Source organism: Leptosomus discolor, chromosome 15, assembly GCF_034619465.1.
Source record: "Leptosomus discolor isolate bLepDis1 chromosome 15, bLepDis1.hap2, whole genome shotgun sequence".
NCBI lineage: Eukaryota > Metazoa > Chordata > Aves > Leptosomiformes > Leptosomidae > Leptosomus > Leptosomus discolor.
Window position 1 is genome coordinate 15,198,757 of NC_141405.1, and position 132,522 is coordinate 15,331,278.

Here is a 132,522-nt window from a genome sequence, read left to right on the forward strand (position 1 = left end):
CCAAAATCCTTCGCTGCTTGTGAGGTCCTTCGAGAGAATCACAGCAGAAAGTGTTTATTTCCATCATAAAGATCTGTTTTAATATTTTAACATAAATCAAGCTGCGCTTTATGGTGATAATAAATTTGTTGGCAGAAACTGCCTTTGCAGCCCGAGGCGGTAGAGCAATTCAATTTGTTTGGTTTTAAGTGTAAGGAGTCGTAATTGAGAAAGGGAAAGTACAGATGTTTTAATTGAGTTTGCAGCTACCACCCAGAGTTGCAGGAGGCTAATAGAGAAGAAAAGGTGAGGGTCTCCATTAGCCTCTCCGCTTGCCATTTCTCCTGGGCCTGCAGCCCCATCAGTCACGGCCATCCCCTCCAGGAAGAGCTGCTCACTGCCTGCACGAGAGGAGGAAGGGGGTGGAAGGAGAAGCCAGACTAAAGCAGAGGTATAATGTGCATTTTATTTGTTTAATTCCATTTTTTTGAAAACTAATTACAGTCCAGACAAAGCATCACGTGAAAATCTGTAATAATGACTTGTTAGTGTTGATAACGGCCAAATAAAGAGACTCATTCGTGATGGAGAGAGGAGGGAGCTCCTGCCCTGCGCCGAGCCAGGGTCACCCAGCATCACCCCCAGCCAGCGATGGCTCCACTGAGACCTCCCCTTCCCCCGTTCTCCATTTTTAAGGCATTGCTATGTCATGTTTTACGTGCAAAATGTTCTCTGCGCCAAACAGCTTCTTTCCCTTACTCACCCCAGCTCCTCAGATAGATTTGTTCTGCTGCTGTGCAAGGACAGCAGGTGTCGGCCAGTTCGTGGTTATTTATTTAAGCAAGCACTCGTGCCCCCTGGGGACCAGAGTCCTCCTCGGGAAGGTACCACAGCGAAGGCTGGGGCCAGGCTGCGAGCCCTCCCCCTGCCCCTGTCTCCCAAACCTGGATCCAAGCAGCTCTCAGAGCTAAGGCCCGTAGGAGTCACTGCCACAGGAGAGGGGGTCACCCAGGCCAGGGAAGAGAAGGCACGTCTTGAAGTGTAAGAGATGGCAGGAGGGGGTGTGCCAGGCTGGGCTCCGTCCCTCCTCCCGGCCCAGGCAAGGCAAGGGGGAAGCGACCCTGCATGAAACAGGGGCAGAAAGGGAGGGAGACCAAGGGCAGCTCTGAGAGGGGAAGGGAGGATGAGAGATGAAATAACAGAGAACAACCCCGTTCCCTGGCTGGCAACGAGATGGGAAGGCAAGAGATTGAAATGGGCACTTGAAAGGAGGGAGGCCGAGCCAAGGGCCTCGCGAAGCACAGGCAGCCGAGGGAGAGGGTGTAGGAAAGGCCTCAGCCCCCTCCATAAACCCACATGTGTGCACTTGTGCGGAGGAACAGCCCCCGCAGCCTCTCCAGCTTTCCAAAGGCTCATTTCATCAGCGTTCAGTTCCTCCCTCTGGCTCTGCCCAGCTCCCAGCTGCCTCGCAGGTGGCTCCCAGCTCAGCTGCCCGATGACTTTGCCCTCCAACCTACCTCTTCCTGAAAGAGACACCAGCTACCTGTAAAGTAACTTGTTAATTTGGCACTGAAGATGCCACACCAACTTCCCCGGGGCACTTGGGGATGTTTAAACTCACTGGAGAGGGCTGCCAATGCCTGGTTAGGATCAAGCTGGAGAAGAGGCAAACGGTCCCTCCCCCGGATCCTCTCCAAGCAGCTCGGCAAGGACACAGTGGCGGAGCTCAGGCTCGAGAGGTGCAGGGTTTTGCTTTAAAAGCCATGAAGTATTTTTATACAGCTCCAGGTACTTGCATATTCCCCCAGGAGGAGCACTTCAGGTCATATGGAAACCAGAAAGTCCTACTTGAAAACAGAGCTTGATTAAAAAGAGCTGCAGTTCAAAGCTTGCTTTAGCGAGCGGTGACACTTAATACTGCAGCAAGTGCAGAGGGCAAGAGGATCTAACATAAGTGACATGCACCTGGCTCTGAACCCGCTTTAATAAGGGGGGGGGTTTAAAATATTTGAGTTGAGAACTTTTAAAGTTCTTCCTTGCTTTGGGAAAACCCGTACGATCTTTGCCCAAGGGCCTCAGAGCACAGCACCCAGCGCTGTTCGACGCCACCAGTAGCCTCAAAAGTAGAGACTCACCTGGAGCACTGGCTGCCTAAGGTAACAGGCAGCCCAATTCTCAGACAAGCCGGGCAGGACCAGCCCAAATCCCACCACAACTCTGCGCAGAAAGAGAAGAGGTGGGGATTCAGGCCCAGTTCCAGTAGGGTTTCAGTTTCTGCTCCCCCGTAGCCCTGGCAGGGCTGAGCCAGGGCACCGCCGCTCCGCCTGGCACCGGCCCATTCCCTCCAGTTAACACCCACCTTGTTTCAAGGCTCATTACCCAGCGCAGGAGGCTGGAAACGCCTCGGCGTGCACAGCCAGGGCTCTTGCAGGCCTCACGCGTGTCAGGACTGGGTAATTAGCGCCTTCCCCAGCCAACGCCAATCCTGACCACTGGAGTCAGGGTCTGGCGGGTTGTACCAGCCTCCTGCAAAGGCGGGAAAGGGAGAAGGGCTCTGCCAGCTGAAGCTGCAGAGCTGCATGCAGAAGCCGAGGGAAGCAAGGCTGAAGTTTCCTTTCCAGGGGCGAAGAGCTGTACCCCTGCATGCGTAGGGGGGCATTGCTCTGTCCGGCTGGGGCTGCCACAGCACAGGAGAACAGGATGAGAAGTGTGAATGTAAACTCCTGGGCTGGAGAAATCCAGCTCTAGGCAAAAGATCCCAGGTCCCAGGCAATCCATGGTGTACAAACAGGTTAATGCCTCTAGAAAAAGAAAGTGTAACAGAGCACAAAATTATTTTCTTCTGAATTAGGTCTTTTCCCCGCCCTAATTTCTTCCCTCAGCTGGCACAGGAGGTTGGTTTGGAGAGGTCTCAGCAGAAAGAAGAGACTCAATTCTCCTAAACTCCTGCCGGAGTCTGAGCAGCACGTCCCCGCTGTGGGGAGAAGGGACATTTAGCCGATTAGTGTCGTGAGCAGCCAAGGCTGTCGGCTCTCCTGTGTGCCGAGACCTGCAGCACACGGAGAGCCACTGTAGGGACAGAGCGAGCGATGCTCCAACAGAGCTGAAGGCAGAAATGGCTGGACACTGGTTAATCGTGCAGGCTGCCCAGGGCTCAGCCCCGTGGCTTTGTATAGCAGGTCTGAGAACCAGGACTGTAACAAGGCTGAGTCCACTCCATCCACACCCAAAATGGAGTGAAGGAAGTCCGTGTCCAGGTCTAACCTGTGCCACCAAGCCGACGGCCTGGAAACTTCCCTTCCTGCTGCCTCTCCCCCATCCACAGTCCCAGAGGGGGAGCTGAAATGCTGAGGTCTCTGGAGCCCAGGAGGGAGCGTGCTGCTACCCCCACCTCAGAGTTTTGGCTCGCTCAGGACAATATTTGCAGTCACAAACATAAAGCAAGAAAAGCCCCATATGAGCACGAACACAATCCAGAAGGTGTGCCGGAAAGGGGAGAGGTGCTTGTTAACCGTCCCGCTGCCGAAGACCAGCTGAGTGTCCTTCCGGCTGCAGTACGCCAGGAAAGCCGGGATGAGATACTGGATCCCATTCCCAGCATAGGCTCCCGTGATCCCCACCAAGGACTCCAGATCGTGGGTGCAAAAAGCCACCAGCACTGGGGGAATCAGCGTGATGGCAGGAAAGACAATCCTATCCACCACCCACGGGTAGGTCCCCCCTTCTCTGTGGAAAAGGGTCTTCCAGTTGTTGCGCAGGGTCACGGCAATGATGGGGAAGTTGGTGCTGATGGTGAAGACGGGGAAGAGGCCGAGGAAGTAACGGATGAAGGCAACGTTGATGATCTCGCAGTTGGTGAAGTTGAGCGTGTACATGTCCATGAGGGTGTCATTGCGGAAGCAGTAAATGGCAGTGAAGGACAGGAGGCTGTAGAAAGCCAGGATCAGGATGTAATCGAGCAGCACGAGCTTGTTGACATGCTTCTTCTTGGAGATGGGTGTGATGAGGGATGGCAGGGAGTGCTGGCACATGAAGGAGTAGACGCACACCCCAAAGAGATTGCGGATGCCCGATAGCTGGGCCATGGACGGGTGACCTTCAGCTTGGCCTCTGCTGATGCGGATGAGGGCCAGAATAATCATGAAGATGAAAGCTGGAGAGAGAGAAGGTTTCAGGTCAAGCCCAGGTCTGCGCTCCCCGCGACCCTCCTCCCATCGGCACCGGCAGCCTTGGCACCAGCTCTCTCCTGCTCCACCAGAGCATCTCCTTATCTCTGGAGCAGGCGGTACATCAAAGGCAAGGTGCACAGGAATTAATCACGGCTTGCTTTCAGGGCTAGGCAGCAGATAAGGGAATAGGCTGGAGACTGCCTTGGGCAGACGCCTCCCTCCAGTCTCCTTCCCGCAGGGACTCATCCTCCCACTCCCCCCCGACAGCAAACAGCTGCTCTGGGCCCTGCAGAAGCGTAACGCCTAGCACGGCCAGCCGAGTCCATCGCCCTCAAGGGTCTCAAGTCCGTGGATGCTTCTGCCACGCACCTTGGCTAAACATCACTATTTAAAAACGGCGTAGGAGATGTTTGAGCTCCGACCTCTAAAGGAAGAAAAGATTCAACCTGGCTGCAGTCAACCTCTGTAATATTCCTGCACATTTGCCACTGGACTAATGTTTCCAAGACCTCCTCTACGTGCACAGGCAGCTGCACAGGAGCAGCAGCCACTACCAAGCTTTTCTGTCCCTGTGATCTATCAAGCACGACAGAGCAAGAACTAGCCAGCCACTTCTTGGGCAGGAGGAACGGGCTGTCTGTAGTTAATCCCAGGGTAAAGCCAGTCTGGAAGGGACTAAAGCAGCACTCAAAGACTGCTATTAAAATTCATCACTTCTACACACAAAGTCTGCTCCTCTACCCTTCACTTATGTCAGGGAAAAGCCTACCAACATTTTACAAAGCTTATCACAAGCAGCAATGTGCTATGGACAAAAATGAACTGAGGAGATCGGGCTAATGCCCGTATTTACTCTGCTGGTGGAAACCTGAGCCAGAAGCAGTCACTGCTAGACTGTTATTCCTAGCATGGCACATAAAACCAGCAGAAAACTAATTCTGGTGTCACAGAAATCACATCAACCTGGGAAAGATGATCATCAGCTGCTGGAGTTAACAAGGAACAGGGGATAAAAACCTGCCTGGCAGGGCAGCAAGCAGCACGATTTACAGTCTGGTGCTGGCAACGGATGGGGCACTGTGGCTTGCGCAGAGCTGCCTCCTGCACTGGTTTGAGGCACTGGAGCAGAGCCGTGAATTATCAAGTAATGAAGAAAAATAACAAAATGCTGAGACCACTACTATGGACGACTTTGAACGGCATCAATACAAATACAGAGGAATTAAACAGAGCGGCACACAGTCCTGCAGCCAAGCCCGTAGGAGGCTGGACACCGGTGCTGGGAGCCAGGCAGGCTCATGGTGGGGTGACAAGGACACTGGCTTGCTCTGGGCCCAGTACTGCTCTGCCTGACACAGGCAGCTGGAGGTGGGAAACCCTGCCAGGTATGGGACTAGGAAGGATAGTTACAGACCAGTTAGTGAACGCTGCCTCTTCCGTCCCCAGCGAGACCAGATTAACCTACGCTGAACGTTGCCTCCCGCGCACTCCCAGCACTCTCCAAAACCCAGTTTCTCCTCTCACAACAATTCTCCTTTTCCTCCTGCAGCAAACACCAGCTTCGTGCTGAGCCCTTACTGAGCCACACGCCGCATTGCATCTCGGGCTGCCTCAGGAAACCTCTCGCTTCCAGCTGCTTCCCACTGACAGGGCAAGCCAAACAGCTCTCCGCAACACCGGACCGATGACAGCAGATCCCTTCCTTCACAGCACCACGAGGGCCAGGCCGCTTTGGGAGTGCGGGGCTCTGTTTACTTCCCCAAGGGCAGCCACAGAGGGCTACGGAAAGCCACAGCTTATCGCTCTGGGGGTGTGCCATTCCCCTCACCTTCACTCAAGCCAGCGAGCGAGGGGCGCTGTGAACACAGGTACGGCTGTTGTGCCTCCCCCATTGCTCCCCAGAGGGGAGATGCTTGCCAGCTGTATCTGCTACAGCAAGATAGCCAGCAAGAGCTGTGTTCCAGGTGATGTGACTGCACTCCCCCCCCCAGGCTGCACAGGCTGCGAGGAAGAGGAGAAGATGCCCTGAGCAACAAGATGAACCAGGTTAGGCAGCTCTGGAAATACACTAAGACCGTTCCTTTCCCTCGCGCTTGGGAGAGGTGGTCAGCCTCTGCGGCCCAGTCCCGAGCTGGTCCCATACCTGGACTAGATGTAACTGCAGAAGTCTCACACCTCTTCCCTGGCACACTAGACTGTAAATCTCCACCTCCTCTACTCAGCAGAGTGAAGAGTGACCTATTTCCATCCCCCAAACTCACTCTCGTAACTGGCTCAAAGCCCCGCTTTCCGCACCAGAGCACTAACAGGACCAGTTCAGGGGAACTTCCAGGCTGGCACCCCATCCTCAGGGTGTCTCTTTGGCTAGAGACCCACGGGCCTCTGCCCCAACAAGTGCTTTTCTGGCAGGGAGCACTGAAGGAACAGAATTCCTGTGGATGCCCTAAACAATACGCAGAAGTCTTCAGCTTAAGCAGCTAGAATTCATAACTTCTGTTTTTCCTTAAATACTTCTTTCAGAAATTAAACGTGTTAAAGTTACAAAGAGCAATGAACTAATACTAAGATCTAAACTAGTACTGTTTCCAATAAGGCAAGCTGTGCTCCCCCTGCCCAGGCACTGGTGCTCTGCAGATGCAGGCTCCTTGAGAGAGGTGGCGTTGGGTAAACTGGAAATCTCCCCTGCACAATTCCAGTCCCAGAGAAGACAACAGCAGCCCTGCCCCAACGGTTGTGTTTTCTCTCACTCCCTGCAGCAGAAGAGTCTCTCGCTCCTAGAATCAGAGCGCTAAAACATTTGCATGCCAGATTTATCTGTCTGCCCCTGGGAAGAGGCAAGCCCAAAAATGAAACACTGAAACCTAGTTACGCTGGATGATAAATCAAGATGAAAAGAAGATGACAGACTCTGACTGACAGGCAGCTTTGAGATGACAAGAGACAGCACAGGATCCTCAGGCACACGCAAAGCTCCTGCTCGCATCCTACCTGGGACGGCAGGCCGAAGGCAGAGTCACAGCACCCTATTTTGAGTCACCTACAGTTGCCACAACTGTCCAACAGCATTCTTTCACCACAGGGACCCTGGCGAAGTCAGACGTGGGTTCATAAAAAACCCCTTGATCTGTTCCTCTGCACTCAGGACAGAGGATATAACCAACACGCTCCAGGCATGAAACACCTTCAGATACCATGAGCAACAGCACCCTGAGCCACAAAGCTAAGTGGACAGCAATACCACCATGGATTGTTAGTAGGTTACACGAAAACTTGGTTTTCAACCTTGTTTTATGCAAGTGCTTAAAAAGCAATTGAGGCTTTTGCTTGTCCTGATTTTTCAACAGCGTCAGACCCACTCCAAACCCACACCACAGACAGGCTTGGCAGTCAACAAGGCACAGAGGACACTTCTTGTCTCATCTTCTCTCCTCTAGATGCTTGAGCACCATTTTTCCTAAGGATGTAAGCGAGGCTGTGGAAGAAAATAAAGAGGGGGGAATGCCATAAAGGAAAGTTGTGATGAATCTCATCACAGCTGTCCAACTGCCTCCACTACAGACCCCTCCTCTCACTCTTTGAGGAGCAAACACTGGCTCTTCTCAGACAAAGCAGACCTTGCAGACAGCTGCTTGATTCAGGAGATGTTAATTTGGAGATAGGGCAGCTCTGCTATCGTTCTTGCAGGTGGAAGAAGGATGAATATGGATGAGCACACATCCCAATAAGAGCACTTTGGGAAATATGGGAGTCTGGGGATATTAAAAAATACATTTTTGTGAACTTTGATAGAAGCATAAGAGCTGCAGAGAAGCAGTGAAGATAATTTAGCCATTCTAAGTTTAAGGACAGTTTAGCCATGTCGGTGCAAACACCTTTGTAAATGAAAAACGCTGGTTTGTACATGAGCTTCATCTCTCTGCAGGAAAAAAAAAAGTCATCCAAGGCTAAAACATGGGGTTTTTCTCCCCATCATGGTAGGTTCCTGGAAGAAAAACAGATGCTCAGAATGATTTTCTGGCTTCACCCTCCCTTGCATCCCTGGCAAGACTCTATGCTTTTGAGATGTTTCACCTGGTGCTCCACTTCTGTCTCTCTACTGGCACGTGGAAAATAATGGAGAAGATCCTGAAAGGAGCCACGCTGGGAAACAGGGAAAAGAGATGCTTTGTCATGCAATTCAGAAAGAAGTGGCTTGGCAAGGGGGAAGTAAGCTCAGAAGTGAGGTTCTGCAGAACCATGGCGTTGCATAATCTCTCTGGGATCGCAGGAAGGAGGGTCAAAGACAGACATTGCCTCCCAGGCTCAACAGTGAGCTTCAACCTTCAAAGCGCTGGTCCCAGTTAAAACAAGGGTGGTTTTAGTGGCTCTAGAAAGCATGGGGGCAGACAGCCACAGCCTAGGGAGGAGTAAAAGACTTACTGGGGGGAGAAAAAATAAAACAGAGCAAAGGTTACATGACAACCCCCTGTATGTTAAGAGTCAGAAAGGTAAAGACAGAGGAAGAACGACCTTGCACACCCATTCACCACAGCTCAAGTCCCATCCTCTCCAACTCTGTCCCTATTCCCGTTCCTCCTTCCCCGAGGAAAGCCCGGCGAGAACATCACCCTACCTGCCGCCATCCCTTCCAGGGACCCAGAGAGGCAGCGGCGTGCAGCCGCACCACCGCGCCCTCAGTGGCGCGGCCCACGCCTGGCTGCTCCCCTACCCCCACCCCCAGCCATTTGTTCAAGCAGGCGCCGCGCCGCTGCCACGTTTGTGGCAGGGCCATCCGTCACCGCCGGCTGACGGGGTGACAGAGCTTTCTTGTCGAAGCGGAGAATCAATATGCCAGGAAATAATGATAATGAATCGCCCTCTCACAATGCATGCCTCTTGCTTCCCTTTCCCTACATTAGGTGGCATGATGGATTCCAAGAGGACGTTCCTGAGCCCATTTTCTTTGGAAGGAGGAAGATCTCTCCCCACCTTAGCCTCAACCCTGATCCTCCACCAAGCCAAAACACAGAGACCACTCAAACAGAGGAGCAGATCGCATTTAGTTTAATGTTAGGCAGCTCTTTCAGGAGAGAGGGCATAAAAGCAAGAGCGTCATGTCAAGACAGTCCTACCTCCTGCTTCCCTGCCCAACATTTGTGTTGCCTCCTTCACTACTGACATCCTTCTAGGATGCTGGTGCCCCGTGCCCCCCAGAGCCAGCTGCCTTCTAGCAGGGGCAAGTTTACAAGCCCACTGCAACTCTGGAACTGCCTGGCGTTATGGATGCTGTGGCATTTGGGTATGAAAGCACGGCTGGAGCTCACCATATTGACAGAACAAAGTATCCGAAATTAAGATATTGATTCTTAAATTTAAAACTCATTTACCCAGTTTCTTCTGCAGAAACTATATCCTGTCACTTGTTCATGACCTCCAGCTCTCCGTAAACTCCAGAGCAGCAACTGATAGATTTCTCCAGCCTTCAGAGGAGGTTTCTATATGAAATGACAGTAAAGAGGTAACATGAAAACCAGGTTTGCTCCATCAGATGTGTAATCCGGAGTAGTTAAGGATCAGATTTGGTAATGACAGAGCCTAAAACACCATCTCTAGGAAGATGAAGGATTTATGAGCGCAGAGACTGTGAGGAAGCGAGATGGATATGTTCATAGAAGATAGCAATTCTCTGGAGAGAGATGTCAGAAGGAGAAGAGGAGAGAAATTACTTCCCAGAAGAAAGGTATGAGCAAAGGTTGTGGGACATCAGCATGGCTTCTTCCTCTAATGGAAAGCAGGGACTTCCAGGCACAGTGCTACCCTCCCTGCCTCAAAGCCTAAGGCAGGGTCTACGTGGCAGGGGACTTGCTGATACAGCTGGGGAAGCATAGCCACATGTTGGGCACATTAAGATCACAAAAGTGTGATGCAGCTTAACAGGAAGGCAAGAAAGAGCTTCTCTGGCACCTTGGCTCCCCCTGCCATCTCACCCCCTCTGCCAGGTTTGGCTAGCTCCTCTGCAGCCACCTCGGACACTACTGCTGCCCTAGCCTCGGGCCAGGAAGGGCCTGTTCCGTCCACAAAGGCAAACTTCATTAAAAAGTACCACCAGGACTTTTTGGCTGTCAAAAGAGGTTCAGCAGGGCTTCTCTGCTGTAAAGGCATCATTTCCCTGCTTTTCTCCATTGTCTGGGGCAGGGTTTGCTATGCAGCAACCAAGATTTACAAGTAGCCTCCCCTACCAAGGTAACAATTCCTGCTGTGAAACCGGTGGAGCTGCCCCCTCTCAGCCCACATCAGCTGGTCTCCACAGAAATCTGCACACCAGCAACACTTCATAGGGAGAAAAAACGGCTCTGCACGCCGGTGTTTATCACAGATGCTTTGTCTCAACATATGGGAAGGAAAGAGCAGCCAGCGAGGCTTGTTTGCTTCTGGTGGAAAATTACCCGTGTAGTTTATTGTCCTCTCTCCTCTGCTCACCTTTGGCAGAAGCACCATAAAGCCTCTGCATCCAGACTCGTCTCTGAGCTCTGCTGTTGACTTGGTCTATTAGCTTTGACAGTCACTTCTCTCTCCATGTGAGAATTTACTCTTCTGTGAGAAGGGAATAGCACACACTTTGGTGTCACCATGAGCCTGAACTAGTGCTGTGCGCGCTTTGGAAAGCACTGGGTGTAGAGCACCTGTGTCCCACGAAAGCCAGGTCCTCTGCAGCCTTAGCCACACCTTCTCCATCCTGTTTCGGGCCGTACCCAGCAAAGTTTTCATCATCATGTTCCAACAACACCCACTCTGAACAGACAGCAGCTTTGCACGCCACACACCCACTCTGAAAACCCGTATGGGCACCATCATCTGGACCCTTTTGCAGGGCTGAATGTGTCCTTACGTTTTCAGCTCCCCTTCTCCAGCTCTCAGACCCATCGCTTCATCTGCGGCTGCCTGGATAAAGTGTTCTTTTCAGGAACGTCAGCTCCTCAGGCAGGATCTCAGTGGTCCCGTCCAGCACTGCATGTCACTCTTCATCTACATCCAAAGCTAACAAGGCTCTTTCACTCACACAGGCACTGCTTCACCCCACTGCCCCCCACAAACAGGACTGAAATGAGCTCCTCAGCCGACAGCTCTGAAAGCAGGCATGACAGAAGCACGGCCTTTTAACTAACTCTTCATAAATATATTCACTTCCCTTAGTGAATTATTTACCCTGGGCTCTGGCAGCAGCTTTCTCTGCTCCAAAAGGGATGCGAGAACATGAAGTAACTTTGTTGAAGAAGCTTGTCAGAACAAACATGCAACAGTGTCCTGATTTACAGTCCAATTCCTCCTTCCTTGCCACTCCACTGTGCCCTGCTCTGTGAAAGGAAAGGGGTAGAGATCAAACTGGTCCCTCCTTAAGCTGTTTGCAGAAAGCTCCATTTCTGATGTGGAAAAGAGGCCGCCTTGAGGACTGTGGGTGCTGACAGGTTAACCTCTCTGCAGGAGACTGGAAACACGGGACTTTGTCATAATTGTCAACACCTCCTATATCAGCCTCCTCTATAATTCTGTCTCTGGAGCTGAAAGGACGTAGCAGAGTGACTCCAGGTTTCTGTACTGGATCAACTCCAGCATGGCTGGTTAAGTCTGCTAAGGATGGCAGCGACAGTTACTAGAGCAAGAAAAAATAAAAAAGAGCTTAACACAGGCTTCCTGGCTACTCTTGTCCTTTTTCCCCTCCATCTTACTGGCCAGGGGAAAGAGCTAGGGGAGAGATTTTATTTCTGGGCATATAATTGTGAGATCACGGTTTGGGCAGGGTTGGGAATGCTCTGTCTCGAGGGCTGCAGTTACTTGGATAGATGTGGTACGATCTGACTGTGCTACAGGGAGAGAGAACTGAGCCCGTAGCAACAAAACCCAGAAGTTTATTCCTCTATAAAATGTCTTTATTAAAATACAATACTTTCTAATAACTACAATACAGCATCAAGAGTAGCACATAGAGCAAATGTCCCATGTGGGAGCTGTCTGGGAACATTTGGCAGAGACTATTCAATAACAGCAGCGATAATCATGCTACCAATGTCTTTAAAGCCAACAGTCCTCACCTATAGAGCTGGGCATCTCAGGCTGTAACAGGCTGCAATTAATCGGGTTAGCTGCTTAATACACAATAGCCCAATGTTTGCTGCTGAGCTCCACCAAGCCCTGTCCTTTTGTTATCTTTCCTAATCCATATCCTTCCCCATGACGCTGCTAGTCAGTTATTATCCAATATTATCCAATAATAAAGAGGTAGGGCTGTGCCCCAGCGAGCTGTGTCCCTCTGCTTTCAGAAGTGCATCGGGCTTGCCTGGCTCAGTCCCTTTTGCTGTGCCACGCCCTCCAGCAGCTCATCCCTAACACCATCCACTTGATCAAGATTGGAGAAAGGAGGGGGAAAAAAAACCCCAGCTAGATATTCAAGTCTCTTTAGGGAACAATCCATCACCACCACAGATTTAAACCCTCCAGGAAAAGAGAGCCTGAAGGCCGAACAGCAGAAGTGAAAATACCAACAGCTCTAATTTATTGATGGCGTAGTTGGTTTAGCCTTCTGCAGGAGACACCCTGTTCCAGGAACCTTGTAAGAGACCTGGAAACAGGCTCCAAAACTGGTAAAGAACTTGGGCTAATAACAACAGCTCTACGCTTTTGCAAGGCTGAGGTGGAAGGGAGCCGAAAGGAAGGAATTGCAGTTTGGGGAAGGAACCCTCCTCACCCCAAGGGGATGATTTGTACTTACCTGGTCAACCAGTCTGGGCCCTGTCTCTGCTCTTAATAGCTTTGCTCAAGAGCTGGGTGAGCCAACAGTGCTTTATCTGTAACTCAAATCAAGGCTTCACCATAAGCACCACTACCAGGATTTAAACCAAGGGATTTTTCCCAACTAACCCTTTCTCCAGGGAAGCACAGCAGACAGGCACCCTTGTCACGCCCCTTAGGGTGCCTGTGCTCAGTCTCCCAAGGCAGTTCAGGCACGAGCAGGAGAGGGCCGACAAAGCATCCCGAGGACCTTTTACAGTTGGAAAAGGGATGAGAGCTTGTGTAGGCAAACCCTTACACATCCCAGCTCAGAGCGAGCAGAGATCTCAAGCACAGACAAGGCCAGCAGTTCAAACACCGCCTGCTGCACTGAATTTAACCATTGGCACTCACTCACGCGAGGCAGCAACCAGTTTTGCCGCCAAGTGTGTAAGCTGTTACTCTTCAGAAGACTGCCAACAGCTCGATGCCTCTGGAAGCCCTCTCTCTGCCATCAGCCCCACTCCTCCTGGAGACACAGATCCACCCCCTGTGCTGCTATCAGTCCTGACAGGGAAATGCCTCACCATGCCAGCCTTGTTTCCAGATGAGCCCTCTGTGTTCAGCAGGCCCAGACAACGAGAGCCCATCTGTCTGGGCTCGCTAGCAGTATGGCACTTGAGCTTGCAAGCTCCTCCTCCAACTTTCTCCTTTTAGAGACTTCAGAGGTGTCAGTCCTGGCTAGTCCCTTACCCTGGGAGGAAAAACACAACCAGATGAAGTGCTGATCCCTGCCCCACCTCCACGTTCTTTGAACTGGCCCATTTTTAATTTCCAGTTCAGGCCCAGTGTTTAAGACTGTTTTTCAGAGACAAAACGAAATTCTTCTTGTCCACGAGGTGTGAAAACAGACCGCTGTAGGCTGTTAGCTGATGTGCTGCTTGCGATGAGCACGAGGCTCTGGAAAGAGCCTAGTGACATTTGATTATCACTTGGATCAGGAGAAAGAGGGAAAGCAACTTTCAAAGGCAAGGCTGACACTGTTACAAACAGCAGCAGCGATGACCTTCACACACAGCTAGCTCTCCCTGCTGCCAAGAACCATCCTCTCAGCCACTGTCATCTGAATCGCCAGTACACCTGGGGCAGTGCAGCTTTTACATCAGCCACCGCTGCTCTGAAATCCAGGGGCTTTTCACCAGGCTGGGGAAAAGGGTCCTGCAGTAGGCATGTTGCAAAGCCTGTACTGACCTCCCAGCTCAAGTAGGACTGATTTTTTCCTATCATGACGCAAAGCATGGGTCAGCTTCCCATCAAGGCCAGGCCAGCGGGCACAGGTAAGCTGAATAAGCCGCTGTCCGTGCGGGAAGTTTTTACCCAGCACAACACACGGGTAGGGTGGCAGCTCCAGCGTTCACCTCTGCCACTCAGAGCACTTTGCAGGAGAACCACCTTCAGCACAACACGGCTAAAAGCAACTAAAGGAACGTGAAGAAAAGGCACAGATTACGGCAGGACAGAGAGTCTATATCTGGCCACTGGCATTCAGGCAGGAAAAGTTCAGGAGACCACAAAGCACCAGCCAAGACCGTTCTTTAGCATCTAAGCGCCAACAAAAGACTAACACATGTTTAACTCGCAGCCCTGCTTTTGGAGGAGAGGACAGCAGTGATGTGAGGACATAGGATAAGCCAGCTTGATAAATCTTGGCAGTACAAGATCCATCCTTACCCCAGAATCTACAGCAAGAGCTTTTCTCTGTTCCCTGCATCACATGGCTATTTGATAAATTGTCTTTCCTAATAAATCTATCCCTCATTGTGCACATACGGAATCCGTTGCTCTAAGTAGCCAGTGAGATGCTGTCAGGGTCATTAAATATCATTATCTGGGGCAGCTGTTCCCCAGCGTGCTGATGCAGGAATCAATCACGCTAAAGCATGAATTTCCCCTACACTTCTCCAAACACTGCCTTTGTCCCTCTCCATCAAGGAATGAAAAAAGAGAAACAGTTCTGCCTTTCTGCCACGGTTTCACAATCCTCATACTGGAAGGAGCCAGCTAAAGAGAAACCAGGCAGATCAGTCAGGTGTCAGGTTGTCACAGAGACAGGATGAGGTCTGACTGATGTCTTCACCAGGAAAGAGGAGGCCGGGTGATTGGAAACAGGCCAGTGAGCTGAGCAGGGATTATGCTTTTTTTTTAATTTAAAAAAAAACCCAACCCCAAAACTTCCTTTAATACCCCTTAATGAGATAACCTCTTTCTCTGAAGAACATGGGGGCTTTCAAACCTGTCATGTGCTCAGACAATAAAAAGGAAAAACAGACATTCAGGATTTTCACACCATCCAAGGTCAGGATTTGTTAACTCAAGCTATTCAGCATCTGAGACTTGAGGGCTTGGAGTCCAGCCTCATTTTCCTGGGTGACAACTGCTTAACCCCATCTCAGATGTTCTCTAGAGGGATCTCTATTCCTCTGCAGTGACTGCCAGCCACTTCCAAACAGGATCACAGGCCTTTGAACTCGCAGAAAAGGGACGATACTCAACTGAAGTCAGGTCAAGTGTACGTGTGCAGTGGGAAATAGTCTGAGAAGCAGCTTTTCTTCCTATTCCAGGTCAGTGATAGGTGGAGACTGTTAACCTGGAGAAGAGCTGCTGGTGCTGTAACACTGTCTCCTTTAGCCCTGAATATCAGTTACTCTGCCTAGGTTACACAAAACAAGACAGACCTCAACATAAGCCTCCATAACACACACCTCCCCCTCAGCCTCTAAGGGCATGTGCACATACAAGCCAGACACAAGTCAGCTGCATCTTTGGATGACAAAGGCACTGAAAAAAAAAAAAAAGTAGCTATGTCTTATTTCCCTTAAGGGAATTATCTTGGCAGAAGTTCTTGGCAATTAAATTTTGGAGAGAACTCACAAGAGTGAGGCTTCCCAAGGACAACACACATTGGGTTGGGGGTTTCCAATGCAGAGCACCTTGGAAAGCAAGGCCCAGCAAAAAAAAAAAAATGCAAACAGATGATAAAACTAAGGGGAGAAAGTCTGACAGAAGTGCCTTTTGTTCTCAGATCAAAACAAAGACTGTTCAAAGTCTGTTGTACACGTGCTGAGAGAATGAGAAACTTACTGCTGAACAGCAACTGGTGGGTATCACGGTCAGCCCTCCCTCCAGGAGACTCTTCCAAATCCCTTCTGCCTCTCACACAAACCAGATTAAAACTTCATCTACCAGCTCACATCCGATTGAGAACAATTTGTTTTGTTTTAATCAGAAATATCATCCTAGAACAAAAAAAATCCTTTTCCTCAAAGATTTATCGGGCCTGGACAATCCTCCTCAAAGAGGTTGTTTTGACAAGCCCTTGCTTCCGAACAAGAATATCTTGCCAAAGAGATGCATCGGTAGCATGACTCAGGTTCCATCTATGGTAAAGAGGCGGCCAAGACTCTGCACAGACTCACCTATCCACCTCATAAGGGACGTCATGATTTGAAGATACTTGGTCTTCTGCACATTGAAGAAGGTGAAAGGACCCAGGAGGAGAGTGAATGCTGCCTGGAAGGACAATAAAACACACATATTAGGTTAAAAACCAGAAATTCTGCTACTAAGATGAATTTATCAGTGAAGCAAAGCTCGCCTTGGAAGTTCACCTCCAGACATGTCTGTTTGTCATGGAGCTTGCTTTGTTGCTTAATTTTACAGCTAAGTTGGCTGAGACACAACAGGTCAAGCAAGCTGCTTGGTATCAGAGAACATGCCTCGGGCAGAAGTAGAGCACAGGATCCTCTTGGCTCTCAGCTGCTTGCTATCGCTGCTACAGCACTCCTTTACTGACACATTTCAGTAAGAGCTCTCAGTGCAGCTTTATGGAACGTTAAATATTAAACTGTGGCCTCTTTGTCCGGGTACTCGCTCAGTTTAGGTCTGAATAGCAATAGCCGTGACCAGTCTGCTCGCATTAACATTGACAGGGTAGCTTCGGGGTGTCCCAGGCTCAACAGCAACGGAGCCAGGTCTGCCCAGAACAGTTTTTCCCACGCTTTAAGTTGCTTGTTTTACAGCAGGAAGCTATAGCATAACAGTTAAGCTGTTGACTTGGAAGCTGAAAACTTGTGCAAAGTGAGGGGAAAAAAAAAATAGAGACACTCATAAGACAGAACTTCATTCAGTGTGGAAATTAAAGGTACTGTCAATGAAGATCTTTCTTCACTGCCCTCTTACGTGTATATTGAGATAGCGCTTCTCAGCAAATTAAACTGAGGTATCCTGCAGTACCAGTCTGTCGCATTTCTTTCAGCTGGGTTGCAAAATATATCCAAAGCAGCTGGAAATTAGGATTACACAGCTTCCCGCGCGAGTTTCTCCTAGGGCGCACGAGTCATCCATGCTGCCAGCCCACACCGGGGAGCAGCGCCCTGGGCAGCACCCTCACCTCTGCCAGGGCACCGAGCAGCACTCAAGCCCTACCTACTGCAGACAGAAGAGAAAAGGCTTTACTGCAGGAAGACAACAGACCTTGACTAAGGTCTGAATGTGAACAGAGAGAAGCTACTTGTGACAGGGACACAAAACGAGCGTTACAAAAGAGCGCTGCCTGTCATCCATGGGATGGCCCAGGCTAGCGATAGACTAACAGGTCCAAAAGCTGTAAGCAGGCAATATCTAGAAAGCCACAGCACACATGGTACACATTTGTTGAGCATCCCAAAGGGATTTTTAAAGACAAATATTCAACATTAATATTTAGACGTTGCTCTTTTCCATGACTTCTTAAAGCAGTTCGAAAAAGGTGTCACCAGAAGGGAAGAACTGGGACTCAAAAGGGCAGGCTGCGGAGCCTCAAGGTCTCTGTCGACCCCAACAGAGTCGGTGACAGAACAGAATCCAAGCTATTTTAAGACTAGTACAACCCCAAGAAACCTTATTTGAGACAGTTTCAGAATATCTGCAAGGCAAATTGGAAACGCCTCGCATCACAAGTATTCTCAGACGACCAAAGTAAACCCAGAAGGGGACCAGAGGAGAGAACCTTTGGTTTCACACGTCACTCGGTGAAGACTTATTCTGATCTGAGGCCATCTTTTACACCGAGTCTTGTTTTTTCTCCTTGCAGAAAAAAAAAAAAAAAAGGGGGGGGGGAAGAGAAAGCATGCACAGAATTCAGATTTGCAAAGCAACTGAAGATCCTTCAAGGAAACCCTGAAATCACACAGAATACAACAACGCAGGCATAACTGGCAAGACTGAGAGCCAGAACAGCCTTAGCAGTGAAGACACAGTTTTAACACAGAAGCAAAACAGCCAGTTACAGTTCTTTTGTCACTTTCTTCTAATCAGGAGCTTAACTCCACTGTCCTGCCACCCTCTCCTGCCCTCTACAGACTGCCACTCCATCCTAGGATAGCACACAAACTAGTCCCAAAGGACTCAAACTAGACTACAGAGTCAAGTACCCAGAGCAAACCAAAGCAGACACCAACTCTCTTCGTGGAAACTGTTCTCGAGTTTGTGACTCATTTCTTTCAACCTCCTCTCCCAACACACACACACTGCTCAGCACAGCCTCCCTTCCAACCCTGTTAATAGTCATGCATCAGAAAGCTGAAACAAAGAGAGACAGACAAGGGACGGTGATAATTAAGGAACAGATGTCTTCTGCAAATTAGAAGGCCCCAGAACCAATTGGCAAAACAGCACCTCAAACCATGGCAAGGGCTGACACAAGATCTCGGGAGCAGCTGGGTCTGAAACCTAGATTTGCCCTAAGCACCCAGGAAGGAGCTGCGTTAAGGTGGATCTGGGGCTTAGTTGCTGGAGAGCATAAAAAGCATCCTTAGGTGCTGGAAGAACCTGGGTCTCCTACATGCTCCCCATCTGTTGATGAAGCACAAGGAATTCTTCTGGATGTTACACTCTACTTTCTGCAGTAATTCTCCGGTGCTCAAGGCATCTTAAACAACTAATTCCATTGTCTCACTCTTTCAACTCTTCCCTCCCCCCTCCTGTGTGGGCTTTACTGCTTAGCTCATGGGGAAGAGATACAAGTCACTGTGCCTGAATGGGCAGATTCCCCTCCCATTCTTTAAGATGATCAGTGTCTTCTGTTCTTAACAAGATCCTGGAGCTGGTCCAAAAGAACCAAGTGAGAGATGAATTCAAATGCAGTAGAAATGTATTACTTTTTCTACTTGACGCCCATTAGCGAACCAAGATGGATATCCGCAGATCAATACAAACAGTGCTAAAGCCTGGAACGAGATGAGGTTGCTCTGCTTTGCAGAGCTTTGTGCCAGCCTCTTTTAGGAAGGGAAGCCACAGCACACACTGGACTGCTTGAGAGGAGAAAGGCAGGGCAGAAGAGGACACTAAACAGCCAGATTAACGTCACTTCACAGTGAAATTGTGTACAGCTCCACAGGATCCAGCACAGGTCAGGGAAGAGGGTCAGTTCCTCACCAATAACCAGGACATGAGGGACAAGGACTCAGTCCCTGGATTAGAGCTAATCTCAGAGTGGCCGAAGAGTCCCAAGACCAGCAAACCTCTTTAAAAACACATCCCCAAAAGGATGAGAAGAGACCATGATGCTTAGAAGAAGGATGTCTACTTTCTCTACCTCGCTGTGCCAGACACCCAAGTGCTCTTCTGACGCATTAAGTAATTAGTTTCATAACTTCTCACTGAGGAAAAAGTAAGCCCAAATAAGCACCTCAGACATAGACCTAAACTTTCCACCTGATGTTTTCCAAGCTCAAGTCTCCCCCAGAGGAATATAATTTACAAAGTGCTTCATTACACATGTAATTCAAACAATCTAAAACCTACTAGAAAACAGTCACCCCTGCCAGAAATCAAATATGCAGAGCTCCAGCACATCAAAAAAACTCTCCCAAGTTTTCCAGTTCACCTCTTGAGCTAGCTGACATGTTTTCTAGGAGTTTATCATTCTCTTCTTAAGCTTCAAATTAACCCAAGGCAGAATGAGCATAGTCTACTGTGATTAAAGATTTTTCTTTAAAAAGCTTCTGGTGAAGTGGTTTCCTATTAGAAACAAGCAGGTGTACTTGGCCGATTCATCACTAGACTTAAACACGGTAAGGGAATCCTCCCTTTGGCTACAAAGGAGGACCAGATTATTAAATGCTGTTTATATTCACAGGATGAGAGAGAAACTCTTACTGTGTTTTTGCAAAGGGCTGGCTACTAAGAGTGGCTCCTTGATTTCTCTCCAAGCTCCTCCACTAGACAGGAAAGGCCAGACAAGTCGCCAGGCTTGATGAGGAGAGTGTGTGGAATCCACACACATCAAATAAATGCAACACAGCACAATTATTTACTTTTCCTTCCTTTCTCATGCTGAAAAACAGCATGAAGATCCAGCACATTAGTGACTGAAAAAACAGAGGTTTCCTTGCTTTTACCAAGATTTCCAGTCAGCAAATTAGAAGCTAGCTAGTGTAGAGGAAAGAACAGCAGCTTGTTACCCTGAACTACGCTCTTCCCTGCAGGCTAGGAGGAGCCACGAGCAGCACACCAGCTTGCTGAACCCCTAGGAGGGTCTTCAAATCCACTCCTCCCACCAAGCCAAGCCACAACAATACAAGCACCAAGGTTTGGGAGCTTCTCCGAGCCGGCAACTCAGCTGACACCACTTCCCCAGCCGCTGCACCTGTCAGCTCTTAGTATTTCAAAGTGAAAAGCAGGCTGGTCAACTCGAGTCTTCTTGCCACAGGGGAAACTAGCTAGGGCTTACCATTGCCTGGAATGTATTTTTACATATATTTCTAAAAGAACATTTTATTAAAGCTCTTATGTTAAAACTCGGTTATGTAACCTTGTTTATTGGCTTATCTTAAAAAAGCGAAAGTAAGATCAAGCGTTAATAGGACATCTGGCTGGTTTTATCAGCTTAGTTTCAGCCAAGAGGACCACCAAGAGAGCTCTCAACCACTAAGTGATGGCCAGCTAACGCCAAGAGTCTTTCAGACCATGCAAACATGCTTTAAGCCAGTCAGGGGGCTTTATTCACCTGAAGGGTCCATCTATCACTCTGAACCAGTACAGTTCAATAACTTTCATCTACTTCCCAGCGTGTGGCTTTTACAGAAAAAGCCAATACAGCTCAGGAAGCACAATTAGCATCCCAAACGTAGCTGATTCATGTATTAGATGCAGTAGGTACAGCATTATGGCTAGTGCCTGCATACATTTGCAAGACCATCTGAAAAGCAGCTTCATTCATAATTGTCATCAGAACTTGCTTGTTTTCATGCTCCACAAACTCATCTGTAAGAATTGCATCTGTCTTTGGTGCTTGCTGAGTAGTGAATTAAAAACAGTAGCTACTGTTTCTTGTTGATTCAGAGCCTGGAAACTTTCAGACAGGTTGAGTAGCAGCAGGGTATTTACCTGAGCAAAGTGAGACCATGAAGATCAACCTTGTTAAATGCAGCAAATACACCAGGAGCAGAGCAAAAAGTTGGAGAGTTTGTGAATAAATGCCTGTGTGTGACACAGGGCTATCCTACCAATGCAGAGTCAGTAAGTTTGAGGTATCAGGGCAAGGATCCTTCAGTTTTAATATGAAGAGGGTAAAGAGGTGGTGTAGTGCACCCTCCTTAAATATCTCCCTTCGGGCTGAGGCCCCAGCCACCCTTCCTTTTCCTTTCCTCCTCCTCCTCCCAGCCTTCCTCACCCTCAGTCAAACCCAGAAGTCACCCCAAACCAAATCCTTCCTTGGAGGCTCTTGTTCCCCTTTGAGAGAAGAAGTGCCAACATCTCAGACAAACTTCATTTTAGGATAGTATCAACTCCACCTCTGTAAATATTGATGTTCAGATTTCACAACTGTTGAGCAACAGTACCGCTCTCCCACAAGACAGAGTACAGCAAATAACCCTACTCTAATGGGGAGCAAGATGACATTTAAAAAAGAAAGGTACTGGTTTAACAAAATGGATCACTCTCCTTGGTAGACATTGACACCTTGCCTGGAAAGCTGAGACTTGAGTGCTTATACAGGACTGCGGGTACACAGCATTCCCACAGCAAGGCAGGATACCGACAGGAAGACACAAGCTCTACTGAATGAGCACTTCCCAGAGGAAGCTTTGTTTGATTCAGTGCTCAGACACAAGAAAAGTCTCCTTGAGCGTGGTAGAAAAAAAGCAGACATTTCATACACGTTGTCAGCAGCGGCAATTCTGACATCCGTTCTGCTTCTGCAAGACATCCCTGAGCTCAGAGCTATTTCATTTCCCAGGTGAGCACTAGAAGGGAGAGACAAAACAATCCAACAACACCAGACTGCACAAGCAGGGAGATCAAACAAGATGTTAGGAAAGCCACGGACTGACTGCTCTGTTCCCACCTCAAATACTCTCCTCTAGAATATGTCTAAAGAGACATCTAGGGGAAAAAAAAAGAAAAGAAAAAAGCAAATCTTGATTTACCAACATTGACACCGGTCAGAGGTTTTATCCCTGGCTGGAAGCTTAAACCAGACCTACTATCTTCAGCAGTGCAGCTTCTTATGAATTGCGTTCCTACTCACATCCTTGGGGAATTTTTTTAGGGCTGACTTTGAAGAGAAATATTAAATGCAAGGTGCTTTCCCCACTCCCGTCTGGGACTCCTAGATAAAGAAAGCAGACCTTTATGACATTTCAGAGCGACTTGCAGCTCCACCAGCACCTACCTGCAGCCTCTGGTAGCTCCTCTACACCGACTTCAAGTTGTGGCAACTGCCCTGCTACCCAGCAGCGGGCTCCAGGCACTTATGCCAGGGCTTCCGTGCTTTTCAGCTAAAACACGTCAAGGGAGAAGGGTCTCAAGTGCAATGCGGTGCCCTCTCTGCCATCTCTCCTCCCCTTCACTATGGTGACGAGGCCATGTTTCTCTCCTGCATGAGCTCATATCTCAAGCTAGAGAGCCAGATGGCACATCAGTGAGGGCGGCGATCCAAGCTTTCGTTGGTAAAGCTTTACCCCTCGCAGTGGACAGTACAAATATAAACACATGAAAGGAGTCCAGGAAGGAGCTTTTTAAAGCTGGGGAAAAAAAAAGCTGACAATCCACAGCCTCTCAAGGCTCGAGGCAGGGCTGCAGTAGGGACCGTGTTGATAGGCAGGCAGCAAGTTATCAGCAGACAAGTGATTATGAAGCTCTTAAAGTTGGTTGAAAAGAGATAAACCAGCCACAGAACAAGGATTGCTCAAAGAAGTTGAGAGACAAGAGGGATTTTAACCTCCAGATCCCCTGTAGAGTCAGGAAGTCACAACAGAGGGAGGATGCAACCGCCAGACATCCCACAAGGAATATTTATAGATAAAGAAACAAGGGCAGTTACGCTTTGAGTACAGCAGGCATCTGCTGCCACAGCAGCTCCGGTAATTAACATGCTGCTCTCGGGACACCTAGCAGAGGTTTAGAGTCATAACTCACACGAAGCATATTGCTGGCACTAAGGAGCCCTAACCCCACCTTTCTCCCCAGTACTTTAAGGCAGGGAGGAGGTATCCTCCAAGAACTAAGACCCCAGCGGCTGCCAGACCAGTTTTTGTGAAGCAAGCGACATCTCACCCGCCCGCACCCCCAGTACCCTTTAGCTGGATGCTGCCTCTCACGGTTCCCGTGCCACAGCGCTCCCAGAGCTTCTTCCAAAATGGAAGACCTTCTGCCAGAGATGGAAAGAAGCACCTGTATCCTCAAAGCTACTTAGCTGAGTGAATCGGAGTATGATCTAGGGATTTTCAAAGGTTTAGTCCACCACCAGCTGAAGGCAGCTTGCTTTTGACTGCCCATCCAGCAAACAAGTGTACCTGTCCCAGCTGATGTCCTTGCCAGCTATGACCTTGCTGGGCATCCCATACACCACGGACCAGCTGGCAAATGAGCAGCCTCTACATGCAGCTCTGAGAGGTCAAGGCAGAAGCAGCACACGGAAAGCAAGGCAGTACCAGAGGATGTTGCCCCCCTCTCCCCATCCTGACTCGGGGCCACAGTCTGTTTCTGGCCCGTCTCTGAGCACCAAGAACTTTCCACTTTGGAAAGAACACCCTGGAAAACCAGTTCTTCCTCCTCTTACAAGTGAAGAACTCCAGGCAGAGCGTTTTCAGAAAGTCAGTCGGTGCAAGGATTGCAGTCCCTGGCACACCCGGGGTGCGCAGGATCACAGCCAGCGGCAAGCTTGCACTCTCCGGGGTAAATTCTCTTGTTGTGAAAAATGATAATGGAAGTGTAAGATGGAGGCCAGCAATAACCCCGAGGTGACTGGCATCTAATTTTTCATCACGGGAGTATTTATGGCACAGCCATTTGCAGCATCTTGTAATAACTTTACCGCCTCCTTGACCCCTGGCTCCCCCTTATTCTGCATCTCCTAATTGCATCCGAACAAGCAGGAGGAAAGCAGCAAAGTGGATAGATGCAGGAGAGCTGAATGGCTGGTCTGTGATACTTGGAAGGACAGCAGAGGAGGTGGTTGCAGAGCTAGGTCTGGCTGTACCCCCCCCCCCCCAGCTTGCTTTGACCTTCCCACAGGCTATGAAACAGGAGCCTTCCTCCTTCCTGGCACTGGGTAACCTTGAGGAGTCATCTCCCGCCTCCCCAGTTTATTAGCCTGGTACAAGAGATTAACAAGTTCCCTCCAACAAAGTGTGAAGGCACAATCATCATACACGGACGCTGTCCCAAATTCCTGCATATTCATAGCCTCTCATGGCAGGGTATTGGCAACTACAACAATATTTATATTGACTACAAAAGCCCCTGGGTTAGACAGCATAAAGCGAGGGAGACATGGACCAGTGTGACATGGATGCTCAGGGGGCCCTGCAAACATATCAAGCTACAAACTGCCAGGGTTAGGAGGTACTTGGGTTCAGCAAGGATGACTGTTCCTGAAGGCCACTAACCCCTCGCCTGCCACAAGACAAACAGCGCCGCCGCCGCCACCACTAAGCCGTTATTTTTCCTCTTTACTTTTTCCCCTACAAACCTCTCTGCTGAGTTTCACCCGATTCTTCAACTGCCTGGAGGATGCAGTGTCAGGGGCAGCATTATCTGTTCGACGTGTCAGGCAGGAGTCTGAAGGGAAAGGAAATGTCCCACACTTTGTAACTACTTTGCAGCAGCACAGAAGCAAGAGATAAAACCTTGTTGCCTGGGGCCAGCGGGGAGCCTGCTTGCTCCCAGCCTCCTCCTTTGCCTTCCCTGTACAGTGCACACCAAACTCGTGCAACAGGCTTCGCAGATCAGCTCTGCCTGAGAGCATTATACCGACTTCAACTTACAAGATAAATCCCAGCTGCATTATTTGTATTTATAGTCCTGCTTACAGAAGCATGAGCCACGTGTGGGATTTGCTGATGTAGTCCAAAAATCCACATTTTTGGACAAGAGCGTCAGTGATCTCACCCAGACATAAAGTGCAATTTAGGAGGATGTTAAGAAGGTGCAGACTTATTCAGGAGTATAAAGATACCAGCCTGTCCAGAGCTCTTTCCTCCACAGCCTCTGGTAATGTTCAGAGGGGCCTGACTGCACAGTTCTGCAGCTCTGGTGCTTTCTACCTGTATGTTAAGGAATTAATGATGATTTCAGGGGAGGAGAGATCAAGACTGCTGTCTTACTCGATGAAAACGCTGATGCGAATCAGGCAGGCAGCAAGGTCAGACCTCTGTTTAAGAACAAAACTAGTGTTAAAGGACTGAACAAAATACTGAAAAATATGCTGTTGAGAAAAAGGCTTGTATTGCATCTCCCAGGGGAGTCCTTAGCCAACTTAACAAGTCTTCTCCAACGCTGGTTTCTAGGATGCTGTCACTACCACTGCACAAAATAACACTGCACAGGGGAAATGTATTTATTACTTATTTTCTACAAGTGTTCTGAAAACGAAAGATCTGTGACTCTGCTGGAACAGTCTAGGCCAAGAAAGGTATTTTAAAAGGCCCTTTCTAAACCTTTACAACTTGGTGTAGCGAGTGGGTGATCACAAACAGATACCGGTTCTGACACCTGCCCTCTTCAGGAGAGTTTGGTCTCCAATATCAAGAGAGAACAGCGTCAGCTTTGGTGCCTTGCTGCCCAAGTGAGCTTACTCCAAAGGACAGCTTTATTTAGGAAAAGCAGCAGCATGGCCACTCAGCCTTGCCAGGGTGGCTCTGCTGGGCAGAAGGGGCTGTAGTTTGAGCCCAGTAAACACCACTGGTGAGTTTATAACTGCAGGAAGTCAACATAAGCAAACAGAGATATATCGAGAGCCACTTCTTTGCCCAATTTGTTTAGCTGGTCTTCTTCCAAGGTTCATGCCCACTGTCCATCATCCCATAAGGTGAACCAAGCCCTGAAGTGTGCAGGACATTCTTCTATGGGGAAGCCAAGTGCATCTGAACTCACCAACAGCCTCTGCCCATGACATCAGCCACCTTGCTTTTCTTAAGGGCTGGTAGCACCCGTGGCACGTCTGGCCAGGCAACAGCCAGCAGCACGGCACCCTTCCCTTCCACACAGCCCCCGCCAGCCAGCGGGAGGTGGCAGAGGGGAAGGACTGGCCCTTTGGGAAAGCTCCGCTTCCAAGTGACAGCATAACCCAAGCTCCACTTAAGGAAAGAAAACACTTCTCATTGCAAAGTGAACAGACAGCTCTGTGCAGAAAACACATTCCAGCCCCCTGCACTATTGATTTTCCAGTGAAAAGAGACAGTGAAAGAATCCTTTAAAGTTAGCTGCTCCAACCCATGGTCTTGCAGTTGCTTCATTATTGTGCCAAAGGCTGACTCTTCTACCCAGCCCTAGCAGCAGGGAGGCTTGCCTCCTGGCTGATGTTTCTTTTACTCAAAATGCAGTCAGTTACACAGAAAGCAAGGGAAAAAAAAAAAAAAAATTAAAAAAAAAAATCACACAGCAGAAGCTGAACTCTAGCTCTTAGGTCACTAGTACAGCAAGTTTATATTCTACTTTCACAACAGTGCACTCGTCTGCCTCTCCTCCTGTCAGGTCAAGAAAAACCTCTTACAAGACCAGTTATTATCTGAAGTTCCCTTTGCATTAAGAAACACAACGGGTGCGGGAAACTCCAGAAGATCTAGTTTATGTCGCAGGCATATGATGAGTGAGCAATCAAAAGAATTTATTGACAAGCCCACAGAAGGAGAACGGACCAGGATGAAGGAGGCACGATTTATGCCATATTAACAAGGCTGTGTGCCAATTTCATCCTTATTAGTTTCACAATAAAAAAAGCTGAGAACTGTTTTCCCGTCCCACATCCAGACACCATTTATTTTAAATGGACTTGGCTCCCATCCTTCTTCAACCACTTCAGAGCGAAGTAGCAACTTAACTGACCTTACTTTTTGGAAGCTGACTAGATGAGAGGCATGAGAAGACTCTAATCAGGCCCTGAGACTGGGCTTTTAGCCAAGCAAAGCTGTATTTCAGAGGCACCTGTAACAAACAGTTAGGACTATTGATATTTATGCTTAATGCAGTACTAATTCCTCTCCTACCACAGCAGTGGCTCAAAACTCAGGTGCCTGTACGTACAGAAATGGCATGATATTCTGAACCCTTGAGGCTTTTCCCTATGTTGAAGGCTTTCAGAACCGCATCTACATGCAGAAGTAGCAGCCACCTTTTTTGTGCATTTGTTTCTCTTTCTCTATCAGTACCATCATAAAACAGAGCATTTGTGGTAAGGAATATAACACAGTATCTTTGGCAAGAAGGTCTTACCATGAATAACTTCTTATAGGATATGCAGGGTGGCATGCTAACAGTGCCCCAGTCCTGCTGCATCCTTACCATAAGCTGGGGCAACCTGGAACATAATGCTACAGTTTAAGCAATTTATTTAAACAAGATGATGGCTTCACACCAGCAGGGTAAACTCCCATCAGCTTCCTTTCCTTTCCCCCCGCCCCGCTCACCCTGGGAGCCCAGGACAAGCACCCCAAACCATTTTGATCCATGTGTTGTGAAATCAGCCCTCCCTGCTCCAGACACCTGCCACTAAAGCAGCTACCTTCCCCACCGCTGGTTCTCAAGGTCTCTAGACACCGAGACCTGTAAGAATAAATATCCAGGAGACGGCAGCTGCGACCCATTTATTAGCGGATGCTGCTGCAGGGCACAGCTGAGGAAGGCAGGGCAGAGGAAAAGCACTTGCTGCAAAGGGAACAGGCGGAGCAAACCCAGGTGTCCTTGGAAGAAGCACTCTGCTTGCAGCACTGCTCCAGCTCTGTTTCTCCAGCTCCCAGTTGACAAGAGACAGCTTAGATCAAGCATGGATGTTCGAGTACTGCCATGAGGGCTCCCCTCCTATCACTGCTGGGAGGTAAAAGATAAAACAAAAAACCCCACAAAGCCCACAGAGGCCAGAAGGCAACCATGGACCGAGAGGCCCCAGGAGTCTCCTGCACTGAACAAGCTGATAAAACCGCCCTAGTGCAGACAAACGTATTCGGAAAGATCCGTTTTGACGATAAAAATCACAGATACCTTTACCCAGAGCGGAGGGCGCGCACACACGCGCGGCACAGCCAGGAAGGAGGAAAGCTGGGAGGGCAGCAGAGCACGTACGCGAGCGGCACAGAGCACGGCGCTCCAGCCTGCAGCTGGAGAGGGCCAGGAAGGCAGCCCCGCGCCGAGGCAGACGGGATCTACATCAACACTTATCAGTTCAGCCTTCGCATTTGCCAGCGCTGAGCAGTCGTACGTGTCCTCAGACTACCTCCTCACCCCCCTGCACAGCCTCCCGCAGCCCAGCCCCGCTCTGGTCGCTGGGTATTCCGATCAGAGTGTCGGGCTGGGGTGACATTGTCCCCTCCTGAAGAGGGACAGTAAGCGCCTGCAAGCCCGCTCATTTTATTCACTGCACAAGCACGTTTCCAACTGGGATAATCTCCATTAAACCATCTGCGCTCCCATCTTCGCTCGGCCTGCACCCGCTGGGCTGCCTGCGATACTGCAGCATCTGTGAACCGGCAAAAGCGGATGCCGCGTCCCTTTCCCAATCAGCTAAAAAACCAACAGAGACTCAGACAGAACAGATGCACCTGGTAGCTTTGATGCGCTGCTGAGCCAGGCTACCAGGAGTACCTGTGCCAGTGCCTCTTCTGAAAGGTGTACGGCTCCCCCTGAGAATTTAAGCCATTTCCTTTCCATCACGGGAAGACACCGTGCCCCAAATTGCCAGAAGAGGAGGGCTGAGAAGAGAGTAGAGGTTTTAGCTACCACAGCTACCCTGGTGCAGACAAGAAGCGCCGTTTGCCAGGTCATGAAGGCATTTTGGATCAGACACACTGAATGGCTGCTGATCCCCAGGATTTAATCTCTTATTTATCTCAGTATCTGCTTTCTAGAAACAGGGACTATCATGTCACATTCCTACAGCACCGGAACAGAAAGACAAGAAAGCGTTACGATGAGAGAACTGAAACTTAAATCCGCTGCCCCTTCCCTGCAGTCTACACAGACGACACCCAGCTGACCTTACAGCAAGCATGACAGAGCGACTGCATTGAAGTGTGAATTCAGCACGGAGAGAACCTGACCCTGTCCTTAGCATCGCCATCGAGACAGCCAAGGGACTCGGGAGTCACTTCAGCTGTCGAGGACATGACAGCGTGGCAGGATCTGAAGCGAAGATAGAAAGCCATCGATCTGCTCTAACTGTAATCAGGGCTTGCCTTCAACAAGGTCGCTGGGCCATCTAACCCGTGCCTTTCCTCCAGCCCTTCTGCCCTGCGTGGTCTCGCCCTCGCAGGCGCCTAACAGCACGGCAAGGCTCACCTTTTAAACCTCCCAGGAACCCTACAGTCCCAAAGAGGAGGGAAATATTAGCAGCAAGCGATGGGACAGAAGCAAAAAAAATCTACTTCAGTATTTCCTGACCTTGCCTTCACTTATTTGTTTTGCCAGCCTTTGTTTTCCAAGGCAATTTACAAACAAGAAGCAAGGTAACCATTTGTTCAGACAGAGGTTAATAGGGGCCTAGCGGTCTCTGAAGACTCCGCAGTCACACTTAGGTGTGAAATTTTGGAGTAGCAATAAAGATGCTGCACAGACAAGCAAGTCTCAAGAGAAGAATTTAATCTGTCTAAATATTCTCATTATGTACATAAGTTTCAGCTTCCATTCACAGTGATCAGAGCACAGACAGCTTCCAGAGGCCTTTTTGGACAATAAACCGTGAAATAGGATTTTTACATCACTCATTATTCTCCTCTTTATCCCCAGCTCGAAAAAGTCAATGTTTGAAATGGTTTTTGTTGAAAAGACACTGCTTTGGGAGAGAGTCGACAGGAGGAAGGCAGCACAGATCTTTGGCAGACTGGTGGTACTTGGCACAAGAGAGCTTCCATTGGCACCATTTTCCCACAAACCCTCAAATAGATTATTTCTCCTGGTAGTCCCAAAAAAGGCTTTCTGTGGGGTCACGCATAGTGTAAGAAATATAACGCTACATCCAGACACCTGATTCACTGGAACAGGCAAGAGGTTCTAGTTCTATCCACTCATCTTGCTTCTAGAAGTCACTTAAGCTTAAATACAGTACTAAGATGAGGTAAGAAAACTAGAGGCAGGCATCTAGGACAAAAGGGCTGATCCAAAAACTCAGCTGCTTTCTTTTGGGATCGCAGTGTCCATCTGTCCCCTTGCCACAGGGTAACTCAGCCTGCAAAAAGAGACCTTGTTTGTCCACTGAAACGTGGAACCTGAATTATTCCAACAAGCAAGAATTCAAAAAAGAAAAAGTCAAGAAAACAGAGCAAGTTGTCTATGGGTAAGATCCCCTGGGACCAAGAGAATAGTTATGCTCCTGATGCATCTCACCCCTTTCCACTTTCATGTTGATTTTTCCCCTTCAGACAGGCAGGTTTCAGCTTTTCTTGCACGTTCAAGACTCCACTGCTACACATAAGTTTAGACAAAATTACAGTTTTTTGCTTGATGCCAAGCAACTTCCTACCCCTGCCCTCCCATCCCCCAGGTTTCTCTCGGAAAAATTTAAGAGCTTTAACTACTGGTCACCAGCTGCCCACGTCACAAACAGGACAGCAGGGGAAAAGTATCAACCAGAGCAGTCACTTCAGAGACAGCCCAGACTTGAAGGGGGTGTCAGTGCTGTGGGTCTGAATGTTTTATAAACTATTACATTTCTTATCCCTCTCTAGGGAAGTCATCATCATTTTTGTCTTCTAGAGGGAAAAAAAAAAATACACAGGTCAAGCAGGGAATGGGGTCAGAGCTGGAGGTAGAACAAGTCCCAGTTTACTCCCATACTCATCCAGTAAGAAGCATTAAAGACCTTAAAAGAAAACCACAATTTGGAGGCAATGCTGACAGCCAGCAGTCTCCTGAACACAGTGACTGTGGGAACGGCCCCCTTCAATAACCCACCACAGACCAGTACGTTCTCCCACAAGCAATCCCTTCCTACTTCTAAGGGGGAGCAGAGAAAAGCACTGAAACCCTCACCTCAATTACTGAGCAGAGAGGGATTAACCACTACCAAAGACTTAGCAGATATTTATTCTCCAAATCCACGACAGGAGACAAGCAGAGGGAAAAGCTCCTCTGAGAGTTATGTACACAGACGGCAAGTCTAATGCTTACACAGTCTTAATTTTTTAATTTTTCAAGTCCTAACAACAATTACGTTCATGAATTATAGACATAATATCTGAGAGATGCAGGCAGTAATTAATGCATGTCTGCCTTTTCTGACTAACTCCGTCTGCTGGGTCAGGGAGAGTTATTGAAATTCTGGAAGAAAATCTTCAATCTTCTGGAAGTTTTAAAGAAACAGACCAAGACACAATTTAATAAAGCAATAATATTTCTCTTAAATAATTAACTAGGCTTTGACATTCACTAATATTTCTGAGGCCCAGCTCTTACTTTTGCAAGAATGCTGGAACAAGTGCACTCAGGGATGTGATCCCCTGCAGGTCCAAAATGTACTAAAGTGCAAGACTGCTTCAAATAGTCTTTACCCCTGGTTTACTCTGCACACACACAGCCACCTTCACTATCTTTTCTTAAAATTCTCACCGAGATCCTTAACAGAAGCCATGCTATGCAGCACTTCCATACCTCCCTCTTCTCATTTTCCCCTACTGACATCTGTCTCCAGGTATGAGTGCTCAACTCTTTTTAAGCCCAAGAGAAGCAGCGTTTATCACCCTTTGGGAAGAACCTTGGTTTCACAGCAGAACCACAGCACAGTAATAGATGCAATAGACAATCCTAAACTAGACAGAAAGCTATTACTACAGCAGCATATAGCACTGGATGTTGTTTAAGTGCGCTCTTTCCATCATCTCTCAAAAAGCAGATTCTCCTGCAGCATACACAATTTTATTCACATAAAAAATGCATCCAAGACAGCTTAGTATACTCCAGTATATTGACAGCAATTAACTCAAAGCAATAATTACTGAGCCGGCCACTGAAAAAAACCCCACCCTTTGGCACGGACAGACAAACCACCTGCTCAAGCAATATAGAACTACTCAAGAAGGACAGAACTCTACTTCAGCTCAAAGTCATAAGGATTACTCTGATGGCCACCAAAACACAGCCATGTCACCAAGGATCGAGAGGGGGTATTTGGCCAAAAAGGTCCGACTGAACCAAAAGCTTCACACCACTTGAGCCACATCATCTCTACAGGAAAAAGCCTCCACCCAGTAGGAGTAAAGTTTAAATGGAAATAACAGTCACCCCAGTTTCAGAAACTCACCAGATACAGTCTGTAAGCATCAATCCGTCGAATTGGTCCCCAGCACTTGTCTGTATCGTTATACTTTGTGCCATCTCCAACACTGCAAGAATGGTTCCCAGTGGCACTGCTGGGAAAGAAGGGAGAAACAAAAGACAGTAATTAACTCCTAGCAGATGTCTTCCCCTCTCCTCCATTCAAGAAAGAGGAACGGTCAGAAACCCGAAGTGTTCATTCCTCCCCTCCCTCCCCGAACACTGTCCTCCCTTATATTTTCTGGACTGTGGAACAGAGCGAGTCACTGAGTACCGTACACGTAAAGGCACATTCTTGAATTGCCTGCAGTTATTTACAAGTTTGGTCATCAAGCTAGCAAGTTTAGGTCATATATAGATCACTAAGGCTTTCCATTTCCAAGTCAAGAGTCCAAATCCAGCCCAGCAGAGATTTGATCAAACAAATCTCTTCCGTTATGTTTCTTTGAGAAAGGAACTGGGCTCAGTCCAGAGCCAAGTCCACGTAGTGTCACCACTCACTGGTCACAGGCTCGGTAAGCATTACACCTCTCAGCTCTTACCAAGAGACAGAGAAGCTAAAATATGGCACAGGGTATGTCAATCAAACTATTAAGCAACAAGTCACATGTCTCCAAGGTGCTGAAGCCACAAGTACTTCACACTGGAGGACTCCTCTGAAATCAGGTCAGTCACTTTTCAAGCAGGCAGCAGGCACTTGGGTGGGGAATATAAACCAACTTCACCTTCCCACCCACAAACAATGAGCTGTCCTCGAGTCATTCCTCCACTCTGGTTTACAGAAAGAGCTGATCCCAGTCAGACTTGTCACCTCATCAAATCCAAAAGCCTGTTCTCTTCTCTGTTAGCACACAGCCCCACAGCAGGAAGCACACTCACCAGGTCACTTGCATGAGAGAGACCGGTACAGCTGCTGCGTAGATTGCCAGGTCCCCATAGAGGTAGATAATTATGCAGAAATAGAAGAGGTTGACACCCACTGCAAGAAAAGGAAATATTGTACAGACACAGCAAAGTACACAGGGACTCTTGAACTCTGCACTTCAAATATAACAAACTTTTTCAAGGTCTTAAAAATAAATCACTATTTGCCTCCATAGTTTACTTCTTTCTGCAGCAAACTCCAGCCAAGGGTCACACCAGCAGCTTAGGGAACTTAGCCACAGCACAGGAACCACTGGGACACATCACCTCAACTCTGCCTCTGTCAGTACCTGGCCCTGACACCGGGCCCTCTAGTTCAAGCCCATCCTCCAGTCGCTTGTCAAAACCAACAGGTCTCAAGTCATCTGCCAGATGAAGCTGTCAACGTGGAACAGCCACAGGCAAACATCTAGCTGTTGCTCACAGACTTGGTGTGAGCGCAGCTCGACGAGCAGTGAAATAAAGACACAAGATGCTTTTAGTCCCCAGGCTATTCCAAACCCTCTGCTTGCCAACCTGCAGAACTTTCACGTTACGGATTTGGCCCGGCAGAGCTCAGGTTCCACAGGGCTGAAACTGAGCTGCTTCAGGAGATCCCTTAACATCAGCAACCTGAGCCAAGGTTCAAACCTGCAAAGCTTTAAAACGCTGTTTCTACAGCCCTCTTACCCTACTGCCACAGCGCACACTGTTCCTGCCCCATACTGTCATCTTGGGTGGGTTTTTTTGGGTTTGGGGGTTTTTTTTTGGGTTTTTTTTTTTTTTTTTTTAAGCTTGCCCTGACTTCACCTCTGATATTAAAAAAAGTCTCACACGAGTTAATTGGGTGCACAGAACAGCCTTACAGGGGCACAAGATGACACTGCTGTGGAGGGTTAAAGTTTGCAGGGATAAAGAAATGCTTGACAGGACCCCAGGATTCTTTTCTTCCAAGCAAGTCAGTATAAATCTTACCAAGGAAAAACAAACTGGAACATATTTTAGTTCAGAGACAGGTGAGCAACAACAACAAAAAGCTTCAGATTTGTTTCATTTAGGAAGTTGACATTGAAGGAAAACAGCTCAAGGAACCTGCCCATACTTTCAGGTTGCAATGCCACCTGATGCTTAATTCTAATGCAGCTTGAGCAAATCAATCCACCTCTCCAAGCCTCACATGTGACAACTATCAAACAAGGACAACATCACTGCAGGAATGCAGACTAATACTTCTACAGTGCTTGGATGCCCCAAAGTTTTACCATGTTTTGCCCTCATACTGCTCCTGGATCTCTGGATGTCAGGAAACATTAATAGACATCCTCCTTCATTTAAATAAATTATTCAATATGCTGAGCCTACTTAGCATAAAATGTTCTTTAAAAAAAAAATAGCTGTATCAGGAAAGCAGCAAGAAAACTTCCCTGCTTCTGTAAAGCAGCACACTAAGCCAGTACTCCAGAGTTGTTCCTGTTTGTCTCAACAGACAAATGGAGATCTTACAGAAACTGGCAGATCATTTCATATAGTTCCCCCCTTGTTTTCTTCCTCTGTGAAAGATTTAAGCTGGCTTCACCGTTAAGGAGTCTCTGCATTGTTCTGAAGATGGCAATGAACTATCTACCAGTATTTTCCAATTTCCCATTAAAAAGGGTTGAAGGTTGTAACAAATTATCTGACAGAGGACAGAAGCTGCAAGACACACTAAGCACAGGACTACACAGACTCAGATATAGATTCTGGTTTGGGATCTGCTACTGATCTCAGGCCTCATCTGCCCCGACAGCCCGCCGCCCCCCCCCCCCCCCCCCCCCCAAATAAGCCTAACCTGACCAGCTAAGCCACAGCAGCACCACCAGGTACCCACCAGCACACACTATATCCCTGTTCCAGTGCAGACTTCTCCGTCTGTGGGAAGTTCAGGTGACACTCCTCTCCCAAACTCACCCTCTTGAAGGTAGGAAGACTTTAGCATCAGTTCTTTTATAAACTGCTGCTGACCCTCCCTAATCAATACTTTCATTACTGGACACAAAACGGGAAAAAAAAAATCAATGGCTTCCTGTGGGGAAACAGCATGATAGATGTGCCTAGAATCCATTATCGCAATAAATGACTGCTCAGTCCCAGAAGAAAGCACCCAACATCGCAAATTAAAAAAAATTAAAAACAAACAGTTCTTCAGAGCCAGCTCTTTTGAAAGAGCAGACAGGCCCTTCACAGCCTAAACCTAAGTCAGCTCCCTTTAAGAAAGCAGACAGTCTGAAATTGAGATTTATCCCCAGCTTACCTCCCAGAACTGCAGATTCAACTCCTGTCAGACTGTTGAAAATAAAAATCAGCCAAGAGAAAGGAGCAGAGAACTTGCTAGAAATCAGAGGCTTTGAGGTGTGTTGCAAAGCTTTCACCAGCCTTCCCTCTGAAGGCTGTAAAGCCCTCAGACACTTTGGGTTTGGATCCATGCGTCTTATATTACGAGCAAAAACCTGCCCAGACATTTGCTATCTGCGAAACCGCAGAGGTTGGTGCTTGGAGCCAGGATTCCACAAGTGAGGCCGTTTCTCAGCATTAGGCAGTAGCAACGGGTCACTGAGCAGCCGCCCTTCTGGAAGGCCCTTCTGGGCGACCATCAGAAGGCAGCACCCCAGCAAGCATCTGCAGAGGGAGGTACTTAACTTGTCTCTTCTCTGCAGCCGCTCAGCAGACCAGTGGGTGTCCCTGAACTAGGACTCAGCAACAGCCTAGGGACGGAGCCTGACTGCTGAGCACAAGGAAGGGAAAGCAGCAACTGAGCAGCAGCTGCCCTGGACCTTTTACTGGGTGCACCTCATCTCATCTGGAAGTCCCAAGTTGTTTCAAGCTATGGTCTGCAGCCGTTCCAGCTGCCTTCCTGCAGAGGGATTTGCCCCTTTGCATTGGGCTGAGTAGGTCCTGGGAAGGATCCCTAACACAGAAATCAGATAACTCTGGCTAAAGCAACATGAAGAAGAGGGATTAAGATTTAGATACTAAGCAGTTTATATCACTTTGCTAGGAAGCTTACATCAGTGCCTGACGGGAGAGAGGACACGTATTTCCAGCACCCTCTACCGTCTGAGCAGCAGCCAGCATCAAGGCAGAGAGGTCGAGAAGACAACTGCCCGACGCCTGGCTGGCTTTGGGGGATCCTTACCATCTCCCCCCCCGTGAAGCACATGCAAAGCAGGGGCCTTCAGGAACTTGCTTGTAGGAGCACTCTGCCTCCTGCCCCCCCCCCGCCCCAGCCCTCCTGCAGCTGAATCCTCAGCAATACAGCTAAGCCCTGTTACATGGTGCTTGCTCTCAAAACACTTCCCAAATATTACTCCCCAGAGGATGATCGAGACACAGGGAAGCGTCCACGGTGTTTTACAGATGGCAAAGCATACAAGCAAGAAAACTTGCCTCAAGTCAGAGCAACCCAGTGCTACGGGCAAGACTAGGAACAAGACATTTCTGAGTCTCCAACTCACACTGAAGTCACCTCTTCTCTGACTAGAAAAGCAGCAGCCTGATCCAAGGTGGATTATTTTGATAGTCCTAAGTGATTTAAATCAACAAAGGCCCAGAATAGGCATGCAAGGAAATTAAACAGTGTTTTCAACTGGACTTTAAAAATCAGAAATAATGTAGTTCAAAGCATCTTCACTCCTTAAGCTCAGCTGTCCTTCAGAGGCAACAGTCTTACACTGGCATAAAGCTGATGTAATGTAGTGGAAAAAACCAGCCCATTGCGTCTTTGTAAGGTGCCCAGTGAACAAGAGAAAACGTCACTTTCCGCAAGAAATGGGGCCTGACAGGCTCAAAACTGCACAGCCATAGTGTCTGATGATTTTCAGGCTCTGCACAGTATTTCAAAAACGTACTGTTCTACAAGTGTCAGAATTTCTAATATCGTAGTTTGCCTTTCTATCGCATGCAGCAATGGATACGGCTTTATTGCAGCGCAGTTACAAGTGTGTTCCCTGGCATACAAGGGACATTTAAAAGCAAGATGACAAGACAGCTACCCATCATACACACACCAGGGACCCTTTCAGCAGTTCCCATCCCAGCAGCATTCTTGGTGACTCCCCAGACACACACAATTCTCAGGAGCTCTCCCCAGAAGTCTCTCCTTCAGACTGACACTTGCAGGGTTCAGGGAAGCCCAGATTTCTTATTCTCAAATGCTACAACCAAGATAGAACTAGCAAGCACCACAGCTGGGCTCTACTGCTTTAGACAGTGCAGATCACAGCGACAGATGCCGTTCAGAGCGAGGTTAAGGGCAGTCAGAAAAGGCATCGACTTACACTTACCTGCCTCAAGAAACTGGGCCCACAACCTGCAGTATTTTGGCTAGTTCCACTACTACCACCGCGCCTCCCCTTCACACGGGTTCTGACCCACCTGGCCCATAAACAATCTACTTTGTAGAAACACCACACAGCGGGATGAATGCAGTCCACACAGAGAAGGAACAACACTTTTGGGTGGAACCATCACAAACTCAGAATAAAAACTCACAGTAAGAAGCACGCAAACTTATGGAAAAGCCATACACACAACGTGCAGGGGGACCCGAAGGGACTTTTGAAAACGTGAATCACTTACCTTTATTGAAGAACATGGAAGCCATCTGGCCCATTTCCACCCTTTCAGTGATTTCAAAGATATTGGGTGACCCACGTCTCTCTGCAAGTTAAAACAAGAAGCGTTTCAACCAGTCCCTCCAATAAACCTAGAGGCCAGACTTCCTGAAGACGCTCAGGAAGCTCTAGCAACAGCTTGAAGGAGAGTATGTACGACTCCACAGCTGCAGAGTCACTGGTCCAGTTATTCTGCTGAAGCTAGTTTAAAAGTGTTTTGAAAATAAGATGTTCTCATCTTAGTGACCTAGAAGGAAAAGATCTTTATCAGACTGCAGAAGGTGAACTGAATTGTCAACGAGTCTTATCTTGCAAGTGCTAAGGACTTTGGGATGTGAGCATGTGGAATTAAGGGTGAAATGGACAGAAGAGTCCTGCTCCTCTTGCTAGAGCTCACTGGGACACTGTCTGAAGGGAAGAGGTGTCAGATCAGTGAAAGCATGAACTGGGTACTTACGAACTGACAGGATAGGTCGTGTCTCAGCCCGCTCGTAGCCATCTTGGAGGAGAACATCAGTATCAGATACTCCAGAGGAAGAATCCTCATCCTCATCATCCTCCTGGAAGAAAAGACCAGACCACTACTGAGACGTCTGCTACCCACAGCACAGGTTGTGGCACCACCTGTGTCATGGTCTCACTTCCAGAAACTCAAAGGAAGATCCCAAACAAGGATGAGCAGAACACGTCAGCAACGGCAATACCAGGGTGCCTTGGCTGGGATGCTGTGGAGAGCAGAAGAGGGCACTAGCAGAGCAGGCTGAGGTGAGTGACAGGCTCTGCTGTCCTGGCCTAGGTCATGCACACAGCAACAGTGCCCAGTTCATGTAGTGATATGTGGCACAAGGAAGTCGGAAACTTCAGGCAGATCTGCAGGGTTGCAGAACTGGTAGGGAAAAAAAAAAATCCACTCATATATAGTCTTAGGTAGTCAGAGCAGACAGGACTAGCTCCCAACTCCAACCCACTAACATACAGGCAAGGATCTAAATCAGTGCAAACAACTATGCCTTGCACTGATCCCGAAAAGCCACTAAAGCCAGGATCCAAAAAGCCACAAGTAAGTTTTACAGCAAGGACATACTTCAGGACCGGCCACTCCCTGGGATACAGCCTGAGTGACAGCAAGGACATTCCAGCCTGTCCCACTTAAATGACCTGAGATCATCAAGGATTTATAGACCTCAGCACACTCCAAATAGCACCAATATACTGGCTGCCACCTCTCCACATTCACTGAGCAGTGCTTCTGAGCAAGGAGAGCACAATCTGTAAGAAATGTGAACAGCACAAGAGATTTTTCAAAGCAGGAGCAGAAAATCCTGTCTTTAATGAGCAACCCCACAGGGAACTAACAGCCACATTTTATATGGCAAAGTTAAGCACAGTAGAAATTTATTCCTTTAGAGTTCCTAATGAGGCAAGGCAGAGATGCAGAGGAATCTCAGGCAAGTCCTACAGGATGAGAGAACAGGAGAAAACGGAAAACTAAGCCCCACACAAACCTTGCGTTTTTCCATTCTCTTCCATCGCAGCTGGGCATTTGCAGCAGCCATGGCTTCCACCACAAAGGTCGTAGTCATGTAGCTAGAGAGAGAAATTCGATTGCTATCAATAACAGTCAAAACCTGCCACTGAAGGGAGATGGGAGAATTATTCCCATCTGTTTGCAGGTCAAACAAACCAACCAAAACACCCCTTTCACCAGCTCCCCACACACATTGCAGTTTTGGTACAGTGTTTCATCTCAGCTTGCTGCTCCCTTCTGTTCTTGAGATAAAGGTGTTCAAGCAGCCACGAAATGCAGTAAAATATAACATGCCTTCAGATACAGGAAGACACTTTAGATATCAGGAAGGCACCTTCCCAGTGTTTCTGACAGTTGAAGAAGGCGGAAGGACTTCTCCCTTTGTTAGAAAGCAAGCTTCCTTCCTCTTCTTAGGGCCCAGGATGAACATAGTACTATTCTGAAGCTTAGCTGTTAGGGCCTGTGGCAAAGAATCTTACAAATGGCATCAGAAGCAAAGCAGCAAAACAGACCAAGGAGCAGAACACACATGCTTGCAAATACATTTTGCTGGAGGCCAGAGGAAAAGCTGTTCAGGAAGACAGCGAGAGCCACTGATTGAAGGAATATCATTATCTTAGCTAAAACCAGTCCTCTAGTAAAAAAAAAGAACCAAAACAAAACAAGAACATCCAATAAACCTCAAAACTATCTTATTTAAGGCTTTAAAGTAGTTGCTCACTGCTTCAAGAACTGGACTCGCTTACCAAGCTCAAATGAGAAATTAGTTTTGCAAGAATAAAAGCAAGCAGCCCTGGCCTGAGGCCCATGTGGCAATTTCCGCCCAGACTCTTCGTGCGCTGAAGGGTCCCCAGCAGGCACGAGGAAGTCACAAGCACCAGAACAAAAGCACCAGGGCAACGCAGCTCCCAAGGCACGGAGTACTTTAAGCTGTGCCTTCTCAGTTTAATCCAGTGCAGGTTTGGAGGTTTATGCTCTTCTGCTGACCTTGAAGGACTGTCTGCTGGTGCTGAGTTTCGTACATGAGTTTAATTGCGTAAATTCAATGTTTCTAAAAGGAGTTGCTTCCAGAGCTCCCAGTGACTGGTACTCCCAGTTTACACTTAATCAAGCCTTTGCAGCATGCAGCTTTGAGATGGGGAACTTCCAAGCACTGCTACTGACCATACAGTACCTCTACACAGCGGCACCCCACAGATGGAAAAGGACTGCCTCCAAATCCAAGGCACATTCAGACTGACAGAGGTGGTTACTGACAAGAAAGGAACTTCTAAATTCCATTCTTACAAAGAGCAGGAGGGGATTTTGTTTTATTTTATTTTAAAACCAAGGAAGAAAGAAGCAGGGATTCACAGCCCGTCGAAGTTGGCACTTCTATTAATAACTACGGAGACATCAGTGCTGTACCAACAGCCTCCAGCTCCACCTGCTGCTCCAGCAGGGAGACATCTGGGCAGAAGCTCTTGGCGATCCAACGTGAAAATCAGGAGACCAGCTCCAAGGTCTTGAGCAGCAAAGGTGCGGGGGGAATAAGACGGGCCCAGCTATACAGTAATGTGTGCTCCTGGCACTCCGGCAGCCGCCCAGAGCGCTGCGGGAAGCCAAGAGAAAGCCAGCACAACAGGTCTGCATCACATCTGCGAGTCACAGAAGAGAGAAATGACCCCGTGTCTCCTGCGACCTGGTTAGTGTTTGGGGAACTGATCCATGACAGAGGCAAGCCTGGATGCTTGTCCACAGCGAGGACAGGGACAAAAAAAAAGGAAGCTGGGGGAAAGGTCCCAAAAGGCTCCGGACTGGAGAAAAAGTCTTTCCCATCAGCCAGGAAATGGGATGTAGCCCCACACTGCAGGCAGTCAGAACATGCACCCCTCCAAATAAGGTCAACAGGCAACACAACTGCAGAGACCGATGCTCAAGCAGCAGAGGGACAGGATCCCTCAGAAAAGCAGCAAAAGCCTTAGCACTGTCCTTACAGCTGAACCCCCCCGATCCCCTAAAGACACGTACTCGCGTCCTACCTCATAAACCCCAGGAACATCAGGAGGACGAGGCTGACGAGCCACCCTGCTGTCGCAAAGGCCTTCGGCATGGTCAGGGCTCCTGTTCCCACGATGAGGTTGAACATGTAAACCAGTCCAACCTGCAACCATCCACATCACCCAATGTGAGAGCCTGCAGCTGCGCCACAGACCATCCAAGACACCTCACAAACGTACGGATTTAAATGGAGAGAGCAATCTTTGAGCAAGCAGGGTGGGAGCAAGCCCATGACAGAAATAACTACGGGGGACCGATAACCAAAGAGAACAAAGTAAGTGTCAGCACATTGCTGGAGAAACTGATATTCTTCTCCATTTTTCTAATTAATTCTTTTTTTTTTTTCTAACTTTTAAGTCATAAAACAGGTGAGCTTTTTGTTTGTTTGTTTTCAGATCCACTACCTTCTACCAGAAGGGTCTACACTGTGGGCTGGGGTCTTTCTGACCTGACCCTACGTAGTTACGGCTACGTACACCAGTTACCTGTCAGAATCTCTTGCTCTTCTTTACTCTTAGTCAAGCAGGAAACAGCCAAACAGAATTCTAATTCAAAGCCTGCTTGCCATTTTACCAGCAAGCAGCTGAGCACATTCTGAAAGAGAGATTTTACTTCTGGAAGGGAAAGGATTTTATCCTCTCTGACAGTGAGCTCTTTTCCGCCCAGGGGCAAAAGATAACTGTGCACCTGGACAGGACCCTGACAGATTACCAATTTAGCTGAACTCAAGATTAAATATTGCCCCAAAGTGCTGGGTTTTTTGGTTTTTTTATATAGGTCAGGGTCTCTCCAGAGGAGAGCCAGTAAAGAACTGTGACTTGAGTAGGCTTTTCTGGGGGTGGAGCCACGAATAGCAGAACTATTCCCCAGAGACCCTGCGAGCGCTCCTGCCCCTCATTCACTGACACAAGCACAGCAATCTCATCTTTTGACGAGTCTCCCAGAACGATGGGGAAAAAAATTCAGCCATTGCAGCTTGCAGGAAAGTTCTTTCCATTCAGCTGGCAGAGCTGTCATTCCCCAAGCACAACTCAAATGCCCAGGGCCAGGACTCACTCTTCAGTGAGAGACTCTTGAAAAAAAACACCTCGGGTGATTTTCCTTGACTTTGGTCAAGTAGACAGAGATGAGAAGGGTGCCCGGGTGTTCAGCCTGGCTAGTCAGGGAAAGGGGAGAGTCACAGCCTTTGAGATTCGACTCTAGGAAATTCATGCAACACTAACATAACAAAATAAGAGCAGGTGACACTAATCCTTCAGGGTCCAGACGTCCCAGTTACTGTCTTGTTCTCCATTTTCTCAGTTGTGACCTATTTCTGCAGCCTAATACCCAGTTCTCCTGAATCCAATTGTTAACATGGGGATGAAAGTTTTAAGGCATTCGAAAGCCAACACACAGATTTCAGCACTGGTTCTATATTTAGTGAGTTCACTTCAGAAGAGAAAAAAAAAAAGTTTGCAAAGCACTGTTTTTAAGAGCTCACACTATATAAGCACTTGTGGCTATGAAAACCAGTACTTCCAGTAACACAGGAAAGCAGTAATTGGTGCTGCAGTTTCACAGCACACCACATCACAAGGAACAAACAGCTTAATTACTAGTTTTAAGTGAAGTGGTTTAAAACAAATTACTACAACAGCTACAAACAAGGAAACTTTAAGAAATTCAGGGGAAAACGTTTATATAAAGTAAAAAAAACCAAGAGAGAGAAGCACAGTGGAATGTTGCCATGTCACAACCCCCCCACTTAGGCTAGCTTCACGTGCCAGTTTGAGTGGATGAAAACATTAACAAAATATAAGGAAAGCGGGTAGAAGGATGCAAGAGCTGGTACAGGACACAAAGCTCACTTTAACACTTCTAGAACTACACTTTAGGCAAACTTTGTCCCTTTACACTACATAAAGTGATCTGCAATGTAAAAAAAACCCAAACCCAAACAAAAAAAACCAATAACTACAAGTGCTAAGCATTTTTAAGTACGCTTTGACCTCCATCTTCTCTTGGAAACACTGAGGTTATGTCCACAGAGAAGCAGGAAATGAAAACACAACGTTGAGAGAAGAGGATTTTGAAAAGCCTGGTGAGCAAACCCACAAGCAGGGGTACTCACGTAGGGGGAGTAGAGCTCTCCCGTGTCAGTAATGCCACCGGCCATGCTGAAGAGGGGGGCGGGGCTCGGAGCAAAGCGAGGAGGGTGTTTTCAGGAGGGTGTTTTCAACTTCTTGTGCCTTTAACCTGCGGAAACACCGTAAAGTTGTGTTAGCTTTGCTGGGAAGAGGAGGAACACACGAGTCAGCGTTTGCACATCAGTTTTCTGATATTTCGGACAACAGAGGACTTCAGCAGGACCTTGCACTTCGGACAGGTACACTCACCAGCGCCACTTGGTTCAGTACTTTACAAAGAGTGCTCATACCTGTTAAACTAGTTTAAAAGTAGCCAAAAGGCTCTGCCCTTTCACAGCACACATGACCAAACTGCATCTTCCCCAAACAGCCAGAGGGGCTGTTTCAGACACTAAAACCTCAAGAGGGAAAACGCCTGCCTTGAGGACGATCTCATACCGCTGCTTCTCACGCAGCTACTACTCTTAGAGAGCACGTGCCTCCTGCAAATCAAAGCAGTAAAAAAATCATCCTAAAGTCTCTCTTCATCTCAAGTAAAGAAATAACCAGACAAACGAAAATACTGGACCTATGAAGAAAAAAAAAATCACCAAGAAGTTTTGTTACATTTACCAAGGTTCCCAGAGAAGAATTATTTGTGGAACTTCACATTGTCTTAGAAAAACTACAGGGGAGAAGGAGAACCCAAGCCTTTTGAAAGCCACAGCTGAATTGTTTAAGAGCTTTATGAAATTCCTCATACTCCTACCTATGCTCCGACTTAGCCACACCGACTGGGACAAGTCACCAGCCCCAACTTCACAAGCTAAGAGCACCAGTAAAAACCCAAACAGTTCACGAGCTGACACACACACACACACCCGCTAGATGACAGAAATCCCTCAGGCAGCGCGGCCCACCGTGCCCATCGCTAAACCTGCCCTCAGAAGAGGCCAAACAGCTTCTTTTACAGCAGAGCTCGACTCAAGGCGCTGAAGCCAGGCTTAACGCACCAAGGGAAGGCAGCAAGACCGCGGACACGCCAACAGACACCTCCGGGACGAACCGGGGAAAGCGTGCCCGCGCAGGGCCCGCCCCCCAGCCCGGGAGGAGCCCTACCCCAGGGCCCGGAGCCCACCAAGGCTTCCCGAGCCCCGCTGGCAATGCTGCTCGCCCTCCCCAGGGAAATCCCGCCTCTCCGCCCCAGAGAAGTCCCCTACAACCCCGAGAGCCCCCCCCCCCCGCGGCCTTCTCCCTCCCGCCGGGGTCTCGTCGCTCCCATTCACCACCGCCCCACACCGGGACCCTCCCCGGGCCTCGCCCCACACCCCCGCCTGCGATACCCCTCCCCGGGCCTCAGCCCAGACTCCCCCTCCCAGGGACGCTCCCCAGACCCCACCTATGGGCCCCCCCCCCGCCTCACCCCGCGCCCCCTCACCGGGACCCCTCACCGGCGGCGGCGGCTCGTGCCGGCGGCCCCGCCTCCCTCACCGCGGGCCACCGACGGCGCACGCGCCGCTCGCGGGGACCTTCCGCCCACATGACTGGCTCCCGGGGCGGGGCGGGGAGGGGCGGGGCGGGGCGGGGCGGGGGCGGGGTGAATGCGCTGGCCGCGATTGGGCTCCGGAATCACGTGCCCGTCGGCGGGGCGGGGAAGAGGTAGGGGCGGGGCAGGAAGGGAAGGGGTAGGGTAGGGGCGGGGCGATGACGCAAAGCGATCGGGGCGTGGGGAGGTGGGAGGGCCTCTGCTCATGCGCGGAAGGGCGACGCGGCAGGTAGACGTTTCCTCCCGGCCCCGGATCTCCCCTCAGGCCCGGATCTCCCCTCAGAGCCGGGATCTCCCCTCAGAGCCGGGATCTCCCCTCAGGCCCGGATCTCCCCTCAGGCCCCGAATCTCCCCTCAGAGCCGGGATCTCCCCTCAGGCCCGGATCTCCCCTCAGGCCCCGAATCTCCCCTCAGAGCCGGGATCTCCCCTCAGGCCCGGATCTCCCCTCAGGCCCCGAATCTCCCCTCAGGCCCGGATCTCCCCTCAGAGCCGGGATCTCCCCTCAGGCCCCGAATCTCCCCTCAGAACCGGGATCTCCCCTCAAAGCTGGGATCTCCCCTCAGGCCCGGATCTCCCCTCAGGCCCCGGATCTCCCCTCAGGCCCCGGATCTCCCCTCAGAGCCGGAATCTCCCCTCAGGCCCCGGATCTCCCCTCATGCCCCATGTCTCCCCTCATGCCCCATGTCTCCCCTCAGGCCCAGATCTCCCCTCAGGCCCCGGATCTCCCCTCACACCCCATGTCTCCCCTCAGGCCCAGATCTCCCCTCAGGCTCGGATCTCCCCTCACGCCCCATGTCTCCCCTCAGGCCCAGATCTCCCCTCAGGCCCCGGATCTCCCCTCAGGCCCCGGATCTCCCCTCACACCCCATGTCTCCCCTCAGGCCCGGATCTCCCCTCAGGCCCGGATCTCCCCTCAGGCTCGGATCTCCCCTCACGCCCCATGTCTCCCCTCAGGCCCATGTCTCCCCTCAGGCCCATGTCTCCCCTCAGGCCCAGATCTCCCCTCAGGCCCCGGATCTCCCTTCAGGCCTTGATCTCCCCTCAGGCCCCGGGTCTCCCCTCAGGCCCCATATCTCCCCTCAGGCCCGAGGCCCGCACCGTGTCGGATCAGGGCTCCTCCGGCACCACCTGGGTCATGAAGTGTTAAATGGCCCCTGTGAGGGCAGACCCCTGGCTGCTGTTGGGCCTCCGAGAACTGAGCACCGATACAGCCCTGCCCTGGGTAGGGGGGAGCAGGGGGACGCGGGAAGGTTGCTGGCGGGGGGATTGGTATGAGCTGAGGCCTGTGTGCACAGTGGGGGCGGCCGCTGCTGGTTCCCGAAGGGTTCCATGGGGTGCTTGTCCCATCCCTCGGCCTCTCTGGAGACATGGAGTGGGGTGTTGGGTCTCTCTCTCAGTGCAGAGGCCATGAAGATTAACGAGAACACTGTGCTGCAAGGACAGAGGGTGACCCTGGTGCCATACACTTCTGCACACGTGCCTCGGTATGTGGCTTCTGTCCTCCTCCAATACTCTATGCTAATTCACTTCTTTTTAAAGGGAGTGTGGTGTTCAGAAAGGGTGCTGGCTTGACAGCTGCAGGGTCCTCTTCCCCCTCGGAACCACACAGCAGAAAGAGCACTCGTAGAAAGGCAATCAGTTTTGCCCTCTGCGCCCTGCAGCAGGCATCCCTGCCAGGTCTATGCTCTTTGCCAGGTCTGCTGGCAAAGAGAATTTCATCTGTGCCACTGTGTACCTGTGGAAAGGGAAATACCTGACTGTGAGTGAACGACCAACAGTTCTCTTGTTCATTGATGTCTTTCCCTAATGACAGTGGAAGAGCAAAACTTCAATGTGTAAAGCCAGATGGATGTTTGATAAATTAGAAGCAGGCATGCAGGCAGTTTGTAAAGTGCTGGCCTGGCCAGCTGCAGCCTCAGCACAAAGATGCTAGTATTTTTCTTTTTGTCAGTGTCCGGGAGATGCTGTATCACTCTCAGTCACGATGAAATGCACCGGAACTCAATGCTCAGTACTTTTAAAAACATCAAGTTTGCACTGGGCGCTCTTCAGACAAAGCTACAGGATGGACAAACTTGCTAAATTTCCACAGAGAACACTGATTCTTGTGTTAGATGAGGGAGAGAGGCTTGGGGATACTTTTACACTGCCATGAATGCCAGGCTAGTGTTTCCAGAACCGCTTTATGACAGCCAGATCCTTCGAGCGCTTGTGGAAATCGGCCTGTGGTGCTGTAGCTCAGGCAGTGACCTGGCTCCGGGGCCCGTTGCCAGGTACCACGAGTGGATGCAGTCCGAGGAGCTGCAGCGCCTGACCGCCTCCGAGCCGCTCAGCCTGCAGCAGGAGCATGAGATGCAGCGGAGCTGGCGGGACGACGCAGACAGTGAGGCTCGGAAACGTTTTGTAAGCGTGGGTGGGGGCGGTGAGCAGGTCCCTTCTGTCCTGTAAGGGGCCCACGGTGGGCTGAGGGTGCCCGGTGAGTAGGCTCTACTTGCTAAAGCAGAGGGGATGTGAGACCTACAACGGTAGCTTTGAACTGGCTTTCTGTTTATAGCTGGTATATGCTATGGGAAGTAGAGAATGTCTGGGGCTGTTGGTGTCCTTTTTATGCAGTTTTTCAAAGATTACAGTGATTTACTGCCCACAGCATTATCTGCTGAGCAGCTGCTGCACAGCCAATGCTCCCCAGGTCTGACCATCGTAAAAAGGTGGAAGGGGGTTATATTTTTCCTTGTGAAATCGAGTAACTTTGTAATTACCTGGTTGAAGTGTGTTGACTGAATGGGTTCCCTGGCTCTCCTACAGGTAATGAATCACTGCCTGTAAAAGCCTGGTAGAAATACAGCGAGCTAGAAAGTACTGAGGCTGGCAAAGACCTCCGTCTGGAGCATTTGTCTTAGCTGGCATTAAAAGCCTTACTCAAAGCAGCAATAACATGCACTAGCTGAATCACCCGGTCACAGTCTTTTGTGCACCAAATAATTCCTTGCCCAAACTTGCTGCTGAGCGAGACAAGGCAGGAAGACCTCAGACATGGGATGGAAGTTTTCATGCTCCTTAAATAGCCTGTTTCTAGTCTTGGTGCCTGCGTCACCCTCACAATGTGTTTTTCAAAATATTTCTTACATTTCTGTGGATGGGAGCAGGCACACTTGGCGTGGGAAGCCCGATTATTAGCTCTTCCTCACTGCTAACACGTGGGAACTGTTACTCCTGTGTCCATTGCATGCCTTTAGTTTCATCCTTCAGTAATTTGGGAATAATTCTCAGCGTGCCCCTGAAAGTGCTGCCACATTTCTGTTCTCCCCAGAGTGCACCTTCATTGTGCTGGACACGGAGCGGTGGTCCGGGCAGGCGTGTGCGGATGAGGACTGCATGGTGGGCGACGTGAATCTCTTCCTCACCGACCCTGAGGATCCAACGCTGGGCGAGATTGAAATTATGATTGCAGGTCAAGTGCTGCTTCATAGCTTGGAGCTTTGTGGCCGTGGCTAAAGCCAGCTGCAGACAGACGTTACGTACAGCAGCTTTTTATCCTCCTTGCTTTGCCGTGGCTGTTGGGTCCTGATCAGCATCCTCTGCTGGTCCAGGCCACAGTCTCTTCTGCAAAGCCTCCAGCATGGTTGATTTGTCTCACCTAACTGGATGCTGACTTCTGTGGCTGTCTCTTTCAGAGCCCAGCTACCGAGGCAGAGGGTTTGGGAAGGAGGCGACGCTGATGATGATGTCCTACGGTAAGGGTGGCTCAATGCACGGGAACAGGAGCACAGTCAGGATGTGATTTGGAAGCACATATTCCCAGTGATACAGACTGGGTAGTAAGGGATGGATCTGCCCCAGAAATTGGAGTCCTGTGCTTTCATAGCTGTGGCAGCTGAGCAGGTAATAGAAATGCTTCTCTTTCTGATTTCTTTTACAGGAGTGAGAAACCTGGGGATTACCAAATTTGAGGCTAAGATCGGTCAGGAAAACGAAGCCAGTATCTGCATGTTCAAAAAGCTTCATTTTAAGGAGGTGAGGTAACAGCCCATCTTCTACCCAGAGAACGTGAGCAGCGCTTGCCCTGTGACTGGGATTTAGCTGGTCTTCCTCTGTATGGTTCAGGTTGCTGTGAACAGCGTTTTCCAAGAGGTGACGCTGAGGCTGGATGTCAGCGACCAGGAAAGACGATGGCTGCTGGAACAGACAAACCACGTGGAAGAGAAGAGCTACGCTGAACTGAAGCTGCCAGCTGGGGGGCTGGAGACCTGACAGACACCTCCAGACACAGGCCTGGTTTCCTGGAAGGAGCTGGACGCTATTGCAAGGTCTGGGCGTGGAGGACAGCAGTGAGCCAACGCTGCACTTGACTGTTTTCATCTGTCTCCTTCGGTTACTTTGTCATCTTGTCAACTTTGCACCTTGTTGCACCAGCCAGGAATACTGCCTCAAATTTGGACCTGGCGAGCAGCCACTAATTCACAGGCTTGACTAGGAATGACTGTAACTTTAGCATGCTGTTCCAGCAGAGCCTAAAATCACCAGCGGTTAATTGAGTCCTGGTGCCACCCATGTCTGGACCAGCAGCACCCACTGTTCCTTCTCCCTCTGCCCTTAGAGCAGGATTCATCAGTTCGACAGAGGCAGTCTCAATGCACTGGTAGCTCAGTCTGTTTTCTCTTGAATAAAAAAAAAACCTGACAAAAATCTGAGGTTTCCCCAGAGCTATCTGGGAGCAGTGGGGCTGGGCTGCTGGCTTTGCCTGGTGAAAGGGTGGTTAGGCGTTGTAAAGGCCAGCAGAGACTCTTTAAATCCTGTTTTCAGGGGTGTGGGTGGGTTGCAGGGGGGAACTGCCGGGTGCTGGAAGTGCGAGGCCCAGGTGTGGGTGAGCACAACCAAAGGACAAGTTCACATGATGAAAGTTATTGATACCAGGCAACTGAGACCGGAGCCGAGCCTCGCCACGATCGCTGCCTGATGGGGGGACTGGCAGCCGCGGGAGAGTGCCGAGACAAAAGCCCGTGAGTTCCGGGCAGTGTTTGGACCTGGAAGCCTGGGGCCATCAGTGAGGGGATCCTGCCCTTTGTTTTACCTTACTTTTAGGAAGTGAGGAGGAGGAGAACGCGACTGAAAGGAGACAGAATAGCGATCCCCGTCTTCAAGGAACTCAGGACTTGCTTTGCTGAGCCTGGAGGCTCCATTCGCTGCTGTGAATGGGGAAAAAAATACCTCTTACTGGGGGCAGATACGTTTCGGGCAGGAGCTAGCCAGCCGGCTTCCACTGTGATCTATTGGAGACCTGTGGCTGAAGAAGAGGCACTTGCCTGACTCCCACTGGACGGACTTTTTAGTGCGGTTGTTTAGCCTGACCTTTCCCGCCCTGCGCAGCAGGCTCTCCGCAGCAGGGAAGCTTCCTAAGAGGGGAGGACAGAAGGTAAGGCGGATAACTGACGCTCCTGTGTGTTTTCCCACTGTAATAGCAGCCGTAATGGCTAATTCTAGACCAGAAATTATTTGTTCCAATTACGCAGTATCAGGTAATAGCTTTCAGATTTGCCTGGGGGCGATTTTATCAGAGATTGGTAGACTGTGGAATTTTTAGTGTTGCTGTGCCTTTATTTTTAGGGCCTGGGGGGGGCTGTTGAGTTTTCCAATTTTAGTTAATTTAAATACATCATTCCTGTGACTAATATTAAAACCAAGTGTGGGAACAGTGTATCACGGTATTTTAAACAACAAGTATTTAGCATGGATTTAGTTGTAGCGAAAGCTTTGTGCAGTAATAAAGTGAAGAGCAGCTCTACTTCCAGCTGGGATTACCATGACGAGGGCTACTAATCCTTGCGCTCTCCATCACCTGCTGCAGGCAGGAATGGATTCTCTCCCTCAGAACGAGATTTGCAGAACCTGCAGGGTGAGCTGCTGGCTCTGTGCTCCTTCCGTGGAGCATTTCACTCCCCTGCCAGAGGAGCGAGGCCCGACTAGCAGGAGAGATGTAGCTGGGGTGGGATTTGCTCCCCTAAAAAGCAACCAAGGTGGGAAATTTTTTCTTTCTTAACCTCTGCTGCCAGGGCCAAGGAGGGGGCACAGTGAAACCATGCTGTCCTCCTTGGCCCTGCCACGGCTCCCCAGGCCCAGCTGGTTGCTCCGGAGCCAGTGAGAGCCCCGCTTGGCATCCCTGGTCCCCCAGCAACGCCAGCACGCTCCCCTGCCTCCATGGGCGGCTGGGAAAAAGCCTTTGCCCTGGCAACCCGAAACAAAGTTGGGTCTGTCCTAAGCCACAGCCCTCCCTGGGGCTGGGGGAGGTCCCAGCAGGGCTCAACCAGGGTTCCCACAGGGAACCAGTCGCCAGGCTGCTCTGACCAGGCAAAGAGGCAAAAGATGCTCCTGGGACCCACTGGGTACCCCCACTCCTGCCCTGCGTGGGCAGCCCCAGCCCATCCCAGGCAGGGACACCCTGCTTGCCCCAAGGGGGTGGAGGGTGGGAAAAGAGGGGACAGGGGCTCACCTCCGCTCGGCAGCGCCACTGCAGAGGACATGACTTTGGAGGATGAGGCAGGTTGAAATGGGCTCCTCCAGCTTCCAGGGAGGGTGACAGCCTGCACGTCCCACGCAGATGTGGTGGCACTTTGTCACTTGGGTGGTCATTTGAGCTGCAGACCACTGTGACCACTCGTCTGCTCAGGTAGAGGAGCTTGTCTGGGGGCTTGGAGCACAAAACATGAGTGTGCAGAAGGGGAGAAAGCGAAGATGCCAGGCAGAGGCGGGGGCTGTGGGTCCACATCCCTGCCTTGTCCCTGGAAAGCCACCATCACACCCTCCCCAGTGCAGCTTTGGTGCCACCAGCCCAGCCCTGCTGAGCCACCCAGGCACAGTTGCCCCCGCGCTCGCCCGCTGCAGCAGGGGGGCTTAGCTCAGCCCTGTATGAACTGCCCTGCATAGGCTTAAAAATAGCCCTGGGGGGAGCCTGGCCCAAGGATGCAACCCTGGGGCTCAGGCTCACCCCAATCCCACCCCTGAGGGGCTGGGGGCAGATTTGGGCTGTCCCCAGCAGAGCTGCCACCCTCCAGCCCAGCCAGCAGGTACAGATTAGAGCCTTGCATCACCCCCCACACTCTCCAGGGGATTAGAGCCCTTTAATCACCCCAAGGCATTAACCCATAACAGGACCAGCTGGTCCCACCCTGACCCCCCCCCCCCCGCCCAGCCTGGCCCCACCAGGTGCTAGAGGGTACCCAAACCAGCCCCAGTGTCCCCCACCACTGGGAGCATTACCTGTGTCTTCCCCCAGCCCCCGCAGCACATCGAGCCCCCGATGAGCCCCCGCACGCCCTTGGGCTTTGGAAGGATTTAGCCTTTAAACCGGACATGTGAAGTCAGGAAGGTTTATTCCAGTAAACAGAATTTCTCTTGAGCTTGACAGTACAACACCCGATCGCAACACATGGAAACAAAACATCCACAGGAAGAATTTTCACAAAATACATTTAAAAAAAAAATAAACAGTGATTGGAAAACTCTTATTTCAGAAAAAAAAAAAGTCTATTGAGAAGCCTTTAAATTAAACAGTGGCAGATTCAAACCCTGATCGGCAATGTCTCCAGGAGTGAGCGGGAGCAAAGGAGATGATTATTGCTTGCTGTGCTGGCTCCAAACACCCTCTCCTCTGCCAAAATAGCCCTGGGTGCTGGGGGCTCCCTGCTGTGCTGGGCACCCCTGTCCCTCCTTGCAGCTGGAGGGGCAAAGGGACAGGGTCATTGTGGACGGAGCTTGCCAGGCGGGGGGGTCAAACACCCCCAGGGAGGAATCGCTGTGGTCAGTGGCCAGGAAGGTGGGAGTTTGCTAAAAGTCACTAAAAGCCTCAGGTCTTGGCAGGTAAAGGGCAATTTGGGGGGGGGGGGAGGCTCAAATGGAGGTGGGGTTTGGGGTGGGGGAAGGACCAGAGAGTAGCAGGGATCAGAAATGTTGGGCATCAGGCTGCCCCAAATCCTTGATGCCCCCCCAAAAGCCCTGCTCGTGCCTACCAGGGTGTGCAGGGCTTCAAAGCAGGGCTGAAGGAACACCCCAGGGATGGGCTTACAGGAGGGGGTACCCCCCAGCACCCCCTGGTTCTCTCTAGCCTAAAACCACCACCCAGGACCTCGTTGCAGGGACACTTGCTGGCCACCGAGCCCCATCGCTCAGGTCAGGGTGGTGTTGGAGCAGCCCCACATCCCCACCAGGAGCCTGTGGCAGGGAGGAGGGGGATGCAAGAGAGGTGGGGGTGAGGCTGGGGAGACCCTGGCCCCGGGGCCTTCACAGGTTGCTGAACAGTTCATTTTTCTTGCTCCAGTCCATCTGGGGCGCCCGCTTACTGGTGCGCTTCTGGTGCGCCCGTTCCTTGGCCACTGCCAGCGGGATGTCGAGGTCCAGGAGGGAGCCGGGTGCCGAATGGCGCTTGTCACCCTCTTGTGCGTTGGGCTGGGGGGCGAGAGGTTATGTCAGCCCCACTGTGCCCCTCTGGGACAGCCCCGTGGTGGGTGCTCAGCCCGGACCCCGCTTTCCAGCCACCGCCTCCCCCCAGCATCCCCAGCCCTACCTCACTGTGGGTCTCACTGGAGCTGGGGGACACGGCCAGCGGCCCGGGGCTGGACGGGCTCTCGGATACAGAGTTGGACCGTGGCTCTCCACCATCTTCCTGTGGGGCGGGGAACAGGGAGCAAGTGTGAGCAGGGCAGCTCCAGCCCTGGGGTTTGGGAACAGCCCCCGGAGTTGTGAGACCCACCCAGGGGGCCCACAAAATCTGTCCCCCACACACGTAATTCCCTGCAAGCTCCAAGCTCATAAATACCTCCAGTGCTGCCCATCCAGGGCGGGGAAGGATTAAACCCCAGCCTGACTGCCCCGGCTTTAGTGGGAGGAGGAGGAGGAGGGTGGCTGCAGGGCTGGATGCTACTTCCCTGCAACAGCACAAGGGCTCCCAGCCCTGCAGCTTCAGGAGAATTGAGGAGGAGGAGGAGGAAGGCGGCAGGCATTGCAGCCACTGCCATGACATTCAGCCCCAACAAGCAACCCCCTTCCTGGGGAGCCCCAGCTCCCTGTCCCCTTCCCAGTGGCATCTGCTCCTGTGCAGCAGCCTGGGAGCACTGCAGTCCCTGGTGGCATCACCCACCCATGGGCAGGGAGGACCCCTAAACAGGCAGGATTCCTGCCTGCAGACTGGCACAGATGGGATTAAAAGCAAGATGAGGCTCTCTTACCTTCCCTATGTCACCATTGGCAACTGGTTCTGGCAAGGGACCTGCAGGGCGAGGATACGGATGCCGGGTGAGGAGGTGTTTGCTCTTCCCCCTCGCTGAGGGACACAAAGGCTGCGCATGGCCAGCGCTCACCCAACACTGCCCAGGGTCTGCCCAGGCGACCAATTTTTTAACCCACCCCTCACAGCCAGCCCTGCAGCATAGGGGGATGCTGCTGGGCACCAGGCACATCCCCATGATGACAGCCATGACACACAGCCCAGTGAGACCCCCTCCCCATCCTCCCGGGGACCACTGTGACAGCAGGGAGGTGGCCACGGCAGAGCCGAGGCTGCAGAGGACAGCGAAAGGTGGCTGCTCCCTGTTTGCTCCCCAGGATGTAAATGTTGCCAAAGTGCAACCTGGGGCCACAAACCCACCTAGCCCCACCACCCCAGCATGGGGCCCTCAGCCAGGCAGGGAGATGCCAAAGCCAGGTGACCCTGCTTGACCCCAGGGTGATGAGACCTCCACCTCCCAGGGCTTGGGGACTCCCCCAGCACCCCCTAGGTTTGGTGACACAGAGCCACAGAGGTGGCGCAAACCCCACTCCCTGCAGCACAGCCCCCAACCCACCTGCCAGGTGCTCCTCCGAGGGCACCACCTTGCACTTCTTGAAGAACTCATCCGTGAGGATGTCCACCACCAGCAGCCTGGTCTCGTCACCACTCGCCTTGATGGCTGCCACCACATCGGCATGCTGCTTGCCCTCCATGCACACCCCATTCACCTGCAGGCATGGCACCACGTCACCACGGGGGCCAGGGGACATCTGTCCCTTGGGAGCTCCATGGAGGGGCCGGGTACCAGCCTTGGTACCAGTCACAACCCCAGCTCAGCCACCCCACAGCCCCCCGCAGGTATCCGCAGCCATCCGCAGCCTTGCGGGGATTAGCAGTGAAGCCAGCAAAACCTCATTAAAAGCAGATTTGCCTCTGAGTGATTAGCACGGGATCATATGGCCAAAGCTGGCACTGAGCACCCGGCAGGGCACGGACTTGGGGCTGGCGCAGGAGACGGGCAGCATGGGCAAGGCAAAAAGCCCTCGTGCCATGGCACAGTCCTTTGAGCCCCCAAAGCTTCGCCCCAAAAGAGGCAGCAGCCCCATACCCTCGTGAGCAGCAGGGTCGGAACGCAGCTGGCCCTCGCGGGTCACCATCCCTCTTGGCACAAACCCTGTCCCAGTCCCCACCCCAGTCACGGCAGCAGGGCCTGGGGCCACCGTGCACCTTGTCCTCCGCTTGCCCCACCCCAGGGACACTCCTGCTCAGGGCTGAGGACAGCGCTACTGCCACTTAACCCACAGAGAGCTAATTAGTGCTCAGCCCCAGCCCTCTGCGGAGCTGCTCCCCGCTGCCTGCCCCGCTGCACCCCTGGGTGGGGACTGACAGACTGGTAGCGGGTCAGGCGGCTGCGCCGTGAGTCACCGCTGGTGCTGGGGACATCGCGCACCATCCCGGCAAAGAGCGGCTCCCTCCTGGGCACCGGGATGTCAGGGAGCACTGAGCTATTTGGGGACATGTCCCCCCAGCCCCGGCATACCTCAATGATGCGGTCCTGGGGGGCCAGCCCCGCGGCCTCAGCCGGCGAGTCGGGGTCAACGGCACGCACGTACTGCCCCGGGCGGGTCTTGTCGCTGTGCAGGTTGAAGCCGTAGCCGTTGGGGCCCTTCTTCATGCAACACAGCCGAGGCCGCAGCTCCTCCTGCAACGGGGACAGCCTGTGGGAAAGCTGCTCCTGGACCCCCCAGGGACAGCACCAGGACCACCAGATGCCTGCTTGGGTGGCAGGGTCACCATCCTCAGGCGGCCACCTGCACCCACAGACACCTCAAGCTGGGACGGGTTGCCAAACCACCACCCAGGCTCTACTTAATTAATTAGGTGCAGGGCATGCTAATTGCAGCGAAACCTTAAAGAAACACGTTATTATGTGTGTTTCCAGACCACACTCTTCCTTTTTGGGATCAGGATTGCAAGTGCCACGTGAAGGTGGAGGAGGAAACACAGCCCAGGCTGCTGGGAAGCACCCCCACCCCACCCAGGAAGCCTTTGCTATGGGGTAAGTCTCAGCTGCTGGGGCAGGTCACCTCCACCACCGCCTTGCAAGCCACAGCCCCCTCCCACAGCAAACTGAGCCATGGGACCAGCCGGACCCCCACCCCAAAGCACCCCGCAGCCATTGCCAGCAGGGAAGGGGCACACAAGGCTTGGGCAGGCAACTGGGATCGTGCCAAGATGCCCCGGCACGACCCTCTGCGATTGCAAAAGAGAGAAACCAGCTCGACTGGGGTGGTGTGACATGGGATGTTCACCTCTCCAGGAGGCAACACCCAGCTTGTCTGAGCCCGGTTTCATCCTGACCTGCGGATCCACCAGCACCCAGAGCTGGGGAACCCAACTGGGGCAGCTCCAGCCCCACACCCAGCCCCCCACGAGCCCTTTAAGAGCACAGTTCCCCACACTGTGAGCAGCAGGGAGAAGCAGGAGCATCCCCAGGAGCCTGGCAAATAGGAGCTGCCTTCACTTGCCTGGCAGGGAGCAGGATGCTTGGGAAGCATCAGAGGAACCAGGCGACACAAACCAGCCACCTGCATCCAGCACTGTCAGACCTGCTCCAATCCCAGCATCCAAACACCATTTCTACCTATTTATATATAAAATGGTTTGATCTTGCCTTGACCACCAGCTCCTGGGCTTTGGTAGGGCTTTCCCAGCAGCAAAGCTGCACTCAAGCTCCTGACATATTCCTCACCAGGAGATTTAATATTTGTCCTTTCTTCTTTAGTGCCCATAGCATCACTAAGGACATTCCCCGCAGGAATTTTCCCTACTGTACCTGCACTGTGCAGCTCTTTACCCCCTGTACAGCACACTCCCTTCTTCCTATGAAATCCCCTTTACCCCTGCCAGGAAAGCCTGGCCCTCAGGGTGCTGGCACCCCAAGTCTGGCAGCACTGCGGTGGCATCGGGTCCCACATGAGCCGGCGTGACGCCTTTGCAGTCGCTAAGCCCAACGCTTCGATAAAAACCCATCCTCTTGCACAACGCCTTCCTGCAGGGTCAAGGCCGGCTGCCACGCTGGCACCGCTCCCCAACGCCCCGGAAAGGGAGATGCACGCAAGCACCCAGCCAGGTCTGTCGGGGAGCGAAGGTGAGCCCGGGATGCTGCAACGCTGGCAGTCACACAGGACCCGCTCCACCCATGGCTCAGCTGGGCAATACCCGGTGTGACAGCCCAGCTGCATCCCGACAAGCTGCTGGTGTCTCCTCCGCAGACCAGCAGTGGGTTCCCCGGCTGGGCGGAGGATTGCGACACCTCGACTTCACCCGGTTGCCCTTTGGTCCCCCGTGCTAGGGGGCTGGACTGCGGGCTCTGTCTCAGTCCCCGTGCCCGGCTGGTAGCACGTTCACGGGGTGCTCAGGCTGCTGCAACTGCACCCTCCACCCAAGCAGCAATCCCTAGCAAGGGTGGGGACAGGGAAGATCAAAAACAAAGCCAAAAAACAGGAGTTGGTGGAGCCTGGAGGAAGGCAGCACCTCCCGGGTCCCTGCCCTGGCTCATCCCCAGGAAAGGGGTTCAGGCTCTGTGAGCACCCACGCTGCCGGTGCCCTTGGCAGCACCACGGGGTTGCTCCACGCCGATAGCTCGGGACAAAGCTGGAGGGAGCACCCAGCAAGCAGCGCTGGCAGCGCTCCCAGGCGAGGAGGAAGAGGAGGAGGGAGGATTTCACTTCCACCCATACCAACAAAGCCCCAGCAGCCCAGGCTCCCTGAAACACTGGGGCCTTGAATTTAGGAGGCGGGGATAGTCCTGCAGGATGGACAGATGCCTCAGGGCAAGGGGACAGGTCATGGCAGCAAGGGGGGCACCAAGCCCTCAAAGGCGACCAGCGACGGTAGGAGCACCCGGTGCGAGGGCAGCCCGGCCAAACCATGACCCGGCTCCCCCCTGGCATCCCCCCACCAGCGGGTGGCAGCTCCTCCAGCCCACCGTGCCAGGGCACCTTCACCCTCCCCAAGTCCCTCAAGCCAGCAGAAACCCTGCGGGCAGCCACCATTCTGCCTCCCCGAGAGAAAAATATAAATGCATCCAATCCTCCAGCGGCCGTATCCTGCTCATCCACAGGGCGAGCACCCTGCAGTAGGGCATCTCTCCAGCCCCAAAGTCCCCCTGGCCAGAAGGGACGTGGGGTGAGAGGGTTTGGGGGTCAACACCCAGGGTGCGGAGAAGCCCCCCGGCTGCAGGGCCGGGAGCTGGATAGTGGGAAAATGGAAATGCCCCTAATTTCTATAAGCTTTCCCGTCCTCTCCTCCAATGCCAGCAGCCCTCCTGCCGCACTGGGGCATGGATTAGCCAGCAGAGCCTCGTTACAAGCAATTACAACCTCCGGCAGGGAGGGCAGGGGGGGGCAGCTGGACTCAGCCCCCCCCAGTATGGGCGTCCTGTGCCACCCCTCTCCTCTGCACCCAAGGGTGGCAGAGGGACATCTCCCATCCAGAGATGCCCATTTGGGATGGGAAGCTCAGCAGCATCCCATCCCTGGTTTTGCCCTGGAACAGGACTTGGGGCACCTCCAGACCCTTCTCCCTCTGGGATTGTACCAGACCATCCCTCCCCAGCACCTTCGGCCACCCAGCAGGACTAGCAGCCCTAGGGACACAGGGAACCCAGCTGCACGGTGTGCCAGCACCTACTCTCCAGCTCCCCAACGGCAATTTCAGGACAGCTTTTGAAGCCTCAAGTCCCAGGAAACTCCCCGCAGCCCTACAAGCAGCAACAAGCCCATCGGCAGCAGCATTCCCAATTACTCAAAGAGAAACACAACAGCTCCGAGGACGCCTCGGCCAGCAAATTCACCCTGGTCCCAAAATCTGGCGCACGCATTCGGGCTTCATACAAAGGGGATGCAAAGCAGCCTCCTCACAGCATCCCCGTCACGTCCCGTTTGACTGGAGCTGCTTTTCATGCAGCTGCCTTGAGAGGAAATTTAATTCATTTCCTAATTAGACACCAGCTACCCCCACTGCAATGCACCCAAATGGGGGGATCTACTGCCTGTCATACCCCAAAACCCAGCCCTGGGAGGCTCACCCAGGTTTTACAAGGAGAGAGGAGCATTGCTGGCAGGGAGGGCTCTAATTTAGCACTAAATTTGCAAGAGAGAAGCCCATGGCCCGTCACAAAAGCCTTTCCCTGGTAAAAGCAGCCCAAGCCCATGCCAGGGCGCTGGGGCTGGCAGCTGCCGGTGCTGCTCCGGTAACGCCGTGCGGTTTGCATGAAACTTTCTCAAGACGCTCCCGAGCAGCTGAAGCCTCTGGAAACATGGACGGGGGGGAGGATGAGGCGTCATGGCTCCCAAGTGAGCTCTGGGGACAGTCCCCACAGAGCATGGCCCCCAGAAACAGGGCTGGCCTTGGGGGCGTAAAACTGTCACCTTGCTGGCTCAGCGCTGCAGAAGGGGGGTGTGGAGATCAACTCCCCAGGTGCCTCCAGGGGGGCTCAAAACCTCCACCCCAGCATCAGGGGGATTTGCACACCCAAAGTTTTATAGGAATGAGAAGGGAGCCCATGGCAAACCCCCCCAAGACCTCCTCAGACCATGCCCAGCACTGGGAGGCACGGGGGTGTCAGAGTCCCCTGGCACAGAGGGGTCTCGATTGCGCAGAGCCCAGCAGGGTTTGGAGAGAGGTTGGATCCTGCCCAAAATGGGGAGATGTTAAACACTCCTCGGCCCCAGGCAGGGTGAAGGTGCTGTCAGCCAGGCTGGGGCTCTCCCAGCAGCGAGTGTCTCCAGGCTCGTTAAGTAAATAAAGGCAAGTCCAGCTCAATAAAGCAAACAGGACTCTGACACAATGCAAACCTCCCGCTCCCGGGGGAATCCCACCAACCCAGGGGCTGGGATGGGGCTGCTGGGGGCTGCAGGGGGACAGGGAAGCAGGCTGGCTGCTCGCCAGAGGCCGGAGAACAGGCACACCAGTGTATTCCCGGCTCAACAGAGAGAAATCCCTTTCTGCCCGCTCCAGCTTGGCTCGGCATCCCGCCCGGCATCTTCCCACCCTACTTGGTGGGCGCCCGGCTGGGGCGACGTCTCCAAACCCACTCGCCTTTGCCCTCCTGCCCAGAGCACGGGGCCCTGCTGCAGCCACAAGATTTCCTGCTACCTGTTGAGAAACCATCCGGGGCTGTGCAGCACTGTCACCCCATGTCACCTACGTCACTCATTTCCTGCTCCTGTGCAGAGAGAAACCACCTGCAGTAACTGCATAGGCTTCAGCTTCACCCCAAGCCTGACCCCCAAGACTGTGGGGCATCTCCAGCCCGGGCTGGCCCCCTAAAGCCCGTGGGGCATCTCCAGCTTCCCAGGCCCTTTGCATCACCCCAGCCAGCCCAGACCCTGCAAGCAGGCAACCACCCCGCAGCACATTGGGGCTACATCCCCCTTGGGGACTGCACATCCTCAGCCCCCCAAACCTGGCAGGGGACTCACCCGAGCTGCATTAACTACAACCCTTTTTATTTTTCCCAGCCCATGGAGAGATCTGGAAGCGGAAAGCACAGCACAGACGGTCCTGCCGGCCCCGAGGGATCACTGGCACCGCGACATATGGGAGGGCAGACACGCTCCCCCTGTGCCGGGCAGCACCACAGCCCGGCACAGGGCCAGACCTGAGGGGTCAGGGATGCCACGGGGGACAGCAAGCAAGTGGGGCGCTGCCAGGGGGCAGAGCCTGGTTTTTCCCACCTGAACAAGCCCATCAGGGAGATGCTGGAGCGGTGCTTTAGCCAGGCAGGGATGGGACCAGCACAACCACAGGCAACAAGGCTGAAGTCCAACAGGAGACACAACTAATAAAAACACCTGATCCTCAGCAAAACCCTGCATGACAACCGCTCAGTGAGGCACCGAAGTCTGCCTGGGGCTCAGCACCAGCACTGGGAAGGCCCCACAGCACCAATCCTTCACAGCTGGTCTTAAGGAGCTCTCCAGAAGGTCTCCCCACCCCTGGGGACACCAGGATTCTGCTTCCTAGGAAGCCTATCCACATCTCTGTTGTAACAACAAACATTGTTTTGCTGGGTAAATAAAAGGCAGTATTCTCTCCAGCAGCCCAGAGCGTCTCTTAGGAACCCCTCTGGGCAGGAGGGGTCAGCTATTTCTCAATTCCTCACCTCTCTACATCACTTTGTTTGTGCAACCGCTAACTCCCACGCACCACTTAAGGCCGACATTCCTGAATTAGTAAGTGTCTGTCTGTAGGTGCGGACCGACCGACAGGATCAGTCCCCCCAGCCCGGGAAGGGCTCCACCATCTCCGCTCCACAGCGGAGATCGGACACGCTCAGGGCACAAGTGACCGCCAACACCTGCAGTCACACCCCCCACCCCCCCCCCCCCCCAAAAAAATAACGTCTGCCCCAGCTCTTTTTGTTGTATTTTGGAGCGGGCTAACGCCAGCCGCCCTCATCCCAGCCCTGGGCAGGGGCTCACTTGCAGGTCGAAGCTCGCCGCCGCCCTCGCTCCCTGGTGCTTTTCTCACCCCGTTTTACCGCCCCTGCAGTACAAGGACAGGCCGAAGCGCTCTGGGACACGACGGGCTGCCCGGTTGCAGGTCCGAACCCCGTGTGCCCGCCTGTCCCTGCTCATCGGCCGACACCGTTGGTAGAGAAAAGTGTTCAGCAAAAAAAAAAAAAAAAAAAAAAAAAATTTTTTAAAAAAAAAAAAAGGAAAAGCAGCAGGGCGCGGCGGCTGCCGGTGCTCCTGGGGAGCCGCCTTTAAAGCAAAGCAAAAAAAGAAAGGACCGAGAGTGAAACCACACAGGGTGCCCGGGGGGGAGGCGGAGGCAGACGCGGCGGCTGCTGCTCCCGCTCGCTCGGCTGGAAGGCGACGACCGGGGCCCGTTCCGGGAGGACCCAACACCACCCCCACTCCCTCCCCGGACACTTCCACCCGAAAACTTTCCAGCTCCCGAGCTGCCCCCAGCCACCCACTTTACCCGCTGGCCATCGCCGCCGCTGGGCTCCCGCGCCGCGGGCTCCGCTGGCTCCGCGGGCTCCGCCGGCTCCGGGGCCGCCTGCCCGCCACCCACGGGGGGCTCGGTACCCGTTCCGCCCCGCTTCTGCAGCTGCTCGTCGGCCACCGAGTCCACGACGAGGAGGCTAACGGCACCGGCGGCGGCGCGGATGCGCTCCACCACCTGCTGATGGCTCTCCCGCTCCACGTTCTCGCCATCCACCTCCAGCAGCCGGTCCCCGGCCCGCAGCCCCGAGCGCTCGGCCGGTGAACCCGCCTCCACCAGACGGATGAACTGGCCCGGCTTGCCCTTCTCGCCGTGCAGGTGGAAGCCGTAGCCGTCCGGTCCCCGCTCCAGGCGGCACAGCCGCGCCGCGGGGCCCGCGCTGCTGCTCATGGCGGGAGCGGCTCCGCCGCCCGTCCCGGCCACCCGCGCCGGTCCCTTCTGCGCGGCCGCCCGCCCGCCCGCCCGTTTTTATACCCGGGGGCGGGGCGCGGGGCGAGCGGCCGCCAATGGGAGGGCGGGGGGGGGGGGGGCGAGACCTGCCACATAAGGAAGTCGACGGAGCGCTGTCATGTAAATGAGAAGGCGTGGTTATGCAAATCTTAGGAGTGGTGTATGCAAATGAAGTGTCGCCCCGCCGGGGCGTCCCGGGCGCGGTGCCGCGGGGGGTGCCCGGGTCCTGCCGCCGGCAGCGGGACCCTGCGCACCCCGTGGGGCCGGATCGCCTCCCCCCCCCCCCCCCCGGGATCGGACCGCCCCCCCTCCCTCCCCGGGGCCACCTCCGCCTCTCCCCGCCAGCCGGCCGGGCCACCCCCCGCTGAGCAACCCCCCCCGGGGTCACCGCAGACAGCCCCGACGGTGGCTGGAGACCGGCGCGGCGCTGGCCGCTCTCCCCGGGGGCACGCCCGGGGTGGCACTCCTTGGCCTCCCGGGGCGCGTCCTTCCCATCCCCTTGCCCGGTCCTCGAACGCCGGTCCCGGCTCCGAGCTCGGAGCTTCAAAAGCGAAATGAAAAAACACCCCAAACTGAAACTGCGTGGGAAAGCGGCACGGGAGGCCTCGCCCGCCGGTAACCCGCTGTGCGACGGAAATGAGCGAGCAGCCCCGCTCCCCCGAGCAGCCCCCACACCGCACCCTGGAGCTGGGGGACCGGAGGGTGGGGACTTGCGGAAATCCCCGGGGGAACTTGCTCTGCCCCAGCCCCGGTGTGCTCCGCTCACGGCCTGGGAAGCAAAAGTGGCTGCAGGGGGGTGTGAGAGGGAGATCCTGGGGGTTCAGGTCAGCCAGGGCAGCAGCAAGCTGCGGGGCTGCTGGTGCCAGGCAGAGCTGGCCCCTGGCCCCCAGGATCATCCCGGGGACAGTGGCACAGAGGTACCGCCAGTGTCTGTCTCTGCCAGGCTCCAGGGCCTGGCTGAAGTTGAGGTTGGCCAAAGGTCCTCCGAGCGGCCGGGATCACCTTCAACCGTGCTGCGGCCGGGCGAGCGAGGACGTGATGGCAGCATCCCACAGGACACATCCCTCCCGGGGACAAACCCCTGCTGCAGGGTCCCCAGCGGGGCCACAAACCCCCCCCCGTGTGCTGGGAGGTGGCTGTGCTCCAGCTCCACAGGGCCGAGCGGGGAGCAGAGGGTGGGCTCATTTGTTTCCTCCACTCGGCTGAGCATTCGCCCGCAGCCGCTCGGCCCTGAGAAAGGCAGCAGAGAGGAATCCCACGGCGGCCGGCGGCAGATGCCTGCGGAGAGGAAAACCAGGGCAAGCATGTTGGGGTGCAGCCCCAGGACAGGAGGGGGGTCTGTCGCCTGTGGCATCGACGCAGCACAGCCTTCCCCTTGGCCAGGGGGTTGTGAGTGGCACGAGCCCACGAGTGTGCAAGTTTGGGGGGGAAATGAGGAGGGGACAGTTTTTGGGAGCGCTGCCCCAAGTCAGGAAACAAAACCCAGCTCTAAGAGGCCTGGTTTGAGCACGGAACCGCGATAAGGAAGAAAGGCAGCAGCAAAGGAAACAGCTGGAGCTGCTTTTGGGTCCGGCAGACCCCGGCAGCACCCGTGGGACGGGAGGACGCGGGCAGCACCGTCGCACCCCAGCTGCCTCTTCCTGCCAGGGCCCTTTGCGGCTCGGCATGCCGTTAAGGGAGCTCAGGCTGGAGGGGGGGGGAGGCAGAAAAGAGCCAACTCTGTTTGTGTTGAAGCCATCCAGCATTTTTTGCAGACATCAGCCAAGCGGCAGCAGCAATGCCATTGGTGGGAAGACAGAGTTATTTGGGGAATGCTGGACTCCGCACCATGAGAACAGCAGGGGAGGAGGTTGGTTTTAATTTAACAGGCCATGTTTACTCTTCCCCTCTCACCTTTGGACTGTCTGAAATGTGCAACGAAAGCCCCAGCATGGAGGAAGGGGCCGTGAGTGCTTCCCCCTCCCCACGGCTGATCCCAGGGCCCCCCCTGGCCCCACTGCTCTGCAGCACTCGGGTGCAGCAGCCTCCCACGTTGCAGACCCAGGGCAGGGATTTCTCACGCAGTAAAAAAACAGGCAGATGCAAAGCCTCGAAAATACTCAGCTTTAATTTGTAAACTTGCAAAGAGAGACCCGGGAGCAGAGCAGAGGTGAAGGAGGCACCGGGGCCGGTGAGAGACGAGCAGCTCGGGCACAGGGCCAGGGAAGATGCTGGCGGGGATGGATGTGCCGGACAGTCCCCAGCTCCTACGTGCAGCAGTGCCATGCCCTCCACAGCTGCCCTGTGCATCAGCTCTTCAGCTACGTAGCCGAACATTCACCATCTCACTCCCCTAGGGAGTGCTCGGGGGAGCTGGCAGCATGCTGGAGGGGTCAAAAGGACCAAGCTGAGCACGGGGGATGTGCCGCAACGTGGGGCCCAAGCCCTGCACCCTGTGCCCCACTGGTGCCCAGCGTTCACTGGCTGAAGCATCTCAGGCATCTGCTCTCCAGAGAGTGGGTTTCAGCTGCTATTTGCCAGCAACAGGAAGAAACAGTTGTATTTCATGTGCAGCGATGGGAGAGAAACCCAGCCCTCCCTGGCAGGCACAGCAGCCCCAGGCTGCCACGGGCACATCCACCCCACCAGCTCCAGCCTGTGTGAGGCCGGAGATGGTTTTGTCTGGAGGGATTGAAAAGAAAAAGGCCTTTCTTGTTAAAAAAAAAAAAAAAAAAAAAAAAAAAAAAAGTCTTTAATTCCTGTGGCTACAAGATGGGGGGAAATAAATGTTTTTCCAAATCATCGTGTGTGCTAGAAGTGCCCCAAGAGTCGCTCGGGCGCTCCCATGGGAGGTTTATTTCCCAAGCCAGTTGTGCAGGCAGGGAGTAGGCTTGGCTGGACGCTTCCCCATCCCGGCCCTTCCCTCCAGCAGAACCGGGACACCCCAGGGACATCGCTGCCCTCATGGCAGCAGGAAGATAAAAGCCGACAGCAGCAACCGCAGCAGCAAGGAGCCACAGCCGAGTGTGGGCACTGGCTGCACCCTGGCGTGGGGCAGCCTTGGCGGGCAGAGCCGAGGCTCCCCGGAGGGAAGCCAGAGCCGGACAGCACCAGGGATGTGGGAGGCTGGATCAGGCCCTTCCAGCTGGATGAGAGCAGCACTGAGAGCAGGAATGGCTGCAGGGGAGGAGAGGGCCAGGGGCTGCACGGGGGCTTACCCGTGGCACACACATGGCCCCTCCAGCACCTCCAAGGGGCTCTCAGCTAGGTGCGGGACAGCATCCTGCATGCTAGAGGCATCACCATGGCTCGCTGCCCAGGCTGGCAGTCCTCACGCCGCAGTTATTCCCCCGGTGGCACTCAGTTAACTCCAGGCATTGCCCCGCAGGGCAGCAGGATCTGGCCCCTGGATGCTGGTGCCGGGGCGATGGCTCTCCTCATGCACACCCCACTCCGCTGTATTGTCCCATCCACGCTTGGCTTGTCAGAGCCCGGGTCCCTCTGGCGCTCGAGGGCAGGATTGGGCCCCTGCTCTGCCTCCCGCCTGCCTGCGCCCCTGGGGCTGCCGGCTCCTCCCCGCCACTCTCAGGCGAAGGCACAGCAGCGGGATTTCTTCTTCTGCGACTCGATGTAGTCATGGATCTGGAAGCGGGGCTCATCTGGCGGCTGCACTGCACGTTGCTTCAGCTCCCTGGGGTGGTGGGGCTGCGTTACCTCCCATGCCAGTGCAGGAGGGAGTGGGGCTGCAGGGGACACCTCCCTTGCCCAGTCCCCTGGCCCCCAGCTACTCACTTGGCAATGGCCAGGAAGGCCAGCTCCACGTTCATGCCCGTCTTGGCACTCGTCTCCATGAAAGGCACCCCGTACTCCTGCAAGGGCAGCACAGCCCTGTCAGTGGCCAGCCCCGAAATGCCCTCCTGCCCCTCCAAACCATCCCCCTAGCCTGGCTGAGGCTTGGGGACAAGGTGCCATCCCCTCCCTGCCTTGCCCCAGGTTTTGCATGCAAGCAGCTGCCGCGCTGCCTGTGCTATAGCCAGGCGGGTCTGGGCACCCATCAGAGGGGATGGCACGGCTGCACAGGGACCCTGAGCAATGTGCAATTGTCTGGGGAGGGATGGAGCTGGGTTAGACCCCAGCATGTCTCACCCTGGCCAGCGATGCTCCATCCTCTGTCCTCACAGCCCTCTCGCTGCTCACATCAGCCTGCAGAGGAAAGGAAAGTGTCACTGCACACCAGGGCCAGTGGGCACCCTGGGGGCATCTGGCAAGCAGGCAGTGTGGGGTGTGCGGGGGGCTGCCAGGAACTGGGGGCGTCAGGGACCTGAGAACATCCAGTGATCAGAGGAGAATCCAGGACCTGTTAAGCACCTAGGACCTGGTGGCATCAAGGTGTTTGTGGGGGCACATCGAGGACCTGGGGACACTGGGGACCTGGGGCAGCATCCAGTATCCGGGGGCATCCAGGACCCAGAGGGGCTTTTTCCAGGATTCAGAGGGCATCCAGTCCCAGGGGAAAATCGGGTACCCTGTCAGGCATTGGGCACCCGGCAGCATCTGGGACCCCCCGAGAGAGTCTGGGACCTGACCGGGCATCTGGCACTTGGGGCTACCTGGGATCTGAGGGTTGCATCCAGGACCTGGGTGGGCATCCCATGCCCAGCAGCATCCCATATCCAGCAGCATTCCTTACCGGGAGCATCCTGTACCGGGAGGCTCAGCCTCGTGCTGCCCCCCACTGGCTGCCGGGGACACTGGCCCTCCTGGCTCCCTCAATCTCCCCAAACCTCTGGGGTCACCTCTGGGCATGGCTGAGCCCAGACAGCAGCAGGGCCCAGCGGAGGGTGTAGGGAGGCTGCACCCAGCTGGCAGGCAGAGCACCCACCGAGCTCCATCCCTCCACAGCCACGGGGATGGCCAGGGCAGGACTGGCACGGCACGGCATGGCACGGCACAGCAAACTGTGGGGTGAAGGGGTCCCTGCACGTACCTTATTGCCCAGCAGCATGATGACCACGTCCTTCTGGGCATACTCGTGGATTTCTGTCAGCCAGGCCTGTGGGGCAGCGGGGCTGTGTTGGGACGAGCAGTACCCCCGTCCCTCCCCTCTCAGCCCTTCCACCCCACACGGGGACATGGAAGACGACTTTGGTTTTGGCATGGGAACCATTCCAGCATCACAGCCCAACAGCCCTGAAAACACCCCGTCTCCTGGCTATGGCCCAAGCCTACATGTAATTCCCGTCCATCCCAAACCACCTTTTCTCCCTCCAGCCATTTACCGTCTCCCTAAACAAAACTCACCCAGCCACGCAGCACCCAGCCAAGCACCCCGGGGGCGAGCTCCCAGACAGCTGGGTCTGGCCAAAACAGCTGATGCTTACGTATAAAACAGGTTTCAAACTGCCCCAAACACCCAGCAAGCCACGCAGGGCACCCACAACCCCAGTCCCTGGGGAGAAACAGGCTCCTGACCCACAGAAGGGACTCACACGGATGTTGTCGAAGGACATCTTGCTGGTGATATCGTAGAGCAGGAGCAGGGCTGGGAGGGAAGAGGGAGAGGCATTGCCCTGCTGCAAGGATGTGCTCCGGCCGGTGTCCCCCATCCCCACCGGACCCCAAACCCACCTTGGGCGTCCCTGTAGTAGGCATGGGTGACGCTGCGGAAACGCTCCTGTCCTGCCGTGTCCCAGATCTGCCGAGAAGCCGCCCTGGTGAGAGCGGGGAGGGGAACCCCCCATCCCCAGCTGGGGATGCCCCTGTGGCTCCTGGCCCCGCCAGCCCACCGCGCTTAGCCTGGGGGTGGTTCCAGCAATCTGGCTGGGAATTGCTCACCCCCTCCCAAAGCTCACCTGCAACTTCACCTTCACGCCGTCCACAGCCACCACTTTGTTCTGCAGAAGAGAGGGAAACACGTTCATCAGCCCAAAGTGCGCCTTGGTGTGGGTGCTGGCCAGCCCCAGCATGGAGCCAGCCGTGCCCTGGCCCCTCGGCTGCTCCTCCCCGGCTGGGGGGATGAAGCCAGGCTGCTCGTGGGGCTGGATGCTGAAGCCTCACTGCTACAAACCCTGGTCCTGACGGAGGGCTGCGATGCTGCATGGTGGCTACAGGGACACCCCAGAGCCTCATCCCCCCCCGTGCCAGGGTGGAAAAAACCAGAATGAGGCTGACAGAGACAGGACAGCAAGATCCCAGCCTGCTTTGAGCCCAGCCCCTCGCTCACCTCCTACAGCCAGCACCCCTGTCCTGTGGCTCCGAGCCCCCTAACGAGGTCGCTGACGATGCAGGCTGCCCCGCAAAGCCTGGGGACACTGACCCGCTCTGGCTCCTGCCAGGCAGCCCCGGGCTGGCAGCAGCCCCTGCCCGTGTGGCCAGGGGAAGTTCGGCAGAGCTGGGGAAGTGGGGAGGTCTCGCATGAACTACTTGCAAATGTGTATCTATTAATAACATCTCGATGTGCTTTTATAATGTTTGCCCACCGTAAAGCCCTGACCCTTCTGCCACGATTCCTCTGCTCCATGTGCCAAAGGAACCACTGCTGCATTAAAAATTTGGGCTATTTGCAGCAATTTAAGGCTTTTGGATGCCGCGAGCTGCCTGGGGACGCTCAGCAGATGATGCTGGGTGCCCAGCTCAGGCTTCCTTGCTGGTGGGAGCCTTGCTCACAGTCCTTAAAGGTGGTCGCACACACTGAGCTGGCGGGTTGCAGGTAGCACATAGCTTTATCCAGCACAGCAGGAGGAAATCTGCTGGGTTAAGGTGGTTTGCAGCTGGGCAGGGACTGAGGAAGGGAAGAGGCATTTGCAAGTAAGTGGGGAAGGCAGTTATTGGGGCTTAAGCAATCGCTGTACCCAACTCGGAAGCACAGGGACTTCTCTCTAGAGGCCACAGGAGAGCAGGAGTTACCAAAGGGCTATTTTAAGCCTCTTAAAGAATTGTACTTGGAGGGATAATTCGGGAACAAGACAACCCTTATAAATAATTTAGTTGCGTGGAATTGTTTGAAATTGAAATTCAGCCCATGTGGAGATGACAAAATCTGAGAAAATGGGCTGAATAAAACAAAAATGTGCCCTAAGGAGACCCCGGAAATTACTTATCAGCAGCAAGCCGTGAGCTGCTGGAGGGGACGCTTGTCCTGGGGCTGCCGGCGCTGAGCCCAGCAGTGGGAAGCGGCAGGTTTTCCTTCTTTCATGACTTTATTGGAAGCACAAGGCCACAAGACCCCTCCAAAGCAAACCCACAGCCCTCACCCCCAACCTCTGCTCACCAAACCTCCCGAGCTTGGAGCAGCCCGGGCAGCAAAGGCAGCAGAAAACCAGAGCAGCTGCAGCTGCGGGGGCAGAGGAAGCGCCGACCGTGCTCGACGTGTGCCGGCAGCCGCAGGCAGAGCCCTGCCTGGGGACACCCCCGTGACTTCCAGCCTGCTGAAACGCCACTCTACCCTCTGCTGCAAACAGCTCTGCCTGCCCGTGCATCCCCAGAGGGACCCTGCAGCTGAAATTTGGTGAACAGAGAGAAGCAGGACGATTTAAACAGGATGCAGTGGCCTTAACAACTCCTCGGCAGACCATTTCAGCCCTTTTAAGGCACAACATTCCAGCAACCACCATTTGGCCCCTGAGCCGTTGGCCTCAGCCCAGTCAGTGGAGCGTGCTGGCTGCCCACTGCGCACCTCCAGTGCACACACACAGCCAGAATAGGCTAAACTGAGGGGTTTGCTGATTTAAAGGCAAGAGGTGACATTCCCAGAGGGCTCTTCTGTTTGTTACCACTCTCCCAGGGAGAGGTGGAAGGATTTCAGCAAGCACCTGCAGCCGGCTGGGAGATTATTTGGGGTGCAGAGGTTGGAAACGCCCCATCCCCCCTTCCCAGCACCCTGTGCTGGCCGAGGTGTGGGTCGAGGGAGGCGAGGGGCCAGCAGCTGAGGTGGTCTCACCCGGAAATCTATGCCCACGGTGGCTATGAACGTCCCGGAGAGAAAGGCCCCGTCTTTGAACTGCAGCAGGAAACAGGTTTTCCCCACGCCTGAGTCTCCAAGTAACATCACCTGTAAGATGGGCGCAGGGAGAGGTGTCAGCGGGATGAGATCCCCCTGGTCCCTTGTGTCCCTCCATTTCTTTCCCCAGGACCGGTCCTGCCGGGTCTGGGGAGCCCTGTGAGAGCTGGGGGTGGGATGGGACCTCTGAGGGTGCAGCCAAGTGATGTGCTGGGGCAGTGGAGCAGCCCTCAGCCACCGAAAAGGGAGAGAGCAGAAGAGGAGAGCTGGTGGGAAGGCAGGTACTGCAGCAAAGAAGAGATGTCTCCTGGCCAGCCCCTGGCCATCTCCAGCCCGGGAGGCTCCTGGAAAACTGTCTGCAGCTCCGGGACACGTGGAGCTGCCTCCGCCCACACTTTGCCCCCCGTCCTGGGTGTGCCCAGCTCAAGGGCTGATGCATGTCTTGGCCAAACCCTGCCGTGTCCGGGACTCTTGCCCTGTCGGTGCCCAGGGCCCCGCTTGCCACAGACACCAAAACAAACATGGTGCCTTTTCCCCTCCTGCTAAGCAAATAAGCTCAGTCCGGGCTCCCCAACTGCTCCGGCACTGCCTGGGCAGGCAGCAGCCAGGGCCGATGCTGGTCTCCACAAGCACAGCCTTACCCAACGACGTGCTCTCCTCCCTGCTCGCTGGCAGCAGCCCTTTCCTGCCCGGCAATAATTAACCTGACGCTGACGGCATCTATCCCCTGCGTAAAAATGGCAGCAAGCAAGACTCCAGCAAGAAGGTCCATCCCCACAAGCCCACCCTGTGGGGACACTCGAGCCAGCAAAGCAAACCCATGCAGCCCCACTGCCCCCAGGGCGGAGCAAACAGAGTGAGGCATGGCCACCCTCAACAGGGTTGGCACAGCAAACACCCTGCGGGCCAGCACAGCCAGAGCTGGGGGCTGGAAACGCTCTGCCTCCTGCCAATTCACTTTGCTGGTCAAGTCCTTCCCCTGGACACCCTAACCCAGACCAGGCTGCAGGGCAGCTGGGAACACTGCTCAGTTCTGCCTCCACCTCACTCCAGATCAAGCTGGCAACTGATTTCCTCCCTCAAACATACAAATTGCCCTCTACTGAAGGGAGTCAGAGCGGAGGGGATAAAGGCAAAGGAATAAAAGAGGTTTAGGGAAGGTGACAGCACGTGGGACAGCTTTGGGAGCCGGCTCAGCGAGGCGACGGGAGGTCTCAGGGCTGGCACCGTCGGCGCTAGACTCAGCCCAGGGCTGTGTATTCATTTTTTTGGTGAAAGTTTCATCCACCCCACGCCTCCCCTGCACCGCTGGGAGGAGGAGGGTGCTTCCCCGGGGTGACCCTCGGCCAAACTGGGCTCGCTGGTGAAGAGGGGGGGCACTCGGGAGGGAGGGTTCCCATCCCAAAGTGTGGCAGGCGTGCGAGGGCGTTTGCAATGCAGAGGGCTGCTGGGTGGGTGCGGGACCTTGGGCTGGCTCGGCTCTGAGGCACCCACGATGCCCCCCTCCCTAGTGCCTTTGGGATGCTGCGGTGGGCTGGATGGGCTCCTGCTTCCCCTGCCCTGTGCCATGAGGGGCCCCGCTGCCCCGGCTGGCAGGACCCCAACTTGCCCGGGAAAGAACAGGACGGGCTTTCCGAGTGCAGACCTTGGCCGTGCTCCCCCCCACCCCCCACCCTCCGGGAGTCACACTGCCCACCAAGCCGAGACCCCCAAAAGCTCTATTCCTGCAGGTGGTCAACCGGAGCCGGGACCCCCATAGCCACCTCCCCCGGGGCAGGGACACAGCCGGGACAAAGACCTCCTGCCGTCCCCCTGGGCAGAGCCCCCCCATCCCCACATCTGCTAAATCTGGGACCCCCCCCGAGGCAGGGGCGGGCAGGGCTGGGGGGGGCTCAGCTGCGGCCACCGCCTCCTTCCCCTTCCTCAGCCCTCAGCCGCTTCCTGGGCACGATCGCGGCAGCGGAGGAAGCGAGCGGCCCCCGGGACCACCCCCGGGACCCCTCCCGGTATTCCCCGGCCCGGTGGGCAAGCCCCAGCCTCCACCCTCGGCGGGGCTGGGGGGGGTCCATCCCTACTCCCCCCCGCCCCCCGCGCCGCCTCCCACCTTGCCGGCCAGCTCGTAGTCCCGGGGTAACTCCGAGGGGTCCCCGCTCCCGGCCAGGGGGGTCCCGCTCCCCTCCGCCCCGCCGGGGCCGCTCATGGTGCGTCCGGACGAAGCCGCCGAGTCCCGGCGCCGCGGGGCCAGCGGGAGCCGCGGCCACACCCGGCCCAGCCCGACCCGCCTTCCTCCTCCTCTTCCTCCTCCTCCCCGGCCAATGCCACCCCCAAAGCTGTGCCCCGGCCGCCTTCCTACCCGGCCTGGCCTCGGGATGAGGAAGAGGAGGCTCAAGGCTGGAAACTTACCCTCCTGCCCCCCCCACACCGGGGACCCCCGAGGTGCTTGAGTTTGCCAGGGGACACCGGACAATGGGCAACGCTGTGGCACCTCGCTCCGGCCAAACGGATGGGGAGAGAAGGAACCGCTCACCCCACAAATGAACAGCCCCCCCCCCCCCCTCACCCGCGGGGTGCAGGGAGGTAGACCCCGGTGCTTGCAGAATCACCCCCCACCGCGCTGAGTCAGGGGGGACGACGAGGCCAGCAGCTCCTGCTCCCACCCCACCAGCCCACCCGAGGGTGGGGGGGTTTGCCCCGTCCGCTGCAGCCCCGCCGGCTGCGGAGCTGGGCCCTGGGTGAGCCCCACGGCGCGGCGAAGCCGGGAGGAAAGCGGCCGTTAGCCGGAAGCCGCACGCTGCGGTGAGATGGTTCAGCGGCGCCTGCGTCTTGGCCAGGATGGCTGCCAGGACTCCTGCTCACCCCGGCTGCTAACAGCTCCTAGCATCCTACTGTATGGCCCTGGCTCACAACATACTCCGTTTGGGAAAAGCCCGAGCTTGGGAATGCAGAAATCCCTGGGGAGAGGCAGGGGTGTTGTGTTACCCAAAAACTCACTCCACAAAACCCCGCCAAGGTCCACGTGCTACGACTGCCCAGGGTCTTCAGGCTTTCAGGCACCAGTCCATGGACAGGAGCCTTCAGCCCCCTCTGATTTCTTTTCCCCGGCCCACCCAGCCCATCTCCCCTGCGCCAGGGTTAATCTCAGTGCAAACCCCCCAGCACTACTCAAGCCGCTGGGATTCAGGCATGGGGAGCTCCTGCGCAGAGCCGTGCCCCTCGCTGCCCTCCAGGCAAAGGCCACGCGTGGCTGCAGGAGGTCCGATGGCAGAGATGCCCTCTGTGACGGTACCCGCCTCCGTGCCTTCCCTGGCTGCTGGCTCCTGCTCCAGCCAAGCCTTCCTCTGCCCCTCGGGAAAGGGAACCTGTATTTCCAGTCCCGTAACTGTGCTCAGACCCAGTCAGGGGATTTATAGTTTATATACAATTTTTGGCCAGGGAAGTGCCCAGAACTGAAGGCTGGAGGCACTGGGAGCTCCTGGAAGTGGCTGAGCTCCCCTGCAGCTTGCTGAGGAGGGGGGCTGGATGGGTATGGCAACCCGTGCTGGCGCTCACTGAGTTGCCTAGGCAGGAAAAAAGCTTGGCTGAGCATCACCTCCACACACCGTCATTTGCTGCTGGAGAAACGAGGCAGCCGGGAGCCAGCAAAGGTCAGGAGCATGGCTGAACCTCTTCTGCCTGCCCAGGGCTTGGCACTGTCCTCGGGGGCACCCTTGGCTGCCAGCCCCTGGGCTGGTACCACACGTTTTCCTGCTTCCTTGACCGGGACTAGAGAGAAAATCCCCGTGGGCTGTAGCCTCCTCATGGGTAACAGCCATCCCGTGGGTAACAGCCTCCTGCTGAGCCCCAGCCTTGCCACGGATGCTGGAGGGGTGCTGGTCTCTGTGAGGTGAGGTCCCAAGAGCTGGCTCAGTCCCGGGCTCCCCCAGGAAAGGGGACACACGCGTCGGAGCCGCTTGCCTGCCCCGCAGCAGCTCTGCAAATAGCACTGGACGGCAGCCGAGTGCTTTTCCCAGGCGCTGCCGCCATCTGCCTGACTTTTCGCGAGGGCCCCAGGGCCACACAGGCAGGACACAGGCTGGCTTCTCCCTGGGAGAGCAGGGTCCCTCCAAAGGCAGCTTTTCACGTGCGATGCAAAAGGCTGCGCTCGGGCAAGGCCCCACTGAGGATTTTGGGACATGGAACCTCACCCATCCTCCACATCCCCCCCCAACAGCCGAAAGCACACTTGCCCCCAGCTTGCTGGCAAACACACAGCCAAACCAGGCTCCTCATCCAGCAGCACCAAAGCAATTCTTCACGCTTAGCACCGCTTAGGGTTATAGAATGTGATTACCCAAAAGAACCCTGCCCCCCCAAGGGTGAGCAAGGTTGCACAGCCCAGGGACCAGGGATTGGGCTCTTACCGTAAACCCGATGCCCACAGTGGCAGAGAAGGAGCCAGGGATGAACTTGCCCTGGTCAAACTGGACAAGCAGAGATGTCTTCCCCACGCCACTGTCTCCGACCAAGATCGTCTGCAAGGACCAGGTAAAGAGATGTCAGCGTGAAGGAGCAGGCGATGCCCGAGCGCACAGGCATGACATGCAGCGAATGCAGCAGGATTGGGAGGGACCAGCCTGGCCCCAGATCATGGCAGAGCCGTGGGCTCTGTGGGAGCCCCATGGCAGCCCCCCTACACAGCCCCGCTTGGCAGCAGATTGTCCCCAGGGGATGCTGCATGCCAGCGCCGAGGCCAGATGGCTCATCCCGCTGCGCTTTGTTCTTCACTGTCACCTTTGGTCCTGCTGCTTTCCCAGGGAGGAATTTCCACCCCTCTGACCGTCTCTGTAACAAATTAAATGTGCCCCAGGCTGAGCTATGAGCCCCACTATGACCTCTTCAAGTGCAGAGAGGTGGAAGAGAAAGCAAAGCACACAGCCTGCCACAGAGAGGAAGCAGGAGAGATGCTCCAGCCTCAGCTCGGGACGCTGCTGGGCAGAGGCAGCCTTGGCTTGCACAGCTCTGGCAGAAAACCTCTTGGGGGGGACTCTGGCAGCACTGCATTACATCCAAAAACCGTTTAGTAAAGAGAGCACCTCTTGCAGCTGCTGCACACAGCTACTGCCACAGCCACGCAGCCTCTCCGGGGCAGCGGGCTGTCTTCATGCTGCATTAATGCTGTGGGCCAGCAGCGTTCCCCCCCAGCAGAGCACTGGGTTTGAAGTCACGGAGCCCCTCTGCCTCTCCAGCCCTTCCTGGGAATCCCCAGGGCTCTCCCGTGGGAGCAAAGCTTGCTTGTTCCCAAGCAGAAGGGACGAGGGAGCTGTGCAGGTGTCAGGGCTGGGGCATTGCCATCACCTCCCCAGCAGCTCCCAGGCTGCCAGCCCACAGCCCTGGTACCCACCGCATCCCTGGGGAGCCTGTCCTCCCTTCTGTTCCTGCCTGTGCTCCTCCAAATCCCCAGCCTAAGGGAGACCAATGGTGCAAACGTAAACCCCTCCCTCCCCTCCCTGCCTGTATCTGGGTTTTGTTTGCAGAGCCGCCGGCGCAAACATTCCCATCCTTTCAGGAAACCGAGGCACTTTCAAACCTTTCGCAGGGCCACAAGTTAAAATAAACACTTGGCTAACCCGCTTCTTGCTCAGAAGTGGTTTTGGCTCTGTCTTTCAGGACATGGACGTTCCCGTAGCTGCAGCCCTGGCAAGTGCTGAGCCAGCCCCAGGGCAGTGTCCCCCCTGTCACTGGTCCCCTGCCACCCTGCAGGGCTGAGCCAGAGGTGCTGGGGCTGAACCTCCCCACTCGCTGCCTCCACCCGTGCCCCATTCACTGCATCTATTCTTTTCCCCCCTGATTTGTGTTTAGTCCGATGCAGCTCCAGCAGCCCTGCTCCATCCTAGGGCACCTCAGCCCTTCGTCCCCACCACGGGTGACATCACGAAAGTCACTCTTCACCTGCTAAGCGGGATGAGCTTCAGCATTCTCCCAACGGCCAGGGAAGCCTCCACGTGTGTCCAGTCCCATCCCTCTGTCACCTCCCCTGCACCAAGAGCCCCTGGGGTGAAACCCAGCCTGGACCTACTTCAGGCACTGCCTGTACCCCCTCATGAAATGCAGGGCAGGTGAGCCTGGAGGAACATGTTTGATCAAGAGCCCGAACAGCCCTGGCAGATCAAGACCTGATTTTGTGCCCTGGGAGGCCACGGGGGATCCAGCCACCAGGCATGTGCCGCAGCATCTGGCACCACGGTTCCTGCCACCCCATGGGCCCTGAAGGAGTGGGCTGAACCCAAAAGCCAAGAAGCTCAAAGACCACAACTGAAGCAGGAACATGGACTGGCAGGAGACCAGCATCCTGTCTTGCATAAATCACCACACCACAACCTGCCTGGAGCCTGTTAACGCTGATACGCTTCAGTGAAACACTCGCTTGGGTGAATCAGCGTTTTCCCTTGGAAAAAACATCCCAAACCCCAAACATCTCCTGGGAAAAGCCTGATTTTTCAAGCAGAGCTGTTGGCAGGAGGGAGTCCTGCACCTCTGCAGTGCTAAGAAGCAGCAGTCTGGGGCCAGATCCGGAGATTTCTGTGCCCTCCCTAACTAGACACCAGGCTGCGGGTCACTTGTACATTCAGAGCAGCCTCGTGGGCTGGGAGCCTGCACAGGAGCTGGAGGGATGTTGGGAGGTAGAAATCTCCGGGTGAAACCCTTGCACGTGGACCAGAGGAGCTGGGTCACCCCTTTCCCTGGGAGGAATTTCCCTGCTTGAGCCCCCCTTGGCTTTGCCATGGGACCCAGACGCATTCCCTATGCAGACAGCAGGATCTGCCCTGGAGCAGCCGCATCGGAAAACACCCCAGGAGTTCATTACCATGGGGCTCCTGCACCCCAGCGCTGCGTTTTTTGGTGCTGCACACTATTCACAGGTAAAATACTGGTGCTGGGAGGTGCAACAAGACCAGCTGCACCCTGCAGCACTGTCTTTGGAAGCAGTTAATGCAGAGAACGGCATTAATCATGGAGGGAGGAAAGCTGGCTGGGATGAGCACCAGAAAGCCTCCAGAGCCCAGGATTTACGGAGAACATGTATAAAAGGCAGACTCCCCTATCAATAATTTAATTGGGATGTATAACACAGACAACTCATGAATTGCTTCATGACTTAATAATAATAATAGCAAAAGTTGGCCTGAATCAGCCAAGAGGCTTTCCTAATGACGTTAGGAAAAGCTCACGGGCTCTGTGGAGGTACAACACAGTGGAAATCATGGCCTTCCTGGCTACAAAATAAACAGAAAAGAAGAATAAAAACCTCACTGTGGAGTGGAAGTGGCCAGCCAGCCACTGAAACCTCAGGTTGGAGATGCCCGAGTCATGATAGCAAGAAGCCTCCCAGCGACAAACCTCTGTACCCACCCTGCCTCTTGCCAGCTTCCTCGGCCACAGCCTGGCCGCCGCAGCACCCCCTCAGCCCCCTGGGTTTTCCTAGTTTTTTGCCTGGGAAACTTTGGTAAAAAGCTGAAAGATTCCTTTTGGTGCTGCGGTGGTGTGGGGATGGAGCAGTGCTTTGCCTGGGGGCACGCACAGACAGGCTGGCCAAGGCACAGAGGGAAACCTGGCCAAGACCAGGAGAGCTGCTCAGTGACAGTCCCAAAGCACCGCTCCTGAGCCCCAGCACAATCAGAGCAATTCTTGTTTCCAGCTAAAAGCAATTATTTCCACTGGGTGGGCAGAGGTAACCTCACTTCTCCACCACGCCGCAGCTTGCCTGCTCCACAGCCCCAGCAGAAAAGCGGGCACAGCTTGCCACCCCCACCCCCACTGAGCAGTCCTGTCTGCCAGCTCTGCCTTAGGGAAAGAGTGAATATCCCTCCCTACACCTCAAATCAGGGGCTAGTTCAGACACAGACGAACCACCTCCCTTCAGAATCGCTGCTGGCTCAGTGTAGGTTGCAGAGACAAGGCAGAGCAATGGGGCAGTGAGGGCAAACCCACTCATCTCCCCTACCCATGCTGGCAGCCAGCAGGCAAAGGAGATATTTTGGTCTAACATGCCTAGGGAAGAGAGGGTTTGCACGGCTGTCAAGGCAGCATAGAGAGGTGATTGCTGCATTTCCAGTGCCAGCCAAGCGGGAGGAGATCTAGGATAGCATGTGTGGGTTGAGGTTATCTTCCCAGTTCATTTTTGAGCTTTAGCATGTGGTAGCTGGACCTGAACTAAAATATAGCTAGCAGGAGCCTGACAGGGGGAAAACCCCAGTCCTGGGGGATGAAGGGAGGGGAGAGGTGCCCTCCATGGACTCTGCTGTTGCTCTCAGCTGCTGAAGCCCCAAACCCAAAGGCCTGCTGCCAGGTCAGCAAGATTTGTCACAATAAATTTTGGCAATTGTGTACGTGCACCCCAGCACGGCTGCCTGCAGAGCTCAGCCAGGACACAGCACTGGGAGAGGTCTGAGAACGAAGCTGTGCTGCTTTCAGCCCCTCACCACCCCCCTCTCACGGTCTCTCAGGGATGCATCACTGAGACTTATTTTTACCTGCTCTATATAAAAAAATTGTGCTGCCTCTCCCCTGCTCCAGGCAGTGCTCCAGGGCAGCTTGGATGCTGCTGGATGCTGCCTTGAGCTGTCCTGTGCCACAGGGACACCTCAGTGCTGTTCCCAGCCCGCCCAGGCGCTGTTTCACCGTGGCAAAGACCCTTACACTGGCTCAAGCTGGAATCCAGGGCCCTCTGCCAGCCACGCTGGGCCCTTGCCCTGGCAGAGGATGTGTTTCAGCCCTGTCGACACGAGCTCTAGAGCTGCACATCAAACAAAAGGTGGCTCAGATCACACAGGGGATCCCTGTTTGCAAATCCCCCGCTAACACCTTGGATCAACCACAGTCCAAGGGCACATCCCTCTCCCCCTGGGGCTTCTTCCAGCTAAATGGATGCAAACATTCAACGGGAGGAAGAACATTTTGGCAATGGATCAAATCACCTGCAAGCAGAATCCATCATTTTGTGCCAAGCGAAACTTTTCTGGAACAGCCCAGAACAAACCTCTGCTGTTTCTGCTTTGATTGGCCCCTAGCCCGTTTCCTCCCCAGGCCTGGGTTCAGCCACCAAGCAGAAGTCACTTAACCTTTGCCTCCAGAGTGCAAAGCTCTCTCTGGGTTTCTCAGCACATCTGAAAAGTGATTTCTTGCTCAGAAACCAGGTCTAGCGAGATATTTACTGCTTCACGTCCCTGGAGTGAGAATAGGCTTGTTTATGCAAGACAAGCAACCCAGACAGGAGCAGCAGCAAAATACCAAGGGAAACAGCAGAGAACATGGGACTGGGATGGTTATTTGCCTGGGCAGCTCTTCTGCCCGGAGACTCATTTCCACCAATGTCATTCCGTTACTGCAGCAGGTCATTGCTGGAGATGAGAGAATTAAGGTTTTGCGAAGACCCACAGTTTCTTGAGTCATCCCCGGAGGCATGTCCTATGTACTCAGTGTACAACAGAAATGAGAGTTACTAGTAATTGATATTTTCCTGCTAATCAAGGGCTGGGCACGTTGCCCTGAGTAGAGCAGGATGTAAAATAGACTGGGATAGGTGAAGAGGGCTCCGAACAGCCCCAGCCCTTTCCCCCTGGCCTGCCCCACCCCTGCTTTTCTGCTGCTCCCCAGGGGTGTTGGTCCCTGCACAGTCACCGGGGACTGCAGCAGAGCAGTGCCGAGGACAGCAAGAAGGAGTGATGGGTGGATCTGGTGGAGATCAGCGTCTCCTCCATGTCTCTTGGAGTTGCAGGGCAGCGTCTGACTGCAGGGAGCAAAAGCCGTGTTCCAGCAGAGCCTAGAGCAGAGCCTGAGCAACCCAAGTCTTGCAGGGACAGCAGCAGCCTCGGCCACCCTCTGTACAACGTGGAGCTGCAAAATGCAGCCCCAGGGACCCCGCAGAACAGAGGGATTTTGAAGCAAGGAGGGCAGGGATGGATGTCTCCTGGGCCACTTCTATTTCATGGCAGAGAAGTCCCAGATGCTTAGGCTGGCTCTGGCAAACAGAGCCCCGGGGTGCCGCTCTCCCCGACCCCTCGGAGCACGCACAGGACAGCGGGAGCGGCTGAACGCCGGCTGCGGGCTGCGCCGCGGGGCTGGCCCCGTTCCAGCGCTCCTGCCCGCTTCGCTTCACCAACATGCCCGATCCTGCCGATCCCCTCCCCACCGTCACCCGGGAGGTGGCGGGGGTCGGGGCCGAGCTCCGTGGGTTGCCCGGCTCCGGCCGCCGCGGGGGGGGGGGGGGGGGGGGGGAGGAGGGCGGGCGGGGAGAGCTGGAACAGCATATCCCCCGCTTCACCCCGCCGGGATGGGGGGTGACGGATAGACCCCCACCGGGGGAAGAGAAGCGAGGAGGGGAGAGGGACAGAGTTTGCGGGGAAGTTCAAGCAGGAGCCCTGCCCCGGCGATTGATCTCACGCCGCCCCTACACCACCCCCCCCGCCCCACTCCGTGCACTTTGCAGCACTCCCTCCCCCCACTCCCGCCTGGTTCCCCCCCTCCCCGGCCCTCCCAGCCCCGCCGTTGCCCCAGCCCTACCTTGTGCAGCAGCGCCTCGTTGTAGCCAGCCCCCCCCGGGCCGGCGGTGTGGGCCTCCATCGGCCGGGGGGGGGCGGGCCGGGCCGGGCCGGGCCGGGCCGCTCCTGCAGCACCGCGGACAGCGCCCGCTCCGCCTGCAGCACCGCGGACAGCGCCCGGCTCCGCTCGGCCCGGCTCGGCCCGGCCCCGGTAGTCCCGGTCTGGCTCTGGTAGTTCCGGCCCGGCTCTGGTAGTCCCGGCCCGGCTCTGGTAGTCCCGGCCCAGCCCCGTTAGTCCCGGTCCGGCTCCGCAAGGGCCGAGGTTCGGCCCGGTTGTGTTCTGTTCGGCGCAGCCCCGTTCAGCACAGCACAGCACAGCACGGCACGGCTCGGTCCAGTCCCCCGCAGGACAGCGGAGCGGTGTTCGGCTCCGAGCCACAGCCGCCGCCGCCGTGCCCGCCCCGTTCTCAAGGCTCCCCAGCTCGGAGGAGGGAGAAAGAGGGGCGGGGGGGAGGCCGGTCCCGCCCGGGGGCGGGGAGGCCGTGGGAGCTCCCCTCCACGCAGGCAGGGCCCGCGGCAGCTTCCACACAACGGCTGGTCCCTCTCCACCCCCCCTCCATATCTCCGCCTGAAGTGAAAGAGCCCCCCCCCCCCCCGCCCCCCTCTGCAAAGGGCCCGGGGCTCCCTTGCCCTCGCCACCGGGAAACGCTGCCTTTCCTCCCGCCGCTGCGGGGGGTGTCCACGGGGCACGGCCAGGCAGGGCTGGAAGGCAGCCCTGGGCAGAGAGGTTTCTTGCTGCCAGCTCCTCTCAGTCGCTGAGCAGAGAGCACGAAGCCGGGTCTGCTGCGCTGCTCGGGCCGTGCTTCACACCCGGCTCATCGGCACTAGCTTTAGGGAGCCCCACATCTCCACTGGGGTTGCTCCGGCTGACACCCCTCCAGCCGTCAGCCCATACAGCCGTCAGGTATCCACGGGAAGTGGCGAAGCACAGACCTGCGTGGTCACCAGAGTTAGTGGTGTGTCACCCCAGGGAGGGGCAGTGGCTCGTGCTAGCCAGACCATTTCACCTTCTTTACAAAACTGGTGCTAACCTGAGCCTGGCTACCCTGGCAGCTCCTATTTGTAAACCCATTGCATTTACAGAGTCCAGTTAGGAGCCTGCTTGGAGTGAAATCCAACTTTTATTTAGAAAGAGGAGGAATCTGTGCCCAAACCTGGAGGTGAGAGTCGATATCTCATTGAGATCCTTTTATTTACAACTCCCTTTAGAGCAATCTGGTGTTGTTGATTAGACTGAAAAGAAATTAATCTTTACTGAGAAGTTTATTTAAGAGAGACTCAATTCAATCTCCAGTTCCCTCCTTCCAGATCAGCAGACAGCCCCAAGCCAGAGGAACAGACCATACTTCCAAGAGCCATCTGCACCCGTCCGATTGCTGTTTGACTGCCTGGGCCTGACATTGCTAATTATATCTGCCCGTTATTTCCTCCGACAGCAGAGACAGTTCTGCCGGGTCAGCTGATCAGTCTTGGCAACAACAGCCAGAAAAGATTAAGAACAATCCAGAGGGACAGGGGGTTTTCAGGCTCACCTATGGGCAAAAGCTAAACCCAGGCCTGAAACCTACACCCAGACCACCCATTGCTCTCAAGCACTGGAAGACGAACAGCAGCACAGAAATAAACAATATCATGAGCCACAGTGTCTGGATCAGATAATTCACAGCATCATGGTTCAACACAGTGCACACACTCTACACCAGGAAGACAAGAGAAACAAACCTCAGGGGGACTTCAACAAAGCCAAGGCAACTCTCTGTCCTCTTAAATACACCAAAAACTTGCAAAAAGCCCATGGGTGTCAGCACAGTCCGTTCCATGAGTGTCCCAGTGCTGTAATGGTCCCTTGAGGATGGAGACCTCATGCTAACAGGTCTTGAGTGAGTGTCCAGCCTTCTCCTGCCTCAGCACCCCAAAGAGCAGGGGTATGGCCCCCAACGGAGCTGCTTGCTGGGTCCAGACCCAGATCTGCCATGGGTACACTATGGCTCCACCCTGGACACCCAAGCTGTGCTGGCGCTCAGACAAACCTCTCCAGGGTGTGTGATGAGCTTAATCCCCAGTGAAGAGGAAAGGAAGCTGCCAATGCACCACTGGGTCTGAGGCTCCAGCCCTGCTTGCCTGTGGAGCAGGCAGTCGCTGCTGCAGGAGGGGCTCTGGGCTCAAAGTGCATCCTCTGACCCATCTCAGCTCCAGCAACATTTGTCTCCGTTTTCCAGGTCACGAAGGAGAGCAGCAAAGACTGCTGCTGAGCAAGGAGAGCCTCACAGAGCCAAATTCCTCTTTCCTACCACAGACACTGGTGTTACACCAGAGACACATTTGGCCCTGCAGCGCTCAGGAGGAAGACAGTTTTCCTGTCTATCATGATATCGCCAAGTGTAATGCAGCCTAATGAGACAACACAGATTGCTGGCAAAAGACAGGCACCAGCACAGCCTGGCAGCACTCCAAGGGCTTTAGACTGCTTTTATTGCTCTGGGCGACCTGACCCATTACAGATAAGTGATATCAGCAGCTTTATCAGAGCCCAGCAGCCTGACACCTGCATCATCCTCCTCCCCTCACACACCAATGAATGTCTCTTCCCCACCATCCAAAGCAAACCACTTGCTCTCCCAGCCTCCCCCAGACCCCAGCAGAGGTACCTGGGAGCCAGCAAGCAGTTTATAGCCCCGAGCAAGTGCTGACCAGCTGAAATCAGTGCAGAGCAATGAAATCAGAGGAAATGACCTGCAAACTGCAGGAGTGATTTCAAATGAACCTGCAACTTAGCTCCATTGTTTGGTCTCATTTGCTGGTAGACTCTATCTCCAACAGCTTAATTACTTGTCTATTTGCCCTGAGAAGTATTGCTGTAACAGTGGAAGACTTAAATCCAGATCAGGAGTTTCTGTTTTACTCTGCTTCTCACCCACTCCTGCTCATGGCTGCCCAACCCCAATAACACACTGTGGTATCTCTGCGAATGGCCTGTACAACACTTTTGCGGGGAGAGCTGAGCCCCACCGAAGTCATTCCTTCCCTGTAAACATGGGAGGAGTCAGAATTTCGTCTTCTGAATCTGTTGAATTTTGCTTTCTTAATTTCATTGCAATAATTAACCCCTGCCTTAGCCCTTTCTGGTTGAGGAGTCCAGCCTAAGGCACAGCCAAAAGTAAACCCTCCACCACTACCGAGTCTGCAAGGATTTCTCCTTTTTACTAGCTTTGCTAAGTCAGGAGATCTGGGAATGATCTGGGCTTATCTTGGTTATCTGAGATGGCAGCAGAAGGGAGAGATCAGACAGTGCGTGCTCAATCAGCCAGCACTAAAGGAACTGCATTAGCAATTATTGTAATCAGCCTTATCTCCTAAGGACAATTCCACCAAAGTTGCCAAATCTGCCCATGAAAGCACAGTCTGAAACATCCGGATTGTTTTTCAAAGGCCCTAGATTAAATAACAGACTCGGTTGGAGATGTCTTTGAAGCTCAGAGCAGAGGAGGACTCTGGAAAGGCTCGGCTGTGGCAGTGAGTAGTAAGGTGGGATGGGGAGCTGGGGAAGATCTGTCGGTGGGGGGCTATGCATTGACGGGGGGGGGGGGGGGGGCGGGGCAGGCAAGCACTGATTGATTCAACTACCGCCTGTCCCAGGAGGGCTTTGAGCCTTTTTTTTTTTTTTTTCTAACGCCACCACCAGAGACTAAACGCTGACCTAGAATCTCTCCAGAGCGCGGGCAAACCCAGCGTCTGATCGTGTTGCTCCGTGTCCTGTTTCTGCTGGGCAGGGGCTGCGGGAGCGCAGGTGTCAGCTCATCTCCCGCTGCCCTGTTCCCGTCACCAGCCATCGCTCTGCCGCTGCCGGGGCCACTTTGCCCGCTGCGTGGCTACTGAGCCGCACACGAGTGCTTGCTCCAGCTCCAAGTGTGGCTGAGATGAAAAGACGAACTGATTTGTTCTTGTCGGGATGCATCACGGGGATGGCTGAGAAGTGTTTCAGCAACATTTCTCTTACAGAATAGCCTTGCCTCGTGTTTCCCGAGCCACTTGCTGCTGAAAGAGAGAGGATCTCGGCTCAAGAGCAGGGCAGGACTCTCCCCATCAGGGCCCCATGGCGGGGAGGGCAGCGTCTTCCCAGCCACAGCTGCCCCACAAGGACACTGGTGCAGAGCCCGCTGCTTTCCCCTACCCTTCACTGCAGCCTCCTCTGCAGGTGACTGCTTTTATTCATTCCCCCATGGGGTGCTTGCAGCACCCCAGCACCCACCCCGGTGCCCCAGCTGGAGGGTGGGATGTTGGGGGGGGCTCTGCGCAGGGCTCTCTCCATTTCTGCAGGGGACCAGGCAGCGTGGCTCTGCACCACGCTCTGCTGCATTGGCTTCTGTCTGAATTGCTCCACTCCCTTTCTGGTTTCATCACTTTCAACCTGACACGCACTTTAATTGGGGTAAGTATCGCGGCCCCTTGTCTGACAGAACCTCTCATGTCAGTGCTCTGGGGCTCCTCGCTCCTGCCTGCTCACATCTTGCTCTTCCCCTCCAGGAGCACGTTCACAGGCTGCTGAGGATGTTTGGGGCTGAGGTGCTGAGCCAGAGCAAAACCCTCATTGACAACTCCCACCCAGCAACCCCGCTGCAGCCAGGGCTCCTTCACCCAACAGCTGAAAGGAGAAATATCAGAGTAAAACCCCATGTCGATGCTGGGAGGCTGTAAATCACTCCAGTGTTCTTAGTGGCAGGAAGAAGCCCTGCCTTCAGCCACTGCAACAGAGGCAGGAACCCTCTGGAGAGTTAACATGGTCCTGGGGACTGTGTTGATGGGGAGGAACCGGCCTTGGTCTGTGCTGGGGGCCCCAGACCATGTGCTGGGCTGGGCAGCTGCTCATCCTGCCCAGACACCAAAACTGAAACAGAGAAAGAGAATGGGAAACGATACCTCTCACCTGATGGCAATAACATGGATGTGGCTTGGAAAATCCTCCCAGACTCTCTACCAAAGTGGCTCTTTGAAGAAGTGCTTTTGGCTGCTTTCAGGTAACCAAGCTGCCCTCAAAATCTCCAGCCAGCAAATGCCTTTGCAGGCACCTTCCCTGTGTTCCAGCCAGAGCCTCCACCTCTGAGCTGCTTCTCCCAGTCCTCCTCCTGCCCTGAGGGAAGGGTGGGAAGGGCTCACTTGGCTTTGCCGGGCAGTGGCAGGGATGCATCTCCCACACCTCTCCGGTGTGCATGCAAAAACCCTTGCAGGGTGGCTTGGTGTCTGCCTCTCCTGCCTGACGGGTTCCCAGGTGAGTTGACACTTTCGTGTTTGTGTTTCGAAGAGCTCTGTCCTCTGCCGCACCCCACAGCTCGGTGCTGCTGTACGTTAGCAGCTCTCGTGTACCATCAGCCACACGCCAGTCTCACAGGTGAGCGGCTCTCCCACCCCTGTGTCCACATTCCCGGTCACACCAGTGCCAGCTCCAGGCAGCACAGACCCCGGGGCAGATGGAAACTAAACCCCAGCTCCTCCAGCTGCTGCTCCTCATGCACGCAGCCCAGAGCAGCCCAGTACACGGGTACCAGCGGGAGCAGAGCAGGGGCCAATGGCCTATAGTGATTTGGCCACCCTCGGCATATTTCTCCTCTTCAGCATTTGTTTTTTTCCTTTGAAAAGCGGAACTTAATTTTTTGTCAGCCCTGAAACTCTCAAACAGAAAGTGAATGCTGAGTTTAGCTTCTCGAGGTCTTGCCTAAGCCATGCCCCTGCTTCCGACCCCCTTCTCAGCTCCCCAGCCACAGGAGCTGCTGGCAAGGGTGAAGCTGTGACTCGGGCCGAGCGAGTTCGGAAAGAAGGGGTTGGTGCGGGTGTCCCTGGCCCAGAGGAGCAGCCGTATGCACTGCCTGGAGCTAGAGAAGGAGCAGAAGTGAAACCAGGACAGGAAGCCGAGGAGTGGCACCATGGCAGTGAAGGGCCCCTCCGAGGGTGGCCAGTGCCTCAAGACATGTAGCTCCAGGGAGTGAGGGCTGAGCCCACAGACGCCTGGCGAGTGGGATGGGAGAAAAGCTCATCATTTGGACCTGGATTCTTCTCCCAGGTGAGAAAAGGATCTTTTCATGTTGATGGGAACAGGTAAAGGCTCATTGGGGCTGCACTGAACTTCCAAAATCCATGTCAGAAATGCCTCACAGATGTATTTCTTCTCTACTTACCCCTCTGCCAAGAAGAACTGCTTAATTATTTCAATCCCACGCATAGGCTAGCAAGCTTTTCCAATTCACAGATCCCTAAAAACACCCTGAGGAAGGCTGCGGGGAGCCTGCAAATCCTGTGACCCCCCCTGCCCTGTGCCATGACAGCAGTGGGCAGGGTGGGCAGGGCAGGCAGGGTGGGCTTGCAACCTTGCGCTTGCTGGGAGAGATGGCTTTAACAGAAACCCAAATGCTTTGGGGTGGGCAGCAGCATCCCAGAGGGGTTTGGTTTTGGGGAAGGGCAGAAGTGACGCTTCCAAGGGGGCTGCAGAGTTGAGGGCAATATTCGGCATTTCTTCTTTTCTTTTAAACCTGGCCCTAGGAGAGCCTGGGGGTTACTGCTGTGCCCAGAGCTGGAGGGGCAGCTTTTCTTGGAAGAGCCCACTGGCAGAAGTAGAAGTGGATTTCCAGGCACTGCGGTTTCACAAGGAGGCAAAGAGAGACCAAGCAGTTCCCCCCTCAGCCCCTGGCCCTGCATAGCCACCCCCCCCCACCTCAAACCCAGACCCCTGGGCTTCAGCCCCGCTGGCTGCAGGAGAGGTTTTCCAAGGGTAGCACAAAGCAGCTCACGTGGCAGGGGTACGGGCAACGGGCTGGGGACAGGCAGAGGGCTTGTGCATGGGCTTGTACTTGCCCGCAGGCTGGCATGGCCTCTGTCCCTGCAGGATGCTGGGCTCTGCAGGGCCCCACGGAGGTGAGCGGCTTCCCAGGGGGCTCCGTGGAGGTACCCTGCGAGTACGAGCCGGAGATGGTGGATGCCAATAAGTACTGGTGCAGGGGCAGCAGCTGGCTTTCCTGCTCCATCCTCGTTCAGACCACGGCCCCAGGGGACGAGGCATGGGGGGACAGGGTGTCCCTGCGAGACGACCCCACTCAGCTCGTGTTCGTGGTGACCATGGAGAACCTGAGAGTGGAAGATGCGGATCAGTACTGGTGTGGGATCCAGGTAGCCTGGTATGATCCCATGTTCCGTGTCATGGTGTCTGTTCTCCCAGGTAAGTGCCTGGAATGGCCGTTCTGCTTTGATGGAGGCTGGAGGGGCAGAGGGAATGGAGAGGGGAGGCTTGGGAGGGAGGATGGGGAGAGCCAAGGATGGAAGAAATCCCCCCCCCAGCTGACTTTGGTGACCCTCTATCATGCCCCCCCTCACTCCTGTGGTGCACACAGGCCCCCTGGGGCCATGCTGGGCATTTGCCAGCCATCCCGCATCACCTCCCCACCCGCAGCCTCTGGGGCCACAAAGCCCCCAGTCACCAACCTCAGCCACAGCCCAGAATCACGCACCACGGCACTTTGCTTCCCATCTCTTTACACCACAGTGCCCGAGACAACACACTATGACCTCTTCACAACACAGTGGGAAGAGGCCACATCTCCTCCCACCTTCCCATGGACTCCCCTGGAGCTGGAAAACACCATGTCCACACCAAAATCCAGAAGCCCTCAGGCTGGGTGAGTGCCAGGGCCACCAGGGAGGAGAAGGACTGTCCCCAGCCCAAGGGCCAGGCAGTCCAAGGATGCAGGGTCTAGCTCCAGCCTGCCCACAGGTCTTTGGGGCCAGCAGGGCATTTCAGGAGAAAGTGAAATGTGATGCTAAGGGAGCTGCTGTACCCCTGCATGCCATAGGGCTGCACTGGTTGGGGATCCCAGGGTCTTTGCCCGGCTCCTGCAGGGCTGATGGGGACCCTGACACCCGAGGCAGCTGTGTGCCACATCTGGGCACTTGTCCATGGAGATGGGGGGTGAATCTGTGCAATTCACTCATGCCAAGGTGGCCAGACACTGCGTGTACCTGTACACGGACCCCTGGCCAGGAAACCCAGGAGAAATCCTTGAAACATCCTTGCCAGACCAAGGAGTCTCATACCCCCGAGGGGTTGTGCTAAATACAGGCACAAAAGCCCTCCCCTGGGCATGGGGCTGCACAGGGGGAAGCACAGAAGGGCAGTAACACCTTTTCTCCCCTCCTAGCACCCCAAACCTGCTTGTCCTGGTCCTGACATCCTTCGCTGCACTGGTGCTGATTTCGGGCATCATCATCTGCCATAGGATGAGAAGAGCATCGTTGGAGAAGCACAGAGGTACCAGTGATCTGGGGGCCCAAGATGTGGCCCTTCTCTGCAGGGTGGCTGCAGGGGTCCCCATGCTGCCCCCCAGCACCCATCCCCCCACCCCAGCACACCATGGGCTGCCCTCCCACTCCTGCCCTAGGGGTGAGCAGGGCTTGGGGAGAAAACCAGGCTGGACCCCTCCCCAGGACTCCAACCCACTGAGCCCCCTGGTCCTGGGGGCTCTTGGCAAAGTCAGGCCAGACCTGAGGTTGCACAGGAGCCGGTGTGGGCACCTATGGGGAAGAGCTCAGAATCCCTCAAAATGCTCCCCTTCAGCAAAGCAAGCTTCGTTTCGGTCTGAGCCATTTCTCTTGCTCTCCCCTCAGCAGCCCAGGCCATAGAGAGGAAGAGGGACAAGGACCTCCAGCTACCACAGGTGGGAGGGTGGTGGGATGAAGGTCTTGTGATGGCTCCATCACAAGGGAGCCACTGTCCAGAGACTCCCTTGTCCTCAACACACCTTGTCCCCTCCAGGTCACTACAAGCTGGGAGCAAGCAGACGCTTCCAATAACATCTACATGAACAGGGAGTGGGAGTTCAGCTCACCTGAGGATGACTATGAGAACAGCCCAGTCCAGTGGCAGGTAAAGGGGGCTGGGGTAGCTCCCGGGGCACACGGCAAGTTACCCCATGGGTGCTCCTTGCTCCCTGCCCTGCAGCAAGGAGGATCTGCACCTTGCTTTGAGGTGCACCAAGAAGGAGCTGCCCCACTTTGGGGTCACACTCCTTTCCCCACACTAGCCTTTCCCTTCCCTTTAACAGCCTGTCCCAGGCAGCAGCTCACAAACCCTGTAGGAACAGACATGAGCTTTTGGTGCTCTAGCATAGGCAGATCTGCAAAGTGCCCCAAATCTTTGTGCTTCTTCCCCACTTCAGGACTTTGAAAAGACAGACCAAGTTTCAGTTTCCAGAGCTCTAGAACTGCAGACAATCTACATGAACATGCACTGAGTGGCTCCACACTTGGCCCCTCACTGCCAGAAAGCCCCGTGCCTGGGAACAGACACCCCCTGCAGCTCTGTCTTCATCCAAGGTGTGTTTCCCCACTGCTGCCCGAGCTTTCTCTGCCTCTCCCGTTGAGATCCCCTGTATCCTGCAGAAGCAAACCCCATCCCTCCGTACCGCACGAGACCGCAGACCCCAGTGTGCCACGGGGTCCCACAGCGTGACATGCATGCCATCGGGCCAGCAGCACTCTTTATCCCCACCCTGCCATGTGGCTATTAAATGAAATGAGATCAGAAGATTTGGGATGTGTTTGAAATATCCTCCAACTAGGGGTTAAAAGTCCAGCATCCCCAGTCCAGGCTGCAGGGGACCAGGGTATGCTGTGCTTGTTTCTTGTGCTGAGCAACAAGGATTACGTGGGGAGGCAGGGGAGGTTGGTGTTTGGTCAGAGGCTTGAGCTTCATGCCTTCTCTGGCCCCAGTGACTCTGAGGTGGCCCAGGAAGGGCACGGTGCTGTGGCCGGTGCGGTCACGCCTGTTTCCACACAGCCCTCAGACTTCTGCTTCTTCATTTTCACTTGGTGCCTCAATCTCTTCGCTCTCGGTCTTTGCACAGAGCAAAGGGGTCAAAGGACAGGGTGAGCTGGAGGGAAGCTCCCGTGGGAGCCTGGCTGCACGGCGTCCCATCCTGCTCCCCCAGATCCCATGCAGACGTCAGGATTTCAGCTGCGTATCCCAGGTGGGGGAGCTGCGGAAGGAAAAGCCCCTGTCTGGGTAGGTCTCGTCATCTACCCAAATATAACCACCCTGCTGCGAAATGGAAACTTACGCAGCAGTTTTAGAAAAAGGAAGAAAAACCACAAGGATGGAAAGAAAAAGAAGTGGGGAGATCTGGGTGCCATTTGCTCCTGAGGGTAACCCAAGTCTCGTCATCTGCAAGAAGCTCCGGTGCTGAACGGGGAATGGGAGCACGGGGACCTGCTCCAGTGACGCAGCCCCACATCGTCCCATCCTCTCTGTCCCAGCACTACCGCTGGCAGAGCCAACCCCCAGCCACCCAGTCACAGCCCTCGGCGCCACGTGGCAGCTCCAGGCGATGTCCGGATCACTCCCATTCCTCCCTCTCCCTGTGCCTCACATCTCCCACTTCTCCCCAAACCAGCTCAGTGTGGCAGAACCCAGCAGAGCCCAGGGGCTGGGGCCAGGCACCCGCACCCCAAATGCAGGGCATCGCATGTCCCTCTCAGCTGAAACACAGCTCAGTGGCTGAGCTGGCTCCCTCCGGGTGCCCAGGAGGCTGCATGTGTGAACCAACCCAGGCAGGATCCAGGAGCAACACTGGTGAAGTGCAAAGATAAATTTATTCTCGTTACCTCAGGATCCAGGGGGTTCTCTGCAGCAGCAGCTGGGTGGAGGCACACAAGTGGGGACGCAGGCACCTCAGAGCTCGGTCCTGTGAGAGAGCAAAAAGCTACCAGCACTGCTGCTTTACACCTGCTATATCAGGGATTTAGCAGGCGTATTTTTCCACTGTGCTTTGATCTTTCCCACAGCAGGGCAGGAATCCCAAGCGTGTTAGATACGGTGCCTCTGAGTCCGTCACAGGCCTACGTTATCTGAACACAGATGTTCTACTTGTCAAGCACACAGAACTAAACATTTAGTGTGGTATATCTGGTTTTCGACAACCCAGCTGCAAGTCACTTGAGCTTGTTTACAATCTTCCCCACCAATCTTCCGTTATTCTCCCGCACTGCATCCATCCCGGCATCACCCCTTAGCCCAGCTGAGGGGGAGCACCAGGACATGCAGCTTCCAGCACCCAACACAGGCTCTGCAAAGATCAAGCAAAGATTAAAGGTCCTGTGCTGGTTTTGCCCCATTTTGGTGTTGGAAGCTCTGCTCATCTCATGGGCTCCGGCATCTCTCTGCAGCAGCCATTTAGGGTGAAGACCTCCTTCTCTCCTACACCCTGCCACCAAGTGGGGTGCAGGGGGGCCAACATCCCATTTCTGCAGCTGCCCACCCTCCCTGGTGTGCTTCACATGTGCCAGTCTGCAAAAAGCATCTCGGCAGCTTTTCGCCTGCAGCAGAACACTCCCAGCCCCAAGGCAAAGCCCAGCCAGATAGATGTAACCCGGCAGCAGAGCACCACCCTTCGCCATCACCTCTTGCACGAGCAAAAAAGCAGTGAAAGGAGCCGAGAGCACACAGCAGCTGTCTCCCACTCGCTGCCCTGTACAGGAGGGAGGCTGATGCTCCTGGATCTCCAGAGCAAAGCAGGACAATGGGGATATTGCCGGGCTGGGGCTGGATCCTTCTCCCAGGTGAGGACAGGCTCTGACTGTGCTGGCGATGCTCTGGCTCCCACTGGCACCAAGGGGCCGGGGCTGCTGAACCCCCCAGGGGCATGGGCTCCATGTCGGGCACCGATGGAGCCAAAGGATCCCATCACCATGGCCTCAAGTCTGCACAGCCTGAGGAGCGGGATGGTTTCCCAGCTCAGCAGCAAATGGATTGGTTTGGGTTCAGATAAATCCAACCCAGAAATTCCTCTGCAAGGACTCCATCTGGAGGGGAAGAGGGACAATCTGGTGTGCCCACAGAGCCACTTTGCTGCTGTCATCCCCTTTGGGGCTCTCTGTGGCACCCCAGTCCTACTGGGGCTGTGTTAGGAGGGAATAATGGGAATCGACACCTAAAGGAAGGAAGATGAGAGCGGCTGGGGAGGCGGCTGGAGCCCTGGCTGCCCAGCCTTCCCAGGAGGGTTGATCAGCAGAAAGCAGGTTTGCAATTTCCAGCCACTTCTTGAATTTAGATCTTGCTGCTATTTGCAGCGACTCAGTTCACAGCTGGGTCACCCAGTTTGCTAGAAATGAATGGGTTTCCTTCTGATAATCAGAAGGAAAACTCAGCGCTTCCTCCTGCCATGGTGAGGGGACAGGGAGGGGATGGGAAGGAGCAGTCTCAGCTTCCAGCAGGGCCGCGAGTTTGTGCTTTCTGCTCTTTCCAAGAGGCATTGAAGAAGAAATCCATTGGCAAGGCAGCTGCCAGGGAAGCGGCTTTGCTTTTTGTGTTCGGGTTTCTGAAACTTTCAGTGGAAACATTTACTTTCAGGAGAAAAACAGCATTGTGACTCAAAACCTACAGCTGTGCCAAAAAAAGTCATTTTGGGGGGAGGGAAATGATGGGGGAAACAAACAAAAGCAGCCCAGCTTGCACTGGCAGCCAGCTCGGGAGCTGGCGAGCAGCAGTGCAGCAGGGATGGCTGTCCATCATCCCAGTCCATCATTGCTGTCCATCATCCCAGTCCATCATGACCAGGAGAGCAGCCTGGCAGTCCCAACAGGTCCATCCACAGGGGCTAACTGGCATTCACCCTGCCCCAGTCCCCAGACCCCCGCTCTGGCCTGGCCCCCCTGCAAAGCCCCCCGAAGCCCTTTGGGCTCTGTGCACGGGGAAGGGCTGTATTCTCCGCTAGGACAGGCTTCGTGGAGGAGGAACTCACTGCATTTTGGTGTTTTACTGGGAACTGGGTGAGTGTTTCAGAGCAAAGGCAGGGTGAGTCATGGTCCAGGGCAAAGGGGAAGAAGCAACTGCCTTTAAAGAGACATTCAGGGTCCGTGGGCAAACACTGCCCAAGAATGTGACGGGAGAAAGAGTCTTGGGAAACTCCTGGGACACCTGGGTGTGTGTGAACCTGGCTCCATCCTGCAGGGTGTACACAAATAACCACGGGGAAAAATCTGCATCAGGAGCGAGAAGCTGGAAAATGAGGATTTTCCTCGTTTGGACCCTTTTCCCAGGTGAGACGCGGGAGCACAGCTCAGGCAGTTCCCAGCCCACAGGCTCTGGCAGAGCCGCGGAAAGGCTGGGACAGAGCCAACCCAGGCAGCCCACCACGGTCATGGCAAGAGCCCAGCTGACGCCGTCCTTTCCTTGTGGCCAGCGGATGGCTACAGAGGGTGATCTCTGAGCTATGTATTTATTGCTGTCACATGAACCCTGAAAATGAGGGCTTTTGCTCATTTAATAGCACACATGCTTGGCAGGGGCTCTTTTTTTAACGGCTGGGGACATCTCATCTTGGCACCTCTCCCTGGCGCAGTGGGTGCAGGGACACAGCCTCCCTTGGGACAGGGTGGCCCCGAGCACCCCAGGCTCAGATCCCTCCCGGTTCCCCGAGGCAATGCCAGTACCTGCTTGCAGCATCTCTCCCTGTCCCCCGCAGGTGGCTGGGCAATGATGGGCCCTGCGCAGGTGACGGCCAAGCAGGGTGGCTTGCTGACAGTGTCCTGCGGCTACAAGCCGGGCTATGAGCTCTACTCCAAGTACTGGTGCCGCCCGAGCTTCCTCTGGTTGTGCTTCACCTACATCGCCCAAACGGACGGCTCGGAGGTGACAGTGATGCAGGGCAGCGTGTCCATCAGGGACAACCACACGGCACACTCGCTTATGGTGACGCTGGGCTATGTCACGCCAGGGGATGCGGGCTGGTACTCCTGCGGGGTGAGGAGGAGACTGTGGTTCAGCCTGTGGCACACCACCAAGGTGACGGTCTCTGCAGGTAAAGCCAGGTTGGGAACAAAGCAGGGATGTGATGGAGCCCATCACTTGGGTCACAGCGCTGGGGACAGGGCCTCCGCAGCCAGGGGAACACAGCAGTTGCCAAAGTGGGAGCAAGCTCCTTGCAGGCACCAAGACGTGCTGGAGGCTGCCCCAGTGCAAATTTGGACAAGGGATGGAGCAGGCTGTACGGAGCTTCGTGCAGAGCAGAGCCTCTCCCTTGCTCCCATTCAGTGTCTCTGCTTCCATAAGCCTATCCTTTGGGGTTCCCAGTCCCTCCCAGTAAAACCCCCTTTTTGTTCCTCCTCAGTGCCCGGTGCATTGCTCAGAGACCCCCATCTCCACCTCCTGCACCTCCGTGGCCAAAGTCTCATGGCAGAGACGCCCAGCACAGGGGGCAGGATGGAGTGGAGGGGGGGTCTCCACTTCACTCTAAATCTGTGTTTTCTTCACAGCTGTTTCAACCACAATTGAAAGCAGCGACGTGAGCCCAGCAGCCACCAACCCCCTGTGCCCCACGGGCTGTGGAGAGCCTCCAGTGCTGTGAGTCAGGGCTCAGGGTCTGGGCAAGCCCCCAGCAACATCCCCTGCCCTAAACACCTTTTTCCCTGCACGCATCCCCCAGCCCTGGGTCTGCCCAGTTGCAGCAGCCCCAAGGAGCATCTCAGGGGCAAGTGGGGTGACTGGCAGACATGCAAGCACTCCAGTCCCCATCATCATTGCCCAGACCCTACTCAAGCTCTAGCATCATCTCCTTTCTCCTACCCAGGTCCCAGCTTAGCATCACCCACCTGCTGCTTCTCCTCAGCTTGAAGGTGCCCGTGGCGCTGGCCCTGGTGTGTGGGGCCACCTGGGTGAGAAGCCGTCGCAGAAGCCGCAACCGGGAAAACCTACAGCTCTTCGAGGAGGTTGGCAGCACCGGGGCACTGGGCTGCCCTCCTGCCCCCACCTCAGGGCCGCAGGGACACCCTCCTGCCCCCTTGCCCCGCACCCTGCTGGGGCTGCGCCACCCATCACAGCCCCCCCACGCCAGGAGCTGCTCGGCTCCAAGTGCTTCTCCCCCTGTGAAGCCTCGGCCCCTCCTGGCAGCCTCTGTGCTGGAGAGGGGAGGGTTTGGGGCACGGAGGGCTTGTGTCTGCTGAGCTGGAGCTGACAACCGAAGACAATTTTGCAATAAAGCCTGGGTATCCTGCAGGTGCCTGTCTGTCTGTCTGTCCATCTGCTCCCTCCTTCGGTGTCGGCACTGCCTGGGGCGCTGGTGGCTGCCGATGCTGATGTGTGGGCCCGTGCGGGGACATGCTGTGGCATGGCTGGGGGGGACATGGGGTCACAGGGGGCCACGCAAGTGCCCGATTCACCATGGCCCGGCTGAGCCCTGCCACATGGAGAGGAGCCCTCAGCCCTGCCAGCCCTGCCCAGTGCAACCAAATGCCCATCTCCAGCTGAGCAGAGCAGAACAGTGCCCTCCCACAACTGTCTCCCGCACTACAGCAACTTTCCACCCTCAACACAGGAGAGAAGCTCACATTGCACCCAGCTGCGCTGTGGGCTCCTTTTTTTCATTTCTCCTATTATTTTCCAGGTTCTGTATCTCCAAAAAGCGGGCGCTGGCACACTGCTGAAACCCTGCTCCTTACGTGTGCTTGTGTCCCACAGGGTAGCTGGCATCAGCAGCCACGTCAGCGAGAGCAGCGTGGCCACCTCCATCCTCCTCGGGGCTACGCCATGTCCCACATTTCACAGCACAGCCAGCTTCACAGGCATCCCCTCAGAAAGGGGAGTTGTTTCTCCTCAGCTTTGTTTGAGGAACTGAAATGGCCAAAGTGCCAGGAGCAGGCATGAACCAGGAACTCACAGCCACTCCAGCCCCACGTGGCAAAACCTCTGCTGCAGATGCACCAGTTTGGCTACCCAAGACGGAGAGAGCTCGGGAGCCCAGCCGTGTGTCCTGCACCTCGCTCTCCCTGCCGCTCCACTGCCTGTTCCTGCTGGGAAGGTGCTGGGAGCCCACCGGGAGCGCAGGGGCCAGGGCTGTGCTTCCACCCGCTGGGGTCCCAACTCCTTGTTTCTTGTGTGGTGTGTTCGAAGGGCCTCATCTTCCTGGGCCTGGCTGGTGCCACCTCCAGAGAGAACAAGCGGGAGGGGGAAGCTCCAAGAAGGGGGCACCAGGGCAGCGGGTGAGACCTCCCATCCCCAGGGTGCCCCATCCAGAGACAGCTCCTGGCACTCTCAGGTGGGGACAGCCCTGTCCCAGAGCCACCATGTGTGGAAGGGATGGAGGTGGCAGCTCCAAGGCAAAGCCACGGAGAACCACAGGGCTCCCAGGTTGTTCACTGGAGGGGAAGGGACCTGGGAGCAACTGCACAGGGACCCCCGGCAGCTCAGAGCCTGGCCCGAGTGATGCTCAGGGCAGGGACACTTCGCTCACAGAGAGCCAGGGTTCAGGGACAGGGACAGTCAGGGACAGGGACAACTCAGTTGTGTTTCCACCAAAGAGCACCCTCTGCACTGCTAAACTAGAACCAACCACTGGCAATAAAGCTGTGCCCTTGCCTTCGCTAAGGCCAGAGCTGCGATGGTACCGGCAGCAGGTCTGTGCGTGAGGGTTTGGCCAAGCCAAGACCAGCCCACAGCTGTAGGAGGAAGACAGTGTGACACCCAGCCCGGGCCTGGTCCCTGTGCCTAGGCTACATTTGTCCTGCCTGTCCCCAACTGTCCCCAAATCCTTCCTCACCCCTAGGAGCTTCTTCTGAAGGCTTTGCCCAACCCAGCGCAGGCTCAGCAAGTCACTGATGGGTGGGAGGGAGGACGCTAAGGGGGTCTAGTACTTCCAGGGGACAAGGGATGGGGACAGGGGGGAAACCTGCAGAGGCACTGGGCACAGGGCTACTGACCCGCAGAGGGGCTGTGCTGGGGACAGCCTAGGGGGCCATGCTGGCCAGGGCAGCGGGGACAGGTGCTCACATCCAGCTGCACAGGGACAGGAGGCTGGGGCTCCCCCCTGCATTCCCCACGGTGGGGACAGGGTGCCCATGCAGAAGCACTGCACCACCCTCGCTGCCCAACCTGGGAGCATGTTTGAGGCTCAGGGGGTCCCTGGGCAGGGCTGAGGCACCCCTCGAGAGGCAGAGCCCCCCCCTCCCCCCCCACTGGGTGCCCTGCCCGGCCACAGAGGCAGCAGCAGCAAGGCAGGGAGAGGTAGTACTGCACTGCGCCGTGGGGGTCGTGCAGGCGACCCAACGGGGAGCCCCTGGACAGCAGATGGAGCAGGGGCAGGAGCCGGGCAGCAAGGCTCGGGGGACAGTGGGCGGGAGGAAATTAGCTAAGATCAGAGGAAACAAGCAACCCCAGAGACTTGCTAAACCTCCAGCAGCAAGGGGTTTGGTACAGCAGGCAGAAGAGTAAGCAAAGCCCCGGAGATACCTTGAAGAAGGAGCGTGAGGGGCAGGAGGGCTGCCAGCCTCCCATGCAGCTCCTGCCGCTGCTGGCCTGGGCGCTGCTGCCAGGTAAGATCGGGACGGAACCCCCGAGCCCCGGAGCGGCTCCGCGGGCGGCCCCGACGGGCGGGGCGGGGCGGGCGCGGCAGCGGCGGCGGCGGCGGCAGCGGCGGCGGCAGCGGCAACGGCGGCGGAGGCGACGGCGGCGGCGGCAGCACTCCCGCGGCTCCATGTGTCTCCGCAGGCTGCTGGGCGGTGACGGGGCCCGGCACCGTCCGGGGAGTCCTGGGGGGGTCCCTCTCGGTGACCTGCACGTACCGGGCCGGCCACGAGAGGAAACCGAAATTCTGGTGCACACCGGGAGGAGTTCACACCTGTGATGCTGACATCGTCATCACCTCGGAGTGGCGGCCCGAGGTGCGGCGGGGCCGGTTCTCCATCCGGGACGATCGCGCACGGCGGGAGTTCACAGTGACAGTGGAGGGTCTGACCGTGGGGGACGCGGGCACGTACCGCTGCGGGGTGCGAACGGGCATATTCCAGTTGGATGAGAGTGACAATGTGACGGTGATCGTGTCCCCAGGTCAGTCCCTGCACGTGTCCCCCCCCCGCACAGCACCGGTGACCACCACGTTGCGGGGCCGGGGCCGGGCTGCGGGAGGAGATGGCACCTGCGGGCGGGGGATGGAGAGGGACGAGGGCGGGTCAGTCCCCTGTCGGCCCCCGCTGCAACTGGCCTCTCTTCGCACTTGCAGCTCCGACGTTCGTCCCGGACCCCGCCCGCTTTCCGACCGCCCCCCGGCACCGGCCGCCGGCCCCGGAGACGGACGCTCCGCGGGGAACCCCCGGCCCCGGCCCCGGCCCCGGCCCCGGCCCCTTCCGCTACTTCCCGGTACTGGCCGGGCTGCAGGTGCTGGCACTGCTGACCATGATCGGAGCCGTGCTCTGGTTCAGCCTGCGGGGCGGCTGAGCCCCCGGCGGGGACCCCACGGCCGCAGCCGGCGTCGCTCCGCCCAGGGACGCCCCGGGTTCGACGGCGCGGACGAGGGGGGCAGCACCGGGGCCCCGCCGGGCCCTTCTCGCCGCCGCCGGCGGCTGCAATAAAGCTTCTCCGCCACCGCTCCGCGCACCCGACTCTTCTCTTCGGCGGCCCCCGCCGTCAGGCAGTCCCGGGGGTGCCGGCGCTTCGTCCCGACGCGGAGGGCGGTGCCGCGGGGGCGGCCACGGGGGCGGGCGGGGCCCCGCGGAGAAGAACCGGGCGCGGCAGGACGCCGGGCCCCGCCGTCGCGGAGCGGCCATGCAGCTCCTGCCGCTGCTGGCCTGGGCGCTGCTGCCAGGTAAGATCGGGACGGAACGCCCGAGCCCCGGAGCGGCTCCGCGGGCGGCCCCGACGGGTGGGGCGGGGCGGGGCGGGCGCGGCAGCGGCGGCGGCAGCGGCAGCACTCCCGCGGCTCCATGTGTCTCCGCAGGCTGCTGGGCGGTGACGGGGCCCGGCACCGTCCGAGGAGTCCTGGGGGGGTCCCTCTCGGTGACCTGCACGTACCGGGCCGGCCACGAGAGGAAACCGAAATTCTGGTGCATACCGGGAAGAGTTCACACCTGTGATGCTGACATCGTCATCACCTCGGAGTGGCGGCCCGAGGTGCGGCGGGGCCGGTTCTCCATCCGGGACGATCGCGCACGGCGGGAGTTCACAGTGACAGTGGAGGGTCTGACCGTGGGGGACGCGGGCACGTACCGCTGCGGGGTGCGAAAGGGCGTAGTCCGGTTGGATAAGAGTGACAATGTGAAGGTGATCGTGTCCGCAGGTCAGTCCCTGCACGTGTCCCCCCCCCCGCACAGCACCGGTGACCACCACGTTGCGGGGCCGGGGCCGGGCTGCGGGAGGAGATGGCACCTGCGGGCGGGGGATGGAGAGGGACGAGGGTGGGTCAGTCCCCTGTCGGCCCCCGCTGCAACCGGCCCCTCTCCGCATTTGCAGCTCCGACGTTCGTCCCGGACCCCGCCCGCCTTCCGACCGCCCCCCGGCACCGGCCGCCGGCCCCGGAGACGGACGCTCCGCGGGGAACCCCCGGCCCCGGCCCCGGCCCCGGCCCCTTCCGCTACTTCCCGGTACTGGCCGGGCTGCAGGTGCTGGCACTGCTGACCATGATCGGAGCCGTGCTCTGGTTCAGCCTGCGGGGCGGCTGAGCCCCCGGCGGGGACCCCACGGCCGCAGCCGGCGTCGCTCCGCCTCGGGACGCCTCGGGTTCGACGGCGCGGACAAGGCGGGCAGCACCGGGGCCCCGCTGGGCCCTTCTCGCCGCCGCCGGCGCCTGCAATAAAGCTTCTCCGCCACTGCTCCGTGCCTCCGGCTCTTCTCTCCGGCGGCCCCCGCCGTCAGGCAGTCCCGGGGGTGCCGGCGCTTCGTCCCGACGCGGAGGGCGGTGCCGCGGGGGCGGTCCCGGGGGCGGGCGGGGCCCCGCGGAGAAGAACCGGGCGCGGCAGGACGCCGGGCCCCGCCGTCGCGGCCATGGAGCTCCTGCCGCTGCTGGCCTGGGCGCTGCTGCCAGGTAAGATCGGGACGGAGCCCCCGAGCCCCGGAGCGGCTCCGCGGGCGGCCCCGACGGGCGGGGCGGGGTGGGCGCGGCGGCGGCGGCGGCAGCACTCCCGCGGCTCCGTGTGTCTCCGCAGGCTGCTGGGCGGTGACGGGGCCCGGCACCGTCCGAGGAGTCCTGGGGGGGTCCTTCTCGGTGACCTGCACGTACCGGGCCGGCCACGAGAGGAAACCGAAATTCTGGTGCACACCGGGAGGAGTTCACACCTGTGATGCTGACATCGTCATCACCTCGGAGTGGCGGCCCGAGGTGCGGCGGGGCCGGTTCTCCATCCGGGACGATCGCGCACGGCGGGAGTTCACAGTGACAGTGGAGGGTCTGACCATGGGGGACGCGGGCATGTTCCGCTGCGGGGTGCGAACGGGCATATTCCAGTTGGATGAGAGTGATGATGTGATGGTGATTGTGTTCCCAGGTCAGTACTTGCGGGTCCCCCAGGTCCAGTGTTGATGTGCCCCCCTGTAAGTGCTGGGAGCAGGGGCTTCAGGGAGGGGCAGGGTGGAGGAGGTGGGTGCCCATACGGTGTGGGGTAGCCCCAGGCTCTGTCACCAGGGCTCGTCTGGCTGCTGCTGTGGCAGTTACTGCCTTCACCCATTCTCCACGCTCATTTCTCACCATGGCTCCTTCTCAGCGCCCCCAGGTCAGCCACCCCCATCACTGGGATGCACCACCCTCCTCCTCATGCCCCGTTTTCTCCTCTCATGAGATCCTGCTGACCCTGTCTGTGTTCTCCTTGCCTTATTTTATAACGTCAAGGAGCGCCTCACCCCCCCGCGCTGCCCCATTTCCTGCTGTGGGGCAGCAGGGCCTGTGGGTGCCGTGCCCTCGGCTTAGGGAACTGTCCCTCTCTGTCCTCTCGCCAGGGACCTGCCCTCATGGTGGGACACTGATATGGGGCTGTTTTGCTAGTACTGGGCTGGTCATGGTGTACCCAGACCCCCTTACTGCAGGGTGAACTCTGCTGCGTCCGTGTGCATGTGCACATTTTGCGGGGGATGGGAACCGCATAAAGCCTCCTGGGCAGGGGCAGGGGCAGGGGATTACAGCCCTCCCACCACAAGGAGCATGCTCTTGATGTGGCAGAGGGGGCCCAGCTTCCCGTGGTGTGACGGTAAGTGACTCACTGCAAAACCCACAGCATTTTCCACTATAGAGGAAGGGAGACTGACTGACCCTCTCCTCTTTTTGTTACAGCTCCTTCCTTCTCCCCGTCATCACCCTACACCCCAACTACCAATCACCACAATCTCCCTAGCTCTGTATCAGTCCCCACACAAACAACTCACCAGGGGAAAACTGTGTTACCGGGATCAAATCTCTCCCACAACAAAGACTCCAACCTTCCACCGTGAGTACCAGCTCCTGCCTGCAGCAGCCATCTCCCTCCATGAGGTCTCCTTGGTACAGCTGGACCCCTGCAACCCTCTTGGCTCTTCAGACCCCCCTTAAGGAGTCAGACCTCCTGTTTTCATCTTTAGAGATCAGCATTTCATCCTCTTACCCAGCCACTCCACACAGAAAATAATCCCAGCACCCCATGTCATTTGGCCCTGGCAAAGCCCTCCTTGTCCCCTGTCTGTCTTGCAGCTAAAGCAAGGTGTGGCTTATTGCCATGTGAGAAGTGTTTCTGGCTGCAGCAGTGACCTCGTTTCCTTCCCCAAAATTCAGAGGGACCATTTGCTTGTGGGAAACCAAGTGCTGAGCTGGGTCCTGTTCTGGTTTGTAGTCACATGCAGCCCAGTGGAGATAGTTGACAAAGCACGAGACCGGAGCGGCAGAGCTTCTCCCCTCCTCTCCTGTCTCTTGGAGGTGATGCATGAAGTGAGCAAACCTGAGGCTTCCCATCAGCACACTCAAGGGGTGGCTAGCACACCGACCTTGCCTGGTTGCCCGTTACAAGGTCAACAACTGGTGGAGCTAAACCAGAGCAAAAGTAGATGCAGGAGCTGATACTCAAAACAGTGAAGATGCAGCAGCTCTGAGACCCAAGTGTCCGTTTTCTTCTGCTGTTTTCACTTTGCTTTGCTCCATGCCCAGCTCGTGGCCTGAGCACCCCCGCTTCCTCCCGAGGCAAGCTCCATTACCTGCAGCCACTCCCTGTGTGCCTGTTTCGTGCTGGTTCCTCCCAAGTCTAAAGTGTGAGAACAGAAGCTCTGTTTTTCTTGCAGTTTGGACGTGGTTGAGCACATCCTCACTCCAGCCATCATAGTAGTTCTTCTTTTGCTTGCGGTTGCTGCTGGTGTTTTGGTAATACTTTCCAGGAAGAGGAAGAAGAACTTTAGCAAGGGTAAGCGAAGATGTTGCTGCCACACGTGCTGTTTCTGCACCAGAGCCTCTCTTCTGCTCTATTTGTTTTTTCCTCTATATTTCTTTTTTCTCCCCTATTCCCTCCCTCATCCATCCAGTTCCTGGGTCTGTCATTGAGACCTCCACCACGGAGGTCTCCTTCCCCCAAGGGGGTGGTGGGACCATCCCACGGGTCCTGTCCCCATGGGAGTGGGGAATGGCAGCTCTCAGGATGGGTGCTGCCTGGCATGGCACCTGCTTGAGTTTGTCTGGGCGCCGTCAGCTTCTCCAGACGTGCTCAGTTGCGTAGGCCTGGCTTGCGCTAGGCTTGATGCAAAGTTTAAGGCCAGTGTGAAGGACGGGGCGAGATGGGAGGAGTCATCACCAGCTGGCAGGTGGGGTCTGGTTTTATTTGAAGAACTGCTTCAGTTTAGATGGTTGATGGGGCAACAGATTCCCTTCCTGCTTTACAGCAAGATTTGCAGCAGCAGCAGCGCGGGTTTTTTTAATACATTTCTTTCCCTCCGGTTTCACCCGTGTCTAACCACATCTGTGCTTCATCCAGCCCTCTCCGGAGCAGCTGTAGAGATGGACTGGACTCGCAGTGTGTCACATACAGTAAGGCAAACCGCACGAGGTCTTGGGCCAAGTTCATGGCCCTTTAGGCTGGGAGGGATCCTTTGGGTTCCGTTCACCAAGATAAAGAGCCGACCAGGGATTTTGTGTGGCTATCACAGAGTATTCCTGGGAAGGAAGGGAATTTAGGATTGAGCTGAGAGGTTTTCAAGCCTTTCCAACCATGGGAGCTGCTTCTCTGGGTGAAACATCCTTGGGAACCTGCAGCAAAGCGCACCTGAGGAGGCTGCGGAGTAGCTGCTTGGGTCACTTCGGTCACTGCTTGGGAAGTATTTTCTAGTGTTTTCTGCCAGCTTTCGAGGATGGGCTGGTGTCATTAACCAGATTTCCCCTGGGGAATGTTGAGTCAGCCCTTGCTGCAAGTGAAGTTTTCCCCCAGTGCTCCTGCAGCCATCTCAGCTCTCATCAGGAAAGGCAGCGGGATGGGAGATGTTCCCATTGCTGCGGGCTGCAGGCAGGGGAGCAGCACGAGCTTCAGAGGTTATCCCTCTTCTTCGTGTGTCAGGGAGCCGATACCTTGAACTACGCGGACATTAACCACCGTGCAAGCACAGCTGAGAGCCAGTTGTATAGCAACGCCGAGGCTGTCCGCTGCTTGGCAAACACCACGACCGAATACACGGAGCTCAAGGCGGTGGGTAGAAAGCTGGGGTGGGTGGGTGACAGTGTGGGCAGCGGGATGGGCTGGGTGGGTGGGGAGGGGGCTGCAAAAGAACACGCCAAGCTGGGGTGCAAACGACCCTGGATAACGTGGGTTCCCTCTCTGGTCCCCACGGCTGCTCCTGGGTGCTTAAAGCAGCTGAGGTTCCAGCAGATGGTGTTGCCCTAGAGCAACCCTGCAAAGGATGGTTTTTGTTTATCCCTCTCCTTTCCCAGCATTTGGACGAGGAAAAAGAGGCTACGTATGCCACCGTGCAGGAGTCCCTGCCGGAGCAGATCTACGCCAACGTGCCGTCAGCTCCACAGTCCAGAGAAGACCTCTACAGCACAGTGCAGAGGGCATGAGCCAGCCCCCAGCCCCGTGGGCTGCTCCTGCTGCTGGCTTTGTGCTCAGGCAGGAGCTGGCTTAAGAGCGGAGCTGCTGCTCTTGCGGGTTTGGATGTTTCCTTGGAGCAACCTGAAAGAGGGTGAAGTTGAGCAGGAGGCGTGGAGCGGGACGAGGACGAAATCAGCCCCCTGCATTTGGAGAGCTCACCCGTACAGCAGTGGCGCTGGGAATAAAAAACTGCCCCTTGCACTGGGGTAGCCCAGGCCAGAGACCAGCCAGGCAGGGTGTGGAAGAGCCCGGCAGTGGGAGGCGAGGGTGGGCTGGGTGTTGTGGGCTCCCTGCACCCAGCACCCACCCTGCTTGCCCCTTTGGCTGTGTTGTTCACATGGGCTGAAGCTCCCAAACCCGCTGGTCACCTCAGACTGACTTTTTTTCGTGACGATGCCAGGCAGAGCTGGCAGCTCCCGGGAAGCAGGGCAGCAAGAAATGGTATATCCACATGCAGGTGTTATATCCAAACAGGGGGGGGGGGGGCTCAGGTGGAGGGTGAGGTGCATTAGGGTCTTGGTGCAAATGAGACAGCAGAGGTGCTCCCGTCCCTCCTGTGTGGCTGGGAAGCGTCTCCCCCCACCCCCCTGGTCCCACAGCCCCCAGGGAGGTTTGCTGCTGCTCTTTCTCCCCCGCCAGCCCCAAGGACCTCTGAGCTGGGAGGACACGGGCAGGCTGGAATCATGACCCTGCTCTTCTCTGCTTTGGTGATAACTTATTTTCCGGCACAGACTAAATACGTTCCGCGTAGAGTATCGCTCCTTTATCAGTGACAGCAACTGAGAATCTGACAGCAGCACTTGGCTGTATTTGTACGGCAGTTTTCCACCTTGCTAAAGGGTTTATTGCAGACTGTTGCCCTGAAAGCGGGTCCGGCCCCTCGCTGGTGCCCAGGTGGACTCCAACAGCGTGAGAACTCAGATCTTTAAGGGCAAGGACTCTGCTGCTCCCCGCTGGGATGTCCCACGGGGCTACGCTTCGGGCACTCTCTTGCCCCCTGCGTGCCAGTGCCCTCCTCCATGTGTATTTGCTCTGCTCCTGCCCGGCGCCAAACAATTCATCCATCGTGGCAACCCAGCCCCTGAAAAACAGGTCACAGGGGTGGGCATTTATTTGTGAGGCTGGGTCGAGTGTATTTCAAGGCTTCATTTGGAGAGAGTTTGTTAACTTTGTTCATCGCTGGAAAGCTTTGTTTCAGTATTTTTGTAGTTATTTTGTTCGAGAAGGTGTGTGGAGCATCCCTGCTCTGTCAAAACCAAAGGCAGCTGTAAGTAAATGTCAGTGGTACGACAGTTGTGGTTATTCCTATAGGTTATTCCAATATAAGCTTGTCTGACCTCATTAATGTTTATAAATACGTAAAGGGCGAGTGTCAGGATGGAGCTGGCCGCTTCTCGGTGATGGCCAATGACAGGACAAGGGGCAATGGGTGCAAGCTGGAGCACAGGAGGTTCCACATTAACATAAGGAAAAACTTTTTCCCTGTGAGGGTGACAGAGCACTGGAACAGGCTGCCCAGCGAGGTGGTGGAGTCTCCTTCTCTGGAGACATCCAAAACCCGGCTGGACACGATCCTGTGTGACCTGCTCTGGGTGGTCCTGCTCTGGCAGGGGGTTGGACTGGGTGATCTTTCGAGGTCCTTTCCAACCCCTGACATTCTGTGATTCCTATATAAACAAAATTCCTCCTGTGTTCGGTCAGGAGGTGGGATCCCTCCTTCCCACCCTGCACGAGGCTGGACTTAGAGGAGGGAGCACACGGGGAACAAACAGTGACAGCACAGACAAGCGTTGCTGCAATTTGTAATGAAAACGAGCATCTGGCCAGATTCCGGCCATTGCTGGGAAAAAAAAGGGAGAGCAAACCCCTCTGCACCCACACGGACAAACTTCTTCTGCCACAAGTTTCATGTGGATCTGGGGAAAAAGAAAATCACATATTGCTCCTCCTGCTCCCCCATTTACTACTGGAGACATAACACCCCTTCTCTGAAGGAGTCAGAATCAGTTGGAAATTTTTAGGTAACCAGGTCCCATTATGCCGTATCTGGAGGTAATTTTAATGCTCTAAAAAGAGAACTAAACGGCTTCCTTTAATTAAAGCCCTCGCCGCAGCGCTAAGGCAGAAATAGCCGCCGGCTGTGTGATGGGTGTGCACGGGGGGGTGGAGGGTACAGGGTCCTCAGGGCATGCAAAGATGGGGTGTTTGGCAGCACCTTCTGCAAGAGCCATTTTGAGCACCAAAGTTTTAATAGCTGAAGATTTTCAAGCTTTTTCAGGTGACTTTAAGAGCATAAGAAATTTGCCTTTTCTCCAGCGTTAGTGGTGTTTCAGGGCAGCTGCCCAGAAGAGAGAAGTAACGCCTGGCGGGTCAAACCTCCACACTTTCAGCATTGGAAGGGCTGGCTCCCAGGGGAAACAAGGCTGGGAGCAGAAAACCTGAGCTCTTCCAAACACACAGTTCCATGCAAGTGGTTTTTGCCCAGAGATGAGTTTTCCCCTGCCATGGGAATTTGGGTGCTGTAGCTCGGCGCAGCCAGGCTGGTTTCGGGGACAGGGATGCTGATTTACGCTGTGCAACCAGCTCTGCCCCAAAATCAGGATTTCCGAGCTCTGGCTACAGGAGTCAGCTGGAAGTGGAGATGTCCTGTACACAAGGCTTCCTGTAACTCACCCCTTCCTGAAAGGGAACAGTGATTTTTCACGAAGCACCAAGAGCTGCTTCTCCACCACCTCCTCCAGGCAGATCCCAGCCCTGGGCTGCTTCTTTTGGGGACCTGCAAGGCAGAGCCTGAGCAAGGAGTGACAGCGGGAGGGGATGGATGTGGGAAGGTCCTCAGCAGGACAGGGATATTCGGGAAATCCATTTTTAGAGCCAGGCTCAGTTTCTGGTGCCATTGTGTGCACCCAGCAATGAACCTCACGGGTGAAGGAGTTGGGTATGGCCAGGCAAGGATGCTCCCTGATGTCCACCTTGTTCTTCATAGACCTGCTCCCTTCGCCACGTTCCCTCCATCGCACCCGTATTTTGTAACTCATTCAGGTGTAAAGGGGATGATTTCCGGAATAATTTTCACTGGAATACATATATATTCTATAACAGAATTTGCTAATACTTAGGGGCACTCAGCAGCAGAGAAAAGTCTGCTCCTCGCCAGGGAGGGAAAGCAGAGAGTCAGAAGCAGCAGCTGAGCCTTGCTGGAGAGTGGAGTGGTTCCTGGGCAAATGGGGAACCCGTGTGAAGCTGGGGAGAAAGTCAAACCCCCACAGCAGGACAGGGCTAGGAGAGCCCCCACTGCCTGGCTCATTAATGAATTACTGTAGCCTGCAACCCCCCGTTAACACATACAGCGAGATGAGCAGACAGGATGATCCAAGCAGAGAAGGAGCTTTTCTTCTACTCCTCCCACAGCAAGGTTTTAAGGAAGATGAGACCACGAAAGCAGCCAAGCACAGAGCCCTCACTAAGGAGATGGGGTGCTGCTGCCAGCCCTGATTTTACACCCCCCGGCAGCAGGAGAGCAAACGAGGCAGAGCCGCAGGGCTACAACCCCCCAGGGAGCCAGGCTGGGGTTGGGACCAGTTAGTTGGGTGTGCTCTGCACTGGGGAAGCCCTGGCTCCTGGGGCAGCCTTCTCTCCGTAAGCAGGAGGCAGGTGTCTTTCTTCTGCTCCTTGGGCTTTGTTTGGTTCTGGGCTGGTTTAAGGCACAGGTAGAAGAGCCTGTGTTGGGGCCAAGATGTGCTTGTTGCTGCCTGGGGGTTTTCTAAGGAAGCTGTGCCATAACAGAGTTTAAATAACTCCTGTAGTAAAGGTTTTGGCCATGATCTGGTAAGAGCTTGAGTGTGACACGAATGGCAGGTCTAACGCAGGGGATTATCTGGGGGGCTGCTGGGTGGAGTCCCATGTTTTACCCCCCTCCAACACAAACTAGGGCTGCACCCAGCTTCGGGCTCCTGTCTGGGGAGGAGTGCAGGATTTGGGGAGCACCTCCATCTTTCCTCGGAGCATTTCCCTCCTCTCCATCAAAAAAAGCACGCGTGCTTGAGGGTGCAACTGCTTCCCAGGCTGCTCGTGCTACCTGGGAAGCGACAGGCTGTGTAAGTGCCTCTCTCTGTTTTTTTTTTTTGATAAACAGCCTCTAAACACCATTAAAGTGTGATTTGTCTCTCGTGCCTTGCAAGGCGGGGAGCTTGAACAGGGGAGTAACACAGAGGAGAACAGACTTCTTCCAGCAAAGGAGGGTTGATGAATTTTTTGCCCATTTTAATGACAAGCCATGCGTTTTCTGGCTTGAGCCTCACTTGCGCACCAGTCAAAGCACCCATGAGGGAGCAGTGCTGAGGCAGGGCTGTGCTGTGCTCCCTCCCAGCCCTGGCACCGCAGCCTGCCTTGGGTCGGGGCACGCGAGGCTGCCCCCGAAGCAGGCTGGCCGTTTGGTATCCCCACGGAGGTCCCACCCTGGCAGGTGGCGAGCCTTTTCCTGCTGATGTGGAGATGCTGAGGCACTCCTGTAGCCCTTGGCCTTTACGGGGACGGACCAAAGTGCTCCTGGACAAGCAGAAGCCCCTCTGGAGCTCAGCGGGCTGCACAGAGCCCTCCCGCAGCCCGGGGAACCCATCTTACCTAAACGAAACCTCTTCCTCTTAAAACTCTCTGAGCAGCTGAGGCTGCAGCGTTCCCTCCGCTCTATCTGCAGGATCTGCCCAGGAAAGCTCACTGGAGGTCACCACAGAACTTCCCGGAGTTGCTATCGCCACCCAGGCACTGCTTCCTATTTCCCCTGCTGAAATACATCCCCCCCCGCTCCAGCGGATTTTGCAGGGGGGGCGGCCGGCCAAGCTGCGGCTCCCGTGGCGAGGGTCTGCTACCCCCACGGCTCTGCCTTGGAGCCCAGGTTCCATCCCGGGGCACTTCGGCTGCCTGCAGCCCCCCTGCCTGGGAGCGGGCCCGGAGCTCTGCTTGCTGGGTGCGTGTCCTGAAAGGGGGTTTTAATCTTTTCGGGTTTTATCGTAGCAGAAACAGGAATTGGTTATTTTTATTTTTTTTTTCCCCTCCTTACAGCAAGACCACCTTGGGCCGCAGCGAACTTGGCGCTCACCCCTGGGCACCCCGGGGTCTCCTCTGGCCTGGTGACCCCCCTCGCTGGGGCACAGCAACTGGGGAACCCAGCCCCCGTGGTTGGGACAGAGCATGGGAGGCCCCCAGCAACCCCCCCCCCACGTAGGTGCCCGCGCACCCCCCCCGTGCTCACCGGCGTGTGCGCGTACACCGACACGCACTCACCGGTTCATGCACAGTCCGACACCCCAGGGCACGCGCGTGAACGCGCTCCTACACACGTCCCTGTGCACACACACGCGTGTAGGTAAGTGCCCACATGCAATACACACCCCTGAGGCACACCAGGACATGCCAGTACATGTCAATGTGTTCGTGCACATACAGCTGCCCATGTGCACACCAGTGTGCAGACACACGTGGACAGCCAGTGGGCAGGGGCGCACACCGCAGTGCACACACGCACAAGCACACGTGCACCCCGGCGCACACACGCAGACCCTGGTGCGCACATGCAGAAGCACATGCACACTGTGCTGCTCACGAGCACACGGACACCCGAGGGCACACATGCACAACCACACGCACACCCTGCTGCACGCAAGTACATGAACACGGACGCTGTGCTGCACACACGCACATACATGATTACGCATGCACACAGGAGCATGCATGCACACCAACACACCCATGCAGACCCCAGTGCGCGGATGCACATGCATGCACACACAAGTGTGTACACACGCACACCGCAGTGCCCACATGCAGAGGCATGCACACCCCGGCGCACACATGCATGTACATGGATAGGTACATGCACAGCCTTGTCCCCACATGCACACCCCAGTGCTCGTGCATGCACACATGACACACACATGCTTGAACGCACACACACCCCCCAGTGCACACAGGGGCACGCTCACACAGGCACACATACACATGCATGCACACACACCGCAGTGCACGCACACACGGCGCACACACGCACGGACACCCGCAGACCCCGATGCACACGAGCACGCACACACATGCACACCCCGGTGCACACACACATGCACACACGCACACACACACGCCCGCCCTGGTGCACACACGCATGAGCACGCACACACACATGCACACCCCCGTGCACACACGCACACACACATGTGCGCCCTCGTGCACACACGCATGAGCATGCACACACATGCACACCCCCATGCACACACGCAGCCGCACGCACGCCCTAGCGCACACACGCACGAGCATGCACACACACATGCACACCCCCGTGCACACACGCAGCCGCACGCACGCCCTAGCGCACACACGCACGAGCATGCACACACACATGCACACCCCCGTGCACACACGCACGAGCACGCACACACATGCACACCCCCGTGCACACACGCATGCATGCACGCAGCCGCACGCACGCCCTGGCACACACACGCACGAGCATGCACACACACATGCACACCCCCGTGCACACACGCACGCACACACGCGCGCCCTCGTGCACACACGCATGAGCACGCACACACATGCACACACACGCATGCACACACGCACGCCCTGGCGCACACACGCACGAGCACGCACACACACATGCACACCCCCGTGCACACACGCACGCACGCACGCAGCCGCACGCACGCCCTGGTGCACACACGCACGCGCACACACACGCATGAACACACGCACACGTACGCACACACACGCACGCGCCCGCCCCGGTGCACGCGCACACGCGCACATCCCGACCCCCCCCCCCCCCGGCCCCGCTGCGCGCGCCCCCGGCTCCGCCCCCGCTTCACACCCCACACCCACCCCCCCCCCGGCGGCGCGTGCGCGCGGGAGGCGCGCGCCGGCGCAGCCCGCCCTGCCGCGGCGGAGCGGCCGTGACGATGGTGGCGAGCGGGCGGGCGCGGAAGCTGGCGCGGCGGTACCGGCTGGCGGTGGCCACGGCCCTCGCCATCCTCCTGCTCCAGGGGCTCGTCCTCTGGACCTCCGCCGGCCTCGACGAGGAGGGACCGGCCGAGGTGCGCCGCGGGGAGGCCGGAGCGGCGGCCGCGGGGCCTGCCGGCGAGGGCCGAGGGGGCGGTGAGGGGACGGGGGAGCGATGAGGGGGGTCGGGGGGCGCTAAAGGCCGTGGGGGAGCGGTGAGAGGGGTCGGGGGGCGATAAAGGCCGTGGGGGAGCGATGAGGGGGGTAGGGGGGGTGGGTGATAAAGCGGCTGAGGGCGACGGGGAGGCCGGGAGGGGTGGTGAGGGGCTTGAGGGGGGCAGGAGGGCTGGGGAGGTCGGGGGGGGGGGGGTGCGTGCTGGGAGGTGGCTGTTGTGGTGAGGGGAGTCTCTTGGGGGCGGGGGGAGCAGTGTCCGGGGGGACTGTGTGTTCCCTTGCTCTGCAGCTGGAAGGGGACACGAAGGGGGTGTGTGTCCCCCTGCCCCCGGGTGTCTCCGTGAGGCTGGCAAGGCCCTGTGCCACTGTGGTGTCCCAGGGGTGGGTGGGGGTCCCGCAGGCCCCAGGCTGCTGTGGGGCGGGCGGCAGGCCGTGGCCTGTGAGGGGGCTCCGGCTGCAGCAGTGCAGGGTCACGGCACCTGAGAAGGCGATCTTGTGGCCCAAGGGGGGTCGGTTGGGGTCTGGCCTGGGGTGGGGGGCGTGGGAGGCTTGACAGGGGTCTTGCACTTCTCTGTGGCTTGGGAGACGCTGTGGAAAGCAGGGGTTGGTGACACCCAATCCAGAAAATACTAAAACATACAGTAATTCAGAGAGCTGGGGAGAGCATGTACAGCAGCTCAGGAAGTTTGTGGCGGCTCCTGTTTAAGGGATATCCCTGTGAAGGGGGTACAAGGACCTTTTGCAGTCATCTGATGTCTTTATAGCAGAACACTGTCCAAGGCAAGAGGCATCACCTGTTTTTCATGCGTGGGGAAACTGAGGCATGGGCTGGCAAAGGTGTTTGCCCAAGGTCAGACACAGAGCAGCTATCGAGGAGGACCCAGGCCTCTGGAGCACATTGCTGCCACCTTCAAAGCAAGCTCCTGATCTCTGGGTTGCTTATTTGAATTTATTTATTTGTTGTGAGGTGCCTGGGCTGCATCCAGGCCTGCTGCAGCTGGGTTGACCAGTGGCTGAAGCTGGTCTCTCCAAGAGCGTTGGGGACAGGCTGAGAGTCCCTGTATGGGCTTCCTTGGTGAATGTCTGTGTGGCACTGGAGCACCTCATCTTGGACAGGACCCTCAAGCTCCAGGGCGTGTTACAGCCTCTCCACGGGCTGCTGGCAAGCCCCAGGGCAATGGTGGAGCCATTTGGCAGGGTCAGGGTCAGCGTGCAGCCAGAGCTGGGAGCTGTGCTGGGGCAGGCATGGCGTGAGTGTGGTAGCCGTGGAAGAGCAAAGCCAGTGGCCATGAGGTGAGAGGTGGGGATCTCTGGAGGGGTGAGAGCTTCCCCTCCCCGTCATGGTGTGCCTCCCTGGTGTGGAGGGTGACCCCATAGTCAACAGGTCTTTTCACAGGACTAGAAAGTTTTCCCTGAGAGCAAAGAGGTGTGGAGGGGAACTGGGCAGCCCCTTGCCGGAGGAAGGTCTCTAACACGACCACGTGCTCAGCGGATGTAATTCCCAACCCCAGGCCTCCTCTTAGGCTGTTGGGAATGGCCACGAGCACCCTCATGTGCTGCCATATGCCCACCACCAAAACAGAACCAGGGAATAAATGCAGCAAGGAGAGGGGACACAGAGTTGCCTGCAATTCAGAGGCGCTGGGAGTGTGAGAGCAGACCGATCTGGCAGCTGGGGGTGCCCAGCTGCCCCTTCCCTTTTCCCATGACCTTGATCAAATCACTTCACCGGTCCCAGCTTCCCCTTCCCTCTGCACCATCCTGCTCTGCTTGTCCACTTTTCTCTGCTCCTGCCCTGCACAGCCTCCAGGGTTGGCTTGTTCTGCCTTGGTCCTTGCCTCGTTTCCCCATGTCTCTTCCCAGAACTGAGCTGGGCAGCTCACAGATTTGACCATGGGTCATCCCACCTGGAGAGGGGATGGTTCACCACCAGCAGCCCTGACTCCAGGGCCTGGGAATGGACAAGCCTCTTCAGAGAAGGCGAGAACCATCCTGAACTTTACAGACAGCCCAAACCCATTAACAAGCTGGGAAAAGTCCAATTAACTTTTATTATAAGATGGCAATGCTCTTGATTTCTGTGGCCTCCTGCAGCTTCTGATTTTGGCCAGACCTGGAGGAGCCGCCGTTCCCCTGGGCATTGCTGGTTATGCTGGAGGAACCCTCCCAGGAGAGCCTGACCTTGCAGCCATGGAAGGATTTGGGGAACCTTGGGATCTCTTAATTGCCAGAGTAAATGGCTCCTTCCCACTAATGGACACAGCTCTAAACCTGGCTTGTCCCCGCCGCGAGTGGGCCGTGAGTCGCTGTAGAGAGAGGAGGGGAGACTTGACTCCTGCAAACGCCGTGGAGCATCTGAAGTCGGGCACGCTTGTCTGCCCCTCCAGACCCGCGCCTTCGGCAGGGGGACCTGTGCCCTGGGCTGGCAGCTGCCCGGCTGTTCCCAAAAGGGCTGCTCTGATCTCTGCCCGTGCCAGCCCTTTTCTCTGCCCTGCTCGGTTCATCAAAGCCTGCTGGTTTCCTTCCCTTCGTAGGGGAGGGAAGAGCTTCCCCTCCTTGACAGGCTCCATCCCCCGTGGCTCCCCGGTGTGAGCTGAGCAGAGGCTGAGTAAGGATCTTTGCCCTTCATTGGGGCAGGTTGTAAACCCATCTCGCACCAGCAGCACCCGCTGCTTGCTGCCCTGTAACGGGCTTCAGCCACATTGGAGCCACCAGGCCAGCCCTCCCTGAGAAGGTCATGCTGCTTGGATCGTGTCACTTCTGTTCCCAAGCCCAGTTTCAGGGTCCTGCAGGCTCCCTTTATTCACGAAGCAGATGCTTTGTGGCGTGCAGACCAGCAGAAGCGGGATCAGTCTCCATCCGTTCAGGTCAACACTGAGTTTCCTGCCTCCAGGAAGCCAAATTATCTTTTTCTGCTGGGATCAAACACCACAATCCCTGTCCAGACTGACCAATGGGACAGGAAATTCCCAGCCCTTCGCTGACAGCATCCCTGTCTGCACGCAAGGGTGGGAGCCCAAGGGACCGGAGCGATCCTGCCTCTGTTGTGGTGACACCAACAGCTCCTGAGCAAGCACCAGAGCTTCCTGGAGCTCTTGGTCCTCGGTGGAACTGACACCCAGAAAATGCAAACCGCAAAGTGTCCTCATGGGTGGAGAAGAGGATCTGTCACTTGGGAGAGGTGTTTTAGCCCAGTCATGTCTCTTCCCCGACTTCACCTCCTGTCTTCCTCCTTCCAGGCAGGAGGTGGCACCTCTCTGGGGCCTGTGTGTTGGTGTCCTCCATGTGCTGTGAAACATCTTTTCTTTCAGCTTTGCTGAGATTCCTCAATTGTTTTGTTACCCCCAGAGGGCTCGTTTTTAGGGGGCCGTCTCCAGCCATTTTAATTGTGAGGCTTAAGGCTCTGCTGCTGCAATTGGCAGTCAAGCATCCGGATTCCTCTGGTGACTTTGGAACATTTTGGCTCCGTTTTTCCCTGATGAGTGCTCGTATGCAGCAGACGCTAGAGTCAGTCAGCCAGAGGGGGAGTCCTGCAGGACCCCAGGTGCTCTTAGCTCTGCTCTTCGCAATGGCAGAGCTTGGAGATGTTGGCTGGGGACCTGCGCTGGGGTTAGGGTGCGGGCAGATACCTGACCCATGGCGCTGTGGGGCTGGCAGTGTCACATCGGGGGAGGCAGGACAGGAGAGTTGACCTCTGGCTGGCGCCTGGAGCCATCTGTGTGTGTTGGGAGGAGGGGAAGGGGGAGCATCACCCAAAGTCCCGCACACAAGTCTTAAATACAGCGGAGCCACGTGGCCGGAGCCGTTCCCTGCCAGGCTGGGGTGGAGGGATCCCTCTGCTGTGGTGCAGTAATTAGAAGCCGTTGAGTTCGTTAACTGGCAGCTCCGGAAAGGCTGGCGATGCTTCTAAGGACTTCCCTACTGAGGAGGGCAGCCGGGCGTACTCGTGAGCTGGGAACAGGCTCCTTCCAGGGGGACAAGCAGGACTGTGACCGAGGGGGGCTGTCCCCAGAGCCAGGCGTGTTGGGGAGCAGAGGGTGTGAGCAGGGCTGGCGGGTCTGGTGCTGCGGGAGTGGGACTGAGCCCGTGGAAGAGACCTGTTCCTGGCTCCCCACTCCGGTGGTGCTCGGTGGAGAGAACAGGTTTATAACTCTCGAACAGATGGTCCTGCGTGGTGACTAATGGATGGTTTTCCGCCTGTCTCGGGCCGCCTGTGACGCCTGTCTGGGTGGAACGGGGCTCAACTGATCCTCACTGACGCCAGCCCTGTGGAGGTTAAGTGGTGGCTTGGCCCCTTCCTGGGTAGCCATGGTTTGCAGGCTGTGCCACCCCAACATGGGTAGTTCAGGGACACCAGAGCAGGCAGATCTTGCCACATTCTTTCCAGCCTTTGCATGATGGGGTTTCTCCTGGCCGTGACCTTCCCAGCAGCCACGTCCATGGGGAAGCTTGTGCAGGGGGCTGATTCCGTCCCGCTGTCCTTGTGAGCCATCTGCCTGTCCTTGGGAGATGCCGCTGCCCAGGAGTAGCCCCCGATGCCCCTCGCTGCCTCCCGCAGTGCCTGGAGCAGCGGCTCTGGGCAGGCAGGGTTTTGAGGGCGTTGTGAGAGAGAGTCCTGGCTGGAGCAGGCAGCTGCTTCGCTGCCTTTCAGCGAATGCTTTCCCATGAGCATGGCTCTCACAGGTATCCAAACTTCCCAACTCTCTGCTCTCCCCAAGGCTGACTCGGTTCTGCTCATCAGCCAGCCTGGCAGAGGTAACGAAGCGTAATTAACGGCTCCCTTTACACATCCGCTTGGCTCGGCAGGAGGGTTTGTTAAAGGGATTGCTAGAGAAGCTGGCAGTCGCAGCACCTGCTCCAGCCCAGTGTGGGAAGCCAGGGCCCCGGGAAGGGAGCGTGGGCAGGGCATCATTCAATGCCTGCAGTGCTTTTAGCCCCAGAGAGCCCAGCTGTAGCCACCTGGGACCGTGGCTCCCAGACGGATCTGCTGGGCTTGGACTCACAGTGTGATCATGGCAGGGGTGAGCTGATCCATTTGCCTCCCAGTAGAATAACTTCTGCCAGCCAGAGCAGCCCTGTGCTCATCTCCTCCATCCAGGGATGCTCTTGCCCACACAGGACTCCGGAGGGTGGCTGGTGCAGATACAACCGACCTTGGCCATTTAGTCTTGCAGCAAGCCCAGCAACAGAGAGCAAGACCTTCTTTGTGTTTCTGGGGTGCTGTGATGAGGGGGTCTGCAAATCGAGGTCTCTCTTGCTGGCATATAGGGGGCTGTCCCCATGAGGGGGGGCATAGGACCATGCAGGGAGGTGCTGGGGGTTCTTAACCTGGCATTTTAGGTGGTGGAGGGGTGGTGTAACGTTCTTTGCTGCACAGTGGCTGCTCAGATTGCCTGCCGTGTTGCAGCACTGAGCTCCATGGGCGCTGGGAGCACTGAGCTCTGGGAACAGGGATGCTCTGGGAAGTGTGTTGGCAGAGCCAGAGGGGAGCAGGCCCGCGTTAACGCTCTCTGTCCTCTCTTCTGCATCCACCTGGAACAGGAGCGGCAGAAAAAAGCCAAGTTGCCCGAGAGCAGCGATGGCTCCAAGGACTCGGACAGCTCTGCCGGGCGCCGGGGCAGCGCCAGCCGGAAGCACGGGCGCTGGCGGGGACGGCTGGACAGCCCCGGGGCGCTGGTGTCGAAGGTGGTGAGAGCCGTCACGGCCAGACACAAACCAGGATGGAGGCTGCCGGCCGTGCCAGACTCCTCCAGTCAGAGGAACCTGACGGAGCTGCGTGGGGAGGCCCAGCTGGCCATCTTCCAGCAGGGCGACACGGGCAGCGTGGAGGGGGCTCCCCAGCCCACTGAGAACAGCTTCACCCCCAAGTGCGAAATCACGGGCAAAGATGCCCTCTCGGCGCTGGCCCGGGCCAGCAGCAAGCAGTGCCAACAGGAGATCGCCAACGTGGTGTGCCTGCACCGGGCCGGCAGCCTCATGCCCCAGTCTGTGCCTCGCCACTGCCAGCTCTCAGGTGAGTCCTGCTGAGGGGCTCCTAGTTGCCTTGGGCATCAGGAATATCCCAGCCAGGCGCGTGGGCCACCTTCCTGATGTCACCAAACTGTCCCACCTGGCAAAAGGCGGCCTCAATCTGCCGCGGATCCCCAGATTACTGCTGCCTTTGTAATCCAATCAAAGCTGTGCCAGCCTCCTTAAGCTGGGCTATTCATCCTGACCTGCAGTGCCTGCAGAGCTCAGAGCCAGGCCCAGCTGCACCTTCTCTTCTGAAGGACCTCCCCGCCTCCCCCAGCGTGGCCCTGTCAATTTAACGCAAGGGGCTGCCTGTGCCACTGTGCCCTGGCGTTGCAGCCAGTTGGGCTGCACTGATGGGGTTTGTCCGAGGCTGAGCTCTTCCCTGCTGTCCCCCACCTTGCTCGGGTCTCCCTGGTTTGTCAGGAGCTCTGGGTGGCGGGTGCCAGTAGTTTGTCAGGAGCTCTGGGTGGCGGGTGCCGAGATGGGGAGGGGCAGCTGACAGCCGTCTCCCTCCCCCTCCCGCTAGGCAAGGTCAGCCCTGTCATCCAGTGGGACGAGAGCCGGCTGCAGCAGGTGCCCCCCAGCCAGCCCGTGCGCATCGCCTACATGCTGGTTGTGCACGGCAGGGCCATTCGCCAGCTGAAGCGGCTCATCAAGGCCGTGTACCACCAGCAGCACTTCTTCTACATCCACGTCGACAAGGTGTGTGGCAGAGGTGAGGGGAGCCGGGGGGGGGGGGGTTTGCTAAGAGGGCCCAGAGCAGTCACTGGGACAGGCTGCAGAGCTGAGGCACAAGTGGGTCGTGAGTAGAAGCGGCTGGGTAAGGTTTGTCCTTGGTGCTGGTGGAGCTGTGACCCTCCCGTGCCGATTTCTGCAACCCCAAGGAAGCGGGATCTGTCGGGGGACTATCGGGACTGCCCGGAGCAGTCTTGTCTCGCTGCTTCCCTCCTCGTGGAGGCTGCTGCGAGGGCTGACCGCTGGGCTGGCAGCAAGGAGGGCCGGGCCCTGGGAAGATGAGCTCCCTGCTGAGCGTGAGCCCTGTTCCCTGGCAGCGCTCTAACTACCTCCATCGCGAGGCGGTGGAGCTGGCCCGGCACTACCCCAACATCCGTGTGACGCCCTGGCGCATGGTGACCATCTGGGGAGGTGCCAGCCTGCTGAAGATGTACCTGCGGAGCATGAAGGACCTGCTGGAGCTGGCCGAGTGGCCCTGGGACTTCTTCATCAACCTGAGCGCCACTGACTACCCCACCAGGTGAGGACCTTGCTGGGGCAGGGGAGGATGACGGGAGGCGCTCGGGCTGCGTGATGCTGCAGCAGCCTTGGGAGGGGCAGGGAGGAGCAGAGGGAAGATGCGGTTGGAGATTGCACCCACGTGCTGGTGATGGTGCTCCAGGGCCAGGCTGGTCCCGTCTCTGCAGAGGAACCCAGCCAGTACCTCGGAGGCTGTTTTTTTCCTGCAGTCTGGGTGTTGCAGGGGAACATGCATGTGAGGCGCCAGACAGCAGAGAGGCCATGTCTGTGTCTCCCCAGCGATGGGACGAGGTTTTGAGTCAGCACCCGCTGAGCAGCTTTAAGCTCCTTGTGTGTGATGGCTCTTGCAGGATGAATGTTTACTGGGCTGCTTTACCCCGGGGGCCATTAATGCTTTCTAATTTGCACCTCAGGACCAACGAGGAGCTGGTGATGTTCCTATCCAAGTACCGAGATAAGAACTTCCTGAAGTCCCATGGCCGAGACAACGCCAGGTAATCCCAGCTAGGGGCAGAGCTGAGCTGGAGAAACAGAAAAAGGAAGGATTTCAGAACAGGACTGAAACAGTTGGGGGGCAGGGCGGGATGTTCTGGATATAGCTGCACCCAGCAAAGGGCGTGACACTCCTAACCCCTCATCCTTGTCCCCGTGCCCAGGTTTATCAAGAAGCAGGGCCTGGACCGCCTGTTCCACGAGTGCGACTCCCACATGTGGCGGCTGGGCGAGCGCCACATCCCCGAGGGCATCGTGGTGGACGGCGGCTCCGACTGGTTCTCGCTGACGCGCAGCTTCGTGGAGTACGTGGTCTATGCCGACGACCAACTGGTGTCCCAGTTGCGCCAGTTCTACACCTACACGCTCCTGCCAGCCGAGGTGGGTGCTGGCTGCGGGGCACGGGCTGGATTTTCCTTCCACTGTACTGTCTTTGTCCCACTTCATCCCCGCGCTGGGTCGCTGCAAGGGACATTGCTTGTTCTGCTCAGGCAGCTTTGTGCCTCCCCTTTGTCCGGACACAGGGATGAAAAGAGGGGAGAGAGGAGCAGATGGGGCAAGTGTCATGTTTATATTCAGCCCTGCTTTAGCTCCAGACGCCCCTCTGGCCTGGTGTGGGTGCGCAGCCCGTTTCCCTGTGCTGGGAGCAGGGCTGGGTTTCTGTTCAGGAGCTGTCAAGGTCCGTCCTGTTTCTCTGCAAGTGAGGGGGGGGGGGGGTGTCTCCGTTAGCCACCCATCCTCCGTCCTCACTGTGTGCCCTCTCCCTTCTCCGCCGCGCACAGTCCTTCTTCCACACGGTGCTGGAGAACAGTCACGCCTGCGAGACGCTGGTCGATAACAACCTCCGAGTGACCAACTGGAACCGGAAGCTGGGCTGTAAGTGCCAATATAAACACATAGTCGACTGGTGTGGGTGCTCCCCAAATGACTTCAAACCCCAGGACTTCCTCCGGCTACAGGTGAAAAAGATCCTCCTTTCCCCTCCCACTCTCTCCCCTCCTCCCTGTCTCTCTCCTCTCCGAGCTCCCCTGCGGGCACACCCCTGGGTGCAGTGCCAGCTGCTGTGCATGCCCCTGCGAGCCTCACCCCAGCCCCGCCGGGGGCAGGAGCAGGATCGGCTCCCCAGCTGCTGTGGGGCTCGGCACAGACGTGTCTGTAAACACTTGGGCAGCGGGGTTGCACTGACTGTCCTGCCCAGCAGCCAGGTTTTGGCTTGCGATGCTGCTCCTCTTCCCACACTTTCTCTCCTGTTTTCCTCCTCTTTCCCTGCAGGCCTATCACTTGGGGCAGATACCTTTTTGGTAAAGCCGCTTCAGAGGGCTGACCTCTTCAGCAGGACTAAATGCCTTGGGACAAACAGTCTCCCATGCTCTCGGTGTGGCGGGATGTAGGCCCATCCCTCCACAGGGAGGTTTGGGGGAGATAGACCCAGCCCTGAAAAGCGAAGTTAGCAGATTTTTAAGCAGTCCTGGGCTTTTACAGTGCGGGGCCCTGATCCTGCAAGCTGTGCCACGTGGCCGGGCCTTGCGGGGGGGCTCTGGCAGCAGCTCTGCAGGGTGGGGGCTCATCTGAACAGAGACTGCAGCGAAGGAGCTAGAGGGCACATGGTTGCTTCTGAGCACAGGAAGGGGGAGGCAGTGGGAGAGATGGGAACCCATCTGCATTACCGGTAAGGCTACTGTCTGCTCCCAGTGATCCTATCAGAGAGGGTCCCACCTAGAGGCTGGCTGTGCTTCGCTGCTCCTTAGCCTGTGCCCTCAAAGGGGGCAGGGTGGGTCCTGCCATGTTCCTTCCCGGTCTGTCCCCCTCCCAGCTGCCCCGCTCGGGTGGGAGGGCAGAGTGGGTGTAGCCAACACCGTTGGAAATGCCTGTGCTCTTCCAGCAACTCTCCAGACCCACCTTCTTTGCCCGCAAGTTTGAGTCGACGGTGAATCAGGAGGTGCTGGAGATCCTGGACACGCACCTCTACGGCAGCTATCCCCCCAGCACGCCGGCCCTGAAGGCGTACTGGGAGAACGTCTACGACCGTGTCGACGGGCTCAGCGGCCTCAGTGATGTCACCCTCACCTTCTACACGGCCTTCTCCAGGCTGGGGCTCCGCAAAGCCGCGGCCACACCGGCAGCAAAGGCCAGCCAGCTCTGCAGGTGGGGTGTTTGCTGCGGGCTCGAGCCAGGCTCTGAGTGGTGGCCTGCCTCTCATGCTGGGGGGATGCTGCTGCTCGGATGTGTAACCTCCCTGTCTCTCTCTCTCCAGATTTGAACCACGGGGCTTCCCATCCAGCGTTCACTTATATTTCTATGACGACCGTTTCCAGGGTTACCTGGTGATGCAGGAAGTGCAGAATTTGGCAACTGGGCAGGCAGAGTCCCTGGAGGTGTGGATGATGCCCCAAGGAGCTCTGAAGCTGGCGGGTCATGGAGGGCAGGCAAACCGCTTACAAAACCTTGAGGTAAATGGGGACAAGTTTCCCTCACAGCGCCCACTTCCCTTCCTGGCTTTCCTACCCTGTTGCCCTTGGTCCCCTTCCTGACCTGCACGCTGCGGGGACAGAGGGACACGGTGCTGCTGTCGCGTCTGAGAACAAACCTTAGTCCAGGAGTTTGGCTTCTGGGTGGGGTGTGGAGCTGGTTGGTGGGGAAAAGGCCTGAAAAGGATCTTTCAGCAGGGAGCTGAAGCTGTGGTGCCCGGTGCCTGCAGCTGGATTAGGCATCACACAGCTGGATTAGGCATCACACAGCTGGATTAGGCATCACACAGCTGGATTAGCGCCGGCGTGGTGCAGGCAGCCAGGAGAGCTGTGGAGCGTGGGGTGTGCGCTGCCTTGGGCTCCAAAGTTTATGCCTTCCCTGTTTTGGGGAGCTGAAATACAAAACCTGAGACGCCAGCGTCTTCCTGCCCAGCGTCCCACTGCTTGTGCCTTCTGTCCCTCCAGGTGGGCACAGAGTGGGACCCCAAGGAAAGACTCTTCCGCAATTTTGGAGGCTTGATGGGGCCTTTTGACGAGCCGGTGGCCATGCAGAAGTGGTCGCGGGGCCCCAACCTGACAGCCACGGTGGTGTGGATCGACCCCACCTACGTCATTGCTGCCTCCTACGACATCTCGGTGGATGCTGAGGCAGAGTTCACCCAGTACAAGCCCCCCCTCAATCGGCCCCTGCGCCCCGGCGTCTGGACCATCCGCCTCCTCCAGTTCTGGGAGCCCCTGGGGGAGAACCAGTTCCTGGTGGTGCCCCAGACCTTCAACCGCAAGCAGCCTCTCAGGAAAGGTGAGGGTGCTCTGGAGTTTGGGGCTGGGTGGGAGGGTCTCCCGGCGGGCAATCCAAGGTGCTTCCCCCCGGTGCTGGCCTCTCTGGGCTGCAGCTGATGGCAAGGCAGGAGCCGTCCTTCCTGCTGGTGTCCCCTTGCCCACCCGAGTCCCCCAAACCAGGCTCCTGGGCAGCTGTTTGCAGGTCAGTTAGACCCATCCCGCAGCAGCGCCCCTCTCCTCGGGCTGGAGGTCAGCTGGGGTTGCAAAGGGGGTGCTGAGCCCCGTCAGGAGGGTGCAGGGATGTGTCTGCGCTGCTGATCCCCTCTCCCTTCTCTCCCTGTCCTGCCCAGACGACAGCACCTGGCTGCACGGCGGGCCCCCGCGCAACGAGTACATGGAGCAGAGCTTCCAGGGCCTGGGGGGGATCCTCAACCTGCCGCGCTCCGAGGAGGCAGAGGAGGACGCGGGGCGGAAGGCGCAGCTGACGGGCCAGGAGCTGGAGGACTGGGCGGACGGCGCCATCAGCGCCTTCTGGTCCGTGGCGGAGGTCTGCGTCAGCGGCTCCTCCTCCGCCTGCGCCTCCCTGGAGACCTGCAGCGAAACCTCCTGGAGCTCCCTCTCCCCGGACCCCAAATCAGAACTGGGGCCCGTCAAACCTGACGGGCGGCTGAGGTAGCAGGAGCAGCCGCGGGGGGCAGCAGCCTTGGGAGCGAGGAGCACCCTCCGTCCCTGGCAGGGGGGGTGTCTCCGGACTGCATCGCCCCGTGCCATTTGCACCATAGTCACTTGAGGAAGAGAGTGGGAACCTCGGGGCAGGAGAAAACGTTCTCCTGTGGGGTATTTTGGGCGGAGGGGGAGGTGTGAGGTTGGTCTTACCCACCTGCCCCGGGAACGGGCGCTCGCTGGCCAGGGAGAGCGTGCCGGGGTGCCCATCGCCGCGGGGGTGCGGCCGGCGCTCGCGGCTGGGAAGTGCTGTGCATTTGTTACTCCAGGCCTTGGAGCCTGGGGAAGGGGTGATGGGGGAGGGAGGGAAGGCTGGTGGATGGGCAGGCTCTGGACCAGCTCAGCACCCTTCTCAGCCCCGGGCTGGATCTCTGCGGGGTCAGGCCCTGTGCTGCTGGCTGCCCCCCTGGGAGGGCTGGTGAGGGACTCTAGGGACAGGCAGAAGCAGAATGGGTCGAACCGTGCCGGGTGCACAGAGCTGCTGCTGGCCCAGGGCTTGCATCTTATCCCCTCCACCCCAGCCCTTTAGTTTGTATTTTTATAAATATATATATAGAAATATATATGATGCAAAGTGCAATAGAGACAAGACCCCGCGTTGGCCGGGAAGTCGTTGTGTCTCCATCTCCCCTCAGACTGTAACATACCTTGTTCTCCTGGGTGTCCTGGTGCTACCAGGACAGGGTGCTGGGTCGTTTACATATTTTTTTTTTTTAATTATTATTTTTATTATTGTTTTGCTGTTTCCCCATTTCCTGCTGGGGGCTGCTGCCCCTCGGGCAGGGTTGGTGGTGGGGTTCTGCCTGCCCTGCGAGGCAGCCGCCCGACTGTGCCAAATGTTTGGAGCTGCTGACGTGTCTTGTGTGATAGCGAGCGGGGGAGACCCCACCACCCCCGTCTCAGCTTCAGCAAAGGGTCACCTCGATCCCCTGCCAAAATGCCATCCACGGGGCTGCCGTCCTGCTGCGGCGGCAGCTGGCCGTGCCCGGAGGGCTGCCCTGTGCCATGGCCCCTTGGCCCAACCTGTTCCTTTCTCCTGGGTCGGCAGAAGCTCTCGGCATCTGCTGTGCTTCCCTGGCCAAAAAGCAAAGAGGCGAGACAAGGTCCGGCTGATTACTCCTTCCCCCTCCTCTGGGGAAGGGGTGCAGCGGAGCATCCCCCCTTCCCCACCACCCTCCCACCTCGGCACGCAGGGGGAGAGGGGGCCGTGCAGGGCCTGGCCCTGCCGCAGGGGAGGACGCCAAAAACTCTTCTGTCAGAAGCATTATGTAAAGTTGTCTTAAATATGCAACGTCACCACAAATATATCTATATCTCTACGGTTCAGTGTGTCGGGTGTTTGCAGCGTGTGCTGGAAGGGACGAGGGGCCCGGGGAGCTGTCACCTCCGCCTGCCACCCTGGTGAGGGTGTAAATCCGTGCTGGGCACCGGGGGTCGGGGCGCTGGGGCGGGGGGTGGGACGTGCGGCTCAACACCGAGCGGTTGGGTTCGCTCGGCCCGTGGCCAGAGCTGGGGGCTGGAGCCCGGTTAGACCCGTGTTTCCACCCGCCGGGGCCGGCTGGCTCTCCGGGCGGGGGCCGGCCCCGGCAGCAGGCGCCCTGCAGGCATGGCCTGGCCAGGCTGCTCAGCGCTTACGTTGCGCTTTCGTTAAGATGTTAATTAGCTGATGAACGGGCCCCTCCCGGTGCCTGCGGGGCTGGAGCAGAGGGCGAGGGCTGGGAGCCTCCCGCAGCCCGGTCCTGCTTTCCCTCCCCAGGAGCGGGGCAGCGCTGGGGCCGTTCCTTGCCCGCTGACCCGGGGCCGGGCAGCCACACCCTGGAGCTCCGGTGAGCGCGGCACGGGGCCGCCTGGGGCTGGGGCAGCCGCGGCCGAGCCCGGCCGTGCCTCCGCCGGTCCCCGGAGCGGGGGGACGGGGAGCGCTCGCCCGGACCGAGGCCGCCTTCGCAGCGCGGCCGAGCCCGCCCGCCCCGGGGCCGGGCCCGCCCCGCCGCGTCGCCACGGCAACCGCCGGTACCGCGTTCCAGCCTGCGACCAATGGGGGTCGGCGGGGGGCGATGTTGTGGCCAATGGGAGACCGGCGGGGCGGGGCCGCTGGGATCGCGCCGTGCGTCCGGCCCCGCCCATCCCGGCCCCGCCCCGCCCCGCCCGGCCGGTGGGCGCGGGCAGCGGGCCGGGGCTGCCGGCGGCAGCGGGGGGATGGCGCACCCCAGCGAGGCCTCGGCGCACACGGCGGCCGCCGGCGCGGCTATGGACAGCAACGTCCTGGCCATCGTCATCGCCGCGAGTGAGTGACGGGCGGGGGCTATGGCGGAGCCGGGAGCAGAGCGGAGCGGAGCGGGGGCGGCCGCCGTGCGGGATCAGCCTCTGCCGTTGTCTCCCCGGGGCGGCCTCGGGCTGTGCCGGCGAGACGACTCCCCTCGTCCCAGGGGCGGCCCGGGGGAGCGGACGCTGCAGCCCTCGGTCCTTCAACGGTGCCCCGCTGGTTGCCGGGGCTGGGGGCCCGAGCGGAGCGGCGGGAGGGGCTGGCGGTGCCGGTGAGCTCGGCGGAGCGGAGCGTGGGCTGGGTGGGAGCCGCGGGTTCCCGGAACGCCGGAGCGCTGGCGAAGCGGCAGCCCGCCTTGGTGCTGAGCGGGAGCCGAGAACTCCGGCCGCCAGCGGGAGGGCACTGGAGTGCCGGGGGCCGGTCCCCGCGGCGGGGCTGGTCCGGGACGGGGCTGAGCCCCTCGGGCTCTGCGGCTTGTCCCCGGTCTCGTAGGAGGGAAGGGTGTTGGGCACAACGGCGTCCTCAGGACGGGCAGTGGGCGAACCTGGATGTTCTGGGGCTTTTCCAAGCTGCTCCTTGCCGAGGCATCCGGAGGGTGAGGGGGGGTTGGGTAGGAGGCAGGAGGAAGGTCCACTGGGCCACCAGCTCATTCACCTCTTCTCCCTTCCCATGGCAGCCGTGTCCACCTCCGTCTTCATCGTGGCAATCCTCATCCTGCTGCTGCTCCTCTACCACCGGGACCCCACGTGCTGCCAGTTCCTTTGCTCCTGCCGCTTCTTCCGGACCCCCAGCCAGTATGTGAGTGTCCTCCCGCTCCTCCTCGGAGAGAGAGCCCCCAACTGCCCCCCAAGCTCTTGTTCCCTTGCACTGGGCTCCCCTCCTGCAGCCTGGCCGGGTTTGCTGGTGGACGTCGGACCTCCAGCAGAGCTGGGCTCTGCCTCCCCCTTGTTCCCACTCAACCCCGGAGATCCATCCACCCAACCCTGCCTGGCTCTGCCGGTGGGGGTACTATCTCCAAGGCCCAACACTAGCAGGTTCCCCAGCTCCCCACGCAGCTCAGGAGGAGCGTCCTCCTCCCCCAGCTCAGTCGTGTGTGGGGTCGGGCTCCGCTTTACAGGGAAGGGGCCCAGTGGGGAAGGGGGCTGGAAGCTCAGGGCGAAGGCAGACAAAGCCGCTCGCAACCCCGGCAACTGGCTCTCTTGTGCACAGCTCCCGGGTGCGGAGCGGTGAGACACAAAGCCCTTTTGCTTGCATCCGTAATTTTCCTGGGGTTGGCTTTCAAGTGGGGAAGCTGGTGGTGGGAAAAGAGCAGCGTGTTCAGCCAGCGCTGCCTTTGTGGTGGTGGTGGCTGCCTGGGGGGGGGGGGGGGGGGGGGGGGAAGCTCAGCCTCCAAAACTGCAGGGATGGCTGTGGAGGGGAGAGCTGCAGGTACCGCTCCAGAGTCCCCAGGAGAAGAGGGGGACAGCCAGCCTTGGCTAGCAGGGGACAGAGATGTGTGCAGCGACAGGCAAATCTAATAGTCCAGCACAGGCTGGGAAGTCCCCAGCAGAAATCACAGTGGGAACGGGTGGCGCTGCTGGTGTCCCCTGCCTGCTTTGCCGCCTCCGCTCCGTTCCCCCTCTTCCTCGCCGCCGCCTTGCCGTGGCACGCGTGGGAGAGAGGGCTCAGCCGTGCTCCTCACCCCGCAGAGCAGTGCGGGGTGCGCCGCGCGCTGCAGAGCCCTTGCTGTGCTTGGGCCGGGCTCTTGGGTGGGTGGTTGAAGGAGAAGGCATCTTGTCTGCAGCAAAGGGCTGCGTGGACAGATGGATGTGGATTCAAAGGACTATATATGGAAAGGGAACGTATATAGGATGCATTTCCATCAGAAACAGCGAAGCGGTTGTAGCAGCGTGAGGCAGCTTTCGAGCAGGTGTCGTCGTGCTGGTTTCGCTAATCAGTTATTAGAACAAACAGTTGCACCCCCAGCCAGCCCAGTTTCCTGCAGCTTCTGTACTGGTGCTGCGGGCTCAAGACAAATGGGTCCTCGGTTGTTAGAAGCTGAAGTAACTCCGTCGTTCGTAGTTCCCCCTGCAGATCCCTGGGAGTCTCTGGGCTGTTTTCTGCTGGCAGAGATGGGTCTTTTCTGAGAGTGAGGAACAGCCCACGGCTCGAGTCTTGGCTCTGGCTTAAGGGGCTGCTCTCTGCACGAGGGATCTCTGCTCACTGTTGCTCAACACCTTGACAGGGGATTGAGTTCACCTGGAGCAACACCACTCAGGAACAGAACAGCTATTGCTCCGCAGCTTTGCTTGCTACGTTATCCTGAAATGACTACCTCGGTAGATAAAGAGTTCACAAATTCTGTAACCCTGAACATGTGATGGAGCTCTTATCTTCACTAGCGGAATAGCTGGGTTGGTTTTTTTGTTCTCCCCTAAAGACAGATGGTTCTGCTGAGTCTGAATGAAACCCTGCCCTGGGCCCAGCCTGCCATCCCTCCGGCTGCGCTGTTTCGCGGTGCCGGCTGCCTCTGGCTCCGCACTGCCCGGTGAGGACGCGCCTGAGCTGCCGGCGCCGGTAAACGGGCAGGTGGAGGTTGGCTGTCAGCGGCGAGAGCCGTGTGAGCCAAAGGGGCAGAGGTAGCGGCTCTCCCTCCTGCCCAGCGTCCTGCTTCCCGGGCTGTCCCGTGTCAGCTGGCTGAGCCCCGCACGCTGCCGGGCAGGATGTGAGGGATTTCGGCTTTGCTCACGTCCTCCTCCCTGACCCTTCATTCCAGGACTGCCCCCCGCCCTACTTCAGCAGCAGCCAGCGGCTGGTGGGTCCCCAGGGTGGAGCGTCACGGCTGGAGAGCGCTGCCGAGAACCCCGGTGTGCAGGTGATGCTGGGTCCCCCTCGGGAGCTGGGGGGGAATGGTAGCAAAGATCCTGTGGTTACGGGACCTGGGGAGCTCCTGGGGCAGCGGGAGAACTTTGGGAAGTGCTGTCTATGTAAAAACCTGGGGGGGGTGTTTGGGCACAAAGTGCCAGGCAGATGCCTTGGGGCTTGGGATCTTGCACAGCAGGTCAGGGTGTAATTACCTCCTGGGAGGAAGGATTTCATCTCTCGACGTTCAAGAAAGGGCACCCACAACTTTGAACCCTGAAGTTAACTCGAGGTGGCACCAGGCCACGAAGTTCCAGGAAAGAGAGAGCCACCACCTTGCTGACCTTTCTCTTCTGGGCTGGGTATTTCCAGGGAGACGAGCTATTCTGCGTCGGATCCCCCAGCAGCTACCAGCTCCCTTCCTGGGAGCAACCCCGCTTGCCGAGCTACGAGAGCGTGCGGAAGAAAGATCGCCAGCGGGAAATCCACCAGATGATCGCCGAGAGGTTTGGGCTGTGGGCAGAGCCTTCCCAGGAGGTGAGCTCTCCCTCCCCTGCACCCGGGTGCCGGCAGAGGCCGGGGGGCAGTGCCCCCTCCGGTCCGTATCTGGGTCTTGCTTCAGCAATTTGCAGTAGCGAAGGACTCTGTTCTCTGCGACTGCCTTCCGCTGATAGCCCTTATCTCGGGGCAGGGCACGCAGCGTATCGGGAGGCTCCTTTGGTGACACTGTGCTGGTTAATGTTCCACCTCTCCTGGTGCGTTCGCAGAAACGCCTGCGCCGGTTGGCAGGGCAGAGCTGCTGCTGAAAGGGCAGGCCCTTTGGATCATCTGCTCGGTACAAGTCCGAGCTGGGAATGTTATTTTTAGATCTGTAAGGCTTCCACGGTTTCTTGCTCCCTTCTCCCTGCAGGGGACCTCTGGGAGGCCCCTCGCTATTACCTCGAAGTGTTTATGGCTTATTTACGAGCAGGAGGCTTTGCCTGTTACGACATTTAAGATTTGCACTCCCGCAATAGAACAGAAAAAAGCAAGTGCATCTGCCAAGCAGGTCCGGCGGCAGCATCCCCAGAGGCTCCCGTTGGACAAAGAGACCTCATTGACTAAAGCAGAACAGAAACACTTGACACCCCCAGTAGAGCACTAACTGTTCCTTCACTGATTTACCTGGATTTTGAGCTCTTAAAGCTGTACCATAAAGTCCAGCACAGTCAGCACTCGCCACTCGGTGTTTGGAGCTGTAACTAATGAAACCCGAGCACTGAGGGCACAGCAGAGTAAAGCCCTAAAGACAAGTCGCTGAGGAACTGCAGTGGGAGCACTTCCACAACACCCCTGTGCCACTCCTGTTGCTCGTTATGGGGGGAAAGCCAGCCCAGCTCTGCCAAAACACATGTCCCAACAGCCCGGAGGTTCCTCTGTGCTGCTGTGCAGTGCGGCTCGCTACCAAAACCTGGGTAGGAAGCCTGGTTTGTAGGTGCCTGTGTAAACACCAGTCATTGAGCTTCGGTCAAAGGAAAGCAAGCGACAGTCCTCTTTTAACAAGTCACGTCTTTTCTGGTCTTGTGACAAGTCCTTGAAGGGGAGCAGGGAAAAACAGGAACCTGGCACCGAGCGTGAGGGGGGAGCAGGGGGGGGAACGTGCCTCTCCGGTGGATTTGTGCCCTGCCACGCGGCAAAGCGGTGCTAAGCGCTGATCTTGCAGGTGTTCGTCTCGCCGGCAGCCTGCTGCTCTGAGGGACGGGAGGAACGTCACTTCAGGCTGGTGGTGGTTGGGAGCCTCGTCACCCGCTCTGTAAGAAGGGGTGGGATAATCTCCCGGTTATTTCTGATGAGCTGTAATGCTCTTCCTCTCTCTTCCATAGATGCCGCCTCCCTACGAGCACGCTCTGAGGCATCCGCCAGCTTTCTCAGGAACAGTCATTAGCTCAGAGACCTTGGACAGACGTGGCGTGCCAGACCCTTTCCAGGCCCCTCTTGGCTACCAAACTCAGCGAAACACAGCCGTGTGAGGCCTTGCCCTCAGCGTACCGCTGCTCCCCGCGACAGAAGTGCCTGGGACGTTGTTCCCGAAAGCCAGGCCTTCGCCCAGATCCACACTCAGCCGACGCACAGGCAGGTCAGACCCAGCCGGCGGAGACGTCCCTCCTGCAGCACGAGGACAACCACGGAGCCACCGCCAACCGGGGGTGCCCGCTCGCTCTCCGCGGGCAGACGTGCCGTTACCAAAGGCGACGGCCCGGCCGCTGGCCGCTACGCAGGGGGCAGTCGCGTTGTGCTGCTTCACTTCTCTCTTAGGTTATAAAACGTTGGACTTCACCGGCGCCTCGGGTGCAAGGAGGGGGGAATCCTCCCCTGGGAGCGGGCAGAACGGATCTGCACCGGAGCATCGCCGTCTGCTCTCGCAGCGACGGTCCTCTGCGACCGCGAGCCATGCGGTGGGGACTTCGGATCGATTCGGAGAGGCTCCAGGGGTTGTGTCACCTGCTGCGTGCAAATACCGGCCCCCCAGGTGAACTGTGTGACTGGGAAAGGACAGGGAAGCGTGGACACGGCTGGTGGTCTCCAGGAAGAACGCAAAGCAAAGCTGGACATGTGTGGCTGACCCAGTTGACCCAGTCAACTTCTGCAGAGCAGACAGCCTAATAATGTCAACCCTGGTGTCCTCACACCGCCAATTTTGATAACCTGTTTTCTACTGCAGAGCCAATGTTTCAAATGTTTACAAACCTGTAGATAAAATGAGATCGGTTTGGCCACGGGGCATTTGGGCTCTTTTCTTTCAAGCAACATAAGCTCAGAAATGTCACGGAATGACTCGGGGAAGACAAAAGGATAAGCCTTCTGGCTAATGGCTTTGTGATACACCTCCAGCTGTGTGCCTTTCTTACCAGGCACTCTAAAATTAGACATGAGTTAGCTTTACAAGCGTGAACTTGCCTCACGTGGCTGGTAAATGGAACACTTTC

General features: G+C 56.3%; 11 protein-coding genes across 15 annotated transcripts; 8 read left to right on the forward strand and 3 right to left on the reverse strand.

The window, feature by feature from the left end:
- Positions 1 to 3,184: 3,184 nt before the first annotated feature.
- SLC38A12 (solute carrier family 38 member 12) lies at positions 3,185 to 43,956 on the reverse strand. Of its 2 annotated transcripts, none has more exons than XM_086473579.1 (9): positions 43,912 to 43,956; positions 41,780 to 41,901; positions 39,736 to 39,817; positions 38,688 to 38,787; positions 38,196 to 38,276; positions 33,558 to 33,657; positions 32,665 to 32,773; positions 16,370 to 16,463; positions 3,185 to 4,132 (listed from the first exon to the last, which is right to left on the reverse strand). In XM_086473579.1, exons 1-9 carry the CDS (start codon positions 43,954 to 43,956, stop codon positions 3,372 to 3,374), a joined length of 1,494 nt encoding a protein of 497 aa, XP_086329705.1. In that variant the 3' UTR covers positions 3,185 to 3,371. The 2 variants fall into 2 exon arrangements, with proteins under 2 accessions (XP_086329705.1, XP_086329704.1); XM_086473578.1 differs by having other exon boundaries at positions 38,688 to 38,790.
- Positions 43,957 to 45,667: 1,711 nt separating this feature from the next.
- NAT9 (N-acetyltransferase 9) lies at positions 45,668 to 50,260 on the forward strand. Its single transcript, XM_086473550.1, has 7 exons — positions 45,668 to 45,681; positions 46,851 to 46,937; positions 47,727 to 47,836; positions 48,764 to 48,904; positions 49,128 to 49,187; positions 49,373 to 49,467; positions 49,558 to 50,260. Exons 2-7 carry the CDS (start codon positions 46,861 to 46,863, stop codon positions 49,702 to 49,704), a joined length of 630 nt encoding a protein of 209 aa, XP_086329676.1. The 5' UTR covers positions 45,668 to 45,681; positions 46,851 to 46,860; the 3' UTR covers positions 49,705 to 50,260.
- Positions 50,261 to 52,803: 2,543 nt separating this feature from the next.
- On the reverse strand, positions 52,804 to 63,121 carry NHERF1 (NHERF family PDZ scaffold protein 1). The gene is made up of 6 exons (XM_086473660.1): positions 62,708 to 63,121; positions 56,253 to 56,414; positions 55,287 to 55,440; positions 54,672 to 54,712; positions 54,011 to 54,109; positions 52,804 to 53,892 (listed from the first exon to the last, which is right to left on the reverse strand). The coding sequence occupies exons 1-6, from the start codon at positions 63,119 to 63,121 to the stop codon at positions 53,728 to 53,730; spliced, it is 1,035 nt and encodes a 344-aa protein (XP_086329786.1). The 3' UTR covers positions 52,804 to 53,727.
- Positions 63,122 to 66,745: 3,624 nt separating this feature from the next.
- Positions 66,746 to 81,758, reverse strand: RAB37 (RAB37, member RAS oncogene family). 2 transcript variants are annotated; one of them, XM_086473559.1, is made up of 10 exons: positions 81,699 to 81,758; positions 75,560 to 75,670; positions 71,100 to 71,210; positions 69,013 to 69,054; positions 68,789 to 68,855; positions 68,650 to 68,702; positions 68,148 to 68,213; positions 67,307 to 67,363; positions 66,953 to 67,029; positions 66,746 to 66,851 (listed from the first exon to the last, which is right to left on the reverse strand). In XM_086473559.1, exons 1-10 carry the CDS (start codon positions 81,756 to 81,758, stop codon positions 66,746 to 66,748), a joined length of 750 nt encoding a protein of 249 aa, XP_086329685.1. The 2 variants fall into 2 exon arrangements, with proteins under 2 accessions (XP_086329685.1, XP_086329686.1); XM_086473560.1 differs by lacking the exons at positions 75,560 to 75,670; positions 81,699 to 81,758 and adding an exon at positions 73,264 to 73,359.
- Positions 81,759 to 85,196: 3,438 nt separating this feature from the next.
- Positions 85,197 to 91,008, forward strand: LOC104345670 (uncharacterized). Its single transcript, XM_086473538.1, has 11 exons — positions 85,197 to 85,235; positions 85,507 to 85,642; positions 86,613 to 86,751; positions 87,036 to 87,122; positions 87,482 to 87,660; positions 88,611 to 88,940; positions 89,265 to 89,397; positions 89,917 to 90,026; positions 90,383 to 90,432; positions 90,531 to 90,641; positions 90,934 to 91,008. Exons 1-11 carry the CDS (start codon positions 85,197 to 85,199, stop codon positions 91,006 to 91,008), a joined length of 1,389 nt encoding a protein of 462 aa, XP_086329664.1.
- A 3,729-nt stretch (positions 91,009 to 94,737) lies between these two features.
- LOC104345671 (CMRF35-like molecule 2) lies at positions 94,738 to 97,751 on the forward strand. Its single transcript, XM_009950204.2, has 7 exons — positions 94,738 to 94,810; positions 95,236 to 95,571; positions 96,026 to 96,113; positions 96,340 to 96,478; positions 97,062 to 97,114; positions 97,227 to 97,350; positions 97,659 to 97,751. Exons 1-7 carry the CDS (start codon positions 94,777 to 94,779, stop codon positions 97,749 to 97,751), a joined length of 867 nt encoding a protein of 288 aa, XP_009948506.2. The 5' UTR covers positions 94,738 to 94,776.
- A 1,285-nt stretch (positions 97,752 to 99,036) lies between these two features.
- Positions 99,037 to 99,977, forward strand: LOC147414455 (CMRF35-like molecule 6). The gene is made up of 3 exons (XM_086473539.1): positions 99,037 to 99,076; positions 99,252 to 99,590; positions 99,763 to 99,977. The coding sequence occupies exons 1-3, from the start codon at positions 99,037 to 99,039 to the stop codon at positions 99,975 to 99,977; spliced, it is 594 nt and encodes a 197-aa protein (XP_086329665.1).
- A 327-nt stretch (positions 99,978 to 100,304) lies between these two features.
- On the forward strand, positions 100,305 to 101,197 carry LOC147414456 (CMRF35-like molecule 6). Its single transcript, XM_086473540.1, has 3 exons — positions 100,305 to 100,344; positions 100,477 to 100,815; positions 100,989 to 101,197. The coding sequence occupies exons 1-3, from the start codon at positions 100,305 to 100,307 to the stop codon at positions 101,195 to 101,197; spliced, it is 588 nt and encodes a 195-aa protein (XP_086329666.1).
- Positions 101,198 to 101,519: 322 nt separating this feature from the next.
- Positions 101,520 to 105,832, forward strand: LOC104348530 (uncharacterized). Its single transcript, XM_086473638.1, has 7 exons — positions 101,520 to 101,559; positions 101,681 to 102,019; positions 102,799 to 102,952; positions 103,773 to 103,891; positions 104,456 to 104,508; positions 105,032 to 105,160; positions 105,403 to 105,832. Exons 1-7 carry the CDS (start codon positions 101,520 to 101,522, stop codon positions 105,529 to 105,531), a joined length of 963 nt encoding a protein of 320 aa, XP_086329764.1. The 3' UTR covers positions 105,532 to 105,832.
- A 6,677-nt stretch (positions 105,833 to 112,509) lies between these two features.
- Positions 112,510 to 124,567, forward strand: XYLT2 (xylosyltransferase 2). Of its 3 annotated transcripts, none has more exons than XM_086473469.1 (11): positions 112,510 to 112,665; positions 118,268 to 118,736; positions 119,262 to 119,437; positions 119,788 to 119,990; positions 120,403 to 120,483; positions 120,646 to 120,862; positions 121,264 to 121,440; positions 122,364 to 122,626; positions 122,736 to 122,931; positions 123,415 to 123,748; positions 124,080 to 124,567. In XM_086473469.1, the coding sequence occupies exons 1-11, from the start codon at positions 112,510 to 112,512 to the stop codon at positions 124,403 to 124,405; spliced, it is 2,598 nt and encodes an 865-aa protein (XP_086329595.1). In that variant the 3' UTR covers positions 124,406 to 124,567. The 3 variants fall into 3 exon arrangements, with proteins under 3 accessions (XP_086329595.1, XP_086329597.1, XP_086329596.1); XM_086473471.1 differs by having other exon boundaries at positions 123,415 to 123,686; positions 124,078 to 124,567; XM_086473470.1 differs by having other exon boundaries at positions 112,510 to 112,644; positions 118,265 to 118,736.
- Positions 124,568 to 126,648: 2,081 nt separating this feature from the next.
- On the forward strand, positions 126,649 to 131,605 carry LOC147414457 (uncharacterized). The gene is made up of 5 exons (XM_086473798.1): positions 126,649 to 126,736; positions 127,392 to 127,513; positions 129,471 to 129,569; positions 129,929 to 130,093; positions 131,419 to 131,605. Exons 1-5 carry the CDS (start codon positions 126,649 to 126,651, stop codon positions 131,563 to 131,565), a joined length of 621 nt encoding a protein of 206 aa, XP_086329924.1. The 3' UTR covers positions 131,566 to 131,605.
- The last annotated feature ends 917 nt before the right edge of the window (positions 131,606 to 132,522 follow it).

What these genes read in the sequence shown, in the direction of transcription:
- LOC104345670 (XM_086473538.1), top strand. Translation starts at nt 85,197, where the DNA reads ATGTCTTTGAAGCTCAGAGCAGAGGAGGACTCTGGAAAG. An exon ending in GCCACACGCCAGTCTCACAG is followed by an intron (nt 87,123 to 87,481) that starts GTGAGCGGCTCT and finishes CCCCCTTCTCAG; the next exon opens with CTCCCCAGCCACAGGAGCTG. An exon ending in CGAGGAGTGGCACCATGGCA is followed by an intron (nt 87,661 to 88,610) that starts GTGAAGGGCCCC and finishes CTGTCCCTGCAG; the next exon opens with GATGCTGGGCTCTGCAGGGC.
- XYLT2 (XM_086473469.1), top strand. Translation starts at nt 112,510, where the DNA reads ATGGTGGCGAGCGGGCGGGCGCGGAAGCTGGCGCGGCGGTACCGGCTG. An exon ending in TCGCCACTGCCAGCTCTCAG is followed by an intron (nt 118,737 to 119,261) that starts GTGAGTCCTGCT and finishes CCCTCCCGCTAG; the next exon opens with GCAAGGTCAGCCCTGTCATC. An exon ending in CAAGCAGCCTCTCAGGAAAG is followed by an intron (nt 123,749 to 124,079) that starts GTGAGGGTGCTC and finishes TGTCCTGCCCAG; the next exon opens with ACGACAGCACCTGGCTGCAC.
- NHERF1 (XM_086473660.1), bottom strand. Translation starts at nt 63,121, where the DNA reads ATGAGCAGCAGCGCGGGCCCCGCGGCGCGGCTGTGCCGCCTGGAGCGG. An exon ending in CCAATGGTGACATAGGGAAG is followed by an intron (nt 54,110 to 54,671) that starts GTAAGAGAGCCT and finishes CCCGCCCCACAG; the next exon opens with GAAGATGGTGGAGAGCCACG. An exon ending in CCAGTGAGACCCACAGTGAG is followed by an intron (nt 53,893 to 54,010) that starts GTAGGGCTGGGG and finishes CTCGCCCCCCAG; the next exon opens with CCCAACGCACAAGAGGGTGA.
- LOC104345671 (XM_009950204.2), top strand. Translation starts at nt 94,777, where the DNA reads ATGAGGATTTTCCTCGTTTGGACCCTTTTCCCAG. An exon ending in CGTTTGGACCCTTTTCCCAG is followed by an intron (nt 94,811 to 95,235) that starts GTGAGACGCGGG and finishes TGTCCCCCGCAG; the next exon opens with GTGGCTGGGCAATGATGGGC. An exon ending in GCATCCCCTCAGAAAGGGGA is followed by an intron (nt 97,351 to 97,658) that starts GTTGTTTCTCCT and finishes GTGTGTTCGAAG; the next exon opens with GGCCTCATCTTCCTGGGCCT.
- NAT9 (XM_086473550.1), top strand. Translation starts at nt 46,861, where the DNA reads ATGAAGATTAACGAGAACACTGTGCTGCAAGGACAGAGGGTGACCCTG. An exon ending in GCTGATGATGATGTCCTACG is followed by an intron (nt 49,188 to 49,372) that starts GTAAGGGTGGCT and finishes TTTCTTTTACAG; the next exon opens with GAGTGAGAAACCTGGGGATT. An exon ending in AAAAGCTTCATTTTAAGGAG is followed by an intron (nt 49,468 to 49,557) that starts GTGAGGTAACAG and finishes TGTATGGTTCAG; the next exon opens with GTTGCTGTGAACAGCGTTTT.
- LOC147414455 (XM_086473539.1), top strand. Translation starts at nt 99,037, where the DNA reads ATGCAGCTCCTGCCGCTGCTGGCCTGGGCGCTGCTGCCAG. An exon ending in GGCCTGGGCGCTGCTGCCAG is followed by an intron (nt 99,077 to 99,251) that starts GTAAGATCGGGA and finishes GTGTCTCCGCAG; the next exon opens with GCTGCTGGGCGGTGACGGGG. An exon ending in GACGGTGATCGTGTCCCCAG is followed by an intron (nt 99,591 to 99,762) that starts GTCAGTCCCTGC and finishes TCGCACTTGCAG; the next exon opens with CTCCGACGTTCGTCCCGGAC.
- LOC147414457 (XM_086473798.1), top strand. Translation starts at nt 126,649, where the DNA reads ATGGCGCACCCCAGCGAGGCCTCGGCGCACACGGCGGCCGCCGGCGCG. An exon ending in TCCGGACCCCCAGCCAGTAT is followed by an intron (nt 127,514 to 129,470) that starts GTGAGTGTCCTC and finishes CCTTCATTCCAG; the next exon opens with GACTGCCCCCCGCCCTACTT. An exon ending in GGGCAGAGCCTTCCCAGGAG is followed by an intron (nt 130,094 to 131,418) that starts GTGAGCTCTCCC and finishes TCTCTTCCATAG; the next exon opens with ATGCCGCCTCCCTACGAGCA.
- LOC147414456 (XM_086473540.1), top strand. Translation starts at nt 100,305, where the DNA reads ATGCAGCTCCTGCCGCTGCTGGCCTGGGCGCTGCTGCCAG. An exon ending in GGCCTGGGCGCTGCTGCCAG is followed by an intron (nt 100,345 to 100,476) that starts GTAAGATCGGGA and finishes GTGTCTCCGCAG; the next exon opens with GCTGCTGGGCGGTGACGGGG. An exon ending in GAAGGTGATCGTGTCCGCAG is followed by an intron (nt 100,816 to 100,988) that starts GTCAGTCCCTGC and finishes CCGCATTTGCAG; the next exon opens with CTCCGACGTTCGTCCCGGAC.
- LOC104348530 (XM_086473638.1), top strand. Translation starts at nt 101,520, where the DNA reads ATGGAGCTCCTGCCGCTGCTGGCCTGGGCGCTGCTGCCAG. An exon ending in GATGGTGATTGTGTTCCCAG is followed by an intron (nt 102,020 to 102,798) that starts GTCAGTACTTGC and finishes TTTTTGTTACAG; the next exon opens with CTCCTTCCTTCTCCCCGTCA. An exon ending in CTCGCAGTGTGTCACATACA is followed by an intron (nt 104,509 to 105,031) that starts GTAAGGCAAACC and finishes TTCGTGTGTCAG; the next exon opens with GGAGCCGATACCTTGAACTA.
- SLC38A12 (XM_086473578.1), bottom strand. Translation starts at nt 43,956, where the DNA reads ATGGCCGGTGGCATTACTGACACGGGAGAGCTCTACTCCCCCTAC. An exon ending in GAGAGCTCTACTCCCCCTAC is followed by an intron (nt 41,902 to 43,911) that starts GTGAGTACCCCT and finishes GGATGGTTGCAG; the next exon opens with GTTGGACTGGTTTACATGTT. An exon ending in TCTCTCATGCAAGTGACCTG is followed by an intron (nt 32,774 to 33,557) that starts GTGAGTGTGCTT and finishes CTTCTTTCCCAG; the next exon opens with CAGTGCCACTGGGAACCATT.
- RAB37 (XM_086473559.1), bottom strand. Translation starts at nt 81,758, where the DNA reads ATGGAGGCCCACACCGCCGGCCCGGGGGGGGCTGGCTACAACGAGGCG. An exon ending in CCGTGGGCATAGATTTCCGG is followed by an intron (nt 69,055 to 71,099) that starts GTGAGACCACCT and finishes TCTCTTCTGCAG; the next exon opens with AACAAAGTGGTGGCTGTGGA. An exon ending in ATGGAGCATCGCTGGCCAGG is followed by an intron (nt 67,030 to 67,306) that starts GTGAGACATGCT and finishes CTGCCCTTGCAG; the next exon opens with GAGTACGGGGTGCCTTTCAT.